The 130990-nt window shown below is 42.9% G+C and overlaps 2 protein-coding genes across 3 annotated transcripts; one reads left to right on the forward strand and one right to left on the reverse strand.

Annotated features, from left to right (window-relative positions):
* Positions 1–3114: 3114 nt before the first annotated feature.
* On the reverse strand, positions 3115–110602 carry zfpm1 (zinc finger protein, FOG family member 1). 2 transcript variants are annotated; one of them, XM_039614456.1, is made up of 9 exons: positions 110052–110602; positions 66821–66967; positions 59992–60129; positions 31299–31432; positions 11997–12099; positions 11589–11837; positions 10403–10636; positions 10074–10316; positions 3115–9834 (listed from the first exon to the last, which is right to left on the reverse strand). In XM_039614456.1, the coding sequence occupies exons 1-9, from the start codon at positions 110089–110091 to the stop codon at positions 7190–7192; spliced, it is 3933 nt and encodes a 1310-aa protein (XP_039470390.1). In that variant the 5' UTR covers positions 110092–110602; the 3' UTR covers positions 3115–7189. The 2 variants fall into 2 exon arrangements, with proteins under 2 accessions (XP_039470390.1, XP_039470391.1); XM_039614457.1 differs by lacking the exons at positions 59992–60129; positions 66821–66967; positions 110052–110602 and adding an exon at positions 57391–59977.
* Positions 110603–118211: 7609 nt separating this feature from the next.
* LOC116329016 (carboxylesterase 5A-like) lies at positions 118212–129719 on the forward strand. Its single transcript, XM_031750920.2, has 13 exons — positions 118212–118364; positions 121220–121421; positions 121502–121640; positions 124888–125021; positions 125256–125409; positions 125529–125633; positions 125969–126070; positions 126341–126481; positions 126588–126668; positions 127023–127164; positions 128335–128484; positions 128865–128937; positions 129234–129719. The coding sequence occupies exons 1-13, from the start codon at positions 118298–118300 to the stop codon at positions 129421–129423; spliced, it is 1680 nt and encodes a 559-aa protein (XP_031606780.2). The 5' UTR covers positions 118212–118297; the 3' UTR covers positions 129424–129719.
* Positions 129720–130990: the final 1271 nt, after the last annotated feature.

The raw sequence follows: 130990 nt of genomic DNA on the forward strand, positions 1-130990 counted from the left end.
AACTTATGGACACCTGCAGTTGTTCTGGTGTTTGTGTCAAACAAAAAACACCGTCCCACTTTGAACCCCTGACTTTGGCACGCATCAAAAAACACTCAAGTCAAGTACAGATACCTGAAAATTGTACAAAATTCCAATTTTTTTTATAATTTTCCCACCTCTGCTTTTGACAGCAACTGAGAGTCCAATTTGACAAGACACAGCACAGAATAATAAGCTTGAATTTTGCATCATTGCTGAATTTTCAATCCTTAAATTGAATCTGCTGCACTCACCGCTGTTCTGTAGAGGCTTTGCTGAGAAAGTCTCTCTGACTGACAGAGACACTTGTCTGCAGCCACCTGTTGGTCTGACAAACCCTCAGTTTCATTTCAGGAACATGACGTTGAAGCTCTTCTCTTCTTACAGCCGATTAATCCAGCTCTGTGCAGGGGCGGATCTAGAGAAATTTTCTTAGGGTGGCAAAATAAAAAAAACCAAAAAACATATGCAGGTGTTACATATGGTTAAAATGATTAAAATGCTGTAAGTATACACACGTTTCATATAAATATAGTCTATAACTTAATTATTTTCTGTAGCACACATAATTAAACATTTCACTTACATAACACATGTGAATTTTGATTTTATGTACTGTGCAGCCTGTGTAATAAATAAGTATGTAGTTCAGGAAGTATAAAATCCAGAAAGCTGCACAACGTGTGGTGGTTCATTTACATACACAAGTCTAACTTAAGTTTCACTCTTTTTTGTTAGAAAATACAAATTGTTACATGCTTAAATTTACACAAAATGTCAGAAATCTGCGCTGTCATGAACACAAATTTAAACGTAATGTTTGATGATTTGTTGGGTTCACCTTCTGAGGTCCAGAATATAATTGGCCATTTCTGACTCTGATTTTACATTTGTATTTCACCTTCAGATTGTTTTATTTTATTTCACTTCATCGTATTTTTTTTTACCATGCCTTGTTTGGTATCATTCTTTTCAGCTCAACCTCACATGTCTGAATTTACAGTTATTTTTTCACTGACATACTGTATTGACACAACTGATCTGAAATCACACAAAAAACATAAACCCCTAGTATCTATAATTTTTTTTCTGTAAAAATTTATATTTAATTTTAATTGTTGCTGAGCTCAAAGTGTTAATGCTACCTTATTTTAATTTAATAATTTTAGGGTAGATCTGCCCTCGAGGCCACAGACCTGCACATGTCCATTTTTGCTAACCTGAATCCACCTGCACTGGCTGTGAAATCTTGACCTTTTACTTCCACTCAGGGCTCTGTGGTGCAATGGAGAGCGCTTTGGACTTCTAGAAGAGCAAAGAGGAAGTAATTCAAAGGTTGTGGGTTCAAGTCCCAGCAGAATCACTTTCTTTTAATCGGCACTTCATTTATTCAGTGATGTGAAAGTGCCTTACCAATATTGTCTAACTCACCCTCTTTAGATCTGCCTGCAGCCTTGTGAACAGCCAATCATGTTATACACATGTGACTCATGTAGCTGTTTCACTTGGCACTGCTGAAGATATGTGGTACAGTCTCTGGGCTTCTTCTTTAATTTCAATGAATCAGTTTAATTAACCACTAACATTAAAAAAAATGTATTTTACATGTAATCAGGAGTTGTGTTTTAAAACCTTTACACATTTTCAGAAAAACATATGACCTCATCTACTCTTAGTTCATCCAGGGACCCCTTATGATTTGTTTCTATGTCCAGTTTATATGTGGAGAATCTAATGCATCAGCAGGGGTGTTGACTATCTTCATCTCAGTTATCTAATGAATTCATCATATTGACTGATCTCTAACACAGAGTAAAACTCTACAAAAAGTTTACCTCAAAGTTTTTCCAAGCATGCATTTTGAATCAAAAACACGTGTTCCACTTTCATGTCATTTTTGTATTCCATTTATGCATGAAAATGAAAAACATGAGCATGATCATTTACACTGGAGCAGAGCGTTATGGAGGACAGCCATCTGTAAACATCACATTCTGATTCTGGAGAACTCGACATGTATATTTAAGGTTGAAAAAAAGTTCAACTGTGCTTCACCGTCAGATTCTATCATGCCCTTCTGTGGCTGCAGCCTGCTGTTTGTGGTCATCTCCACTAGAGGGCGTCTTCAGCAGCAGCTTGTCACCTGCTCACCCACAGTTACACACAACAAACATAACATTAAAAAACCCTCCAAACACTTAGATTATGTTGGAGATGGATTTTTAAAAAAGAGATTTGAAAACATCAGGACGGGCCTTGTGTTTGAAATATGAATTTTCAACTTTTTCCTGCACGGGCATTCATACCTCAAAGTAATCAATCAATAGATAAACAATTAAATGACAAACGGCACTTCAAGGGGCTCTGTGGTCCAATGGATAGTGCCTTGGACGTCTAGCAAAGAACTAATGTGTATGTATACAGATGTAAGCGTGTATGTGGAAATATGTGTGTTTATGTATGTACGGATGCAAATATGTATATATACATATGTGTACGTATGTGCATGTATGTTTGCAGGTGTATGTATAACTTGTACATATCTTTCTTGTGTAAATGTAAATTTGTCTGTTATTGTGTAAATACGTACACTATTGTGTACTCCACACACATGGAGAGATGCCAAACTGCCTTTCATTGTTCTTGTAAAAGTGACAATAAAAAGCTGTTCTATTCTATTCTAAGGAAGAGATTCAAAGGTTGTGGGTTCGAATCCCACCAGAATCAATCCCTGTATTTTAAGTTCTATTAATAAGCACTTCAATTGATCAGTATTGGAAAACAGCTTTATTAAGGTGGTCAGGTCAAACACAGACCCATCACTCAAATAAACAAAATCATTGACAGATTCTATCATGCCCTACTATGGCTTCAGGCTGCTGTTTGTGATAACCTCCGCTAGAGGGCATCTTCTTAGTGGGCAGAATTACTCTGCTTTATATACAAATTTTATGTGAAATTAACAAACTGTTAAACAGAACCTGCAAAGTAGAACCTTTGTGATTTAAGAGTGACAAGACACAAGCAACTACTAAAGCTGCCCCTAGAAGTCGAAGAAATGCAATCACACAAAAGAAAGAAATACAGCCACACTTCTCATCAGTGTCTCTCAGAACTTTTTTTTATTTCCCATGCATAGTTTGGATGAGTGTAGTGGAACTGAAATGAAAAATATGGACATAAAAGTGTTGACATTCATTGTGATTTTCTCCGTTACAGACATGAAAGAAATCATTAAAAAAAGGTTTACAATTAAACAAAGAAAGGTTTTATTCAAGGTTTAAAATCTTTCAGAAACGTCCTTCAAGGTAGAGCTAGGATGCATTCTGGACGGGAAAAAGTGCCGTAAAACATAAATACGTTACCAAAAAAAAAAAAAAAAGCAGCTAAAACTAAAACATTCAGCACGTTTTTATACAACAGTGCAACAAAAAGGCGGCAAGATCTAAGGGTGGTTTCTCAGCACTCAGTTCCTCCATTTGTAACTAGGTGACATGACTGCAGCTATGATTTCCACAAAACTACCAAAAACCTTTAGTGCCAGGAACGTTGTTCAAGGAACTAAAAGGTTCATTAGATCATTGGGTTTCTGCATTTCCACCGCGGTGTGAGGACCTGTGACGATTAAGAAAGTCAGGCCTCTGCATGGATGCGAGGAAACTTGCATTTACACATCATTCCCCAAACTGCAGACTATACAACAACGCAGACGACAATGGCATGTAATGTGAGGGACAGGGGACTACATAACAGCAGTCAGCGTTGAAGAGATTCAACTATACTGCTATTGCTCGTGATTTACAACTTTGCAAACAGTCACTGAAGGCAACGCAGGAAAAGAGATGAGCTGTAGCGGCAAGGTCGAGAAATGCTCGACCAAAATTAAAGCAAAATTATTTTAAAAGCTTTTGCAGATGCTGACATAGACTAGCTTAAAATGTTAGGAATAGTTGACCAATCAGAAAAGTTCAGAAAGCAAGTACCCACCCCCAAAAAAGCTCAGGAATTTTGGGGGTGGGGCTACCTCCTGAACTGGGACTTTCAGAGTTTAAAAAAAACAAACAAAAACCCTAGAACTTCATTTAGACCCTAGTCCCAACAGTGAAAACACCCTGAGCTCCTCCAAAGGTTCCTGTAAAGTTCCTGCAGTGAAAAAGTGGCTCACGGCCTGTTCTTCTCTCTACTTTTAAGACCACAGCTGTAAACAGCAGTGCGATGAGTCTGGTACACTGGTGCTCTAAGCCAAACAGGAGTAGGTAATGTCTTCTACATTTAAAAAGAACTGGGATTATGAAAAATGAATTTATCTAATATAATCTTACGTTTTAAAGGCAAAGTATGGAAACCACCAAGTCGGTATACGTATCCTTTAAAACTGCACTGGTCGATCATTTTGTTCTACACTGTGTTACGTTACTGGTTTGGTCCAGTGTCTCAGAGACCAACTACAAAAATGTGGATATTTAGAGGGGGAAAAAAAAGTTTCTGAGGAGATTCTGAAGAAGAACACAGCATTAAAAAAGGGTTATGCTTTTAGTTTTCTAATCTTGCTGTGACTGCAGGATGTAAATAACTGCTTTGCCATGTTTCTTACATCTTTAAAGGTTGCTTATGAGAATCTTCCAGTGACCACTGACCCCCAATATGATGCTTCTTTAGCCACCCAGGTTGTGGTTAGGTGCATGTTTTCCCCCTGAATGTGTAAACAGCTGAAGATGCTTAAAACCAGGTGATCCACTGCTTCCCTGCAGAAAAACCCCTTCAGTGTGGATGGACGCACAAAATGCTTTCTTGGTGATATTACACCTGTTCCATTAATATCTTTGCAGCTCCTGGACACCAATCAATCGGACCAGGTCCAAATTCTACTACAGCTCTAGTTCCCACATACGTGGGCTTGTGTCTGCATTAAATCCAAAAACAAAATCCAAGTGCTGTAAAGAGCATGCCAAACCAACAAGTTGGCAAAATAACCACAAGCTTAAAGTCATGAAAAAAAACATGTAAACACGGGGGATCGTGACATTAAATGGTTTCTGAATTTCTCAATGAGGTCCATTTTCAGTCATCTGGAACCGTCTGCGAGGGGCCAAAAGCTGCATCGTAAGAAAATACTTAATGCGTGGACGAGACCTCAAACCAGTCGAGTCAGGATCACAAGACAGACTGTATAAAAAGATGGACGACTCACACCGTCAAAAAAGTCAAATTTGGCTGAATATTTAAGGAGTCTTTGAAAACCAGGAATGATTTTAGTTCTATTACTTTACATTTAGATGTCTCTTGTTGAAGACCCAGCGGTGGGGTTTGCTAACAGTCTGTTATATAAAACTGTACTTTTAGTGTCGCTTGGAAGTCTGAGTTGGTTTTAGTGGCTCTCAATGAATAGAGTTAAAATCCTGAGAGAAGCTGGGGGGGGGGGCAGGATAACCGCTGTGATCTAGATGCAGATTTTTACCCCTCGGCGGCTACAGGTTAGTTTGCATCAAAGTTGGAAAAATAAAAAGTATTCACAGTTCTAGGTAACACTGTATTGCAACTGCAACAGCAGCACGGGAACATCTGGTGTGTCTGTGCACAAATAAGAGACACACATGCACATACACACACACCACAGCCACAACATATGGTTATATGTGCTTTTCTTTTGTGAGGTCTTACACCAACATGTGACTGTTCACTGTTATGCCTTCATTGCCGGAGAGAAGTACAATCATAATAATAAATATGCCTTAGTATGAGAGTGAAGTTTGCAACAAATAATGTAAAGCTGTGTGTGTGTGTGTGTGTGTGTGTGTGTGTGTGTGTGTGTGTGTGTGTGTGTATCTGAAGACAAACTTCTTACTGAAAATGTGGATTTTTACGTGTAACCTAAAAATCTGCAAAGCTTCGTCACTCTCACCAAAGTGTGAACGCAGCAGTGTCCAACGAGCTCCCTTCAATGTTCGGACGTGACGGTCTGGAAACAAACGGCTGTTCTGTACGAATCGTGGGGTTAAAAAACAGAAAGACAAAAAAAAGAAAAGCTGTGCTGGTTTTCAGACGGCATCGATTACAGCCCACATTAACAGAACGAGAAATACTAACATGATAAAGTTCAGTGTGATCCCAGTGATTACTGTGAAAAGATATTACATATCTACACTTAGAAAATTCACTTCAACACACCCAGATCCAAACAGTTCTTTCCAACAGTATGAAAAATATACAAATAAAAAATACAAATACTCTCAGACACTAAGTAGGTAGTTTTCTGTTGACATGAAATCAGTGATGACTAAAAGATAAATATTTCACATCTTTTTTCTTCTTCCTTGCATTTTTTTTACAGAGAAAATAAAAATTTGTGTGTATGAAAGGAAAAAAAAAGTCCCATTTTGAAATATTATCCTTCAGTAATTAGTAACATCGTGATAGCACATATCTGTGTGTCAGCTAAAATGCTTCAGCTTCTCTAGTAAGCAGAAAAGAGCCAGTGTTGAACCCAAAAGCATAGAATTCTTTTCTTTTCAGACATCATACACTATGCACAGATAATAAAAACATCAACAATGATCAAGTCTTTTTTTTTCCACACAAGAGAAATGATTCCTCCGTTTAGGTCTGGGAACGTAAAAGAGCTCAGGGGGCGGGGAAACACTGGAAATGCACTATCATCATCATCATCATCATCATCATCATCACCATCAGTCAGAATGGAATTACTGCCATGAAAAGTTCAGTTCAGAGACAGAAAAAAGGGCTGTTGACATACATCTATTTAGCGTCCCATAATAACACTACTGTGAGGCGAGGGCGTGGTAAGTGTTGAATCAGCGACTGGTGTACAAAGAGTGATCTTCGGGACGAGGGCACACCAGCGTGCAGGTAGCATGTTTCTCAGCTCTTAGTGTACTACACACTTTGACCCATGGGAGGAATATCAGTTTCTGTATGTGAGTAACACCACCTGGGAATTCTGCTCTGGAGGAGCCAGGCATCAGGCCCTGCCAGGTGAGTAACAGTCGTTCACTGTCATTCGTGGTGATGCCAGCCGAGCACCGTTTTGGCACCTATGTGGGACGCTGGCGGGGGAGGAGGAGGACCCTCTGAGCCATTTAAAACTTAGTGAAGGACAACCTCTGCTCAGAAAGATGAAAGGGAAGGGAAAGATCAAAAGTGTCTTAGCTCACTTAACGTGTTCGGCACTGTGGGAAGAGCAGTAGTATTTCTTGTGAGCTATGAACGTGGAGAGGCTGCTGAACTTGATGTTGCACAGCCGACAGAAGCGCGAGTTACCGTTCTGGACAGGGGAGATGACCGGGGTGGTTTTAGGACTGACACTAGGTACAGGGATCGGGTGGGAGGCCACAGTCTGGGCGGCCTTGTCCGGAACATGTGACGATCCCAGCTTCTCTCTCAGGATCTCAGGCACAGGTGACAAAGTCAGAGACGGAGCTCTTGGGGGAGACACAGGCAGAGGAGAACTGGCTAACGGTGATCCGCCCCCGGCGGAGGGGCTGCCGTTCACCAGGGGTGAAACAGGAGAAGCTGTACCACTCCTAGCCTGCCCGTTGATGCTGTCTCTGTGAACTCGGGAGACAAGTCTGGCCTGGTTGGTTGGAGTGGCTGAAGTCGCTGCAGCGGCTCCGTCCCTGGGACTCAGGCTCGGGCTGCGGCTTGCTGTTCTGCCCGGATGGGGCAGAGTCTCCTGGGGTGGCTGAATGGTTACAACCAGCCCGTGGGTAGTCTTGAAATGCTCCATCAAGTCACCAGCAATGGGCCTGTTGGGACAGTATGGGCAGACCATCTGAGCAGAAGCTGCGACCACGCTTTTGGCTCCAGCTCCTGGAGAGGCTGCAAGTGTCGTATTTGTATGTGAAGGAGATGCAGCGTCAGAGGCGGGTAAGGCAGAGGTGTGAGGACTGGATGACGTGCCCTGAGCCTGGGCCACCCACTCAGCTGGGTGAGCTTTATTCTCCACAGGGTGCAGGAGATCCGGACGATCCTGCTGAGGCCTGCTTTTTGGAGAGGTGGAGGCTGATCTCTTGAGCCTGTGAAGCTGCTCCAAAGTGTGGGGTTGGAGGGTGGTGGCAGGGCAGTAGTATGTTTTATGAGCCAGGTAGTTCTCAATGCTGTTGAAACTGATGCTGCAGGCTGTGCACTTGTGGTAGTCGGTGAGAGGGAGAGCTGGGAGAATGCTGCTACTGCCGCCGCCGCTGCCGCTGTGCCGTGGAGCCTCTCTGAGACGGGGCCTCTTGCTCAGGTCGATTGGGCCATCTCCTTCAGGGCTTGAGCCGCCTGCACCACTGGGAGAGGATTCTTGCTTTACTACCAAGCCCAGAACCGAGGGGGATGGAGCAGAGGCGGCGGCAGTGGCTGCTGCTGCTGCAGCAGCGGCGGCAGCGTTAGCTAACGCCTCGGTCCTTGCCATGTGAATCTCATACATCTTCTTTCTTTTGCGTGTTCGGATGGGCTGTGGAATGAAGGCAGCTGTGTTGGTGGTCTTGGCCATGTGTACGGCTCTCTGGTTGGACGGGTCGTGGCGCGACGCACAGTAGAATCGTTTGTGGACAGTGTAGTTGTCGTGACGGCTGAAACGGATGTTGCAGGCTTCGCAGAAGGTTCTGTTGGGATCGTCGTCAAGGTCCTCTGCAGAACCGCTAGCAGGACTCTGGCTGCCTTCACTTGCTCGTCCTCCTCCGCCTCCTCCTCCTCCCACACTCGTACCAGCGCCTTCCCCTTCAGAAGAGGACGAGATTCCCTCTCTCCCCGCTGGAGGTTCAGTCTTCACCTCCAGCACCCTCCTGGATTCTGCTGCTCCACTTCCTGCAGGAGGCTCGGAGTCAGACGGCGAAGCAGAGGCGGCCCTACTTGATGCTCCGCCCTGAGGAGATGCAGATGAGCCGCGTGTCCCAGCAGAAGGCGCGGCGGTCGAGGCTGCGTCTCTAGTCAATGCGGGGCCCGAGGCTGAGGATGCACCTTCGCCTTGATGCCTGCTTGAGCAATAAAGCCTCTTGTGTGCATAGAAATTGTTGATGTTATTGAAGGTGATATCGCACTCGAAGCAGGTAGCTCCTTTGTGAGGTGGAGTGGCTGTTGCCGTGGGTGCAGTCGGTCCAGAAGGAAAGAAGGCTGCGGCGTTGTTCTGGGCGACCGTCTGGCCTTGCTTTAAGCGACTATGGACCATCTCTGACATTTTAGCCAGGATCTCCGAGGCCTGAGGCAAGATGGCTGCCTCGGGGTTAAACATGTACTGAGGCAGGAACAGCGCTCCTCCTGGAACAACTGAGCCTGCACCTCCCATATGGGCGGGGCTAGAACCAGGGGTGGGACTAGTGGGTTCTGCCTTCACTGTTGTTGTAGCTGGACTCTTCGGCGAGTTCGATGTGTGGCTGGAGGAGGTTGTTTGCGCCTCTTTTATGTTCCCTCCTGCCTCTTGATCTGCCTCCTCTCCACCCATCTCCTCCTCCTCCTCCTCCTCTCCATCCTCCTTAATTTCCATTTTCTGCTCTTCTGTGTCTGAATCTGAATGAGGCTCCTCTTTGATCTTTAACTCCATGATCTGGTCATCAGCAGGACTGCAGTCTCGAGGAGTGGCTGAGCCTCCGTTTGTGCCTGGACTGGATGAAGCCAGGGGCTCCTTCTCCTGGGGAGACGGCTGGGGGTGGTCGACCGACAATGGGGTACTTTGACGTGGAGTAGGGCTCCTTTCAGCTGGGACCCTGACCTCCAGGTGAGTTCGTACATGTTGCTGGAGCTGAGCAGGTGAGTCAGCGTTGTGGCCACAAACTTGACACTTCAGCACAACACCAGAGTCTCCCGGACTCAGACCTTAACAGGAGAGTCAAGGTTAGTAAATTATAACAGTTGCTTACATTTGAATAGATTATTCAAATTTTATTCAAAATCTCAGATTACTCAGATCAAACATGTCCAAAATTTCAAACAACCTCGGGAGGGTTAAAGGGAAAAAAAAGGCTAACGTGCCGGCTTTCCAGAAGTGAATCTTTAAAAGTTACTGCAACGTAATCCAAATACAAAAAATAACAGAATATGATGGAATGACTTACCAATGGACAGGGGTAACTTAGGTAGACCTGGCCCCGGAGAGTACACCTCACTGCGAGATCCAGGCTGGCAAACCATGTGGCTGGTGACCAGATGGCTGTAGAGGATGTCCCTCGTGGTGGAGACGAACCCACAGCCGTGACACACCCCGTTCAGGGTGTCCGTATGGACCTTAAGGTGGCGCTCACAGTTTGCTTTAGTGGTGAATGCTGACAGACAGATGAGACAGACAAATGGACGCTCGCCTGTGGAAGGATGGAGAAGGATAACAGTCAGGGCCCAATGCTCTGACCCTTTGTCTTTTATGCATACATACAAATACTGCTCTCACCACTGTGTGTGCGCATGTGAATCTCGAGTGAGCTGGCACTGGGGCAGCTCTTGTTGCACTGTGGAAAGGGGCAGATGCGTTCATTGGGGTAGGACTCCTTGGGTTTGTCTTGTGGAGGGGAGGAAGCTGCAGCTGGCTGCTTCTGACGGCTGGCACAATAGTACATAAGATGGGCCTGCAGGTTCCTCTCACTACGGTACCAGATCCCACAGTCCTTACAGGGGAAAATGTCCTCTGTCCAGCAAAAACAAGTACACACGAGTTAGTCAGTCAAACAGAGACACAAATATGGGTTCAAGAACCTGAAAAGCGCTAGTTTAATTAGCAAAAGTGAGGATGTGGTTAACTTTCCCTGCTAAAGTTATACAAAGTTTTAATTGTAGTCTAACTGTAATCTCAAGACTTCTGGTTTACAGTATTTTTAAATTTTTAATTACTATAAACTATTTCTAAATGTACTCACTTCATTACTTAAGCCAGTTCAACTGCTCGTCAATACCAATATCTACTCGTCCAATCACATGGCAGAAACTTCATGGATTTAGGCATGTAGCCTTGGTTACGTCAACCTGCCGAAGTTGAAGTATCAGAACCTCTGATTTAGTGGGATTTTCCCACAAAAACATCGCACCTTGTTGCACACATGTCTGAAGGAAAAAGGAGGTCCAACCCAGTACTATCAAAGTGTACCTAATACAGTGGCAGGTGAGTATGTGTGTGCATACCACAGAAGCCTTTTTTCAGAAGTCTACTGCCACAGAGGCACCAGATCTACCGGTGTGTGATGATCGTGAATTATTTAAGCAACAGGAAACTTTTATGTGGAAAGCACAAACTAATCAGCTGGTTTTAAAAGCGCTACAGTGCCATTTTGTGGCTGAAGAGAACATTACATTTCAATAACAAAGTACATTTCAGTAAATCAAGCTGCAGGTACCAGTCTGAAGTTCTCCAGAGGCCTGGTAATGAACTAATTATTTGATTCAGGTGTGTTGACCCAGGGTGAGATCTAAAACCACCCCTCCTGTAGGTAGTTAAAATGGCATATATCTTACACTTTGGCACATTTTTAAACTTATTGCCTCATTAGAAATTAATTGTAAATACTTGTTCTGCAAATAGCCAGTTGAACCTTTAACCACTTAAAATGCTGTTTTCATGAATACGATTTAAATACAACACTCACTATTGACAACAGCAGTAGCCAAGATTGCTGCCATGCCAGCTTGCTGCGGGAGGAGCTGGATCTCTGAGCGCAGCGCCGCCGGGTACGACGGCTCCTCCTTCACCACAGGTTGTTTGTGGGTGACGAGGCTCAGTGGAGGAGAGCCTTGGGCCACCGGAGAGGAGGAGCCCAGAGGAATGGGAGACACGACCGCCAAAAGCCTTTCGCCGACCGTAAGCTCTTTCATCACCTTACAGAACAACTCCTCGCCTGAAAACAAACAGGAGGGAGTAACAACTGGAAAGCTGGCAGCATAAAATGCAAAGGTTACGTTTGACCTCAACTTTCTGCGTTTTGATACACAGATTCAGATTTTGAAGGCAGCTAGAACATAAATATCCTCTTGTCGTGTATTAGAAAAAAAGTCACCTTGGCTGTAGATCGAGCAGTTTGCTGCAGAGGCGTCGGAGGTCAGAGGGAGGCGACTAATCCAACAATCTGGATCTTCACACACGACAGTCATCCGAGTGTTCTGCACACACAAAGAACAGTTTTCATTGATCAGACTGATCAAAGCCAAGGTTTTTATTCTTGCCTGTCAACCAACACACACAAAGGGTTCTTGTTATTACTCGTTTTGCATCATAGCAGATCTGCAAGGCTGCAACTGACAACACACAAGTCGGTGCACTCCGAACGCTGGTCCAGAACACGGTTAATGGGGAGGTGTGTGTCAGGAAGAGGACCCGGTCTAAAATCTCTGCTAAATCAAAACATGTGGAGCATCAAGAATATTTTAGGATGGTAAACAAAGTAACCAAATGGGTTCATCAAAAGTCCCAAGATGCTGTGTTTATGAGTCACTTTTGTTTCTAAGGTAAAACCGTTAATTTTCTATTAATGTGCTATTTTTCGGTCATCGGATCATTTCGGTTTTAGAGACCTGCTCAGTTTCTGCTCAGTTTCTGGTTGAGTTGTGAAAAATATTCTGAAGCGGAGGGTAAATTCTCCTAATTCTTTTTTTGGGGGGTCATTTATTCCATCTATTACCATATTACTGTATATATGTAAATGGACTCCTGACTCAACAACAGATCAATGTCTGTTTTGTTAATTGGAAGAATGTATATTTTCAAAATAAAAGTTAATTTTCGTTCTAAGCACTGCCACAGATTTGTTCTTCCATAATGAGCTCTTTTATTCATGCCTTTTGATTGTGGGGGATAAAATATCCAAACTTAGTCCACTATATAGTAATAGCCGCCTAAATAACTACTATCATATTTATCATCACCTGGAATCACAAAGAACCTCTAAACCTCGCTCTTCCTGTGGATTTATTCTAAGTGTAAAAAACACTGCAAAATCAGACTATCAATCTGATCATGAAGCATATAATTAAAATCTGACATTAAATGAGAAAATAGAGCCAAAGTGTTTGTAAAAGTGTAGCCCAATTTGGTCACTAGCTTTGAAAATGATCCATATCATCCAAACTGTCACGTGATGACGCGTGGTTAACTCACTGTGGACCCCCCCAGATTAGATATGTAATTTATGATATGAGCTACATCCACAGGAAAAAAGATTTGGAAACTCAAATCCTGAGCAGGACATTGTTTTATAATTAATGGATTCAGCTTGTGCAGAGTCAGGCAACAAATGCGAAGCTAAGACTGACTGAATCTTTGCGTGTTTTCATGATAAACATGCATAAACATGTTACTGGGGAAAACCCCTTTAAAGCACGCCCAAGCCCAAATTCCACCTGTCGTCTAAACATCATCGCCAAATCAAGTAAAACATCTGCTATTGTCTTTTTCAAGTATTACCACTCTTCTTTTAACTACCAGCAGAGAATCACCAAAATCAAAGCATTAATTGCAGCCAGCTGGGACGACACAGCCACACGTGAGTATCCAGTGTGCGGCCAGCGGTAAACACCGGTTTATGAAAAGGCCGTCAGTGAGCAGAGGATGATTACAGCCCCAGAAGGAAATGAGGGAGCACAAGCGGAACAAAGCGACCCCGAAAATGAAGAAAAAAGAGGAATAAAAGAGGAAGAGGGACCTGAGGAGAAAAGGAGAGAAGAAAAGGAAGAGGAAAAAAAGATCTGATGAAGTCGACTGGCAGCTATTCAAAGGGCAGCCATAATAAGATCCACGGTGGATACACTGGACAAAGAGTGTAGAGTCAACATCCACTGTCTGTATGTGTGGAGGTATGACACACACACACACACACAAGAGACCTGAGTACAATCCTGTCTTTGTTTATATGTGGCTCCAGGAGAACTCCCACCACGTGCATGTATCCCATCACTGATATCTCTTGGCGAGGCCTTTCTTCTGTACTTAATAATAATAATAATAATAATGGATTGCATTTATATAGCGCTTTTCGGGACCCCTCAAAGCGCTTTACAATACCACTATTCATTCACTCTCACATTCATACACTGGTGAAGGCAAGCTACAGTTGTAGCCACAGCTGTAGCTTGTGCCCTGGCGCAGACTGACAGAGGCGAGGCTGCCGTATCGCGCCATCGGCCCCTCTGGCCATCACCAGTAGGCGGTAGGTGAAGTGTCTTGCCCAAGGACACAACGACCGAGACTGTCCGAGCCGGGGCTCAAACCGGCAACCTTCCGATTACAAGACGAACACTCAACTCTTAAGCCACGATCGCCTACTTCTGCATCAGCACATTATTCCCCAAACACCACCACCACCACCTTTCCTCCATCAGAGTTTCTGTTTAAGTATCATACTGCAGACATCACTATGAATATTCAAAATATAATCTCTGTACAACCAAAAGAGATAAACAATAATAAAAGTGGATTTGACGTGGTTGTGACAGCTGCAGCGACTCCACAGGGAAGAGAGGAAATCTCTGATGCAATGACCGACTGTCCTCACTGTGTGAGAGCTGCACAGCGATGCAGTACCGTTCACTCCCCACCAAGAGGAAGCATTCCCTCAGCACAGGACGTGACGGCCCTCACTGAGCAGCTACAGTCGATGAGAGAAGCACAGAGAAGCTTCCTGCTTTATTTTCCCCGTCACGTTCGACGCTGGCGTCTTCCGTGACTTTTGGTGTTTTTAAGTCTGATTTTGAGGCCGACTTTCCTCCAAACATGCTGTAGATTTGTCTCAGTGTTTCAGTAAGCTTCCTTTTAAAAAATATTTTCTGTCTGCAAGTAAAATTCCAGATATGACGCGACCACTGGGCATCTTCTGAAAAGGTTCCCCTTTTTAACAAATTAAAAGTGGTATTAAATATGAAACTGAACCTGAGAGTGACGTATTTATACAGAATTATTCATTCTGGGAGGAAAAAAAGGCCGAAGAAATTCATAGAAAGCCAGTGACAGGCTCTGCTGACACACTGCATGCACTTGGCCAAAGAAAAGATGACTGAGGCTGATGACGATTCTCACTGCTCGTGTATCTGACCTCCACCATCTGTCGCATACATATAAAAAGTCCATAAAATGATCTTTAGAGAGAACTACACTGACCACAGACAGCACACACGATCATCTATATTTGTTCTATTAGTGGAAAATGTTCAGTGTGCACATACAAGTATTAGATATACTGCATTAGTCTAAAATCATCAATATAATTAGTCATAAACTGTTGATAAACAAACATGTCAAATCACCAGTTTGGACCAGTGAGGGGAAAAAGTTGTTTCTCCTCGTCTGCAGCAGCTCTGTGACATCACAGGATTATTGGGATTATTAATACTGCAACCAGTGAATAAATACCTGAACACTTTTTCATTACAGCCCGATGTATCTGTTAATATTCAGGTTTCATATTGGATAAACATTAATTTATTTAGCACAAACAAAGACTACTTTATTTTGATTGATATTATTTTCATATGAAAGAAGTTGGGTACACAGATGTGTTTAAATTCTCAACTTTTACTATTCTGATTATAATTATTATTCAATAAATTGTTAAAATTCTATTTTTCACTAGAGAAACATCAAACCACTGCGTGGAGTGTCACTCACTGAACACATAACTGTTGTAATTACTTATTTTATTGATTTATTTTTCAGTTTTCTGTAAAAATTTCCAAACACTTTGAATGCAAATAAAACACATTTGGCAAATTCAGCTTAGCAGCTGTTCAAATTACATAAATCCTCCGTACAAAAGCAGGGCTGTAATGTTCACTCTCTGCAGGTATGATGCAGGTTTTAGGAGTTAATACAAAGTTATCTTGCAGATATTAAAGAACTCATTAAACATCGATCAAGTAATGAATTTGAAAAAGTAGCGATTTCCTAATTATACAGCATTTTAAATGTGTGCATCTTTGAAGTTATTTGTTGCTGGTTACATAAAGTATGATTATTGCTCAACAAGTTCACATTTGTATTTATTTGCTGATGTATGTTTTTTCCCAAATTCAGTTTAGTCTCATTATTTTGCTTGTTTAAGATTATTTTTGTAACTGTGGACAGGTGGAGTATTTATCACCTAAACAGTTCACTCGCATCATGCAGAATATCCAGTCTCAATTTTATGAACCAGTTTGTATTACTGTAAAAAAAAAATTAATAACCTGTACATTTATATTTTATGTTTGTTTTATAATCATCTCATTTTATTTTTATACTGAAATCTTGTTTTTAATCCAATTAACTAAAATGTCATTATATCCATAATAAAATGAAACATATGACTAGGAATACCAAATGGATTTATTACTGATTAATGAAGATGATAATCGTTATTAAATGACAACATTCAGAGGAAACATTTCTGAAACGGATCATGGAGAAATACAAATGGCAGAAAAAAAACTGAGATTCCTGAGAAAGCCTGCGTGTGCAGATCAAGCCATCACTATAAGCACTGATGCTGTGGTGAGACGACACCGTGCAGTGTGTTTTTCACCTTAACTTTGTATGTTTTAAAGATGTTACATATGTCTCACCACAACAGAACCGCAGAGGTCTAATACGAGGTAAAAATCAGGAACCACTTACGTGAGGTTTCAACTGTTTTAACTAAACTCTAAAAGCACAAAATTCAGACTTTTAACTTTTAACTCCAACAGGAAAAAGAGAGCGCTGTTCCTTTAGAATTACAGGTTTGTTTTAGGAATTACTTTCAGATGTTATTCATTCATGTGAAGGCCTTCCCAAAAATATTTCAGAGCTGCTCTCCTCTTATCATCAACCTTAGTGCAGTGTGAGCTCCTCCAACAGCTGCTGCCTGTTCATTGGTCAGATTTAGCACCAGAGGATATTTTAGACCAGGCTTAACTACGCTCTAATATCAGTTTGACGGCACTGCAAAAATATAAGACTTGGGCTAAAATTACACAAGGTTAGACTGTTGTTAACTAAGCTCGGGAAAATTCAGTGAGTTGTGCACACAGGCAGCTGGTTTTGTTTGTCCGTGTGAGTGAATCTATCCTCAACCTAAGAATTAGCAGAAGCTCGGATACACAAAGAAGCTAAAAGATTTCAGCTCTGCTGTATGTATTGAGACTTTACGCCACAGAAGCTTCCAACAGCTCTTTGCTTATCTCTATTTTTGTGTCTGCTGGGTAAACACTGCTGAGAAGGTATTCCGTAAACCGGTTGGCCATTTTTGTTCTTTAAAAAGCCTCCATTTACCCAGAATTCTTTGTACGGTAGTACCCCTTAAGACAGTCAGTGACTAAATTTAGACATGTACCAAACTTGTGATCATTTGGTTTGACTCAGCCACAGTCGAGGTCTGTATTGGTGAAACTGAGCCCTGGTCTCTGTGAAACCTGAAAGCAGAGCAGTGAATCGCTCCCTGCCTCTCAGGGACGTTGGTTTTATACCTAATCGTGTTACTCATTAACCTTATTAGTTATGAGATACAGCAGTTAATTTTTTAAGCATTGCAACATTTTTCCGTTCTTTTGTTGCTCTTTTCGCAAATTTTTAAAGCGATTTTTCTCAGTGTTCAAATAAACACATTTGCAATTTTATTTTGCACAGTATTTTTTTTCCTTATCTCTCTCTTTACATAAAGCAGTTATAACACTGGTTTGGTCAATAATACCTAACGTGAAGTCTGCCACTGTTAGCTGAAGACACCGGGCTGTGTGTTATGATCAGACAGCTCATTGGAATATCTGAAGAAGATGGATGTTGGAAAGACAGTGAGAAGAGAGGGAAAGGACAGAAGGAAGGAAGCCTCTCAGTCTGTTGCACGTTAAAGATTGAGGCAGAGCGTATTGTATTTCATGGGGGACTAGCGCTGATGTGGAGATACGGCTGCTTTTGTTTTAATTTGTAACCCAATGCTGGAGCCGTCTGAGCTGTAAGTACTGCTAATTTGCTTCAGACTAATTCATCACGGCCACGGCTTTGGAATTCACCATGATAGGGCAATGGGGAGAGCTCACTAGCGCGCAAGTGGAAATAACACACACACACACACACACACACACTCACGTATTTTATATATACAAATACACAAAGAGCAAAAGAAAATGGAAAACACACACACACACACACACATGCTCATTCTTTAAAGATCTAAAATATTAAGTAATTAAAGAGTGTGATGCACTCTCTTCTCTTCTTATTTCAGAATTAATAACACTTGGATAAAAATTCAGCCTCTCCCCGATGGAGTTTCCTCTCCAACCACAACAATGTCAACAAGCTAGCACAAAAGAAACATGATAATAGAATATTTGTTTTGGAGTTATTGATTGAACGTTAACGTCATAGATGTTGTGAAATGTCACATGCAATTTCCATTTATTTTCATATCTGATGTCTGACCAGATAAATCATCCCAGTGAGACGTGGCAGCTTTTCCACCCTCATGATGACTCACACTAGGGGCAATTCTCAAAACTATTCTCTACCTTACTTCTTTGTAATCCTGTAAGCATGTAAGCCAGCTGCATGGAGGACACTGTAGAGCTGAAGACCAACCAAGACCCGATTGTTTGATGTGTGTCATTAATACCTTCCCAGGAGGGCATGTGGGGGCAGTTCCAGGTTTGTAGTAGCAAAGCTAGCAGATGTGAAGCACGTTCAGTTATGATTAGTTATGCTGTGTTTTTGGTTTTGTTATGTTTCGTAGTGTAAAAAGAGGTCAACTGGCCAGCCTCCAGATGTGAACACAGGAAACCTGAAGGAGTGAAGAAAAATATTTTTGTTTAGGGGCACATCCCACATCTGTAGTCTCATTGGGATTCAGGAAACACTGCGGGAGCTACAGTAGCATGCAAACGCCTGCACGGGCTGTGTTAAAACTCCAAGATTACTTGGAAATCTATCAGTCACTCGGCCTGCTTGTCCTTGGTATGCTCACAGCTGAATTTAAAGGAGATAGAGATCAATTGCTGTCCTGCAGATGCTGCTAGTTTTGCTTGGACAAAGCTAAAGTAGAGGATTCGGCTCATGGAAGTAAATCACAACGTCACCTAATACCAGCGACGCTAACAGATAATCTGCTGTGTCAAACTGCAACAAGGAGAACACGCTACTTTACACACCTTACAGTCACACACACACACACACAGTTTCACATGAGATAATGAGAGTCAGCGAGGCAGAGGGCCAGATCACACTTTGTGTGTGTGTGTGTGTGTGTGTGTGTGTGTGTGTGTGTGTGTAATTAACCAGGCCAGTAGAGAATGCAGATGCCAGAGATGTGAGAGTGAGTTAAGGAGAACGGAGAGGCCACCGGATGTTATCAAAGCCCTTTTCACTTCTCTTGGGCTGAAGCCGATCACAATGACTCAAACGGCCAACGTTCGCCTCTGGAACATGTGGACCAACAAAGAGTCAACCTTCTCAAGTTTTCAGAGCAGCCAAACACTATTATCTATCAAAGGTGGATAATGAAAATAGCACAAATATAAGAATCTTAGAAACAGCCATTGTTTCATGGCTGCATCACCTCCTGTGATGGCAAAATCGATACGTTTCCTTTTAAACGCCAACAAATCATCAATGTGTTCTCATCCTGGGCACTGACTTCTGTTATTTTGGGTCTCATTGTTACCAACAAGGTAACTTTTGGTTCTACATTAGGAGGTGAAATAGTTGGTGGAGGATTTAAGCTTCGCCTCCTTTTATCTGTTTGTTTTTGGCTTTTAACGTTTGCTTTCTGGTTTAACTGGTTTACTAGGTTAGCAAAGCAAGGGCCTTCAGACCAGTAAGTTTGAATGCTGAAACACGAGTTGGCATTGACACAACCTTGCAGCTAACTGAGACACAGTCCATATGTAGCCTAGAACATGGAAATGTTTCCTATTTACAGAAAGAGCCCAGAATAGAAGGCGAGGGTTTTGAATAATGATGCGTGTAAACATGCTGTGTCTGTAAAGGGAAATAAAAAAGAAGAGAACTCAGAGAGGATCCATTGTTTCACGAAAGCAGCACGATCAAATGAAGATCAGGAGATCCACACGGATGTCGGTGTATCGAGTGCAAAAACTCCCTGCCGTCTTTCTTCTTTCTTTCCCGTCACCTAAACTATCCACGCAGCCCTCCATCTATCAGTGGGATGTCAGGCCTCCGCGACAGAGCTCCATCTTGGTTGAGAGCGCTGCCTTAAGCCCCATCAGCCGGAGGAGAGTCTTTGAGCTGCAGTCTAAGCCCCTCGCCCGGACCCTGGTCCCTTCATGAATATTAACCAGCCCCGAGCCCGGCTTTAATCTGCCTGATCCCCGCACTGCTGCCGCCGCGACGATAGCGAATCTAATTATTTGGTCTGATATTAACCCCCCCGCACACCATTCCCACCCCCAACACTGTGTCTTCACTACAGCTTCTGTAACATTCATGTGTGTCAGTGCAAGCACACACTGACTGAGCTCTCCAACCACTTTTTTTTTATTGCCAAAGTCATTTCACATATAACATCCATTCACACACCTCTCTCTCTCTCACTCTCACCCAACCCCCCCGCCACCTCCAGCGCAGCCTGCGACGCCCTCTCCTTATCAGGTCCAAAAACGCCCTCCTCCTATGCTGATAAAACTTGAATGCAAATGATGCCGGGCTGATTTCATTTCTTCATTTTCTTCCTCCACTCCCTCATTCAGTATCAGAATGGCTCCTTGCTCAACCTCTCTCTCTCTCTATCTCTCTGCAGACCCAAACACCACCGACGATGATGATAATGATGAACATCATCATCATCATGGTAACAGCAACTTTCCCAGAACTATCCCCAACACCTGACCCCATGTCACATCGCCTCGTGGACTATGTGGATGTCAATTAAAGCAGAAGAAAAAAGAGCCGCCCTCGTATCGGCACCTCCACCAGCACCCTGAGATGAGCAGATTAAGATTTCTCTGCGCAGCTGTCAACTGCCACAGTTTTACTGCTACCACTGGGGAATAAGTATGTTTGTATATGCAAATAACCTCTGGTACATCAAGCACATCTATGTCTCAATGCTGGATACTGTTTCACGTCATCTAATATAGTTTACATTGCTGTAAAACAGACGGAACGTGATGGCCGGATGGTTATTAAATGTAAAACAAGTCAATAATGCATGATGGTGCACGCTTAGACACAGATCCGTGTTCTTACAAGAACCCAGATTACCCAGATAATTCCACACTAAAACGGCTTTTTTATATAAAAACTTCAACAAAGGTGGAAAAATTTCTTTGTTTTATTAAGTGTAGAAAACAAAACATTAAAAAAATGGACCTTTTGTAGTATTTATGACAGTCTGTTGAGTCACACTAAGGTAAAAAAGAGATGAGAAAAAAAGATTTGTAAGTGGATTGTTTGACTTTTTCCACTTACAGCGACTCGATCGCAAGTCGTCACGACAACCAACTGGTCACCCAGAGTCAAGTCAAGTGGCTTTTTTGTCATTCCAACCATGTGCAGTGGTACAGTGCACAGTAAAATATGACAGCGTTCCTCCAAGACCCTGGTGCTACAAATGACATATAAGAAACAATCAACACAGGACTACAGAAAGTGCAAGTGTGCAAAAACAGCATAAATTGCAAAAAACCCAAAACACAACGACAGAGCAGAACGATACAGACACAACAGTGCAATAGAAAAGTGCAACAATGACAGTGGGTTGTGCAAAAGACTGAGCATTGTGCAAAAAGTAACTTTTTGTATATGAAGGTTTGCGTGTGTGTGTGTGTGTGTGTGTGTGTGTGTGTATGAGATTGTGCAGACAAGTGCTATATAATGGGATTATACTATCATTATAATGCACAGATCACCCAGTGGGAGGCAACCTGTCCCCAAGCAATCGCAGGGTGACTCAGACTAACCGCAAACACTCAGATCGACTGGAAGATTCACAAATAACTGCCGTCTCATCCATAAACACAGACTGTTTCACTTCTATGGGGTTCTGGCTGCGCTCAGAATGTAAGTAGCTAATGGGAATTTCCTGTGAATGTAGATGGCAACAGATCTGCTACCTGATGGCATTAGATTTGTATTTTCACCAATTTATAAGTTAATTACTGGATTTTCAGTGCATGTAGTCACCAGCTTGACCTCATTTAACGGCAAACTGATAGCAGAGTCCATATTATTGCTGTTTTACCACCGTCTGGACACAACAAACTCTCCACCTTCAAAGCAACCAGCCAAAGGCAACAGGATCGCAAGTTTATTCCACAAGGTTCCAATAATTTTGTTATGTTTTTCCCTTGTGCAACTTAGATTTTTGGCATAGAGGGTATGTCAAACAGCTATGTTATATAGAAATTAGTTATAACAGTTATTTTATGGAAACCAGTGCCGTGAAATACACTTCCTGTTGTATTTATTTGCCCCTTACAGCCAATCAGAAGAACTTGGCTAGAGCTAAAACAGCTTGTTTAAGAAACAGAATGAAATGAGCGGTTACAAAAACCCCCACTGAAGTGTGAATCATGCAAAAGTCCTATAGTAGAGCTCAAGAATAAAGGACATGGACCTGGGAATGAGCAGAAATGATCCTGTGTAATCATCGGCACTAGGCTTCTCACATGTGCACAGTAACTCCTTTTCAGACACTAGATATCACTGTAAAGTATGACTTTCTTTGGGTTTTGGAGTGTTCAAGCGTAGCGGGCATATTAGAGGCCTTTGAGCAGATCACAACATACTCGAAAAAAGCTGCAAAATCCTCTCCTACATTAAATGCTTCAAACAGTTTGTGGGAATTTAATACGCTGCTCTGCTCCTTTCCTGACCTTTTCAACCACGGCCGTTCATTCACTCCCCTCACAGAATCATTCATTCAATCATCCCAATTCACTCTCTTCCTCCCTTCTCCACTTTCACTGTCTGTCCTGCACCGCCTCCTTCCTTTTATGCACCTCTTTCTTTCTTAATCTCCGATTCTTTTTCCTCTCCTCTCCCTCTCATTCCTATACTTCCGTCCGTCCGTCCATCTGCCTGCCCCTCCTTCCACCGTCCTATCTCGCCCTCTTTTCTCAGTCCGTCTCTCGTTCTATCTCTCGGCCACAGGAAATAGTTTCTTTCGCAATCCAGAGAGTTGGAGGGGTGTACTCACTGTCCCAAACAAAGAGGTCACTGTGTGAATCCTCCAAAAATACAAAGAAGAAAAGGAAGGCAGATAAAAATCAGAAACCTACTCTCATCCGCCTCTCGCATACAAACACACATGCACACACTTTACCTCCGCTGTACTCGAGCAAAGCATTTCCCTAACATTCAACAGAGACACAAGATACTTTTTTTTCTTTTTAATGCTGTATTCTGCACACACAGGATAAATGCTGTCAGTACAGTATACAGCCAAGGCTAGGTGGCAGACTGAAAGCTTATTCCCTTTAGCAGGGGTGCTCCTGCACAGCCGCATGTATCGTCGCACACCTCAGAGAAGAAAAGGAATGAGGAAAAAATAGAGGGAGTCTGGTTTGATGAGCTGCATGCAAATGACATGTAAAAATATAAAACTGCGATACTTAAAACGGGGGCTGAGATAAGAGATTTGAAAATGAGGCACTCTTGGAAAGCGGGCTCCTGAACTGCAGGAGATGAGGCTCGGAGATAGACAGGATAGAGGTTTTCCCTCTCCTCTTCTCTTCTCTCCTCTCCTACACCACCACCACCTCCTCCTCCTCCTTTTTCCGTCCTCCTCCACCCTGCAAAAGCTGGTGCAGATGACAGCGAGATGCAGATACCAGCCAGTCACTGCCACTGAGTGATGAACACATCCTCCCTCCTTTTCGTTTAACCCTCGTCTTCCACGGTTTTCTCACCTCTCTTCCACTTCTCTCATATTTCTCTTTGTCCCTAATGTTTTGTTTCCCTCCTTTCTGTTCGGCCATCCTTTGTTCCTTCTCTCTGGGCCAACTCTATCAGTATCGGTCCATTTTATCTTTTTTGAGGGAATTTTTTCCTCTCTCCTGGGGTGATAGACTCTTCTGTCAGAGCCAGACTGACAATCAGACAGCTACTGTCACGATGTGGGGAAATCATATGACAGGTGAGGGTAAATGTAGCCAATACTGAGCACGCTGATTCAGTCAGATGGATGCTGGTTCCCCTTAATGCCATGATGGTCAACATTTTGAGCCATAACGTCTATCACTCAAGGGTTTTACCCCCCCCTTTAAAAGCTCTAGTTGTTGACGTATTTAAAGCCACAGTATAATGTCAGCTAGTTCAGGACCACTGTAGTCAGAAGAGCAGGAATGTATATCTAGAGTTGTGAAACCTTCTCGTCATTTCACACATTACTCACAACAGATAATATTAAGTAAGATGCAGCATTAAAAGGAGAAAGTGGGAGGTGGGTTGCAGAGTGGCTTGCAGTACCTCAAATATTATATACCTAGTATATTATATGATATATGAGAATTGCCAATTGGATGTGTAGAAGAATATCAGCTCATCTGCAGGAATTGCACCTGAGCTTAACTTCGTCGCCTGGCTGAACTGACGCTATGCTCGACTTAGAGCATGCTTAGCTGTTTGCGCTGCGATGCATTTTCCAGTGGAAGGATTACTTCTAGAGGGACTCAGTCAGACGTGACAGAATGAATTAGGGAATAGGGAATATCTGGGCAACCACACTGATCTCAAGCGGGGATTAGCACTACCTTTGAGAAGGCACAGATACGTGTGTTGTTAAGTTTGTTGTGTTTTCTGTTTGACGTTCAGTCACTACTTGCAGTCCTTACCAAAAAGAAATTAGCTGAATACAAAGCTAAGCAAGAACCTGTTTAACTTGTGATAGAAGCTATGACAGTCTGAGAGTAGTAGCTACTGCTAGCTAAAAGTTTTGTGGTTGATAAGATCCGCCATTGATATTCAGTATTTGAAATGGTTGTTTGTGGGAAAGCTAACATAACGTGGACGAAGCCAGCAGCAAAGGGTCACCATGCTAGCAGCTTTTCTTTGTATGATTGCAATAGTTTTTGATTACACTGGCCAAGATACCAGTCAGAGGTCCCATGGCAACCTCTGGTCTCTAGGGAGCGACCGCTTAGTGAGTTGTTACTGTAGGTTGTTGACTGTTACTGGGTGAAAGTGCATGCAAAGATAGTGCAACCTTGTAATTGCTTTGGTTGCTAGCACTTTGTCTGCAAAGTTTGTCCTTGCAAACTACAGAAAACTTCGGCAATCTGTTACCAACCAAAGTAATCGTAAAGAGGCTTTGGATTTAGCACCGCATTCTGCCAACAATGTGCAGCAACCACTTACTAAATGGTCGGGGAAAAAAACTTTTTTCCATCTCGGCAGTAGCTGCTGCACAGGTCGCCATGTAGCCATTTAGGCCTGTGTGACCAGCTGCTGCTGTTGTTGGTTCATTCAACTGCAAAGAGAGGGCACTGCAATACTTTAAAATCCAACAAAACAACACCAAGGTGAAGTGATTCGGCCGTGACCACTACTGGCGATCTTTTGGCTCTGCCATCGTGGCCTCCGCCCACACCTCCTTCAACGGTGTCCTTAAACTGGAGTTGGAGGATGAAGGAGAAATAAATGAAATGGCAACCATGCACTTTTAGCAATGTAAACAAGGGTTTTGCCAAATGATATTCAAACACACGCTTCCCATCCATGATATTGCTCAGCTAGCTACTACAAGCCACGAGCCAACAAAGATAAGCGTGCTTTCATATCACATTTGACTTCATTTTTGTGTATGCCTCAGGGTGCGGGATGAGTTATCACAAATATTTAAACATTTTACTGCAAGATAGTACAGGGATTCGATATATGAATACTTTAAAATGCCGGTAAAGAGACTTTAACGTTTGAAAAAAATATTTTTTTCTTGTGTCTTTAATGCTAAATATTATTGTTGTTGCACTCTGCCTTCGTTTTAGGAATGCCACTTGTGTCTCACGTTCTTCTGGGGGGCATCACAGAAGGTGTCTCAACACTCACCGTAATCATCGATTTGTCATCTTCTGAAGGAGCACCATTTTAATTAACATTCTAATTTGATGGGCGGAGGAGAGAAAGAAACACAGAGGCTGAGAAACACTGTTGATGAGTCCAGATAAACTGCAAAAGATCAGAATCAGGATGTAAACAAACCGATTCAGAGTCAACACACATACACAAAAAAAAGAAAAACGAAAAATGAGGAGAAAACTGCTTGAGAGAGAGTAAGGAGGAGACGGTGATCACCTTCACTCGTCCTTCTCGGGGAGTGAGGGAAAGAAGAAGTGGAGAGGAGAGTAGATGAGGTAGAGGGGAAGAGAGATAGAGAGTGAGAAGAGACTACCCAAAAAGTGTTTGAAAAGCCGTGGGTGGCGCGCCTTATCGCCCCAGTTCTCCTGGAGAGATTATTGGGGGATTAGTGCGAACGCTTGTTTCTAAAACATGATGAAAAGACGTTCGGCGCGTGATAACGCTTTGAACTCCCCTACTCTACTCCTTCTAGGATCGTGCCTTGGGGCTGCCTTTCCACGAAAGACAAGATTGGGGTGGGGTGAGCTGTTGGGTGCTGTTGAAGGGGGGGCGAACAATAGGAACGATGTAAGTGGAGTTTTTCCTGTGGTGCAGTCTTCTCCTAGGACATCTGTCCTTTTGGAAGATGCAACAGATGCAGTAAACTCTGCTCGCTCTTTAACATCATCGCTTCATCCTTCATCTGAGCTAAAATTTTCACAAGTCCTACAACTTCTATCCAATCGCACACAACCGCACTATCAGTTAATTAAAGCAGGATCCAATCAGAAGAAGCGGAGATATAATATCAGATCTGTTATGTGCGATCCAATCAGAAAAGCAGCAGTGGCGTGCTCACTCCTGGGTTGCCATGGGAGGCTCGCCGAGGAGGACCTGGTTGTTCACTCAACCAAAAACTGTGAGGAATCAGCAGCCAGCTGATCAGTTGATCAGTAAACATTATTATACCCTGTTCTAAAGTCCAACAGCCATATCAGCCAGAATATATTTAAATAGATAAATGGTTTTACGCCTCTTTCTCAAGAGATGCAAATGGCAGAATTTCCATATGACACAGGCCAGTTAACACGCTGCTAATCTAATGAAGGAGATCTGTTGGAGGGAGAACGAGGACTGGATCTCATCTGCCTCTCTCGCTCGCTCTCTCTGCCCCACCCTGATTTCTCAGAACTCACACCCACCCATAAAACAACACGCAGCTAAGGAACCATCAAAGGTGCAGTTTGACAAGGAAAAATATCTCTGATGTTTCTGTACGTGTTTCTGCACATCCAAACCGCTTCCCAGTGTTGTTGTGTCACTGGGTAGACCTGGTATTGAAATCTTAGCTTATGGGCCCAGGTTAGTTGAGGGAAGTTAATTGAGAAAGACGAAGAAGGCCAATACTGCAAGGTGTGGGGCTGAGAATGGACCGTGCCAATCTTACCAAGAAATGAAGTGAAAGCATGTCCAAATGCCAGTACAGTGCAGTGGGGAGGGTTGTGTCAGGAAGGGCATCGATATCTGAGCCAAACGAAAGGCAGATCAGCCAAAGAAGAAGAAATAGAGTACCTTCCTCAGGTCTGATTCAATAAGGTGTTGCACCAGAGCAAACTGGGTTTGAAAAAAAAAGTACTGTCAGTATTTACAAAGAGAGAGCGGTGAGCAGACTCAGTTGCAATATGAGGAAAAGTATATTTAAGCGTACAAACTGACTTACTAATGTTTGCGACACACAACTGAACTGTGCTGATATTTAATGGTGAAAAGAAAAGCACGTCTTATTTTTTAGTTATTTATTTTTGTACTTGATACTGAAAGAAACTGACTGCCCCTGCATTTAGAAAATGGCACAACTTTTGTAAATCGCCCTAAAGAGGGGATCTCACACACGTCATTTTGCCCCGTTTATTTAATCCGGCATTACATGTTGTGAAAAGTGTTGCTTTTGTTTGGTGTTTTATCATAAAAATATTATTTTAATCTTATTCAGAAATCACTAGGACGCATTAGAGAATGGAGGAATATGGAAAACTTTGGTCCCTTTATATTATCTGGGAATAAATTACACTGAAAGTCAAAGGCCTACTGTAAGAATAAAACAACACAATATTAAACAGTCTTCAAATTTATGTTAATCACCACTTTTTTTTTGGCTAGTTAATTAGAAATGCAAACAATATCCAATAAACCTGTAACACATCCAATGTGATCTCCGTTATTGATGAAGCGTCCTTGTTTGTTTTGAAACAAAAATACTTCATCTATGGCAACAGCGATGATAACGTGACGATTAGTTGAAGCTAATGAGAAAATACTTCAAAAGCTGACATTTGAGATGATGTGGAGGTGGATTAGTGCACATGACACAGGGAACTAGTTTATCTTGGAAGGAAACATCAACATCAAACACTTATGTGAGTGGTATACAGTGCAACCCACATAACCTTTATGAGGGAAGGCACTATTTAAAGAACAATATTTTTCTTTCAAAACTGACATTTTGGTCTCAAAATACTCAAAATATCTCAAAACACTGACATATGTCATGCTAGAGATTCCAACTGTTTTCTATAGATTTGACAGAGACATCCTAACTATTAAGAGGCTGTAGGCTAACCCAGATTCATTATTAGTTAGTATGCACTTTCAGACCCAAACTCACATCTAAAACGCTGATGTTGACCAGCAGATCGGGGTGAAAAGATACATTTAAATGATAAAAGCCATGAAAACTGTGCATTTTTTAATTCATGAATTCAAATACAAGCTATGTGAAGTGAGTTTATCCTTAGCATTGGACGTGTTTTAGGCTCACACTTTGGCAGAGCAGAAGAAGATGAGCAGATTTCTCCTCTCCAACACACTAAGGAGGATAGCCCTGACCCCTGCTGACCCAGGAGGGAGGGAGGCGGGGAAGGATTGAGGGTTGGGCGGGAGGAGGGGGATGGAGTGACAGGGGGAGAAACACAGGAGGAATGTGAGATTACGGCCACTATCTCCAGCAGATACCGAAGGTCCGTCTCCTCACTCCTTTAGTCCACAGATAGGAAGGGGGGGGACAGAAAATGAGGAAGAAGAGGGAGAAAATGAGTTTTTAAGAGTCAGGATGAGATGCTTTCCATATGAATGCCAAGACCTCAGAAGAACAGAAAAAGACTTTACAGTTTAGAGGAGGAATAGGACAGTATGGGCAGCGGAAGGGGAGGGGAGGAACAAAAGGTGATGGGTGAGCGTGTATGTGAGAGTGTTAGAGTGCACACACACACACACACACACACACACACACACACACACACACACACACACACACAGACATCTATCTGTACACTCAGAACCACACTGATAATAAACGAAATCTTAGAAATGAGAGCCTATCAAGCGGGAATCAATCACTGGGGTTTGTTGTCCAGGAGGATGGCGCCATGTGGAGATAAAAGACAGGCGGACGTCTGGGGAGGGCAGGGAGGAGAGGAGGAGAAGAGGGGAGAGGATGGAAGAGGATAGGACTCTGATGGAGAAAGGCCAGGATGTGTGGTATAAACTCCATCTAAATTTGAACGGGAGTCTTTTTTTGTGGACTGATGAGAAACTGGTTTGGATGCAGATGCGCACCGATTAAAACGGGCTAATCTGATGCCTTTAAAAGCTGAGAGAAAACTGAAGATCAAGCCACAAAAATCAATCAATCAGTACAAGAATTTTGGGCAGGGAATGGCTGCGTGTGAACAACCCCGTGTGTGTGAGGCTTAGTGTTCGTATGAGAGTGCGCTCCATGCCAGGAAGCCTCTCCCAGCATCAGTATCATATGATTAAGATGGACTTGCGCATGATGCACAAACCCATCCTCTGATAGGGCTCCATCCGGTCCCACACACTGTTCCCAAGGAACACACACACACATAAATACATTGCACGCATGGCTGTTTTCATTTCCAACCACTGTCATACACATGATAAGATTTGTACTCATTGTCTGCAACCATCTGACCTCTGACCTGACCAGTGGAAATCGTTTCAGTCAGGTTTCTCTTTAGTGTTTCACTTCACCCTGGTTTGCCCTCAGCTCTGTGTTACAGTGCAGACGTGGTATAGAACAGCATGCTGGAACTCTTTTTGTAAATCCAATAATCACTTAGGCAGATGGTGTCAGAGTTCTATAACAACATATTGCAACCAAAAGGCAAATTATTTCTATTAATTTAAAAGAAAATTAGATTTGAGCTTTGGCTGAGAAATAATGTTTATTTATTTGGACAACTCAACTTTTAAAAAGAAAGATTTATTACAGTAGCTGAATACAGTTTGATGCCCAAGCTGGTGGTGGTTGAAGTTTAAATAAGCCGCCAAAGTGGGAAGGTGTGAACACGACATGAGGAAAGGGAAGCCTGACTGATCTAGCTTGCAGGCTTGGCTCCATTATTAACATTGCTGGAATAACGAGCCTGTAAAACATCAACTCTGCTGCATGACATCAGCAAAATTGGCACTGAACGAGAATAAGGCTAGGCTGCTTGCTGCCACCACAGATGTCCTGGGACCAGCAAAACAATCACAAACTAGTTGACTAAGACTGCTTTCATTGAGGTTAACTATATGAGGACAGCCCACACTAATCGTAGTTACGTGTTACTGTAGCCACAATAAAGTTGCAATAGATTTGGAGAGCCTTCAGCAACCCCGAGAACTCAGGACTGGACTGAACGAGAACTTTTTTCATTTATCTGACTGGACAAAAATCCTTTACATTAACCCAGTAGCTGACAGCGTATGAGGTCTTCACCCTACTGGATAAAATGCTCCAATACTGGACCTGCTCCTGCTTAGTTATTAACCTGCCTGCATGTGTACAGCAATCTCCTACTTTAGTGTCCAACGATGCTCAAAACAAAGTTCCTTGTAATAAACTAGATGGTAGACTGTGGTAGCAACCATTGGAGAAATTCAACCTGCTTAATGTGAGTTCTCACATCAACTTGAAAGGTGCTTTAGAGCCACGGAAAACACAATATTCATTATTTTAGCAGGAAAACATAGTCTGGTAGATTTATTGTATCCAAACATAACAAAGTCATAAAGAAAATCATGTCTATTGTTTGAACTTTTAAATGATCAATCCTCTGTTGGTCTCTGAGCCGTCCACACTACACAAAGTTTACTCGTGCCTTCATGTTGCAGAGACGGCGGTTAAGCCAACACTTTGCTAAGCCAGTGCAAACACAGTAAAATACACAGGAATAGTTACCATAGACATAATTCTATATTTAAATCTTAAACAGCTCCATGCTGGAAATCCAGCACAGTGCCGGAGAACTTTGAGCACCGGTAACCACACTGGAGCTCTTACCTCGGTCTCCGGCTCATCTGTGCTGCTCTGTGATTGGACAATTCCTGGGTAGGGGCCCCATACTGTGTCTGGAGAGAGGTCTCTTACTGTCACCACACTGCTGTCGCCACCTTCATCACTTAGCTCTAGGTCATCTGTGAAGCAGGTGGGAAACAGAGGAGAAAATAACATTAAATAAGCCCAGAGTGGTTTAAATATTCATGTGCCGAAGAGATCATGAAGAGGTCTCTTCATCGGGAGCATAATGTAGAAACCTTGAACTCACCATTCAAAAGCTTAGTTTTGTGATTTGTGGCTAAAATCTAAACCTGCGGGTTCAAACTGAGCCACAGCGCAGGCAGTATGGGTGGCTCAAAAGACAAAAAACTTGATCAGCATGTGGCTTGAACTTGACCTGAACCCTCAGAGGAGCTCAGCCCAAACAGAAAATACTGTCAGCAGCTCAACAGCAGGGGGAGTTTGATACAAGCAGAGCACTTTCTGTCCTGGTCGGTTCAAACAGGGGAAACTTCTTGTGTACTTCCTCAAAGTGAAAAGATAAGTGCAGAAGGATGGCAGTGACAGCTGTGGTCTGAGCCCGCTGCAGCCCAGATAGAGGCAGATAGCCGGCAGGCATGGAGGACTGAGCCATCTATTTAAAAACTTAGAGACAGCTCGGACTGTGAGAGTCTGTCGTTTAGAGGAGTCTCTGCACATCTGAGGATAAATGAACAAGACTGCAAGTGAGTGCTGTAACGGGAACTCTGACTAGGTGGGATTAACAGCAGCTGCTGCAGTTACACAAGGAGCCCTGGGGTCTGCTTATTGAGGAGTTCTCTTGTTATAACCGTCCACCTACTCCTCTGATCAAAATACATACAAAATCTGCCTGCCCTCCGCTCCAGCTCCCCCTCAGCTCAACCAAGAGCTGTTTCGGGGGGAGGCAGGGGGTCGGCCTAAAGTGGCGGGCCTGATAAGAGTGTTTGTCTAACACTCTCCATGTCAAAACACTCATCTATCTTCTCTGTATCTATCCCCACCAGAGAACAACGGACAGACGCTGATAAAATGGCTTTCCCACAGCCGGTTGGGGGTGGGTGAGTGGGTGAAGGAGGTGATGGTGGTGGGTTTGGGGTTATGGAGGGGGAGGGAAAAAAAGCAGGAAGAAGTGCGGTTTGGAGAAAGAAAAAAAAGTAGACGTTAATTCAATGAAATGAGTTCTTACAAGCCAAAGAGCGGTTGGAGATATTGTTTTTGCTGTCAAAGAGAGTTTTGCGGCAAAGGCGCACAGGAAGTGGTGTTTTTCTCTTAACTCAGAGCTCAGAGTTGCAATTAAACTCAGCCCAGTTTGACGAATAACACACAGGTGCTATACTGAGAACATTCGATAATAACTGATGGTATCAGTTTTATCAACCTCAGGTTGTGCACTCAGAAAACACACCACAACCAGCCGTGCTTTCTCGTTCTTCTGCCCCTGTGAACACAAGAGTATGATACTGATGCCCGATGCCAGACGCAACAGGAGCTGGCCTGCCCTGCTGTGCTCGGGTCAGGTTGGGCTGAATTTTTTATTATGTGACTCGGGTTCATTTTTTTAATCTCTTAACATCCACCAGGTTACCGGTGACCTGCTTAGGTTCAGATGCAGGGTTAGGTTCACACCTACCCCTTTATATAGAATTTGTTCATATTTTGGCATCCAGACAACATTAAAAAAAAAAAAAAAAAAAGCATATTCAACATGTGACTAAACTGCAGCTTAACTCTAGTTCTAACTGATTAACTGCGGTTAAATAGAGCTTAAAATTTGGGCTACATGCACCAAACCCTGGTTCGACCAGAGGCATTGTTGGAGGCAGAATGGGTGAAGGTCAGGAGGGGACTTTCACAAATATCCCGTAGTCCCACTGCAGATTAAATTTAAGGATAAAATGGTTAAACAAATAAAGGCTGCAGTTAGCCGATGCCTAACACATCCCTTAACTCTGGGGACAGATTGGCCGACCTTTAGGGCAGTGTGTAGGGATGTGCTCATGACCTTTAGCAGCGTGTAGTGCCTGCACTGCACGTGGTGACGCAGGGTCGTTTGATGCTGTCTCTGGGGACAAGGAGATGGCAGGGACTTCTTGTAAGCCCCTTCCGGCTCCAGTGGTTCACTCCACAGGAGACCCCACTACAGCGGGATGACACCCTAGGAAGAGGGACACACACCCAGTTGTTGTTGCCTGAAAGCTGCCAGGAAATTATTTTCCAGGCAGCTCATTACAACCCCATGGTAGGGCTTGTGGGACATGAAAAACTCTGGAGCGATTCATGGCCCGATTTTATGGAGTGTCAGCTGGTTAACCAGTCGCCGATTCCAAAAAAGCTTTTGCGCCTGTTACCATTAATGAATGTCCCATTTGAGCACATTGGCATGGACCTCATTGGGCCATTTTACCAGAGTACACTCGGTTTGTATTAGCTCTGATGGATAATGCAACACAATATCCCGAAGCAATGCCGCTGTATACCATTTCTGCAAAGAGTGTGGCGTAGGCAGTATTTCAGGTCAGCTCCCAAGTTGACATCCCAAAAGAAATACTGACTGACCAGGGCACATAGTTTATGTCTCACACACCAAAAGAGCTGTACAAATTACTGGGCATTAACTCTGTTTGGACCAGCATCTACCATCCTCAGACTGACAGGCTGGTGGAGCGGATGAATCAGACTTTAAAGTCCACGATTCAGAAGTTCATGCATGAGGATGAACTCAACTGGGATCGCTGGTTAGACCCTCTGTTGTTTCCAGTGTGGGAGGTGCCCCAGGCCACTTTCCAGCCCCTCATGGCCAGTTGCTGCGTCCACACCCTGCAAATGCTGCTGCCTACGTGGATGATATTATCATCCACACTAACACTTGGGCGGAGCATATGCAGCAGTTGGCCGTGGTCCTGGAGTCCCTGAGGTAGGCTGGGCTCACGCCCAACCCAAAGAAGTGTGCAGTTGGACGGAGGAAGGTCCAATATTTCGGGTACCACTTGGGAGGTAGGCAGGCGCACCCACAGGTGGAGAAAACAACAGCCATCATTTTTTTCCCACACCCCAATACAAAAAGGGAAGAGGTGGGTGTGGCTGATTACTACCGCCGGTTCATGCCTGGTTTTGCAGAGCTGACCAGCGCCTTGAGTGATCTCTCCTGAAAGGGTGCCCCAGATCTGGTCCAGTGGACGGAACAGTGCCAGGTGACGTGAAGTAGGATCTCTGTGGGGAACTGCTGCACCACACACCTAACTTTTCCCTCCCTTTTATCCTGCAGATGGATGCCTCGAACAGGGGGCTTGGGGCGGTTTTGTCCTAGCAGTTAAGGGGGTTGATCGCCCTGTTGTGTAAATCAGCCGGAAGCTGTCACAGAGACCAGATACAGAACGGTCTTCGCTATTACCTACTGGGCTTGGCCGCATGGCTCTCCAGCCTCAGTCAGGCGGTGGAGGTATGTGGCAGAGGTGTGGTCTGCAGCTCCACTGCAGAGGAGGGGTGGTGCAGCGGGCTCGAGGGGGAGGCTGGCATGGCAGCTGGAAGCAATTCAGTAATTACACTCTCCTATTTCAGTGATGCTGAGACCTGGAGGAAGGGAGGACAGGTGGAGACAGCTGGAAAGCTGTCAGGACGACGGACTTAAGAGACTGAGAAATGCACATTTAAATAAAAACACTGTCACAAGCATGCTGGGTGTCTTGAGTCTTTACTGGGGTCACACACACATATATATCTTGAAGAGTCTGAAGCTACAAAGTATAGCTGGTCTGGACTTGAGACACAGGACAGGTGTCAGATTCTGTTTGGATTTCCCAGTTTGAAATCTGATGCTGAGCCAAAAATGAGCCCTCAGTCTGTCCTCCTGGCAGCAGAGTCTGAAGTCCAGTAATCTCCTATCACCCAGTGGGGCCTCAGTTTGGCCACTTTGACCTCTTCCTTATCTCACCACTCCATCAATGTCCAGCCACCCTTCGAGCCATTGGTCAATCCCAACCACATGGAACCCTTATCAGGCTGACCAGCTCTGCTGACCCTCATTGTGAAACGTCATGTGGATTTGACCTTAGTAAGCCAACGCAGATATTAACTTATAAACAAGGCCAACACAAGCATCACATTGTCAGGTATTCAGCCTCAACATGTTCCAACATTTCCTTTCATGTTAGCTTTGGATGTTGTGGCGGGGTCGAGGTTAAACTAACTGTCTAAATGGTTTATAGGATCTGCATGATTGATGTGCAGAGATAAATCAAATACACTGCCTCACAAGTAGCAGACTCACAAAAGTCCCAATAAATATGACACTTTGCAGGGCTCTAGAGTGCGACCAATTTGGTCGCAAATGCGACCAAATTTTTCAATGGTGCGACTAAAAAAAAATATTTGGTCACAGTGGTGCGGGTAACAAAAAAAAAAAAAAATCTCTGCAACTCTCCGTGTGGTCAACAACACACACACACATTATGCCCCTATCGTGGACTAAACCAATCAGAGATAGTCAGGGGCGGGACCTCTCTGACTGGCCGTGGTCCAGTTGAAAGTGCAGGTGGATAGAGGGAGGTGAGTAGCTTGAATAAAGCGATATCGATACATTAAATCCTGAATTGACTTTTAAATATAACCGTGTTTTGCCAGAAACGCCAGATTCTCAGATTAAAGCTCACAAAACTATTTCAACAACCACCAAACAGCAAATGAGAGCAGGCACACGGATTCCACACAAAGACGTAAACACAGAGCGCATCAGAATCAGCTTTGTCTTTCTCGGCTTTCTCACCCCACGGCCCGAACACGGACACGCTGTCGGAGCTCAGCGATTCTGATGCGTCGGGTCCGCGCTGTGTTTCCGTCTTTTTGCGCTGATTCTGAGCTGCAGGTTTTGTCTCTCCAACCAAAATTCGCCGAGCCAGCAGCAAAAGAAGCAGCAAACTACGCTTCACATTTGATCAATGTCGTCATGAATGCCCTCTGACTTTTGCTGTTTTGCTTCCACCACGATAAAAATCACACTTCATGCACAGCTCTCTCTCTCTCTCTCTCTCTCTCTCTGTACTTCAAGAACAGTTTCCCGTCTCAAATCTCTGTTTTCTGCATTATTTATTCGCTTATTTCCCACCAGTCCACCGTTGTTTACAGCGCTGTCGGCCGCTGTCTTTTTCTTTTCTTTTTTTCACTTAAATGACCTCGGACAAGAAAGCCTCATTTTTGCTGTTCAATACTGAAGAAATTTAAACTTTTTAAAATTATGCAAAATTGCAGAATATTGCAGAATATTTTTAAGGTTATCTCCTATAAAAAGCCAGGCCAGGAAAATCTCCTTCATGTTTTTCTGTGTTTTATTCTCAGTTACTTTCACACAAAGGCATCTGCTGTGATGTTCACAATTCTGATGAAGTCTCACATGTATCAGTGCTGATAAATGATCAGAATTATAATATTTCTGACTGTCTGAGGCTAAATTGAATCGAATCAGGACTTTGAGAACAGGAATCGAATGGATTATAGAAATCAGTGATGATACCCAGCCCTAGTGAGCAGCCTAGGCCTGACAGAAGTGGATGTAGCTGTGGGTAATAAGAGAAGATGAACTAGAACTATTGATAACTTTTTTGTTAAGTTAAGGACTGATCCGTCTGAAATTCATAGCCAGCTGTGACACGGTGCCATCAATCTTTGAATGCTGAAAAAGCAGCAGTGTATCCAGAAAACACATTATATGCTGCAATAAATGCACTGCCCAAGTGTCCCCTCTCCCCACTGCCTTTCAGCAGCAGGCAGCAGCAAACAGGTCATCAGAGGAGCCAAGATGATGATTAAGTTTAACATTTTCTACAATATTGACAAAGCAATTTAAGCACAAGTTTGTTAGTTAATCATTTAGAAATCAATATTGTCTGTATGGACTGCAATTTCCCCCCCAAAAAAGTGCACATGTAAAACTGTGTTAAGCGATGCGGTTGAAAAATTTCAGTGCGCCTAACTTTTGTGCCCATGGCAAAAAGTTAGTCTAGAGCCCTGCTTTGTTTTTTATGCTTTGGCTTACTGTGAAGTCACGTTGATCACACGATGAGGGGACCCCACTGGCATGTACATTGTTAAATTATGTGATTCTGCCTGCCACCGGGTGCATGCTCTTCAAAGAAAATGAAAGTTCAGTTGCACAACCAAAAGAGGAAGAGGGTGAGACTTTAGTTTTCTGCAGCAGCTGTCAGTAGGTGCCCCCGGGTAACTGAAAGAGTGGATGGTGGAGAAAATGGAGAAAGTGTGGAAACTCCACCCAGTAAAAGAAAAAGAGAATTGTTTTAAAGATCCAAATAAGTGAGAGCAGGGGGTCTACTGAGCCAACAGCAAGCTAACCAACTGTTGTTCTGTTTGCTATCAAACATTAAGATCAATGACATAATGGCATGATCAGAAATGGTGGACAAAGGTGAAGTTTACATAAGATAAAAAGAAAAAAAAGGACTTACTCCTCTCACAAAAAGTGCAGTATGGTCAAGTAGGAAAAAGGGAGGCAGACCTCAACATGCCAAGCTCACTAAACCTGCAGAGCTTATCGCCAAATGGAGGTTAACATAGCAGACTGGGAGTTTGTTCACAGGAAGGATAGCTCACTGGTCAGTCAGTAAAAAGTGTTCAATTTAATTCTAGGAAAATGTGGGTGTGTACCCTTTTCTGTGCATGGACATGCATGAGACCATGCTACTGCAAAAAAATAAAACTCAGTTCTGTGTGAAATAGTGGAAAGAAATCTGTGTTTGACCTTTTTAAATAAGAGTGAGGGTGTATTGATTGTGGCTGGCGTAAATCTTTGACTTTGCATAGTTCTCCTGTTTGTTACATTATCATCTAACCTCACAGCATTTTGCTGTTTAATGGCAGCAAAAGGTGCAAAAGGCTTGTTGGTTCATTGCTGGCACATGCTAGTTGTAGTAGCACATTAAGTCTTACCAGGCAGTGGTAATTACAGCTTTTTAAAATTGATTTAAAAGATTTCCTACTGGAAAATCTTCCAACTGGGTATCTTTCACAGGTAAAAGCCTCAGTTCTGTGTTATTACCAGCATACAAGTTTACATTAATGGAAACCAAGTGAATGTAACTTGTTAACTATAGTTAGCATCAGTGATGACACTGTTTAAAAAAACACTGCCTTTTCATTTGAGAGACAGTCATATCGGTTCACTCCACTAATGAGTGCTTCTCACTAATCCCAACAGGTTAGCTGTCTTCACTGGGGTAACATGAGGCCTCCTACAATCCTAATCCCTGTTAATTACACTTCCTGCCCACCACAGACCTGAATAATAACCCACCGCTCCTTATCAATATGGCAGCACTGGCTGCTATTACACTTTCTGCTCTGCATGATACTACCCCACATTGTAGTCCACACACACACACACACACACACACACACACACACACACACACACACACACACACACACACTTTTTGTTGGATGACCCATTCCAAAAAACACAGGCCTGGATGGGCTCGTTATCAATATCAACCAGCTTCTCAGTATCCATGCTGCCCCACTCATTTAGCTCTGACACACACACACACACACACACACACACACACACACACACACACACACACACACACACACACACACACACACACACACACACACACACACACACACACACACACACACACACACACAGAATACACACAGGTACACACATCCAGCATGCACACACCAATACAGCCCCTGTCACCAGCTACCCACACAAAGGCTTATCAATACGGACGCTTCAGCAGCCACTGGGGCGTCCAGACCTCTTTGACGAGCCAACACAATAAAACAATCAGTCCGTCATTAATGAAATGACTAACGCAATTAACCGATGAGTGAGGGGAGGGAGAGGACGCACAGAATAATGGTGAGACAGCGAGCCAAGCTGAAGGTGGCAGGCAGCCGTTAGAAGAGAGCAGGACAGTTTTGATTATGTCGTTACAGGATTTATGGATCAGTGCTGCTTTTCGTGTCGTCCCGACAGTTTAATCAGCGTGTTGTCGATGGAAATTACACAAATCAGCGTTATTACAGTTTACAGATTTGCTAATGAGTTTGATATTGATGTATGTACAATATAAAGATGATTAAACCCATAAAAGACGGCACCATCTATTGTTGACTTCATTGATGTTCTGAATGAAAGGTGAAAAAGCCAGTTGGTCAATAAATGAGAGGATTCCCCCCATCCTCATCACTCTCACAGAAGGCACTCTTCCATCTCTGGAGTCAGCACATATATGTTAATAAGGCAGAAACATTCAAAGATTTCAGTCTCGGGCCATAATGCCCGAGGCAGCAGCTGAGACTGTATATCACATATCGTTAAAGATTTAGCGGTGATTAATTTGGGAGTGGTGGAAAGTTTATGGCTGCCTTGATGAAGTTATTGGTTGGACATGCTTTAGTCTGCAAAGGTCAGTGAATGTAACACTGACTCATGGCTTTATATTGAGCTCATCTTTCATGTTTTAAAGAGATAAAGCTTAAAACGGTGTCACATACCACACAAACACTAAACATTTGAAGGAAAAAAACCCAAACAAATCTCCAGTGATTGTGAATCCATCAAGTCTTTAATGTTGCTCGTTCATTTTATTACTTTTTTTTGTAAGATTCATTTGCTGGGAAAAAAGTACGAGGGACAAACGTGTTATTCTATGCTCAGCTGGTTAGATTAATTGTTGATACATCTTCAGGTATATTCAGCTTGGAAGGAAAATTAATTAAACCTGCAGGTGGGCTGTTATCTTAAATGATATGTCATATTATTATTAAATGCTTACTTAGTGGAAACTGTCCACAACTTTGGGAAGGATCCAAAACAGTACTCTTACCCAAAGATGGGGAAGCAGATTTTGCTGGCTCCAAGGCATCAGAGTTTAATAAGATACTTCAGAAGTTTGTTTCCAGTCTGTTCATGTCTTTCCTGTTTTGGAAACAATAACTTGATCAAAATTGGCTTTAAGTTGTATCATAGGCCCAAACTGAAGAAATGCTGGTTTCACGCTGAGTTTTTATACCGTTGAATCTTTACAATGTCACCGACGGGGGGGGGGGTATGGTATATATGGTAATAGCTATGGCTGTTTAAATACTCTGTTGATGAAGGGCAGCCAATCAGAAGGAAGTGTTCCTAAATGGCTAAGAGCTAAAACAGGTTTTTTGGGACAGAAGACAGTGTGAGGGGCTGAACTGGCCCTAGGATACTACAAAGAGGAATCATTGTGAACCGTTAATCATGCTAAGCTACCAAGGAAAAAAATTACAACAGCTAACAACTCCTCTGGTTCAAGGGAAGCCTGTATTCACCTTTCTAGTTTATTCTGTTACTTTTATATGTTATCATTTTACATAATGGAAAACTGATTTTAAAAAAAAGAAAAAGCAAAGCAGATATGTTGAAAAACCAGAGGGTGAATTTTTCTTTTATGCCTAAAACCCACATGAGAGCACTGTACCTGCTCATCCGAGGGACCGAGTATCCTCAACAAACAGCCTGCCCTTACTGGATATCAGTGAAGAATAAGTGGTGAAAAGAGAAAGGTGTAACCCTACACTGATGTTCTTCTCTATCCGGCCTAATTGATTTTTAAAAAGACTATTGTTGATATCAAATGAGCACATCGCACCGGAGCCATTGATTTTTTGACACCATACAACAGGAAATCTTTATCTGCGTGCTGCTCCGACCCCGCACTAATAGGTGGGGTTTAACCTCTGCTGAATGACAAATCCCAACACCTCCCCTTCCTTACACTGTTCTCGCTTCGGTCCTTATGGGAAACACACAGCAAATACTTCAGTTTGGTTAGTATTAGAAAAAAGAATGGGGCCTGTGCTCCGTGTTTACACAAAGTGTTAAATCATTACTTTGTCTGCCAAGTCTGCAGGTTGAAAACACTACAGAATGCATTTCAAGTCCCCAGAGAGCCATGTGCTGGACCACCAACCTGAAGAACTGACTGCAGACTGCAGAAAGTAATACATACTGCACATGCAGAGACAGCTGACTATCAACTATTATATAGCACTAAACCTGAGTACAATCTAAACATAAATGTTTTAAAAAGCACTATGTTAGTTCAAGCAGGCTCAGCTGATTCTGTTCTACATACCCAGTTGGCAAATCTCAAAGAAAGCTTTATTTAAGCTACTTGAGCCTGCCTCCAATCCTACGTCACTGCAAGCCACTTTGCACCCCGGCTCCTCCTTTCATGCTGTGTCAGTCCTAAACAATGTCATATCTGTATATCATAGTCATATCAGTCTTGCCTTTATCTACGTAAATGGGTGGAGAAGCCAGAGAACACCCAATATAAATTATTAGCTGACAGAAATGGCAATCTTTGTTTGACTGAAGCTTTTTATCTGTAAAAAGTTATATATGTATGCAAGGGAAACGTGGTATTTCCCCTCACCAAATAGTGTGTATTGGCTATGAAACAGTGGTAAAAAATTACCCCTAAACATATTGTATTGCATCAGATAGTGGTGTTTTTCAGATATAAGCCAGTTAGGCTTATATCTGAAAAGGTGAGTGATGGGATCTTCCATGATTACGTCTTCTACAAAGAGTGGGCCGTTCTGAACGAATGACGTCAGTATGCATCAAATCACATCCTACATATGGTACCACATTAGGCTTCTGTATGACATTTACATGAATTAAAAATATGTATTGATTGAGTCACCTTTACATGGTAAAGGTTTTTCTCAAAAATTCAATTTCAGTTCAATGAATTCTCTCCAGCTTTTCTCATTAATGGCCACTCCTGTCATTTATAAAGCTGGCTGATAAAAGGCCTCAATCTTACAAGAAGCACGACCTGATTGCGCCTCCTTTTCTCTTTCTCTCCATGATCTTCCACGCTGCACCCCTGGGTCCCTGGAGTCCAGCAGGCTCGGCTCAGCAGCAGATAGACATTTCTGGGATAGGCATCTACTGCTCAGGACCACGCAATCATTTCCATTTTACCCTCTGTTGCACAGGCAAGATAAGACACCTGCGTAGTCCCGCTAATCAGATGAGCTTCAACAGAACTTTATCATTGACATTTACCACTGTTTACCCAACTAATTTCTCTTAACTGCACTGCTGAACTTTTATCTACAAAATACATACACCACCAGAAAAGAGCAAGAAGCAAACATGCAAATTCACAAATATGCGAAGAAAGATAAACTCTGTGTGTGTGTGTGGGGGGGGGGGGGACTAAAAGCAGTTTTCTGTTCAGAGGACGAAGGGGGTGACAGGACTACTGTTGATGAGATGAGTCCTCCACACCGTCCGCCTCAGTGAAGACAAATGAATGCAAAGAATACTGACATTCACATGCAACAACTTCATTTTGGAATTCAGTCTCCTGACTGTTGGGAAGTCTTATTTACTGCTGATAAACCATCTCTGTATGCCAGTCTGCGAGATCGGTCACAAGGTCGCCCACCGACAGCGTGGGAATCACCGTAAACCCACGAAACCGTCACGATATGTTGCAACAATATCACCATACAATGATTCTGAAATACTCGGCTGCAAGATGATCTCCTTCTGCGTGTGCTTATGCAAGTAGCTAAAAATAAGCAACCTCAAATAGTGAGATAGGTGTGTAACTCTAAAATCAGCAGCTTTACCTTTAGGTGAAGCTTGTCACCCTTACGATCTGGTGTGTGAATATGGTGTGTAAAGCTCTACTTTCCCATACCTTGAGTATTTTTATGCTTAATCTACAAACAGAAGGTGGGTGGGGCTTTTGAGTGAGTGGCTGACATCACAGTATCAGCATTATCCACTCTTTGGCATCATACAGTTGCAAGAGTAGAAAAAAACTGTCTGAAATAAAGTGTTTGGATCCTGAGCTTTTGCCTCGTGAGGTTTCGTTTTATATGCGCTGAACTCGTTATTTGAAATTTTAATTTTGACCGGGACATAAGGAATCTGTGTTTCATTTATATCATGTCGATGGTGGAATGACAGTAAAGCTGAGTCCGATTCAGTACGAGCAACAGAACACAGAACGAGAACAGAAAAGGAGAGACGGCAGAACAGGTTCCCTTTAAGATTCTGAAATGATAACAAACTTTATTCAAATGTCACCCTGAGGTCGAAAGTTGCTTCGACACACATGATATCTTGATGATATGATACACCCATTTTATGTTTATGAACTCATGCATGGCCGTACACGGCTGGTAGTGTGGTTAACCACAGGGGTCCCCAGTGGCCCGGTGAACTGCTGGGAAAACACTGCCCTCTCTTTTTACCCACGACTCTCTGTGTCGATCATGCAGGGCTCTTTCTAACGGGCACGGCTCATTTTAAATGGAGAGTCAAAGCATACGGAGGCGTTCGCTGCAGCCCGGCTGGCCCGTTCCTGTTTTTGAAGTGAAATCCACCATCATTTTTCAAAGGCTGCTGAGCGCTGCGAGACGCCGCCTGTTACAAGTGTGATTAAAACGAAGCATCAATGCGGCTCATAATTTATTGTTTTGATTTGGAGAAATCAAATCTAAAAAAGCCTGTTCGTTTGTCCATATTGTCTGCAAGCCAGGTTTGCACCTTGGATATGTGATGTGTATTTTAAAACGTCAGGTACTGTTTTGCCTTCAATGACATGTTTTAAGCCCTCAACGTGTGGACACACAGAGCACTCGATGCTGCTGCTAGTCTGCTAATGCTCACAGGAGACGCAAGAGTCTCCATCCATAGGGTCATCATCTTCAGTTCTATTTGTGTCTCTTTTTTAAAATAAATTGTGTGCACCGCTCATAGAGGGACAGGGTAACCCATGTTTTTGGGGTTATTTGCAGAATGGGCAGACTGGGTTGCAATTTTCTCAAAGAAAAAGAAAAAAGAAGTAGCAAATATAATAAAAGATTTCACATCTAAACACAACACGAGTGAGTGACTGAAGCTCTTTGCTCAGGAAACTAAAGCCAAAAGCAACAAAATTAAAGCCACTGTGGACGACAGCTGGTGGCTCATTGAGGCTGCAGAGCAGAACAGGGATGACTGTCGTTGGATTTCCAAGACCATCATGTTAGAGTTCAAAAGTAGCTGCTTTATTGATCAGCTACTTTTCACCAAGTACTTATCAAATAAAATATGTGCAGATTTATTACAGAGTCATTTAATATTTCAATTAAGAATGGCTGTGTGCCACTGAAAGGAGCCACATAGGTACGTGCACATGTCTCTGCTCTGAATCTGAAACTGTCAAAAACACAGTTTAACGCCACTGTGGAAGAAACGAAGGGGACAATTTTTAACCAGTACATATGAACTAACTAACCTCAAACTGACAAGTTGGATTGGATGAATGGCATCAGCTAAAATCAATTGGAAAGACAGAGAGAGATTTGTCAAATTACTAGTTAGATGATTGAATTTGCTCCACAGCAAAACACCGACTGGAGAGTCACGACTCAATGAGAAAGACTGACATCTTGGAAGTAATTTTAAAACAGAACCGTAATGTGGAGGAAAAAAACCCTCAATTCTAAGAGTGTGTGTGTGTGTGTGTGTGTGTGTGTGTGTGTGTGTGTGTGTGTGTGCCAGGGCACATACTCCACGAGTATAGCTGTCCCTTATTCACTCCCACCTCATTCTCTCCCAGCCGTCTCCCTCTCTCTGTTGCAGCCTGTCACAAATTGAAAGTGGAGACCTTCCAGAAACTACCCCTGATAATCACACATAAATTAATTAGAAAATGTTTCTTGACATTCTCTATGCACAGATGGGGAGAGGAAAAAAGACTGAGGCAAAGCCACAAAATTAATTGTACGGTATGTGACTCCGATAATTAATTCAATCATTAATTCATGTCTGCTTTAACAACTCCTTCTGGCTCCAGCAAAAAAGGACATTTCAATCAGGCCGGTATCGGCAGCGCGGGCCGCGCAGAGGAGACGAGTAAAAGTTAAAGAGTGATAGACCAGCTCGACGCACTCGGGGTCGTTTAGAGGTTCGCCAATTAAACGGAGCAGGAGAGCAGCTGAGTGAAGTGAACAAACAGAGGGAACATGAGAAGGGATGTAAAACACTGATTCACTGAGTACACAAATACTGTTTGCCACAGCATCTTCCTGCAATATATGTGTTTAATGGCTGAAAAGGAAGCCTGGACACAGAGAGTGAGAAGATTTTATGATTCTTTTATTTCTGGCCTGACCTACATAATCTTGACTTTATATTCCTGCTGCTGGACATATTCAAGAAAACCACGTCACTTTAAAGCAATAAAAGGTAGCCGAGACAGAAAGCAGTTTATTTCCTTTACAGAATTCTTCCTGCTCCGTTGCTGTATTCCAACATGTTTTAGCTGTACAATATTTGTTTTACTTTCATTTTAAAAAGTAATTATGGCCAGTATGATGTAGATGTAGATGGGGTGGGGCAAATTATGCTGCTATTAAATGTTGAAAATATACAAAGTTATATACGTATATTCTTCCATATGGTTAGCTTCTGTTGTTGCAGTGGTCGCCCTAAACCACTTGCTTGGAAAAACAAGTGATTGTTGTCTAATAAAGGAAGGAAACTGGTGAGCAAGAGATACTGCAGAGGAGACAGAGAGAGAGAGAGAGAGAGACAGGACATGATAAGAGAGAGATATTGCAAGGATGGGGAAAATGAGCAGAAGGCAGAGGACGAGTGTGTCGGGGATTTTCCTCTCCATGCTTCTTTTTTACATGACGCTACAGCCTCAGTGGAGCAGAACAAAAAAAAAGTGGGGGGAAAACCCTCATGAGCCTTGACATTTGTTTTTGTTTTTACTAGTATGATGGATCGCTCTGGCATGGTTCCTATGAAGTATTAGTGAATAATGTTTGAGCATCAGCCCATTTTTGGCCTTTAATTCTTATTCGGGATCTCGACCCGACCCTTCGGTTCATCCTATGCCTGAAAGAAGATCTGCAGCAATGCCTGAATTTGAAAAACATGACAGAGCAACATCCACATGAAGGTGATAATAAGATGATCAGTGTTATACCTTTGACATGCTAGTGGTCAGAACATTAGGGCCGGTGTGTACCATGAAATGACTGAAATTATTAAAGAAAAATTACAAAATTTTTCTGTAGATTTGGATAGATTTCTGTGGTTTGCATTGCATGAAAATATCATTTAAAAGCCATCTTATAATATTTATTAGTCAGCCATCAGTATTGCATTTATACATCCCATTTATTACAGTTTTAATATCTCTTGTGATAACATATGTTCTCTTATATCTGTTTATCTGTGTTTATCTGTTTATTACGGGCACTGAGCCGCCTACCCGGACGCTCCACAGATAGCTCAAAAAGCTGGCAGAATATTCACCCAGCGACGGCAGGTGAACGTGCAGTTACAGTGTTATCAGCCTTTATGTCAAGTTTACTACAGTGAAACAGTTTGGAAGTCTTGAACTTTACTCCGAGTTCCAACTGTATCCACCGGAGGTTGAAGCAGTGTAGCTGTCCCCGTTCTAAATGGGCATGGATGGAGGCAATTGAGCGCCCTGGTGCATTAAACACAATCATGTGCCTGAGTATATTTTTGTGTGAGAGGAAAGTATGCAGATTGTAGTGTGGTGGCTGCAGAAGAGGCCAAGCATCTGATAGGCAGGTAATCAAGCGTGCCAACATCCTGTCCCAGCCACGAGCACCAGGCAGGCCTGCCGTGGGCTCACACATTGGGTGCACGGAGAACTGCTGGGCTGATAGCAAGCCGGACAGCACAGAGAAATGTTCCTCTAGATTAGGGCCTCGTGCCTATCAATCATCAGGAATGGAGGAGGGGAGAGACACATCGCAGGCAGGCTGGAGAAAGGAGATGGGAGAGGAGAGTGTGACAGAGTGTGTGTGTCAGTTAGAATATGTGGTGTAGATCAGGAGTGGGTGATTGAAACGAGGGCAGAGCCTGCTGCTGGTTCATGAGCGTCGACTCCCAAGTTTACGAAATACAACTTTTCACTGCAAACGAGTTTTCCGGTTGAGTTTTGACCTCACGAACGTAAGAGTGGGAACTACTTTGTGTTACAGTAGCCTAAAAGTCCCCAAACTGGATGTATTCATGATACATAATGATACACCTTCTCCAACAGTGCACAGTGCAGCATTTCAGCGTGTCAGGATGGGGAAATCATTGTCTATTTCTTTAATCATTAAAAAATAGACAGCGCTATAATCGGTGGCATTACAGAGAACTGAGGGCTTTTTTAAACGGTACATTAACCAGACCCAACTCAACACAGTAGTAGAGAGTTTACATTTGTCTGTTTATTTTTTCTCTTTTCTAAGGAGATAATGATAATGAGTAAAATTTAAGACATTTCAAACTCAAATCAGTTCTCGATTATCCTAAAAAAACCCAAACAGCTGGACTAAACAAACAACTAACAGGATAAAGTAATTTTCAGCTGCACTGAACTCTCGTTAGTCTGACATATATTAAGTCTGCAATGAAGCCAGGCAGGAGCAGCAAGTGTAACGTTTCAAGTGTCCGACGTCCAAATCTGATTGGCCTTTATTTAACCGTTTAATATCCCAGGTATGCTCTCCCTGTGTCCATGTCCCAAATCCAAAAACATGCAGTTAGTCTTTGGAGCCTGAAGTGGATAAGCAGAGGAGGGAGGATGGATGGATGGAAGAGTCTTGACTTGAAAGGCGACATCTACCAGTTTCAGAAGCCACACTCATTTAGCATGTAGCAAAAATACAACCGAACCATTAACCTACCAGTAACCTGGTGGATGTAAAAAGGTTAATGTAAAAATATTCCTTGAAATATTTGCTTTTTTTTATGTTTGTTTTATTGGGTTTGTACAAAACAAGCTTCCACCGGGCTCCTTTCTGTACTCTGAGGGGAATCAAACTCGCTGACAAGACATGCCCGGTGGACACATGACAACCAAATCATCACTCTAAAGCAGAGTGACTGACAGGTGAAACTGACAGTGAGCTTGCAGGGACACCCTCCTCCTGAGAGACATGGGAGTCTGCTGGCTGCAGATATGGAGGAAGGTTAGGGAGCAGATGGAGTGAGAGTACAGTATGTATGAAGTGAGGGATAAATGGGCACAGGTCAGCCACGTTTTACCTGCGCCCGCAGCTGATCGGTGAACAATACTCTGTAATTCAACGGCTGAAAATGAGGCGCCAGTCGTGAATAATTTTAACAGCCAGTGGCATCCCAATTCCACTGCAACGTTTAGCCTCTGAACACAACTCAGACTGTCCAAAACAAGCAGTGAGGTTTTGCCTTATGTTACTCACATACAGTGGCTTGCAAAAGTATTCGGCCCCCTTGAACTTTCCCACATTTTGTCACATTACAGCCACAAACATGAATCAATGTTATTGGAATTCCAGGTGAAAGACCAATACAAAGTGGTGTACACGTGAGAAGTGGAACGAAAATCATACATGATTCCAAACATTTTTTACAAATAAATAACTGCAAAGTGGGGTGTGCGTAATTATTCAGCCCCCTGAGTCAATACTTTGTAGAACCACCTTTTGCTGCACTTACAGCTGCCAGTCTTTTAGGGTATGTCTCTACCAGCTTTGCACATCTACAGACTGAAATCCTTGCCCATTCTTCTTTGCAAAACAGCTCCAGCTCAGTCAGATTAGATGGACAGCGTTTGTGAACAGCAGTTTTCAGATTTTGCCACAGATTCTCGATTGGATTTAGATCTGGACTTTGACTGGGCCATTCTAACACATGGATATGTTTTGTTTTAAACCATTCCATTGTTGCCCTGGCTTTATGTTTAGGGTCGTCTGGAAGGTGAACCTCCGCCCTAGTCTCAAGTCTTTTGCAGACTCCCAGAGGTTTTCTTCCAAGATTGCCCTGTATTTGGCTCCATCCATCTTCCCATCAACTCTGACCAGCTTCCCTGTCCCTGCTGAAGAGAAGCACCCCCAGAGCATGATGCTGCCACCACCATATTTGACAGTGGGGATGGTGTGTTCAGAGTGATGTGCAGTGTTAGTTTTCCACACATAGCGTTTTGCATTTTGGCCAAAAAGTTCCATTTTGGTCTCATCTGACCAGAGCACCTTCTTCCACATGTTTGCTGTGTCCCCCACATGGCTTGTGGCAAACTGCAAACGGGACTTCTTATGGTTTCCTGTTAACAATGGCTTTCTTCTTGCCACTCTTCCATAAAGGCCAACTTTGTGCAGTGCACGACTAATAGTTGTCCTATGGACAGATTCCCCCACCTGAGCTGTAGATCTCTGCAGCTCGTCCAGAGTCACCATGGGCCTCTTGGCTGCATTTCTGATCAGCGCTCTCCTTGTTCGGCCTGTGAGTTTAGGTGGACGGCCTTGTCTTGGTAGGTTTACAGTTGTGCCATACTCCTTCCATTTCTGAATGATGGCTTGAACAGTGCTCCGTGGGATGTTCAAGGCTTGGGAAATCTTTTTGTAGCCTAAACCTGCTTTAATTTCTCAATAACTTTATCCCTGACCTGTCTGGTGTCTAAATCCAATCGACAATCTGTGGCAAGATCTGAAAACTGCGAATACTTTTGCAAGCCACTGTAAAGACAGTTGCTGGAGTCTTTCACGACCATTATGCAAACCGCAAATATATGGCCCCTAGCAGACATAATCCTAACTAGGCTACTTCCTTAAAAGTTTCAGAACTTATTGAGAAATCCTAAAAGTTTGGTGAGTGAAGCTGATGAAGCTTTGATTTTACAGGACATCAGAGGCATCATGTTGAGTTGAAATATTTTCAGCTGATGGTCAGAGTTGGCCACAATCGATCAGACGGTCGTTAAAGGAGACTTGTTGTGCTCATTTTCAGCTTCATATTTTAATTCTTGGACTTAACTAAAGCCGCTTTGGATGATTCATGTTAAACGTAATCCTCACTTATCTTATACTGGATTTCGGTGAAGCTCCTGAGTTCATGCACTGTCTGAAGCAAGCCGTTTTAGCTCCACCCCCTTTAAGGCTGTGCTTCCTTTTAGCCACCTGTCTTCTGATTGGCTGCCTCTTGCAAACAGGGGGTTCAATCAGCAGATGGATGGGGTTTGTGTTTTTCACAGCCATAAATCAAAGCGCTGGCCATGTTAAATATGCACAGGATATATAACAGAAAATAAGAAAAAACGGAATAAGCGGCCACAACGCCGACAAAGTCTGACTCTTTTTGGAGCTCGAGGAAAGCTAGAGTCAGTCGGAGGGCATGAATAAATTAGCAACCCATCAAACGGTTGTTGAGATATTTCAAAATGGTAGACTTACTCCACCACAGGCAGACACCGTCATCCCTAAAGCCAAGCCTCTAGCATGGCTACAAACTGTATTTCAACCCAGAGGCAACAGGATTGGCTGACTGTCATTTCTTCATATTATCTCTCTGTCTTCCCTCTATCTCTTAACCTCACTCGCTTTCCTGGTTCTCACCTCTAATTTCACTATCTGAATTTCACCTCTTAAAATCTCTCACCCCCCATCTCTCGCTCTCATTGATCCTTAAACCTTAACCCCTCTTTCACCCTTCATTAGTTATCTCTGCACTCTAAACTGAATAATGTACTTCTATATTCTAACTCGCTCCGTCTTAAACCTCCCTCCCTCTCTTTCTTCTCACCTGTCCCCGTATTAATTCTTTCCTTTCTTCACGCCGCCCTATTTCCTTCTTCCTTGAGCCTATTCTAACCCTTCATCCCTCCATCCCTTTCACCCCCTTTAACCTCAACGAGTGTTGGAGATGATATCTCGTCTTTGACACTGGGAGTTAACCGTCTATGCTCCTGGTTGACCAGATAACAGATAGCGCAAAGGGAGATGCACACATTCACACATTTAAGTAGAACGTAGAACGTGTGCAGCAAAACACACTGTACCAAAATGCGAGGAGTGTCTTAGAATCAAAGTTTTACCTGCACAGATATTTGATAAGGAAACTACTGAAAATAAATTCAAAATAATTTGAACTCGAATAATTTCACATTCCTTTAAATGCACCGAAAAGGGATTAAAAAAATACAGCTGCAAGACAAGATGAGACGAGATATGAACTGCAACTTCACTGGCTGGTGGAGGCAATTCTGAAATTCTGTTAATGACTTAAGCTGCAAACTGGAGAAAGTTTCCCTGTTAAATTACAGTAAAGTGCTGGCAGCTACATATGCCGGTGTTATTTTACGGTGTAGCTACTGTAAAAGCATGAATGTAAGCTGTGGGGAATCAGCTGGACACTGTCAGCTGTGTGTTTTGTTTTTGTGGTGTTTCTACTCTTATCACCATAAACAGGTTTTTAATGTGACGTGTGTGAAGTATCATTTAATTCAATTGTGACATTAGCTCAGGGTACGTTTTCTTTTGTATTCATTTCTTTGCTTTTGCTTTTATGGATGTTTCCATTTTTAATTATTAATATACTGGTTACCAGATGTATTTATGTAATTATATATATTCAGTTTTATATAATTTCTGCTTTGCACTTGCCTCACATTTGATACTATTTCATACTAGCACATTTGAAGTGCCAGTATGAAGGTAAATACATACATAAGCAGATTAATTAATTTAATTCATGTCTAAATTCAGTTTGAACACGTTTTTGCGCATAAAGACTGAATTATTAAGTGATTGATTTATGCATTTCTGGTCATTTTGACGCTGAAATAATAATGTGGACAGGACACTGCAGGCTGCTGTACTGCATTCCTGATGACAGTCTATAGATATCAGACTCAGAGGTCCGGGATTTGTATAAATAGCTCCACAAAGAGACGAGCAAACCTGTAGCAGAGCAGAAAAGTGGAAGCTTTTACACAAACATCTTATCCTGCAGTTGCTGCATTCAGCCATCCATGACTAGATGGATCAAACTGAGAAACAAAGGTCTTATCACATGTGGACAAAGTGATGAGGGAGCACCTTGTGCTGCGGTGATTTTCAGGGAGGGGTGGGCCTGTGGGCGTGGGGGGGTGGGGGGGGGTGGGGGGGTGCTGCTGCCATGCTCAGTATGCAAATGTGACACCACCAACATCTCTCGTTTCTCAGCCCAAATAAATTAGACTCTCAGCAGTGATAATATGCATATAGTGCGCCTTCATGCTCCATTATAATTAACTACTGCTTGATAACCCAACACCCATCCACACTACACGCACAGACACACGCATGCAGCCACACACAGTGCCTGGTAAATAATAATAACCATTATTACGCCTGCCATTATAATGCTTTATTGGAGGTAATTTACATAATTCTGCAGAGAAGGATAAGGAACGAGGAGTGCTGGGCAAGCAGGAAAGCACTCGCCTCGCTCAGCTGGCTTCTCGGAGCCTCTGGAGTAGACAAGATGTCAGAGGGTGAGGGGACCTTCTTTATAATCTGTGCTGCAAACTTGAAGAGGCTCGGAAGCAATACAGAAAATGCAATTTGCTACACGCTTTTCAAATTGAACCGAAAAGCTTAGAATTGATGAAACGTAAGTAAATAACTCGTGAATGTGCTTTTTATTTACAAGACCTCACAGTGGAGGTCAATTATCTTCTCCGTCCCAGAGGTCTCTGAACAAGGGTCGGCTTTTCATCCCTGATATTAAAACACAGTCCATTTTTAATCTATGGCACATTCATCAATGAGAGTGGGGCTGGTGCAACCGCAATGGCAGCTTTCTTTCATGTTTGTCGCTTCACTAAGAGTCACCAACTCGTCACAACCAGCCTCTTATCCAGTCTTAAGAGTGTTGATTGGATGAAGAAACATTTTGGCTGGAGGTTTTCAGATCACATCACGGCTTGTGATGGAGATTTAAAATCCTTTTTAAATTTCTCTGATTCATGTGGTTAAGGATTGTTTTGGCCTTACAGCTGCATAATTGTAATACTGATCGTTCTAGTGGAAACAGCCTCTACTATAACAAAATAAATACTGACACTACTGCACCATCTCACAGCTGTCTGTGTCGGAAAGATGTACATAAACCTGAGTGCTGTGATTGTTACTTCGACTCGCCTGCTGTGGATTGGTGATGTGGTTTGTTAAATTGTTTAGCCAGCATGAGGACTGAGAGTCTTGTACCTACCAATCACCTGTGACAAGCACTCATCTTTAGGGTGATTGTGAAAACACAGCAGCATTCCCGTAAATGTGCGGAGCAGGCATTAAAGCTGGGCAAGCAGGTAAGCACTTGCCTGAATTGTCATGGCGGTGAAGATGAAAAGTGAACTACACTGTAAAAAAAAATTGTAATATAAAAGTACTGTACTGTGTATTTTACAGTTTTGTACAGTTTTCCTAGAATATCATTAAATTGACAGAAATAGACTGTGATTTCACATTTCAAATGTAAAATAACATAAAATCACTGTAAATGTAATAAAACATAATTTTCTTGTTTTTTAAATGTATTTGTCTGTACATATGCATATTTAGATTGTTAAAATACATTCACAAATGTGTCATGATTTCACAAATATGTGTCCGTTATTTGAAAGATTGAACTGTTAAATTCAAATGTAACACTATGGAAAAATATATAAAATGATTCTTATAAACTTTTTTTACATCAAATATTTAGGGCGATCGTGGCTCAAGAGTTGGCAGTTCGTCTTGTAATCAGCAGGTTGCCGGTTCGAGCCCCGGCTCAGACACTCTCGGTCGTTGTGTCCTTGGGTAAGACGCTTCACCTACCGCCTACTGGTGATGGCCAGAGGGGGCGATGGTGCGATATGGCAGCCTCGCCTCTGTCAGTCTGTCCCAGGGCAGCTGTGGCTACAACTGTAGCTGCCTCCACCAGTGTGTGAATGTGAGAGTGGATGAATAGTGGTATTGTACAGCGCTTTGGGTGCCTAGATAAGCACTATATAAATGCAATCCATTATTATTATTTAAACCAACTGTTAACTGTATATTTCTGTACATTTAAGTATTATTATTCATATTGCCACATTCATTGACCTTGTTTATAGGTAATTTCATTGTTTAATCACATTAACATGTTCCTAATTTAATGTTTAAAAGCACTTGAAAAAGGCAAAATCCCAGTAAAATTAGGGCAACAAACTGTATTGTCATTACTGAATATAACCGTATTTTTATGAGAAAGTTATTTTCTGTAATTTTCTGGTATTATTTTGCGCCCCAGCTGCCGGAATATTACTGTTTTTTTAGGATTTTTTTTTAACAGTGTACTTTCATGGTGAAACACGCATAAGGAAAGGTGGTTTTATGGTATAAATCTGCAGTAATCAACAGGAGATTAGAGTAGCAGAACAATGCTAACCAAACACCTGGCAGTGTTTATCTTTTTCTTTACGACGAGTAATTCAACATTTCTTACTGCAGAAGCTGCTGTTGTGGCTTTTAGCAGATACACTATAACAGTTCACACTGGCAAATGTAGCTGCCAGTACTTTACTGTACGTTAAAGTTATAATTTGCATCATGTCTTGCTCTGCTTCACTATATCATTGGATACAAAATGTCATTACTGGATCCTGTTAACCTTTCAGACCTTTTAGATATCTGTGTGAATGCACACGCATTCTCTGTACTCATTTTTTAAGGAGGTACAGTCAAAGTGACCTTTGACCACCAGATCTAATCATTTCATCCTTGAGCCTAAGTGAACACATTTAGGAGAAAAAATAATCAGAGACATTCCTGAGATACTGTGCTCACATGAATGGGATGGGACAGTGTAAAGCCAAAAACATAAAGCCACCAGCCTTGGCTGCCTCAAATATGGTGCAGAAAAATGAGTCGGCCAACCTGAAATTTTATTTCCAGACAAATTCCTCAGATCCAGCTTCTCATTTCTGGGGAAACAGAACTTCTTTTTGTCTGTGACAGTGAACCTTTGTGGTTGGGGGCAGGGTTAAGTATTAACTTTATCATATCCCGGGTTTTCTTACATTTCCAAGTATTTTTGAGCTTTGTTAAACTATGACTCACATTTTCTGGTCTTTTACAGACGAACCATTTAATTCAGAAAACAATCAAAGCAATGAACTGATTGTTTGCTGCAGCTATAGACTGATGGCCTCAGGATTATAAATTCAGCCTGACCGTAGGGAGAAAACGCTTCAAGGTACAAAAATGTATTTTCTAATTTATTACTCTGCCATTTAGCCAGTTAGGTGTTTTTTTAATAAACTCAACTAAACAACGAGTTGACTTTCACAATAGCTGAAATGAGTTTTCTCCCAATAATTGATTTGTTAATTAACTTTGTATTAGGAAGACTCCCCGCTCACAGTCACTCAGTTTATTGGGCACCAGCGGGTACACGGAGGATCCTGGCATGACGTTTCTATGACAGGAAAGACATTTAAAGTTCATTTCAGTTATTTCGTCCATCACCACGGATATAAAACACATCAAACTTTTGCGATATGCTCCCCTTGCCCAGTGACAATAGGTTTATACACAGCATGGCGAGTGAGAATGTGTGAAGAACACCAGCCAGCCAGCGAATGACAAGGGATTACTGTGACATCCATTTGCATATCAAGAATTTTAAGCAGCAGAGGGAGAAAATATCAAACCCTCCAGCCTGCAAGGTCACTCAAATGATAGGTTTTTTCTTCTCTTCATAATTTATTTTGCATATCATGCAGTATGGACACACTGTAGATTAAAAAGGCGGCTTTAGCATATCATGCCATCCCTGATAGGAAGCAGTTCCCACCTAGACTTCTCCTAGACACCATGCCACCACCACCCTCATCAAAACGGTTGAGGACACACACACACACACACACACACACACACACACACACACACACACACACACACACACACACGCACACGCACAGAGACATCATCTTGATTGTTTTAAGACGAAAAGAAATGGCAAATTGCTGAAGCCTCTAATCCATTCCCAGTTATCATCTCTTTAATTTTTTTTTTCATATCAATGGAAGCCACAAAGCCAACGGTTTGATAGCCGCTGTTGGCAAAAACAGCTAAAAATGAAAAGAGAGAAACACAAAAAGAACCGGCTCGACTATCATCTATGACTAAGGAATTTATTCAGATTGACATATAAACAAGTCATTACACACTGAGAAGACTGTGTCAAATATGTGGAGTGAAAAATGTTGTGTCCAGTAATGAACTGTATTATCTCTAAGCAGACACGGAGGATGAATGGAAATCTTCTGTTGTTGTTTTCTCTGTTTTTTATGTTAATATCGGTCTGTGGGAACAATAGTAATGACCGCAACAAAGACTGATTTGAATAAAATGTTTGAATAAATTAAGAGATTATTATCCCAAGGTTTAGTTCACAGAATGTGTGAAAAGGGAAATTAAAATTTTCATATCTAGGAATTACTGTATTTCAGACAAGAAGAATTCATCTTTTTTTAGCTTCCAAATATAATTAGCAGATTAATATTCAATGAAATTAGACACAAGACTGCATAGAGTTTACACGTAATAGACTGGCACTGATATATAACTTACTGTTATGGATTTCTGTGGTGTATGTACAGGGCGCTATAGGTGGAGCTATAAGAACAGGGCCCACTCTGAACTGAGATAAGAGTAGGATCACAATGTTGTGGGACAAAAAAGGACTTAAAGAAAAACTGGGAGGGGTCAGAGGTCAGCTGACAGGAAGGACAAATGACAGAACAGAAAAGTTTTCTGTGTGCGTGTTTACATAGCTTTGTGGAGACCAAAAATTGGAAGTTTACTATGCTTGTAGGGACTAACAGCCCTTATGGGGGCAAAATCCCGGTCCCCACAAAATGTGGTTTTAGTGTCAGGGTTACAATTAGGTTATGGTTAGGTTTAGGGTAAGGGTTAGGATTAGGATTAGGCATTCATTTCTGATGGTTAGGGTAAGGGAAAAGCATTATGTCAATGAGATATCCTCACTAAGATATGAAAACAAGTGTCTGTGTGTGTGTGTGTGTGTGTCTGTGTGTGTGTCTGTTTTAAAGGGTACAGCCCTCTTTCCAGGTCTTGTCTGGACCAACGGCCTAAAGCAGCTAAAGTGTCAGATTAAAAGCTTCCGGTTCCAGGAATGTCTAAAAGGTAAAACTGGGTGGAACAAGTGGAATGCCTAAACCTCTGTTGATTTCCATGCACACACCTCTTCTCAGCATCCCGCGTCACATACATGGCAAATGTTTCATACGAACAGGAGCAGCGCTTGACAGCAACTCCAGTCCGGCCGTGACATGCAAGACAAAGAAGAAGAAGAAACAATGAAAAGATGGAGGGAAAAGAGTGGGAGATGCACGCTCTCCAGGAGGTGGAGAATGGAGAGGAGAGAGGGACTAGCGGGATTGTTAGTGGTGATGGAGAGACCATAGGAAGGGAAGGTGGATGGATGGAGGGAGGGAAAGAGGGAGGGAGGAAGGGGAGGTGGAGAGGAGGAGGAGGAGGAAGGGGGAGGGGAGGGGAGGGGGGGCTTGACGATAAGAGAAAAATTCAGACCGGTCAAAGTTTCCTTTTTGCCAATCGTGCTCCTGATAAAGACAGCGCCTGCTCCGGAGCTGATAGAGGGGCTATCTCTCTCCCTTACTCTCTCACCCAACCCCTCCTCCTCACCCCCTCCCTCCCCCGTCTTACTCACCCGGCAGTTAGTTTGTGAGGAGGAGAGGAAGAGGGAAAAAAAAAGAAGAAAGAAAGAAAGAAGGGCCGTATCAGTGCAGCATCATGGTGCTACCATCAACCAGCCACCACGCTGCAATTAATATCGCTCCAATTACTGTTAAAGGGACAAGGCTGGGACAGGACGATAATGAACACATCCTCTCTTCCCCAGCAGAGGAATTAAAACGCACACACAAACACACCCGTAAACACACACTCGGCACTACATGCACAACCGTACATAAAACGTGTGCAGCTTGAAAAGGAAATAATGCGAGATAGTGTGGTAATCTTCTTGCATTGTTTAACTCATTGAAGACAACAGACAGAGAGAAATAAATAACCAAACAAACCTCGATAAGAGAGGAAATAAATAATAAAATTATGGCGATTTACTTGTTATCTTCTCTTAGCCGTGTGTGTGTGTGTTTTTGTTACGACTTGAATAAATTTTCCCCCGGCCTGTCACATCCACATCTCCCCTGCAGAACAACACAATGGACCCTGGAAGAGACTTGGGACAAGTGACTAAAGAACGTCTGAATGCATACAGAGTTTGGCCGGTCCACTCAAGAACACGTGAAGAGCTCAAATGATGGTTAGTTGGTTGGAGTTTCTCAGTATGACGTTGGAGGTCATTGGGACTGGCCAATCAAAGCAGCCGTGCTTTTAAAGCCAACGTTAGGCTTCATTAAAATCTAAGCTGCCCATAAAGACCAAACCAGAGTGTTTTTGCACCACGCTGTAAATATCTTACTATCATATCGGCCCACAAACTCCTCCTGCACGATCAGGAGCAGCCAAACTGGGCACACAGGTAAAGCTTAGGCCCTGTTGGCCCACCTACCAACAGGCGAAAATGACCACACCTCATCGGCCCCGCCCTATTATAAAGCCATCATATTACATTAATTTTGATCTCTATGAAACTGTTTCTGACTGACTATGAACCAATGCCATCGTAAATTACCATAAAATAAATTCAAGAGCACTTCATCTGTCTAACCTTACAAGCACTAACAAACATACAGCTTCCAGAAGTGAGTTAGCAGGGACGCTTGTGGTGTTGCAGCTTTTTAAAAGTCCACAACAACTTCAGGTTTCCTCACTTTAGTGTTGCAGACGTAATGTTACTGTCAATCGATAGAATAAAAAGCACCCCAGACTAATTTCGAACCAACTAAAAACAACTACAGACACATATTTACAGTATCTGTAGGTGTGAGACTGACACCTTCGGTCACTCTTGGCCTGTTCTGATCTTTCTATGTCTTATTTTGAAACAAAGAATTGTTCCTTTGTCTGAAATGTCTTTAAGGTCCGTGTTAGTCAGCTGTAACTCAGCAGGATTACAGATGTTCGGGGTCACTTGGTATCTGTCCAACTGTGGTTTCAGATAACTTACTACTCATGGGGAAAGTTTTGGTGTATATTAACACACACACACACACACACACACACACACACACACACACACACACACACACACAATGATGTCTCGTGACAGAGAGGATGACAGAAACTAGTGTGAGTTAAATGCACTCACACATATGCTAACCTTCTTTATTGTGTTTAATGCGTAACACAGGACTCAGCTAACATGTGCTGTGATAACAGACCAGCTGATTACCAGCTGAGCTCTGAGGAATATGTTGATGATACTGGTTTATTTTTCTCCCTATAAAGCTTTATTAGCACTGGCTGGTCTCTGGTGTCAGGTGGGTTTTCCTCCAAATTGAATTAATGATTCATAATGTTACTGACATCGTGGGAAACAGCAGCCATCGCAGAGCACCACCGAATCCTGTTACATATCAAAACGTCTTCTGTGGAAAAAGGCTCGTTTAATTTATTGCACATTAGCATGACTGAATTTGAAAGCGAAGAATAACTGTGAAAAGCCCGTTCACGACTGCCTTTTTGCACAAGAGGTTACTGTCATTTCTGAAGTAAATAAGATTTTTTTTTGAGTGATCTGATTGGTTGAAACCTCCCGCGATGTTTATCTAACTGAAGAAAAACAACGGTACTCGTCAGACCAAGAATTCACAGCTCTGTTGCAACTCAGTGATGGAAATCTTGCAAGTGTACTGACCTGGACCCCTCCAATGTAAAACCTCCTGCTCTTCCTCCCTTTCCTCTTCCTCCTCTGCTCCGCTGTGCGTCGGTGCAGGCTCCTCCCCTTCAACGTCTTTATCATCCGGGCCTCCTCCCGAGTCCTGCGTTCTGGGCTCTAGATACACAACAGAAAGACTACCAATTAAAACAAACACCCTGACTGAAACCTGTGTGTGTGTACGTATGTGAGTGTGTGTCTGGAAGCCGTTGTTCCTGTCTGCTGATCAAAGGCCTCCCTCCCCGTGTAACAACCCCTCGCCATGCAGAGATGGACCCTTTGATTTTCATTACAACTCAGGAGAATCAAAGACTCAACATCTTCACCTTCATCGCTGCTACTTTTCTCACTCTCCCAAATCTTCTCCCAGCAGCTTTCCATTTCCTCCTCATCCGCCCTTCCCTTCAGTTCTCTTTCACTGAATGTAGGTGGGTCTCCGTCTTATGTGCTCCTCTTTCCCTCCTCTATCTTTCCATCTCCTCCCGCAGGCCTGTCACCCTCAGCAGAGACTGAGGCTGGCTGTGTTCCTGTAATCACTGCTGATATCCCTGCCATTGATCAAGCTGATTACACAGCCTCCTGCTCACTGATCAAAGATGTGTGCTTCTGCAGGTGGTGTGTGTGTGCTTGCTTCAATATGAGTATCTGCATGTGTGTGTGTTTATCCAGAGATATGTGAACCCTGAACTTTGCCTGTGCAGCCAGTATCGGGCAGTTCATCGGGCCGCTCAGTCCCTTCTTCTTAACGGGACTCATGATTAGTTAGATTAGATTAATAGTTACATCACAGCTCTTCAGACTATCTGACCTGAAGATCTTTCTCTTCTTGCTCTCTGCTCTTACACCATCATCAGGCCAAGGGTTAGAGTGACTCAAAAGCTGACTGCATGGAACCAGATCGCAAACATCTCAATATTCAGTTCAGTGTAAATTCATTACAAATCACCTGTTCGCTTTTTTGTAGCATATGATATGAAGGAGAGAGCCCCATGTCAAGAAACCTATGACAGAACCAGGCTCAGTGAAAGGGAGCTGCTTTATTAGCCTTGCTGTTCATCTGCTAGCTGCTTTGCAACCCATCTCCACTGCAGCTCTTCATTACATGCTTCATCTGACTTAATAAACGTCATTCTCACTGCTCTGCTGTGAGCTGGCACTTCACTGCGGGAAATCTCTTTCTGACCACAGCGGTGCTCGCTAGTTCTTCATTCTACAGCAGCTTGCTGGTAGTTTTATCATGTTAGTATATGCAAAGTGATTGAAGCTGGCCAATCTTTCTAGAACATGAAAGAAACAAATGATTCTGAATTTGTAAAACTAAAATATTCTCACGAAGAGATTATGCATCGATTAGTCATAAGTGTAGATTATTTCCATTTATTAACGCAGGTTCAGGGAAATTGGTTTGATAATAGTTCCAAAGTGACCGAGCCCACTGAGTAATCCTGCTTGTGGCAAACCCCCCACTCTGGGTTTTTTCTTACTGGTCTGGTTTCTGTATGACTTGTGAGTGGGTACTGGACACACACCTCACCAAGTGGCTCTTACTTTACTATTCTTCTATTTTTAATGCTGAAATAAACGTAGAGTATTTTGAACACTACCTTTAAAATTTAAAAAATGCATTTTATTCTGCGTGTGCATGAATTTGCAAACCATAAGCAGGGACGGTGGAGAAAAAGGTCAGTGTACCATGAATGAGTCTCATTCAGTCTCTTTTTATTTCAAAGACATTTTCTGATTAGCTTTGGTTAACAAACACAAAATCCTCCCAAGTTCTGCTTTTGCTTTAGTAAACTTCTCCCAGTGTGAATTAACTGGAAGAGCACAAAGCTTTAATGAAGCTTCCCCACGACTGCACGTTTAGAATCTGAATCGTCGTCCTCACAGCTCCTTTTCTCTTCCTCCTTCCTCATTCTGTCCTCTCCTTTCCTATTTTCTGCTCTCGCCTGCTCTTTCCCCTTCCCCAAATCCCGCCCCGTCTTCACCCTCCACCCCGATAACGCCTCAGCTGTCTGCACAAAGGCCGTGTTTACCCTTGCATTCCCGCTCCGATAAACAGCGATAGCACCCGATCGATACCAGCCATAAACGCCTCATGACCACGTGATGCCCTCACACACCGCCATTATTAATGTAACAGTTGAGAGGCTGGGTGGATGTGCACCGTCAAATAAATCCACACACACACACACACACACAGGATACACATCCAGTTTCACGTCACGTCCACCTTTCAACCATATCCACACGCAAACACTCAGCCAAGACATACTGTACACACACACACACACACGCCGCGTCCCCCTCCCCCACTCACACGCCCGCCTAAACAGTGCCATTATTTTCAGCTATAAATCACATTGAATGGCACATTGATTTTATCCTGCAGGGGCTGAAGCGAGGGAGGGGAGCTGGAGACACAGTTATTGCGTTTAATATTATCAATATTATCTCCCATATCATCTCAGACAGGGAGGCAGGTATCAGGAGGAGTCGACAGACACTTTTCTGCCACCCCCCCCACCCCTCCCCCTCCCACCTATCCCCCCCAACAGTGAGACAGTCTCCATCAATCTGATAAGCTCAACTTCCTCTGTCACACCTGCAGGGCAAAGTCACCCAACAATCCCTCGCCTCCTAACTTCTACAGTCCTCTGTCTCGCTTCTGCCTGATAATAACAACAGCCATAATTATAATGGTGTCACCTGTTTATTGACACATCCTCCCCTCGTGTTTAAGGTCGAACTTATGCACTCAGACAGTCTCCGTGTTGGTGGAAGGGATGAAAGTGTCCTGAGAAAGCAGCAGCTGCAGTGGTCTGTCACTGAACACACTGGATCCACAGAGCTGCTGCACGCCGGCAGTCCTCTGAAGACTATCAATAATGCACGTACAGAGACAAAAATAGGAAGTTCCCACATAAAGAGCACCTTATTTACACATGTTTGAATTACACTGAAGCTAATCTCCTACAGACAGCACTAAGGATGCAGCACAGGATACCTAAAAAAAAAAAAAAAAGATCCACACCAGGGGGCAGTGTCAAAGATATGCACCGCAAATGGTAATGTGGGCTACTCTTGAAAGTGTGTTGTTGTTCCTCGAGCTGAGATGATTTAATTCCCTCAGTCCTTCTAAACAGTGTTAAGATCTTTGATCAAACCTCTTTGTCACCATTTTTGTCAACGACTTTTTTCCCCCTCAACAAAAACAAGACAACAACTTAATAAAAACTAATGTGAATGAAAATAAGATGAAAGATGAAAATATTCTACAGAGACAAGTTGTGTAGAAAGGTGGGAGGAGTTTGGACGTGATCCAATCAGAAGTAATCCAGACTAAATTTGTCCCTCAGAACATTTTAAATAAATTCAAATGTTTATGATACGTTAAAGATAAATAAATAAATGTCCTGGAGTGGAAGCACAGTGCATAAAGCAGTATGTTAAAAACTAAGTGGCTATCAGCGGTCCTCTCATGTCTTTTCAACTGACCTTAAACACTGTAGTCATGCATGTCCAATTACAGGGAGGTGAGGCTGGGAAGCAGCACATCCTAATGATGTAAGGATTTGTGTGTCAAAACAGAACCACTGCTAAAAACTCAGTAATAGAGAAAAACTCCAAAACCTGCTTCAAACGGAAGCAGAAATACAAGCGTAATGGAAAAAACAAACAAACAATAAATACAAACAGGTGAGACGATCAGGAAAGAAGGAGAAAAAAAAACAACAGCAGGAAGTGCAAAACTTCCCTTCAAAATAAAACAAGAAAGTAAAACCGTATAAAGCATGAACAGACAGTGATGCAGTGAGCAGGAGGAAGTGTATGAAAACAGAAAAAGTGACAATTACATGCTTGTTTCCTTTCTGTCTGTTTGACATGCATCAAATCAACTTTATCTTTATGTTAAAATATTTTTAATCCTTTAAAAATTAGTTTTTGTAAACACCCCAAGCCGTTCCTTAAAATGAAACCAGAGGAGAACACCGCCTCAGTTACGTCCGTTTATGCATCACACACACTTTTCTCTATCACCGCTAATCAGATTCTGATGAAAAGAAGAGGAGAAAAAAACAGTTTACAAAAATCCTTCTGATTGGCTCAAATGAGGGCATGACAATTAGAGGTCAAAAGGAGGTAACATTACTTCCTTATCAGCCCAGAAGTGGATGTTATCGGGCTTCCTGTGATGTATAAAAATGATTGCCTTGTTATGAAAAAAGGAACTTTGCTCGTTTCTGTGGGTCGCTGCAACTGTAGAGCAATTCTGAGAAGAGAGAGGAGGGAAAGGAAAAAAAAAATCACCACAACAGAGAGAAATGTACCAAACAGATGCTCAAGTGTGTGTCTGTGTGCAGCACTCCTTTGTACCAGCATTAATATTACTGGCTCTCACTGTCAGGTTGAAAAGACGGGGTGTTATGGAGAGAACAGAGTGCTCGGTCCTGTTACTGCTAGAATGTGTTTTTCTTGCTAAAGTTATCAGGGCGGTTATCGCCAGTGTGTGTGTGTGTGTGTGTGTGTGTGTCTTTCTCTCTCTCTCGCTCTCCCTCTCTCTTCCAGATGGTGGATAAGAGGCCCTGCCTTTATTAGCCAGCGCTGGCCAGATAACGACCTGGTATTGATCCCAGGTTGAAAGAGCAGGTTCGTCAAACATGGCTGATTTACAGAGAACTGATAATGGCAGCGCTGGGCAACTGAGGAACCCCAGAGAAGAGAGAGAGAGGAGTAAATCAACAGTGTGATGGAGAGGGAAGGTGTGTGTGTGTGTGTGTGTGTGTGTGTGTGTGTGTGTGTGTGTGTGTGTGTGTGTGTACGCAGGGGTTAAAAAACACACAAAAAAAACAGAGAAACAAAGACACAAAGCAAGTTTGCCATGGACAGACAAACTTGCTCACATGTGTAGTATGCCTGACTTCCCTCATCTTCTTCTTATACAATCTATTACACACATAACCCACCCCTCAACTCAAACACACACACACACGCACACGCACACAGTCTTGGAGCTAATCTCTAATCTCGTCTCGATTAGCACCTGACAGAATTTCCATGGGTTTATCAAACCGAGCCAACCAGCAGACGCTTATCACTCGCAGCCCCCAAAATTTCACAAGAGCAGGAATTTTTGAGATTAAAAAAACACAGCTGGTGAAATCTCGAATAAGTCAAAAGAATATGACTGAAAAACTCTGCTATCACACGGCAGGGGAGGGGGGGGCAGGCTCGGGATAAGAGGTGCACGACAGGGGCGGACTCACTGAAGCCAACAGAATTCTTCTTCTTCTTTTTTTTAAATCTGTTATCCATATTAGAGATAAAAGAGTGACACGTGTGTGGAAAGCTGCAACCTCCAAATGGTGCCGCAGAGTTTTTGCATTGTCTCTGGGTGACGTCTGCAGACAGATAACAGGTAGACGTCAGTCGATTAAAGAACGGCTTGATGAAGAGATAAATCTGCTAATAACCACTAATAACTGCCAGTAAACTGCATATCTGGATTATTTTACTTCAAGAGGTGCTCACTGTTGATGGATGTTGTAAGTGTGCCGCTGATATTGCGGAAAACGTGAAATAAATAATTTTAAAAATGAGCGAGAACACAGATTTTTTTAAACCTTTGCTAAGGCCGATGACGTGTTTTGTGTGCAGAGCCGATCTGCTGGCAGAAAGTGATAGTTCTACAGCAGATTATCTTTGTACCATCTGTGGAAAAACCCTGTGTGTGTACGACAGACAAATCTCTTGAATAATACACTTCTGCATTTTGCAGTCATGTCCAGGGCAGGATTTTTTGTAACAGCACTACCTATTGGAGTCTTTGCCAGGCCGATGCTGACCCCAGGGCCTCATGTTTGACACCCCTGTATCGATGCATGAAGGTCTTTGAAAGGCTAACCAAGGGAACTCTGAATCTTCAGTCCATGTTTAAAGCTAGACACATATTTATGGTACAGGACATGTGGTTAGAGTAAAAATACAAAATGTAGATCTTAAGTTTTTAATATCTCTTTAATACAATGTATCAAATGAAAATTAGGATTCAGCAGCTTTTTTTAATGTTATGCTGAAAAAAGATATAATTACTCCATGATTTGAACAACCTGCAGAAACAGCAGATGTGTGTGAGTCAGTGCTGAGAACGAATGTCTTCAAACACCATGTTCATGCACGTAAAACAAGTCCATGTGAACCACAGCATGCAGCTCTGCAACTATAATTCATGTACATTTGTAGGTTACCTGTCAGGAAACAGACTTTTGTAACACATTATCTCTCCTAATGGCTTAACTGCATTTGCAGCGATGCTAGTTTGTCTCTTGTCCCGAGTTCTTTGTTTCACTGGCATGAACATCTGCTGGTTTTAAAGAGATATTACTTAAAAATCAAAAGTTTCAAAGGTCTTTAACAGTAAATAGCTGCTGCTCATTTTTCTTTTTCACATTTTAACTAAATGTAATGTCTGTGTTTTATGTGTAAGGTCGGGGGGGTCCCATTTCACTGCAGGGCAACCTGCATGTGGCGAATAAAGCTCTGATTGATTGATTGATTGAAATAAAACTGAAAATTAAACCTTGCAAGAAAGGGAAAACCAACTGAAAAGTGCGTGGTTACTAAACTAAATACTTTATAAACAAGTGTATGTCCACATCAGCAGCCTGTCTTCATGACTGTATATTATACATACAGAGAACACAGACCGCTCTCTCGGGAAGTCTGAGACCGACCTAATTTTTTATTACAAACCAATGTCTGTACTACTATCCTCTGTTGGAGGTAAATGTTTCGCTCTTCTTCTCACCTTCGTTGTACAGTGGTGTGTACGGAGGCGGACTGGAGCTGTCGCCATCTGCAGAATCATCTGGGTCGGAGGCTCCGCCCTCCTCTCCTGATAGGCTCAGGTTGTCCGGTGTGTTTTCCTCTCCGCCATCGAGATCCCCAAGAGTCCCTGTCGGGAAGAGAAGAGGGCTAATAAACAACTGAATTTGTCCATAGAGCGTAAGGATAGCAGTCTAATGTGAGTCTAATCTACAACATCTGCTTAAATATGCTGGTTGGTCTCAAATAAAATGAATAAAAGTAATAGAAACTAATTAACTGGCGCTGAGCTCTGCAGCCAATTAAAAGACTGAGACAGTGCCACATTAAAGGGGGAGGAGCTAAAGCAGCCAGTATGAGACAGAGGAGTTACTCAGTACAAAATATGGTCTAAAAGTAAAAAATATGGTATTGGACATGAGCAGAATAGACAAAAATTATTTCCAGGAATGCTTTTCTTACTTTGCAGAAAAAATGGGTCGATTTTTCATTGGAACTCCTTCAGACTGGAGAAACACTGCAGTCTGGATCTGTGACCCCCTACCTCGCTGGCCAAAGCGTGACAGAAGCCCTGAAGTGTGTCTATAAAATACACCACTCAGGAGATGTGTCACACAATAACACCACCCCGAGGCTTTCATCGCCTTCCCGAGGGCCTCGAGAGTTGCAGGAGAGGTGGAAATTAAAATGAGGTTTAACAGGCTCCTTACGGTTGTATGGATGTATGTAGACGGGAAGGAAAAAATACCCTAAACACAGAGATATGCCCCCCCAGCCCCACTTACTGGACTCATTGAAAAAACAGTTTCAAGAATTGGACACGCTGAACGGTCTAATCCAGAAGATTAATAGCCAAGAAGCCAAGGGGGACCTTAAAGCCAAATTACAGTATACCTAAAATTGCAGCTAAAAGAGTGATTAGTGCAGGGCTGATCTGTATCAATTACAGTTTCATAATCCCTGCTGACCACAGTAATTATACAGTACTTTTGATCTATTTTAGCCCGTTTGAAGATTACATCCAAAAAATGAAGTGAGTTAATATGGATTTAATGTGACTTTTTTTTAAAATTGCTTCATTAATAATATTCTGACTATAAGATGAACGATTGAACGGCACGTTAAGAGCTCCAAACCCTGAAATATGCTCACATTCAACCGTGAGTGTCAGAAATGCTTGTCTGCATCCGATGACACGCTTCATTCTCAGTCCCCGAGAGGTAGCCACGACAGAATTATTAACTGGGGGTGAGCGTTTCTTTTAAGAGGATTACGAGCGGCAGAGTGAGGCAGAAATGGTTAAGATGCCGCCGAACGCCAGGGGAGAAAACAGCTCGCGTGCATAACGACGATGTCCTGGAAAGTCAAGGAGGGTGGGCACATTGGTTCTGAATAACTAAATCAGCCTGACATTAATACCAAGAGAAGAAATCCAGGATTTTTTCCCCCCGCTTTCATTTCTCCCTCAATCCAGACAGGTCGTAAATTAATTTTCATTAGGTTGTGTCGAACGAACAAGAGGGATTGTTTCGGAGCTAAAGCCGTGACTGGGGGCGTATATATTTACAATACTGGAACAAAAGGAGTCTATAATCTATACAAAGCACACAACAATACCCGTGAATAAAGAAGCTTGTAGAAAAAGGGAGAGGCAATTTTTCTAATTCTGTTAATTTCACTCACCAAAGCAATTAAAAGCAGGCAGAGATAATGCTGGGAAACAATCGCCGGCTGACAAAGTGTTTCTGTCTTTGTAAAGGAAACATCTTTAGGCTAATTTCAACTTCCACGCCTGCATGGTTCACTCTAATTTCAGATAAAATTAACACAGCTAGATTTGGACCTTCATAAAAAATGTTTAAAAAAAAAAAAGAGGAGAAAGACAAGGAGAAAAAAAACGATCGATCCTGTACACAATATTTTTAGAATTATGTCGCCGGAGCTTTGCTAGATCTAATTTTCAGTATCTATAAGGACATTTTCATACAATTAATTTTCCTTTAATCATAATTGTACAAAGGGACTCCTCTGTATAAAATTCCAATTATATTTCCTGTTTAAAATGTAAGTTTGAATTATGATTTCTTTCCTCATTACGGCTCTGGTTTAATGAATCAATCGCTGCATCACTGCTTTCAGACATCAAATGGTGCGGAAAAGTTTCAGCTCCACTTTCTCCCCGCTTTTATCCAAGGAGAAATATTCTCCCTTTCCCCTTCTCTTCCTGTCTCGGATAGTTGGCAGAAAGGATAGCGGGGTGTCTTGTGATAAGTGCACCACATTCTACTTCATTTGCCAGTTTTAAAGTTAAAGCCTTTAATTGGTACGGCGTGATATCCAAGAAAATTGGACTGAACTCATTCACAAGATGAAGAAATAATAAAAAGACATAACCCAAATGTGTATCTCTGTAGGAGGGACATCAATTAAGCTGAGACTTATCCAGCAGCGCCACATCATTTTTCTGGGCTGTGAGCTAAAGAGGGATCCAAAAAAAAGAAAAAGAAAAGAAGCCTAAAGCTTACATTTGTTCACATTTTTAAACTTGAGGCTCTCCGGCCAGTAAAACTCGAAACTTTCACTGAAATGTTGAAACAACGTTTTGTGAAAGTAGAAGCAGAATTCCTCAGTGTGAGTCTGACTGGAAGTTTTTCCTCGTACACCAGCCTCACCTGACAAACCCCAACAGCTCTGGATTAAAACGATCAATGTTACGAGTTTTGGTTCAACAATTCAATCCATATTTTTATTTCTATAGCACATTTAAAAAGGACAGTGTCCAACAAAGTGCTTCACACAAGGCAGCAAAGCGGATTACAACAAATGGCAATAAAACAGTCATAAAACAGTTACAGTTACAGTTACAGTTACATAGCACAAATGCAGCCCGGGAGGAAGTCCAAACTAATTTGTTTCAAAGGCTAGATGGAACAGGTGGGTTTTTAAGCGCAATTTAAACAATTAAATACATTCTGACATCGATTGGAAGATAATTCCAGAGTTTAGGTGCAGCAATTGCAAAAGCCCCTCTAGTCTTTCGTTGGGGCCTTGGTTGCACTAAGAGCAGTTGGTTAGAGGATCTAAGTGCTCTCTTGGGGCTATACACGTCGAGAAGGTCTGTTAGGTAACTGGGAGCCAAGTTATTTAAAATTTTAAAAGTATACAAAAGGATTTTAAAAACGATACGGTATTTAGCGGGGAGTGTAGATTGGCTATAACAGGGTTGATGTGATCATGCCTTCTGGTGCCAGTTAAGAACACTTGGCAAAAATGAATGGCAAAGACTGATGAATACCCCTGTTTCTAAAACTTCTAGCAGTTGTGTACAGAGCAGGCAGAAATGAATGAAACCATGAGTGCAACCGAGGTCAGAGCCGTTCATAAGAAACCACTGAAGAGCCAGCCAGCTCAACCTAATCTCTCTCTATGCCTAGCTACGTTACACCTGCAAGACCTTTGTAAACCCTAAACCGTGATCTATGCCGTAAACTGACATGCACGTCCCTAGAAACGTATCTACTGTGGGATGGACGCAGCCTAAGATTATTGTGATTCGCCTGGTGCGTTTTCACTGCACTTTTTGAAATAAATGAATCATAGCATCAACACAAGGAGTCCCAACTTTCAGCAAATTTCTGAACAGACTGCTGAAACTGACCGACTGAGTGAGCAGCTGGCATGACATCAGATTGTTAATGATTATCATGGTCAAACATATTCCAGATAACAATATTATCACAGAAATACTGGAAATAATAATAAAACTTTACTATTGATACATTATCAGTATTTGAATTCTAAAGGATGTCATCAAAGTTTGTATCGACAAATCTATCAATCATCAGTAGGCAAAATTTGATTTGTGCATGTAACAGACAAAAAACTGGGACTTATTTACAACATACTCTATGAACAGAACTATAGAAGTTAGCTAATTATTTCTGGGGATTGGTATACCCTTTCCACACAAAAGAAACTATCAGCAGACTTTGACAAATCTCCCGATGCCTTGGTGTCTGAGTCTCAACAAAACGTAAAAAAAAAAGAGAGAGAGATTAGATTAGGGACTATCTGATCACATGATAGCTGAGCAAGCTGATAAATTGTTTTGCTAGATGCTATGGTCACATTTCACTCAGCACTCACAGGTATTTATGCAATAAATGATTAACAGCACTCTATAAAGAGAAATCGTTCAGGTTGCTTTCAACCACAAACTTCTGCTTTTCTACTGTGAGAAATTTTCTGTTTGGACATATTTCAAAAGATGAAACCAAACTTCAAACTGGGACAGCACTGCAAAGGTCCCGAATTACAGTAACAACCCCAATTTGACAGAGGAGCAATCCAATCGCCCGTCGAGATGGGACCGGCACAGATGTGGCGCTACAGGAGTACTTAAGCTCCCTCACGGAGACCGCAGCTGTCTGTCTCGGAGGCGCGAGGAGAGGCAGAACAAAGTGCTGCAGCTGATGAAGGCGCCACAGATACTGCTTTATTAACTCTCCGTCCACATCAAACCTGCAGCGAGCAGCTCGCTGATTAAACACAGAGACAACACACATCAAACCTGCATGCTCAACAAGCTGATTAAACAGACGAAAGCCTCGCCGCTCTCACGCTAATAACCCGCCGCACAAAAAATACATTAGAGCTGAAAGCAAGAGGAGAGGGAGAGAGGCGCGCTTGTATCACAAAATCACAGACTTGTGAAGAGAAACATTAAAAGAGGATATTTAGAGAAAGAAAAGGAGGAGAGAATGGGAAGGAGAGGAGGATGTGTGAGCTCCCTCTTCAGAGAGAGAGAGGGAGTGGGAGAACCTGAGGTACCTGACACAGAGTCGCGCACTGGAGAGGAGCCACTTATTGATCAGAGCAAAGAGAATTACCCACCACTGAGGAAATACTTTTAATCAACTTTGCACTTTAAACACTCTCCTCGACGCTGCGTGGGCTCTTATCGCAGCTCCACGGCCACCGTCCCCGCCATCGGCGCTCGCACCGTGGGAGGAAGCGTCCACGCAGGCCGCCGTATTGATCCATCATGTTCAGCTTCAATAAAAAGCAGCTCGTGCTCCTCAGCTTTTAACATCAGAGCTGAGCAGCACTGTCTGTTGATGTGCCCGCTTACGACAAACTCAAGCAAAGCAATAGAAACTGAAACTCAGGGGACTTATTGATGATCTCCACACTTCTTTAAGTATGGAGATCATCAATAAGTCCCCTGACTTATTGATGATCCCACAGGGATGTGGGAGGAGGGGGATATAAAAGACCACAGCGGCGCATGGGCTGACAGTCCTGCAGGGCGAGGCCTGCAGAGCCCCGCGTTCTGAATGCTCTGAAATGGATTTGGCATTTCTGTTTTCAGTGAGACCTGCATGATGAGTCAGAACAGAGTGTTTCAAGATGTGACTGATAGAAACCTTCTCACAAATCAAACGGTTAATCAATGCTCAGTATGTTTCATCAAAGTGCTCCTTTATATCTTTTTCATAACCATTCGACTCGTCAGGTTGAGCACGCTAACATTAACCAGTTATGGTTTATGAATCTGAGTTGTGTATTGACCGTCTGAGACTCCAACACACTCTGATTTTCACTCCTCTGCTGAGATTTTAGTTTCCAATCTTCTTTCATTGCATTTAGCTTAAAACATGAACAGGATGGAAAGTGATTATGAACTCTGACGCGATGCCGTGTCCTCAACAGTCTATTATCAGAAACACTGCAACAGCAGTTTGTGGAAGTTCACTACATTGATGTGGCAACTCTCACCTTCTCAGAACATTTAGAGTTTAAGTTCATCCTATAAATTTTCTGCAAATGTCACCAAAATATCAATTCATGTAAGGCTCAAGTTTATTGTAGAACCATAGATGAAATTATACTACAGCACCGACGTTGGATAGAAGTCAAAGAATACACATTAATGCTATTAACTGATGGCATTAAAGAAAATGGAAGAAAACCACGTGAAATCCACTGCTCAGCATGTTTCCCGCCATGTCGGCAAGAAATAAAAAGCGCCCGCAGACGGCGTGTGAAGAAAGGAACAGAAAGGAAAGGTAGGAAACGTCCATCCCAGCCATCAGTCAGGCACACCGTGTACTGGAAGGCTGCTGCTGATGACGCCGCAGTGGCGGAGAGGTGAACCCGGCACGATAGCGAACATCAAAGGCCTAAACACTCATGAAGAAACATGCTACAGTGTGAAAAAAGGGTTTTTTCTAAGAGCCTGTTTCCTCAGCCCGTCTGTGAAACTCAAATTCTCTCCATCTCTTCTCTCATCACTCATCTCAACCTGCAGTCTCTCCTTTATATTCTCACTTCCTCTTCTCTTTCTGTCATTATCTCTCATCCCCGCCGCCCCCACCGCCACCACCTCTCTTTCTTCTTCTCCGTCCCCTTTCGATATCACTTGCGCTCTCTCCATTCCTTGCACTCCATCACCTTCCCTCTGTCTCTCTCTCTCTCCCTCCCCTCCATCCCCTTTCCTTTTTTTTTCTTCCTTCCCGGTGAAAAAGCGGAGTGACTGGGAGCGTCACTCTGTGCGGATAGCTGGGAGCCGTTGGCGGTTATCGGCTCCTGCAGACTCTCTCTGCCGGTCTGATCTGTCTCCTCTTCATTAAGCAAATACGCCGACGTGGAAATGAAAACATAATAGCTATTTGATTTCCAGCGAGATATTTTGCATATTGGTTCGGAGCTGATAGCGGAATTTCATCAAGTCGTTTTTTTTCCCCCCCTCTCCTTCTCTCTTCCCTCACTCTCCCGCCACCACCACCACCACCACCTCCCTCCACCACCTCCTCCTCCTCCATCCTCATGCTTTAAAAACTGAATTACTGAGCTGGGCCGGCTTTCAGCAAAGATTTCTTTACATTGGTGGGAAGAGGAGGGGGACAGGAGGGAGAGAGAGAAATCTAGTTCCCGAGGAAGACTACTTAAACGATTAAATATCCCCCATTCCCATCTTTTTTTTCTCTCCCTCTCCCTTTTTTGATAACAAGGAAGAAAATTTAAAGAATTCACAGTGCTTTAGGTTGACTATACTAATCAGAGATAGGAGGGAGAAAATTAACTCCTTAATGAGCAAAGCCGTCTCCCCGATAAAGGTCCTGGGGACACCGTCTGAACCACGGTGCAGAGACAGAGAAGACAGAAAGCAGTGGACAGACTGATGGAGTGTAATGGAAACGGACTGAGAGGCTCGACACCAAGCCGGGGCCAACAATTAGTTTTCCTCCTCCTCTGAGGAGGAGATACTTGCTTTGGCCACGATGAGGGCAGGTGGAGAGATAGCACACACCACCGCCCCCACAGTGGCACAGGCAGCCAAAGCGACTCGCGGCCTTGATGGATGGCCCGGCGGCGGGGTATTCTTCATGCCCCCCGGAGAGAAAAACTAGCCCTGGAGGAGGAGATCAGTAGCCCCTTCACAGCGGGCCTATCTGATAGTCCGGAGCCTCTCAGGAGGACTATTCAGTGGGCCGAGCTCGCTGAAATAAATCTCCCTGCTGCTGCGTTACATGTTGGAACACCGTGTTGCTTCAGACCTGATAGCAGCCCTGCCGTGTTACCGCTACTGTACACGCTCACACATACAGTGGAGCAGACACACACCTTTATCACAGGGCTCTGAGGCGAGGAGAGCAGTCTTATTAAGGATCTGTTAACCGAAAGGGGCAGATGCTGCTCTCATCAGCGTCCCTATACTCCCTGACATGCCTGCACTGTTTGTGGCCATCAGCTCAAACCTGAAGACAACACAATTCTGGAAAGTTTCATTTTTCACAAAGACTCATCGGGAACTACTTTCAGGAGCAGAGAGCTGATCTGGGAGAGCCGTTCCCTTTTCCTATTAATCCCATTGTTCAGAAACTGGCTTCAGTTCAGCAGGGGGCGCAGCAGAACTGAGTCAGTCCTCTATGAACAGAAGCTAAAAGAATGATTTACAGCTAAATTACTATTTACACCTGCTTGGAGACAAAAAAAGCCCAGCTGATGTGGCCCATTAGGGTTCTGTTAATGCCTGCCGATTGATTCTCAGAGGGTTCAGGACAGATCGCGGTGCCTTCATGGTATCCAAACAACAGCAGACGTTAAAAGTGTAGTTAGACCACAACAGAAACTTCCACGTGTGTCGAACAAGCAGCTGGTTGTGGTGGCTGAGGGTGGCTGCCACTAGATATTCTCTCCTGATGATGGAGTCATGCCTGAAATCAAAAATGGTGGGATTTTTGTCTGAGGAGGAGGTGCAAATAATTATTTTAGCCCAGTTAGTGAGGAAGTATCCTGTGAACACTTCTCCTGCGTCCCCGACTGAAGTGCAGACACTCGAGAGGCTCCGGCTGGGTCCTTATTGTTGGCAGAGCAAAGGGCAGCAGCAGTTTGTGCACTTTCACTAATTAAAAGTGTGAGAACTTTGTAACACTTATTCGAGGCTAGCCTGGGCTTCTATTTATATGAGAGAGCCAAAATGTCCATTTCAGTGGTCAACAGGCCAAAAACTTCATGTCTAAACCAGAGAAATGAAATAAAATCAACGACTTTTCCAACAAGCTTTTCTCTATGTTGCACTCCTGCTATAACTACTGTTACGCAACACTAAGATGCTTGCATCAGGGATTTCTCCCTGCACATTTCTGTTCTTTAATTGTATCTTCTTTTTGCCAGTCTGCAGCATGTCACAGCAACAATTATGGCCAATTAATTCACACTTTGCTTTCTTTGCTGTGCCTCTAAAATTGAAGCACAATGAGATGAATGTGAGTACAACTGCACCCCTACAGGAGAGAATAAATGTTTGATCCTGGGTCAGTTTAAAAACCCCCCAAAAAACAGTGTCAGTTAATCCCAGCAGGTCGCTGCACCATCAAGGAATGAAGCAGCACACAGCGTTTCAACAGCAGCGAGTTAAAACTGAACTACATGACTGAGATTGTGCGATAACATTTTGGAGATGTTGCATTTCAGCAGATTTCATCACCTTTGACAGAAAGATCCTATCAGGCTGGTGTGACTAATACAAAGTCACCTCTCGCCTTCTCTGAACAGCGCGCCTGCCTCATCGTTGTTTTTGTTCAGCTCGCTGCCATTTTGGCTGAGTTTTGCACACACGTTAACGTGGGGAGATATGTTCCCCAAAACGGCGTATTTTGGAGTGAAGACTGCACGCCATGCAGCGGGCAGCTCTGTCTCAGTGAGCTAAAAGTTTTATAAGCTTGTTTTTTGCAGCCGTACGCCAGAGGCGCCTCGTACACCACACGTGCTGTTGAGACACCGCATGATGTGTTGGATCAAGTCCTCCTCTTGGTATTCTGTTTCACAACCGTTTCTTCTCTGGCAGCACTTCAGACGCACTCACCCTGACAGACTGTTTCATTTTCCTCAAGGACGCCTCACTCCCACATGCATCGCACAGGAACAGCAGTCTGCAGCTTAAATGCAGCCAAAGCAAGCGGTGTAGTGCTTTTAAAAGCTAAAGAAAAGTGAGCGTGTGTGCCCAGTGATGAAAAAGGAAGGGGAAGACATCATGGACCATGTTCCTGCTGTATATTTATTTATTTATTTTTTTAAAAAAGGAAAAAAAATCTTCTGTAATGTAGCTGAGGAAAATTCAAGGTGATCAAACTCACTTTTTCTGTTTTTCATATGAAGCTGCATGTTCAACGAGCAGCTTCCTGTTTGCCCAAGAACATGGATGTCACAAGACCTGATACTTTGGTACTAAGTTGACCCAAAGAGAAGACAGTGAATAATACCAGCTGGTCAAACCCTGCTCTACATGTTAGCTGAGGAAACAACAGCACCAGGCAATGAGCTAATGAAACATTTCACTCTGAGGACAAATTAGGGTTCACTTTTTCATCTGCTAGTCCCAGTGAGACTTGGATCTTTGGTCCACGACCATAAAAAGTGTAAAAAAGTGTAAAAAAAAAAAAATTACAAAAATACTTTCAGGTGACTGCCACAAACCTGCCAACTCAACACATTACTGAAATCATGTAAACGCTTAAACAGGCTTCTGTTTGCATAAGAATTACAGCTCTGCTTAATGTCGATTCAGACTAAGATTCACTTCACTGTGAGCGGTGACCCCCAAACCCCAAACAGCACCAAAAACCACAAGTGTCTTAAGACAGCGAGCAGCTTTTATGGAGTAGCTGATATTTTTAGGCAGCAAATAATCAAAACAAAATGCCAGGAAGCATTACTTTCATTACTTTCCACAGATTTTATTATAGAATTTTATTTTTGCTAGTCTGCTATCAGGGTATGCGGGTGAAGAGTTACTATGTAACAAATCCCATCCATGCATGGCGATGTGAGTGAAAAAGAGAGATGTTTCATTTAAACAGGGCCTAAAGCAGAAAAATGGTGTCATAACATATTTTGTCCAGCAGAGCGGCTCCAAACCTCTGTTTCTGACTCCCTCTGTGCAGTATCAGGGATTTGTTTCCCTCAGCCAAAATGGCTGAACAGACACACACTCAACACAGCAGTGGAAAGTTAACAGTGCCCTCATCATTTTCCCTTTTAATTTACAACTGATAGTAAGAATATCAGCAGGTGCGGGCGTCTGAAGATTTACTCTCAAAAAATCTGCACTGGTATACATGAGATACATGTATATACATATTCTTTGTCTTTTCATGCACTGATGATAAAATGTAGAGGGGAAAAGGGAGTAAAAACAGGTGGCGTTTCAAAAGGGAGGAGTCTGAAGAAAGGGAGTTAGAAAGCAGTTACCATGAAGCCGGAGCTGAGACCCTGGACTATTGAAGCCAGGCATGCAGACGAGAAAGCCAGCCGATAAGCCTGGCTGATAAAAGATAGAAAATAGCAGCAGATTTGAACTTTCCCACCGTCCTAAGATCCACAGAGGGAGGAGGGGATGAATCCCCTCCTATCTACAACCAACACCCCCTCCCTCCTCCTCTACCTCCCCAAACCCAACAGCCAGGCAAGGCCAGCGAGTGGAGCGGGAATACAAGGCTGATACATTCAAAGGCACTCGTGCACTTTACCCACTGCTCCCAAAAAAGAGGAGTTACAGACCGGCCAGAAGGTTTCTCAGAGTGGACAACCGAAGGTCAGGAAGTGCTAACTGGTTTCTCTAGACGCGTACACACAAACACACACACGCCTACACAAGGTCATACAGTATGTGAAGTCTACCCATCACCGCTCTATCCTCAAACCATATCAGAGACAGTGTTTCTTTCCATATCTCCGCTCCTCTCCGCTGATATAAAGACACTTGGCCTTGAGTAAAGTCGTGAGAATTTTCACCCACACATCTACACACACACAGTTTTTTCAGTGAAAGGTCATCCATGTACTCATCGTGGTAGTGAGACGCATACGTGGATGTGCTGTGGAGAATTACTGATGGGACTCATTCATATACTCCTGTAATCCACAGACAAGCAAGACTCAAACAGCACGGTACAGGTGCGATACGCCTCTGTCTCGTATCCAAAAACACTCTGATGTTTTTTAGAAGAGAGAGCAGGGCAGGCTGAAAAGCTGATTTACAGCCTGATTAAATAACGGATACGATTTAATCTCTCTGGTCAGTGACAGTGACATTGTCAGTGACTTATCTAGGGTTGGGGTTAATGTCCAGCTCTTTTATAAACATTGTCTTTGACCCTTTGTGAATATCCAAATGCAAATGCTTTTAACAGAAAACAGCAAAATGTTAGACACTTTTAGTTTCTGAAAGTGTGTATCTATGTGTAAGTATGTAAAACAAGGCGAAAAGGTCGACCTATAAGGAGGAGTTTTCAGTACACAAGTAACAGAAACCACAGAGCTCGTGCAATAAGGATGGCTGATCCAAAGATTAGATGCTACATCCTCGTAAGCTCAGCTGCCTGCGGACAGAACAGTTAAAAGATCACGTGCTTGTATATCGCAGGTCTGATATACAAGCGCTGGTCATCTTGGGCTTTGCAGGAAATAATATCTGAAAATGAATTCTACATTTCACTGACGATGTGCGTCTTTTCCTGTCTTCAGATCACATCCAGAAAAGCTTCACTTTTTCCAGTTTTTCAAAGAAATTTCCCACTCAGTTCCTGGTGTCTGCCTATTTGTCCAAAGTGTGGTTAGAGCCGGCTAACGGCAAGAGCTGAAAACTGCAGGAGACATCAGAAGCAGGTTCATGTACAGCCTCAACAGCAAAGTGTGCACATGTGAGAAAAACAGCGATCGTGCATTTGTGTTTATTTAACTTTTAGAGTGATTAGTGGTCAGTTTCACTGACAGCGTGTGTGCGTGTTTGTGTGACTGCTTGTGTGTCCACATGACATCTCAATCTCAACTGGAGATGGGAGGCAGATTCGAGATTATAATGGTATGAGGGGGGAAGAGACCGATGTGGTCCTCCCTCGCTCGCCCTCCCGGTCTGAGTGACCCCAAACACCGCGTCGTCTTCTGACATGAACCAGCTCTGCACACCATGTTGTCAACATTGTAGGAGACAGCCGTTTATTATGAAAACGCTTAGAGACGCCTCAATTTTCTTAACACTTCTATTTGCCTTTTCGTCATCTGAGTCTTCGTCAAGCTTTGACTCTAACGCCGAATATCAGTGCACGCTTCACCGGAGGAACAGTTGCACAGAAGGACTGAACACAAGAGACACACACACAGACACACACAGATGTTTCTGTTAATATGAGACTAAACACACTCTGGGAGGGAGGGAAAACAGCGACACAACAGAGACAAAAACATGACAGAGTGCAATGAAAACTGCCCAGGGGAGGCTTTGTGTCTGTGTGGAAATGATGTCATCTATAAATGATGCATTTAGGTGAAACTACTCTCAAGACATCTGCAGGCATGACCTTCAACTATTACAGCAACTTCCAGCACACAGTTGAAGCGTCTTCTTCTAACCTAAGTGGGCTTTCAATGCTTTTCCTGAACGAGTCAAACTGGTTTCAAATATTTTGGGGCCTTAAAAGTTGTCAGATTTATGTGTGACCCATAACTCGGTATTATTTTGGTGTTTTCTGAAGGTAGAGGGCAGAAGGAGTAAAGTGAGTAAAAGGCATTTAATTAAAAATAGAGACAAAGCAGCAACTGTAGGTTAGCCCCACAAGTAAGTCAATCTCCACAGACTCCACAGCTGGTTTAAAAAACACCCTGTACCCCTTATAACAACTCTGTGGTGGGTGAATTTTTTCATTTTTATCGTTACATTTTAAATCAGAGGTGGGGAAGTCCAGGCCTCGAGAGCCGGTGTCCTGCAGGTTTTAGACGTGTCCTTGATCCATCACAGCTGATTAAAATGGCTAAATGACCTCCTCAACATGTCTTGAAGTTCTCCAGAGGCCTGGTAATGAACTAATCATCTGATTCAGGTGTGCTGACCCAGGGTGAGAGCTAAAACCTGAGGCCCAGAGTTCCCTTTGATTGGCAGAGCTAGGCTAGGCTTCACCTCTGCTAACTGGACTCACTGAACAACTGACATAACGGTAACTACAATCATCAGGCTTTTATAATTTAGACATATTTTAGGAAAAAAATGAAACTGAAGATGTTTGGAGGTTTGTTTGTACATGTGCAAAGGTAAACAGTACTTGGACAGGCAGTGAAATTTAATATTTCCCTCATTTTTTGTGCAAAGACAACAACTGTGCTTTGATTTATATGATTTAGACTATTCTTACCAATAAAATGAAACCCGAGAAGCTGCAACCCTGAACTTTTATAGCACTTACCCTGGTAGGGTTGCATGTGACAATGCGTGGATATTAGCCATTTTTTAATCGGCCAGCACCCGAGTATAAACTCTGTGTGATGTCAGATTGTAGCAAACAGAGGGTAAAAGTCTGGTTTTTATCCCAAGTATTGGCAGTCTGGGGTTAGAGTTGTCACCGACGAAGAGTTGATGAACCCGAGTCATCGGTAACGCATCTACAAACATCATTCTGTTAACCCCTGAAGTTTGAGACGGCTCATAGTCTCCGAAAATGTTCCTAGAACAAACCCAAGCTCAATCATAGACGATTACTGGTGATGTGGTGGGTGTTCAGAGATTTAATCTGTCATCAGTAAAATCGAAAGTTTACTTCTTAAAAGTAACACTTATCAGATTCTTCTTTTTGCCAAATAAGAGAAGAGTTACTTTGGTAATCTGATCATTTCTCTCGTCTTGGTTCTTATCTGCAGTTTGCCCTGAGACATGACTCTCTTATTATCCTATAAGCAATGGAAACACTTCTAAATACTCTTTTTCTCACACATTTCTTCTATAATTACCGTTGGGGTGTTGATTTTTTTTTTCCAAGTTAATTAAAGGATGTAAATCATCTTAATGGTCTGATCCGTCTAACAACTATACTCTTTTCTCCTCTCAACACAGCTGATTGCTCCCAGATTGGATTTCAGGAGCTTCTGTGCTGTCACCGGTTTAAAAATGTTTCCTAACCTGCTCTTTTTCTCAACATTGACGATTTCTAGAGTGAGATAGACGCTGCTTTTCTCTAGGAACCTCTTTGTTTTTGCTGCCATTAAAAGCACGTCATGAAACCGTGAGCAGCCCACTTGGATTAGTCTGTCACAGAAGCAAAGCTCAGCTGTGATTTTTAGGTTTCTAAATGTTAAACATGCAGAAAGCTTCTGTCCAAACGTTGCTTTTTTTTTAACCTGAATTGGCAATAAATCTGCACGTGCCCGTTGTAATTGAGGGTCAAGCATGACGAGGACGTGCACAGTAAATAGTCACCAAACAAGGCGTTAAAAGAATTCAATATGCCACCGTTCCACATGAGAGAATCCCACGGTGTCGTACATCTGTGTGATCTCCGGCTGCCTACTGTAAATCTGCCTCTCCGCTGCCAACAAGAGGAAGCTTCTAGCAGGAAACCCTCTCTGAGAAGTCAAGAGAAATACCACGAGAGAGAGCGAGAGGAGGGGTGGGAGGCGAGATAAAAGGCCAGAGAAATGATAAAGATAAAGACTCAGACAAGCAAAGTAAAAGAAAAACAAGAGGAAGGAGAGATGGAAAGATGAGGGGGCAGTCTTTTTGTTGAAGAGAGCAGAAATAGAGAAGGAGAAAGGGGGGGTACGCCACTCACAACTTGGCTTTGCATCTGTTATCTCCGCCTCCTGTCACAAGGCTTAAAATAAAAATAAAAATAAAGTGAGATGGTGGCAGCAGTGTTGTTGCGATAGCCCTGTGGAGCATGAAGAGGGGATGTAAAGGAGATAACTGGTTAAATATAACCCGCTGCATGGCTGGCAGCAGCAAAGAAAAGGGGTATTTTCAAGAGGCAGGGCATCAGTGGAGCCCTCACTACCCAGATAACATCCATGTTAAGTGTGTGTGTGTTCTTGCAAAAGACATATCCATAATTACTCTATGGATCGAACGCATGTGCCCACACGCACACTCCGAAGAGGAGCAGAGCCAAGAAAAGATGCGCTCGCTCACATCTATGTATCTCTCTGCCTCACCAAAGGAAGTATCAGCAACCCCCTCCCCACGCCCCCCACCCATCTCACACACACACACACACACACACAACCCTCCAACGCAAAAAGTCACAACGGGATTTCTGATGGGAAAAATGTGCTTTCCTCAGATGATGGTCAGATAGACGGGGAGTACAGCCAAATGTCAGAGATGATAAATGGAAGGGTGCTGAGACAAGATCACACACACACACACACACACACACACACACACACACACACACACACACACACACACACACACACACACACACACACACACACACACACACACACAGCAATACTCTCTTCTTCACTTGTATAGCCCACATGCAAATACACACACAAACAACTGTTTCTTCCACATCTGAGGGATGCTTCACCATACAAGATGAAATTAGGCAAACTGAGCTGCGTTTGTTTGGCAGGTGTTTAATTGTTCGGCAGACCTTCATCTACAACATCTATAGTGTGTGCTGAGCTGCATCATCTGCTGCAGCTGATGACTGTTCTCATGAATTCACCGTTTAACCCACGACGCATGAGGCAAACAGGCAAAATTAGATATTCACAAAATTTCCAGCGCACTGCGGCAGCGTCATTCGACGAGAAAAAATCTTCCAGAGCTATTTTTTTCTCTCCTCTGCTGTTTGAATGATTACCTTAACTCTAATTTTTAAAACAGAGCTTTTCTGTCACAGAAACACGGCCATAGAGTGAAAGAAAATGCAAAAATATATGTTCTTTCTGAACTGCTACACACAAATTAAAAGTGCTATAAATACAAAAAAGGGTAAAAAACTTAAATATTCGGAAAGAAAAACCCCATCTCTTTTCACATTTTGCAGAAAAGACCAATTCGCTGTAGTCTGGAAATAAAGCTGAAGGTGCTTAATATTCATATTTTTGGTTTCATAATGCCTCACACGTTCTTAAATGACACCTAAACTTCTTTATAATGGAGACGTGATGCTGTAATACAGGAAGAATGTGGTTTGGCATTATCTTGCTGAAATAAGTAATTACATATCATCAGATCTGCTGGTTAGTCATGCCAAACGCCCGTGCACTCGCAGACACTCACTTTTAAAACTAATAATAGGCCAGAAGGTAAATAGACTGGTATTTATGTATCGCTTTCCTGCTCTGACACAATTATGCTGTGTTTATGTAGGGTTGGATATCTTGGCAAGCAAGTAATCAAACTACTGATCTTCCTATTAGTGCAGGTCTTGCTCTACCTTGGCCACAGGTACTCGGGCACCACTTACAAAGAGAACTTGAAATTTTCAGGGTTCGGACCACAGGACGGTTTCCCAATTTGGCTCGGAGTTTGACACGACCTACGCCGGTTCTCGGATGCACTCCACAGAATCATGTCAGGTTTTCAATGCATTATTAATTTGGAATTCAGCCAAAAGTACAGCTCAGTATGTATGTAGTATGTAGTAGTGTATGGAGGGCCAGTCGTGCAGTAAGAATTCTTCAGTGCCAAACTAAAAGGACCATTTCTGTTTGTTTATTGCTCAGCGTGAACTGCAACAATCTTGCATACAAACACACAAAAATAAATGTGGCTAATTTGTTCGGCATCGAGCTCTTAATCATTCCCAGTGGCAGCAGGTTTCAGAGGTGATATGATAAAATTATTTCCATACATACACCATAGAATTTTCCAAAGATTCCAAAGACAAAGTCTTCGGCTTGCTTTCAAAGGCATGAACCAGAGAAAAGGTATAAATGGTCACATTTATCAATATAATTTATCCACTACTCATCAGTCCTGTTATTGACAGTCTTTAAAGCCACAAAAAGGGGAGAAAGCTATAACCCAGCCATGACACTTGTTTTTCTTACTGGTTTTTAAATAAACCTTTAATATGACTCAGTGGGAGTGCAATGTTAAGTTGATTAAGGAAAACAGTTGGGAGAAGTTTTCTCTCTGCTGTCGTGCAAAACAAAGTGGTGAAAGATGCCGGGGCTGGCTGCAGGGCTCAGAGTCTTGCTTAAAGGCACTTCTGCTCACTGTAGGCTGCGAGCCAGTGGTAGCAGCAGAGGGAGGACGCTCTCTCCTCCATTAAAGCATATTATTAGGTTATTAGGTGGTGACATCCATGATAGCATCATGTCTTGTCTTCCTTGACCTGGCCTTGCCTCGTCTGGTCTGGTATGGTGTCTTATAGGGATTTAGTCTCCTGATGCCTAGCCTAGCAGAGGTCTGTGTGTGTGCATGTGTGTGTGTACGTGGATGACTTCAGAGATAATTTTAATATCAGGCCGGTGTGGATTGCTGATAGTGTTTTAAGGCAGGGCCCGGTGGACCGAGCGCTGGTCGTACCTATCTGTAATTAGTAACCATTCCCTATCACTGATAAGATAAACCACGCCTGACCTTTTCCATTCAGTCACCATAGCAACCTGAAACCCCCACCCCAGCACCGCCACCCTCCCCTCCATATTATTTTAGTGATTAAACAGCAAATAGTGCTGAAGATGTGAGGAGCTGATAAGGGCATGATTAATAATAGTCCTCAACATGTTCCTCTGAGGTGTGTGTGTGTGTGTGTGTGTGTGTGTGTGTGTGTGTGTGTGTGTGTGTGTGTGTGTGTGTGTGTGTGTGTGTGTGTGTGTGTGTGTGTGCGCTGAAGAGGAGGAGGGGCCCATCAGTGTCAAACAGTCACTGTGAAAAGCCTCGGTTTGGCTTTTTGTGGTGAATAATGGAAATTTAAGACGAGCTGAAAGTGAAATAAAAGCAGCGGGATGAGGACGATAGATGTCTCTCCCTCTCTCTCTGAGACGCTCTCTGAGGATAGGGAATATTAGCGTTACCCACACCCACTCAGCTTTTACCCACCGTGGCCCTTACATTCTGAGGGGCCGCCGTGCCGGTGGAAGCGCTATCTGTCGATGAATAATGAATGCGGGACTCCAGGATTACCTCGTCCCCACTTTAAAATGCTGCGCTGTGGTTTTAGAGAGAGGTAACCTCTTGATCTGAGAAGCTTGAAGTGCAGCTCACATTTGTGACAAACGTCCTCTTCAGTGGAAAAATCACTCAGTCATTGTGGAGATGGTGTGAGATACATTCAGGTGTGAATATGATGAAACACTTCCTTAAAAAATATCAGTTTCTAGAAATGCTGAACCTCCACCACATTACATTTAGCCATTTCACACACAGTGTTTGGCCACACTGTGCATGCAGTCTATATTATTTAATCATTTGAGAAGGAGGAACAGACCAGTATGTGTTACCTTTATCTTCTTTTAAAGCCTCTAGAAGCCCGTCTGCCTCTCCGACACCAAGCTTTGAAGCTGTTGTAATTATTTTTGGGTGACTAATGCTGTCATGCAAAGACTAAAATATGTATACATATTTTTAAGACCTGAACCTTACATGTTGGCATTTTATTCCTTTTCATTTTGCATTTGATAGACAAAATAAAAAAGCCACAGATAAAGCTAATTTACCAGCGTTTTCTAGTCCAAAATTTTATTAGCTGATTTTGTCATAGAGGAAAAAAATTAACACCGGATAAAAAAAAGTGCTGCTAAAAGCCAACTAGCATAGCTGTGCACAAACATTTCAGGGAGAATCTGAAAAAAAGGACAAACAGTTTATTTTAATTAAACAAAAAAATATGGTGTGATACAGCTACCTGCTGTTAGACATGCTTTTAATTAAAAACTGATGCCACAGGGCAATTTTAAAAGTTTAAATGTATAAAACAGAAATGGGCCAAAAAGAAAAATGCCCTGCATACAGAAACCGACTCTGCGGTTCCCCTCAGCCTTTCAGCCTCTCGTTCAATCGTTTGGTTGGTCTGAACTGCAGCAACAGCAACCAGGCGCAGAATAATAAATAATATAATGAGAAGTGTACACAAACAGCAAAATCTGCCCAGAACCAACAGTGAAGAAGCAAAAAGCTTGTAATTATCGATAAAAAGAAGGCAGGATTCAATTTCTTTCAAATCTGGCTCTGCACATGTTCAGTGAACAAGCATGTGGCTCTGTAGTGCAGTGGAGTGCATTACAAAGGGCATGTGGCAAAAAAATCCTCCAAATCCAACAGCTGAAAGTAAATTCAGAATGTACTAGTTCCTGCAGTATTCATGAATGTATTACTGGCAGGGGGAAACTGAAAGAGCAATCTGATCATGACCCATGCACCTTACACATACATGACGATTAATACACCCAAATCTACACGCCAAACTTCCCGGCCCAGTTAATGATTACCTCAAAACGGTGGGCCACCCAACGGCTCTCAGCACTGTGCTCACTCCTAGGAACTCCAACTCTATATCTCCCTCCATTTGCATGCCACCGAAACGGTGAGTAGGTATGCAAAGCGGCGCGAGTTGACTGAAAGGTCAGTGTGGGTTTGTTAAGGCCACGAAGCCCAAAAAGCTAAGCAGAACCTGGCCGGCTGTTATCGGTCAGATCCCTTAACTGATACGGGCAAAGGGGGAGGGTCGGGGATTCTCCTTCCTTATACTCAAAAGGGAAGTCTTTTACCTCTGCTGGGTGAATGACAGCAATACAGGATGTCCCAGTGCACTGTAGGTCCACAACACAAAAACTGGAGACATCAGCAGAGAAGCAGAAGGTGATAGATATTATGTACATGCAAATAAACCAGCATATGCTACGGAATATTACTCCCACAGGGCCAACAAGGTCTCTGCCAACATCTCTGTCCACAGGTAATGTACAGGTGTCGTTTTAGGATAAAGGAGATTTCTCACCAACTTGAAGACATTTCAAACTCAGTCATAGATTCTGAAATTACAGTTTTGTTTTTTCAAACAGGCAGAAAACAAAAAATCCTACAAAAATAAGCGAATGACCAGAGCCGTCACCCTAACCCTAGACCGGTCACCAACGACCTTCTGGATGTTACAGGTTTGTTTTTATTTGAGCAAACTGACCTTTTAATTCTTGGGTGCCATATAGATTTTTTTTTGTTTGTTTAGTGCACCCTATCAAATATCATTTCCACATTATGTCTTTCTGGAGATGACCGGATTAATACGGCCACTATTCTGATATTGTTTCTCACACAGGGCTAAGCTCCACAATAAGGACCGGTCTCCTGACATTACAGTCGATGGGGTTGTTTGGGGGGGGGTCAGTGGAATGTGCCTGCCCCGGCGGATTTAGCCAATCAGATGAGTGTCAGCCATCCAGAGATATTTTAGAGATAATAAGCATTCTGCGATATCTCTGGAAAATTCCTGCCCCTTACAGTGGAGCAGATAATGAATGCCATACACTGCTGAGTGATGTGGACGGAGGCAGGATCAGATTTACACAAGCAACATACACCACACACACACACATAAGTTTATATACACTACTGCTGCTGCTATAAGCACTTCCCAGCAGCACTTTGAAGGCTGTGGTACTTTCCCTCACACACAGACACACACACAGGGACACGGTATGTCCGCATGATTGCTTGAGTAAGCGAATTAGCCTCAGCGATGGCTGAGGAGGCAATAAGTTGGCAGAAAAGAGGGATAATCTTTTATCTTTCACCCTCCCAAATGATTTCTTAAAGTCTGTATCACTTCCCTGACAGTTGACGCTCCACTTTCTCCTCTTTCATTATTTATTTATCTATTTTTGCTTTGTGTGAATTCAGCTAAAATACTTCTAAAGCGCTTAATGGCCCTATCGCTCGCTCAGATCTGCTGCCACATGCTGCCTTTTTCCCCCGCTTTCCCACATTTTCGGAGATATTCTCCGGCCCGGCCCCCGAAGAGCCGGCGCTTTATCAAACCGTCTTGACGAGAATGACACGGCCAATTATTGACAAATTATTCCTTCATAGAATGACAGTAAGACAAGGAGAGGAGTGAGCGAGAGCAGGGAGGGGGGAGAGACTACAGGCTTGATGAGTGGAAGCCACCCCATCGCCCCCCTAACAGGCCTGAGGAGACAGGCGTCTATCTATCAGATTCTATTAAGAGCTCGGCACTTTGGCGAACAAAGCTGCCCGCGCCCCGCCACGCATTAACTGCTATTATACGCTCATGAACTTTGTCACAATCACAATTGTTCCCCCCATTCTCTCTTTTGCACATTTTTAGTCTCCTTTTGTGCGCTTAAGAACTGAGAAGTGCTTTCCTTTCTGTGTGTCTCTGTGTGCATGTGTGTCAAAGAGAGGATGTAGGCGATGATGATGTAAATACATAAAAGGGGAGACTGAGCGAGCTCCGATTTATCCTGGAAATTTCACAACTTCAGGTGTTGCAGTGCGTCTTATTGCACGATCACACGGCGTAATTGTTATTAAAAGTGCACAAAAGCCAAAAATGTCAGCGATTCTTAAAAGTAACATTTTTTGTTTTTGATGATATTTATCGTGTCTGCTGAGTGAAGCAGACAGTCAGTATATAAGTGGAAAATTATGGGATCATTGTTAGTTAAAGGAGCTCTGCACAGCTTGTTAATCATGTAGCCAATAAGTCAAGTGCTGCGTAAGACTACTTGCAGCTCTACTTAAACCACTATTACCCTGCACTATTGTAAGTACTGTATGCACTGTTGTAACTTGTACAGCAACCAAAAAGCCACAATATATATCCAAACTGTAGATCGTTGCAAATTTGGACACGACAAATCACCCAGAGACACGTTTTACAGTTACAGCTAGTTTGCTTTACTATAAAAAGCACAGAGTAGCACAGCAGGTAAAGTAAAAGCTCCCATGTCCACTATAATACATTATGTGCCTGTACCTATAAAAAAAAAGACTTGCACAGGTAGAGAGCTCCATCCTGTATGACCACTCTTCTTCTTGTGCAATCAGAAATTAACTAAAGATGGGAAAACCTGAATCAAGGACAAATTTTCCCTGAGACTGTATCGATGAAGCGCTCGATATTAGAGGCTTGACTTTTTCCAGTTTTTCCACGTGGCAGGTTTCCCAAAAGTCATAAATACATTCAGACTGGCAGGTGTCCAGCTCGTGTTCCGTAAGCCAACAGCTCTTTCCTCAGATGCGCACCACCTTCCAATAAACATCCCCCACGCACTTCAAAATAGAATGAGCACAACAGATATGGTGAGTTTGAACTAGGCCACTAATCATTAGTCAACTAACTACCTAAAGCTTTATCAGTTATTTATAGCACAGCCTTTTTTGTTCCGCCTCTCTTATCACCTCCATCAGGGGGACTTTGAGGCCTGGCAGTTTGATGGCGAGATAGAAGCCGGCAGTTTGTTCAAGGGGACGGATGAACTTTGACACTGACGTGACGTGGTTAGACCAGCAGGTGAATAAAATGGTAAAGCAATCACATTAAAAATAAAAAGTAAAATTGTCATGAATGATCACATCACAAGAATCGCATTAATGAATGCAGCTGCTGGTGCATACGGTCCTTCCCTCCCTCAGCCTCTTTTGTCTTCCTTTAGTTTAGCAACCACGGTTAGGCGACCCGTCAAACTTTCTTACTAAGGGAAAAAGCCAAAATGGTGTGCATTATAAAACCAGCACTGTGAACCCTGAGGTCCAGCTCTGGTCCAGAATTGTAACCCTAAGCTGTGTTTTAGACACTTCTGTGGAGCCAAAAATGCAAAAGGAGACATCTGTGAAAGACAAAAAACCCCTTTACATTATATTAGCCAGCTTTGCAAAACAGTTGTTAGCATTTGTGAATTAGTGTCTTCTACAAACTTTAATTTGGATGGAGGAATATTAACTGTCATATAGACTCATTTTGAATTTGTATTTTTTAACCAGATGTCGAATGCACCGGGACCAGAAAAACACTCCACCTATAAAAAGTAGGAAAATAAAAAGGTGATGGAGAAACGAAGAAAAGACTCTCTTGGTCAGTGCGAGAATTGTAATGATCTGTTGTGTCCACTTGCCTGTGTTCAATGTCAGCTGTATACATTTCTTGTGTTAATATTGTTATGTTTTGTATTTGTTGCATAATTTCTGCTGCTCTCTTGGTCTGGTGTCTCCTTTTAAAAGAGGATTTTTAATGTCAGTGAGACAGACAGGATATACTATACTGCACGGATAAAGGACCTGGTGTTTGGGGGGCGTGGAGAATCAGCAGCAGCAGCCCACCGGGGCCCGACCCCCCTCCCCGTCCCACGACCCACGACTGATGCCAAGCTGACCTGTTTTCCCTCTCTAACTGCCCTCCCTATTGCTGCTGCCACCCTCCTCTTTTTCCCTTTTTCTCCACTTTCAACCTCCTCCTGCCCCTCCCTATCGCTGAGCTTTGCCAAGTCCACATCGTTGGTAACGAGGGTGTAGTTTCTTAACATTCATCATCGCTGAACTCTGAAACTTTATCAGCTCCGGAGAGCGGCGCCACAGCCCCGGCCCCGGCTTTCTCAGCTCTCAGATAGGGCCGATAACGCACTGATAGATTACAGCAGATTGTTTTACTTCAGGGGACACTGCTGCTGCAGCTAATACTAATACACAGACAAGAAGACTCGCTGGTGATAGGAGGGGTGGAGGTGGAGGGTAGGGGGCAAAGAGGCACAAAGAGGTAAGGGCAACGAAACCGCGACGGGGTGGAGGACATTACAGCCGATGTCCCATATGTCCTTATCCTGCAGTGAAAATACGAGTTTGCACATCTGGAAACTCGCTAATGTTCTGTGAGCTGATAATACGGACTAAGAGTGGCCGGTTTAAATATTGATGCGAATGAATGAAATGTAGATTTTTAAGCCCTTTCTAAAGTGTATGCATGCATGAGAGAGTGGTTAGACACACACTTACAGGGGTAACCTGAGCTTGCAGAGGGGGGGGGGCAGAGGGTAGCTCGCCAGGTGACCTCCGGTTAAAAACAGGGTCAAGTGTGAAACACAAGGACCACTTTCTCCCTTTTCCTGCCTCTCCAGCAGTCTCTTCTCTCTTAGCCCAGACTCACAGTTTACCACCTAATAAAAGCCACAGTTCTAAAAAAGATCCTAATCTCAGCTGGAATAACCTAATAAAATCTAACCTCAGAAAATAAGAAATATAACCTCATAAAATATCTTCTCAAAGACATTAAATTAACAGTTTATCACTCTTCATTTCATTTCATTATTCTTCCCACAGTATTTTCTCATTCCAGTTATGGATTTTTCCAGCCCATTTCTACAGGTGTACTCCATCATGATAAAAAAGGGTGATCCATTATTGTATTAAATTACTACACAATATCAAGTACCACTCATGCAGATGAGCATTAACTTTTAGGAGTTAAAGCCTCAGCGGGCGGGCTCCCAGCGCAGCAATACATAACCGTTTAGTCCATCATTTGAGGAATATTTACCCCCTCGCCAGAGTAAATAGACTGCATTTATATGGAGCGTTTCTAGTCTTATCGACCATTCAGAGCGCTTTACACACACACACACACACACACACACACACACACACACACACACACACACACACACACACACACTCACACACACAGTGCCTTTTCTATCACATCGGTAATACACTGGGGGTAATTCTGGGGGTTCAGAAGCTTGTCCAAGCATACTCCCTTCAACACTCAGGCTGGAGGAGCTGGGGATCAAGCTGCCAGGCCTCCTATTAGTGAACAACCAACTTTACATACACAATTATGGACCAGGGCTGACTGCAGATCAGAACGTTACAGGATACCTCTGTAACTTCAGCCTGTTGCTACTGTAGAAGGTGTTCAGAAATGCTGTTTTTGGGCATTCGGGTTTAGAAACACCGACTCATGATATTTTGGTTCATCATGCCCCGCCCTCCTATGGACAGACACTTACTTAGAGGGAACATCACTACAACAAACACAACGACCCACACAAAGCTGTTCCAGATTTCCAGTATTGCAGTACAGCATGAAATTCCCTTGGTTGGGTATGGCCTAAGAGCCAAACCGCTCGGCAACCCAAAAGTACTTTTGCAGTAAAATATGAAAACTCAGTAAAATACAAATAACAGGAACTTCTTGGCACACACAGTTCCACCACCCCAAAGAAACATGCAACAGTCTGCTGAGCATCACAATGGCAACTCATCCCTTGTCCTTCAAGATGGAGCACATGAGGTCGTTTCTTCTGTTGTCACATTTTGATGGTGCAAAAAACCAATCAGCCAGTTAAATGATTGGCTGTTTGCATGTCACATGTAGCATTTTTCACTGTCAGATGATCTGATAGGCCCTTAATGAGCAAAGAAGCGAGCTCTTCCATAAAATCATTGCATCAGAATCATTTTATTGCGCAGGACTATTTCTATGTAAAGTTAGCAGCAAGCATTAATAAGCTAAATTAGTCCATGAGAAGACAAGTGATGGATGAGCACACACACACACACACACACACACACACACACACACTCAGTGTGTGAGATGGGAATTCAGAGCTATTGTATGAAGCACAGGAGCAATTAGGGATTGAGATGTAAAGTGGGGTCAAGCTGCCGGCCTTGCACGTCTTCTGTCAGGACGCCAGCGGACAGCTAGGTGCCGCAAAGCGCCCGATTCCTGCCGCTGTTGCCATTGTGGAAACTCAAACCTGTCCGCCGCTGGTTTCTGCCTCCTTATTAGCGACAGATTGAGAACTGAGCTTATCTGGGTCCACCAGAATGTGTGTGTGTGTAATGAATTGGTGTCAGGGAGGGCATTAAGGAGTTAAATGAGGTCTAATCTGCTAATAGCAACAGCAAGAAATTATCAACGCACAGCTTGCGCACAATGCAAAAACCTTTATACACATATTTTTTAAAAAAAACAACAACACACAAAAAACATTATGATAAACACACACAAAAAAGAGCCTCCATGTATTTGGTCTTAATTTCGGCATCAACATTTTATCAGCCAACCCCCATGAATAATCCGCACGGTAATTTCTTTCTTTCTCCTCTTTTTGTTCCTGGCATTTTGGTGGAGCAAGATAAGGGCTAAAAAAAACAACAGAAGGGCTCACAGAGTGAAAAAAGACAGATAGATAACATTGATATCAACTCCTACACAACACAGTCATTCTCTTATCTGGGCTTTTTATCAGTTTCATTTTTTTCCCTCTATTTTCTTTCATTCTTTCTTTCTCAGGCCTGTTCTTTGTGGACTTGCCGAAGAAAAAAGAAAAAAGAAAAAAGAAGCCCTGGCCTTAAAAAGTAAAGTCAGGTTTTGGTATCAAATTAACCTTTATGGCGATTTTCTGCATCCTCCTCATGGTTAATGTGTACAAGGCAGCGTGCGTGCCGTTGGAACAGATAGAACTGGTCACATATAAGCAAAGCAGACTGTGGGCTGGGAAAGAAAATATATTTAGATAAGTGATCTCGTGAGGTGGGAGGGGAGTTGCTTATTAGCAGACACAGACAGAAAGATTGGTTGGTAGAGGCAGACTGACAAACACACAGGCATGCGCACGCACACACACAATCACATGCACATAATCTTGTCCTAGCCTACACTGCAGCCATATTTCTGAGAAGAGGAAAAACTATTTCGCACACAGACTTATCACTGCTGTGTGTCAGACAGAAAAGCCTCTCTGGGTCTAATCTATCAAGGTCAGCGAGTGTGGCCCGGGCAAACAGCATGTTGTTCCATCCCGCTGCTTCCTGCTGGAGAACACAACATCTGACTGGCTTGCTGGAGAGATGACTGAGCTGGATGACTGTGCGACAAGCTGACCAGACCTCTCATGCACTCACAGTGAACAAAAAAAATGCTGCTGTCTAATGATGAACCGATGCGAGGCTGCTTTAAACGGAAGTGAAAGCTGTACCTGCTGTGGTTTTAATGGATTAAACTTTGAGTCTGTGTTTCATTAGGGATGCACGGCTGTTAAATTACCCTTATTAACGCGTGTAGAGCTGCTGTGATTTTAGGTAGCATATAAAAAGGTCAAATTAATCAATCAATTTGGGCAGATTATTCCATTTTTTGATGCGTCATTAAATCAATAAAAGCCTCCAGTGATCCAGGTTCTACCAGGGTTTCTCCAAAGGTATTACAAATATGGGGTGAAGTTATACACTGATGACGTAGTGTGGTTGGTGTATATACAGATGTTGTCTGTACCCACCCAGGGAATGCAAATGGAAATTAACTACAAGCGACATTTATTACAGGGCATTTTTGCTTTCATTACATCAACATATTGTCATATTTTTCAACGCTGTCTATATAAAGATAGACAGAGATACCACTGATATAACCCAGTCTATGAGCACACGTTTTGCCTATGGCCATGTTGTTGTTAGGTGCTAAAAGTGAACATATTTGGATGAGTGCTACAGTATCAGCTAATATTTGGTTTGAAAACTGCATCCATAAACTGTATGGGTGCACCCACAGACACAGATGTCTGTTAATAACAATAATAATAATAATAATAATAATAGTGATAATAATAATAATAATAATAATAATAATAATAATAATAATAACAATCACTTCAATGAACAAACTGAAGCACACACTTGTACCCCACAGCAGGTCATATTTTCTTGCGGATCATTTTATTATAAATGCTCCAACGCTACTGACAGCACAAACATGCTAAACAGGTGCAGTTTGGTGGATTAGTGGACGTTAGACGTAAAAACCATTGACTGGTCATGTGGTGGAGGCGGAGTAGGTCATCTACTAATCAGAAAGTTGGTGGTTTGATTCCTGGCTGCTCGGGGAAGAGATCCTTAACTCAGAGTTGCTGTGTTCATCCAAGTGTGAATGTAAGATAGAAAGCACTTAGATATAGTGTGTATATGTGTGTGAATGAGCACTTTGAGTGCTTGAGTAGAAAAGCACATATCTAAGAACCAGTTCAATTAATAATCCACTCAGACACCAACTATGCATGCTTCCTCCAGGCGTAACAAAGGACTGCAGCTGCTGATGACCTAACTCGGGTTCACAACATATGCAAAAATATTTTTCTTTTAAATGCACTTATTTTGAGACAGTGGTTTAGTGCATCCTGATGACTTTGCCTTAGAGCTCTTGTGGTCGCATACAGATACTTCTGGGACTCTTCAACTCTAGCTCAGATATGTTTGGATTCATTGCAACTTCACATGGCGGCCAGCCGATTCATACAGCGTGAGATTTCAAAGCTCCTCCTCCAGGAGGCGAGTATGCTGCAGGACCATCAGAGGTCAAAACCATCTACAAAGCGGCAGCCTTCAGTGTCACTCAGATGTTTCAGCAGGGAGGACAGGAACAGAGGCAGCCTGCAGCCTTCAAAATAAAAGTCGTCAGTATCCTCAGCTCGTGTACTTTAGTATATTCCAGTTTCATATGATAAAAGTCAACATTGTCAACAACTTGGCTGGAAACCCTGCTGCTGCCAGACAGCTGCTGTCATTACCACCATACTAAGTGAGGATGAGGAGGAATGAGGATGGTGCAGATGAGGAATTTCTCCTCATGGAAAGAAGGGAGGAAGAGGTGAGGAGGAGGAGGGACAGAAGTTGAGTTGGACAGACAGAGAGCTGGAGAGCTGAAGATAAGAGAGGGGAGGGAGATAGAGGTTGTGTGTGCGTGTTCAGGGGTGGGGGTGGGGGGGATAAAAAGCAAATGGGTTAGAGGATTTGGATGCAGGGAGCATATCCATCAGGGATCTTTCCTGGTATCAAACTGGAGCGATCAGCGATAAAAACTCAACCTGGAAACGGCTGTAGCTGCAGTGGGAGTTCACTGGGCTGCAAATAGGCCTGTCTGCCCCTAATCTCTCTCCATCTCTATGTCCCCCACCGCCACCACCCGCCTCCTCCAGCCACTCTTGTTGGCTTTATAATGACTTGAAAAGCCAGTAATACAAGTTTTCTTTATAGTCGGCCTGGTACAGATGGCCGCTCTGCACTGATCTCTGTGCCCATGCCTTTACTGTCCACACGATCTGCAAATATTATACAGTCGCTTCAGTCATATGACCGCTCCTCTCTGCACTACATCTTCCTCCCTCACTAAAAAAAAAAAAAAATCTTCACAAAAGAAAAAGAGAAATGAAAGAAGAAGTGGGTTTTTCTTCTTTCTGCTGTGCCCCACCCTTTTCTAGATAGAGAGAGAGGGAGAGGAGGAGGAGAAGAAGAGGAAGAAAAAAAACATAATTTATCTGTGTATTATCAAGAAAGGCAGACACTTTAATCAGTCAGCTATGAAGTCAGTATTTCCATTCTTATCTGTCGCAGGAGTGGAAATGGAGAGGAGATAGCGTTCTGGGAGCCCATCGGTGGGCAGGAATGATAATGGGGGGGTGGGGGTGGGGGGTTGAGGGGTGAGGAAGGCGGGGAAGGTGGGGGGGGGGAGCAGGGCTAGGCTATTGGACCGCTGTGTCAGCGCTATCTGCACCCATTATCAACAGGCTTATCGGGCCTACCATCAGCCTCGCTGTAATGGGGCCAGTTCAACTTTCCACATTATCATACCGCCAAGACCTGGTTCGCCAAGGCTAGGGGTCTGGCTGGAGACACAGAGAGAGAGAGAATGAAGGAAGGGGTGATAGAGAAGTGAAGGTGGAAGGCTAGAGATACAGGGAGTGCAGTTGAGAGAAATAGTAGTGGGTAGAGAGGAATTTAAAAAGGAGAAAAATGAGAGAACTGATGGACGAGCTGGAGCTGGACCGAAGAGTGAGAGCGGCAGAGTGATGGGAAGGTCCCGAAAAACCATAATAAACTTAAGAAGAAAAAAGCATTCAGGCTTTGTTATTTACGCAGATATGCCAGTGACATTGTGTTGCGCTCCGTTGTTGCGTCTACACTCAGGAGGACTGTTTACGGTCTGACTTCCTGCCTCTGTGAGCTGTTAAGTTATATTAGATCAACACGCCCACAATAAATGATGTTACAGCAGGGATTCATTAATCTGGAAGATTACATGAAGTTAGTTTTTATAGCTCACTCAATCTTTATCTGCGTCTTTATCATGGGAAGATGAAACAATGTGTCAGGATTTTGCACAAATGTCTTTTTCCCAACAGTCTTCACCATAACATATAAAGACAGGATGGAAAAGCTGCTGCGTGCTGATGCCATTTGCTCATCACTGTTGTGGCCAATATCGACTCTTTATAACTTTTAACATCTGAGCCTTCAAATTAATGTTTCCAGCAGGACTGTTTTTCTTATGACGTTGGACGAGACTCTGAAATCCAACGTATTAAAGGAGTGCGGCGTATCAAGCTAAGGGTCACATTTTGAGTGATACTGTACAATTTTCTGTACAAAGTTTCAAAAACTAGATTTCCTTCACTGCAGCCAACACAATATTTTTATTATAGCTCATCTTAGAGGTGTTCAGGCTGACCCTGAAATTGGTTTTGTCCTCCAAAGTCAAAGTTACATTCAATGAGCTTCAGAATGAGGAACAAAGGTGATTTAAGCAACTTTGAACACGGTGTGGTTGTTGGTGCAAGACCGGCTGGTCTGACTATTTCAGAAACAAAAGCAGCAGTTCTCTGGGTGAAAATACATTGTTGCCTTGGATGGCAACAGTAACTCAAAAAAAAACATTTGTTATAACCACGATACGCAGAGGAGCATCTTTGAATGCACAGCATGTTGAACCTAAAAGCAGATGGGCCGCAGCAGCAGAAGACCACACTGGGTACCATCCCTGTCAGCTGGACAGGAAACTGAAGTTACCCTCACAATCACAGACACTAAAAGTATCTGCAGGTGTGTCTAAACCGCATGGATGATTTCAGGACCGCCATCAACAGTTAAGATGACTATACAGATGATGTGATATCCTACATCAGCGTCTGTGAGGGCAGAAGCTTTAGGGTGAGTTCCAACAACAGCAATCCCTGGTTCATAGCTCAGAAGGGGGTTAAGGCAGAACTAGGAGGAAGCGTTTAAGAAAGTGAACAGTTTCAAAACGTCAAAGTAAAGGTTTAGCAAGATGGTGAGAGAGCGACTAAACAGCAGTCCTGGAAGAAACTACAACACCAGTTCTCAGCTATGACTCTGCTTTTGTCTGGCGATGACCCCGGTGGTTAACTACTCCACCAACAGCCTGTTCAGCTTCGACCGTCACTTTGACAAATAATGGTAACTACATGTTACTTCCTCACTCCCCAGCCTAGATTTTTAACACCTTCAGCCCCTCAGTCTGCACCTTCCCCCGACTGCTCGCCACTTCAGAGTTGGCAACACCTCTCGAGAGAGATGTAAATAGACCCTTGAAGAGACAGAACTCCTGTAAAGCATCTGGGCCAGACTTGGCGTCTCCATCCAAAAGCCTTAATGAATCTAGACCCAACACTCTGAGCTCTGCAGTTACAAAGACATTTGAGCAGCTTGTGCTGTCCCCATTTTAAATCCATCACTGACATCATTCCAGGCCCCCAGTTTTAATACAGAGCCAACAGTTTGGTAGATACAGCACCACCTACGCCAGAACACTTTTTGTGGAATAGCTATTCAGGTCGCAGGAAAAAGTGAGAGCTAAATAGCTGTGTGTGTGTCGGCTGTGTCATAAAAAGACAAAGCATGCACTTCTTGCAGCAGCTGATGACTTCCATATTGGTGCATAAATACTAAACCTTTTGGAAATAATTAACGTAACGGTAAATTTTAAAGTATAAAGTACAAAGGATACATCTTTAAAACCTGCTTTTGTCCCTTTAAAAATCTAACATCAGTCAGGTCACAGACTTTACACAGAGTACTCCACATGACTGGTACGCTGACCTTTCTCCGCAAAATGTCAGAGTAAGATTGCTCCTTTACTCAAGTGTTTAAGTATCTATAAATGGTTTTATTATATCTATACATCAATATGAAATTACTCTGTTTCAAACTAACTAAAAAAAAAAACATAAATAGGTGGTGACTACAAGTGATTCCAGACTCGTTGTCCACTGACAAAAAAAGTATTTTTTAAACAGAAACAAATACTTCTTTAGTCTAAGTTACTAAGTTATAATCGTGTATCCAAAATGGCCATTAGTCGCACTAGTAGGCCAGTGTCCTCTTCGGTAAGAAGCAGTGGTTTGACTTGAAAATGAGTAGTATTATAAAATAAAAAAAAAGGAAATGCATGAATCATTCATTCTCCTAAGCTGTTAGTAATCATGGGATAGGCTCTCAGCCTTTCCAGTGAATCTCACAAGCTGTCTGAATGTTACAGTCTGCACTGGCACATTTCAGGAATTAATTAAGACAGTAATCTCAATCTTTCCCAACCCAACAGCTCCAATATACATGCTGTACAGTCTATGACCAAACTGTAAAGGCCAGGCACGCGCGCGCACACGCACGCAAACACACACACGCAGGCAGTTGATTGGCAGCTCACTTATCAGCCAGGGAGCCAGAGCACCATGGTTTACACAAGCACAAAGCAATTCAGAGGCCCGGATCACTGCAACACTACTGGCTCACATGACTCATAATGTACACAGTGAGACGTGTGTGTGTGTGTGTGTGTGTGTGTGTGTGTGTGTGTGTGTGTGTGTGTGTGTGTGTGTGTGTGTGTGTGTGAGGAGGTATGTTTCTCTTAACATCTGTTAAATGAAAGTACATCTAAACATGCTGTCCCTGTTTAAAACATGTATAGATTCTAGAAAAATTTATATAACAGTGCACATATTTTCAGTTCAATACACCACCTCATCTTTCACCCATATCTGGAAAACAATTTTGTGCAATTCGGGCTCCACGTTACTGGTTTATATAGTCAGCAGTTGGATCATGATTGGCCCTGAAATAGCAGAGATGTCATAAATTCTGCTGCAGGTTCAAGCCCCCTGGTCAAATAGACTTCTGCAGATCAACCACAACATATTTTAAGGGAAAAAGGATTTTAAATGGAAAAACATGATATTCTTTGTGACTTTTATCATCCTCTGTTGGCAGCCAGAGGGAACTGCAACAACATCTGGAACAGTTTGCGATGGTCCACATTTCCAGAAGAGTCTCATTTTCACAGCAGAGAAGTAAAAAAGGGCAGAGAGCACGTTTCAAAGGCCCAAAATCAGCCGTACGAAGGTAAATGTAAGATCCAAGGTGATGGTGCTGTTTTTATGTAAGCAGATAGTTTGTGTGTCTGTGGGCAGACAGCAAGAGGAGCCGCCGGTCTAGACCTCCTCTGTTAAAGAGGCTCCCAGGAGGATCCTCCAGCATCTCCTCTTTCTATTCGCATTGTCTCGGACGCCGAGGCGCCCTTATCACCTCCTCGCCTCCCGTCCTTCCCGTTTCTTCCTCATTCCCTCATTGTGTCCATCTTCTTCCTCTTCCCCTCCTCATTACTGGACATTAAGTGGCCGTTCTTGTGTTTCTTCCTCATTTCCCAAACTCTACCTTCCCCTTTATTCTTTAATTTTATAACCAGCATCAGCCCCTTAATCACCTAAGCACTTTTTTTTACATTAAAGCACATAATGCAATCCAGTGCCCAAGTGCATAAAACAATGAATATGTCCCAAAGAAGATATAAAAAAACAGCACTCACTATGAAGCAGGCTGAGCTGGTCACTGCCTGCATTTTTAAACTGACCTCACAGCTGGCTACAACAAAATAAGAAACTAATTTTTATAAATGATTTTAAAAGTAGAAAAGTCAATCATCTTGGTCTGATCAGCTGCTCTCTCATCCACCGCTCACACTCCTCCTCCTCAGTATCAGGCCTGAAGCACATCTGATTCCCGCTCCAGATTAGCAGATTATATTATCAGTATTATTATTATTATCATTATTAGAGTATCAATGGTTTGACAACCCCCACAGTCCACTACCGCAAACATTTTGCTGAAGTCTCTCAATCACAAAACTTTAGAGTTTCTCTAATTTAATTTAAAAAAGAAGAAAGAGTCACTGGTTCAAAGTGCGAAAGTTTAAGGATTTGATGTGTTTACAGGGCCAAATTTCTGCCTTTGCCTCAATTTTATGTGTTTCGTTAGACAAATGATTAATCAGGCTACCCAGAAAAATGCTGCAGATTAGTCGATAATAAAAAAGTTCAACAGGAAATTATATTTTTGTCATGGTAATGTGACTCTCACCATGTAGCATTAAATAACGGAATTCTATTAATGCTCTAAAATGCAGATGGATACATTTAAATTGATTAAAAAGCTGTAATTAAAAATTTTAGTTTTTGCTTTAATCCATGGATAAAAACTCTTTATCAGCCACAGCTAACTAGCTAGCTGCACTCCTGCCTGTCTCGGGTTTGCATACTGGCAGCAGGACCAGGTCCTCATCATTGAGCTGCCTTTCCAGAGACTCTCTCGTCCTGCAGAGGAACACACTGCCTCAGACTGACTCAAATCAGAAAGTGCAGCAAGCAGACAACCGGGCCATGTGCCACTACGCCAGCTCGTTTTTTATTGTTCCATTAAACGTTTGCAGAGATCCTGTGAAAACATAATAATTCACTTAAGAAAGCACGGGTACGCACATACAGGCGTGCACACACAGCTTACAGTCAGGTATCCCAATACGCAATAACAGAGTGACAGTGAGGTAGCAGGAGGCGCAGCAGGAGTGAGAAACTGAAGCCGCTATATTCAGCCATCATCCATTTCATTCTTTTCACCTGTGCTTTACTGAGACATGTCACAATGTCTCGTGTGCAAGATAAGAGGCCTATCCCCCTACTGCTTACTCACAAAGTATGAATAAAAGAAGGAGCACGTTTACGCGCATTCTCTCTAAGGATGCAAGTCTGCACATTTCCGAGTATGTGCCGCGTAAACAGCTGTGCAACCTGCAACACTGGATAAATGCTAATCAGACTTGCATATAGATCGCCATCCCACTCATACCTATTAGCTCCTACTGAATGACCGCAGACTTTTAGAGAGCTGAGAATGGGAGTCAGGTTCATTCCTGTGTGTTACGCCCATAAAGTTTATCTTGAATTTGCTTATAACATTTCTCAAGTAATTAAATGTAAGCTGCTCATAAAACAGTTTATGGACTCAGTGTATTCATTGCAGACTGAAGTGACAGAGAAGAGAGAAAATACTAGAGAAGTGGGCACCGATGGTATCACTTACCACCACAATGATAAAAAAAATTTCCTGTCTGATTAGCTTCAAAACAAAATATGAGCAATAGTTTATTCTGGCTCTGTATGTGAGGAAACTGCTTTTTCTTCAACGGTAGTTTGCGCCATCATAATTTATAATTACAAATTTGATCATTGTTTTACTACAAACAAAAAAAAAATCACAGAAGATGCTCAATATGTTCAGTTTCTTGCATCTTTAATAATTTACCCAATACATTACAGACTAGTTCATGTGTAATGCCGGGACATGAATTTGGAGCTTTTTTTTAAAAACTGCCTGCATCAGGGAGCGTCACATTATACATGAATAATAGAGTTAAATAAATGTTACAATAATAATACAGAAATACAAACATTGTGTGTGTTTTTCTGTGGTTACAGAAACTCATGGTTTTGCATATTTACTCAAAAAAAGCACTAAAACAAAGAAAAAAAAGATTTTTAATTTCTATTGTTATTTTACTAGTGTGTGTGTGTGTGTGTGTGTGTGTGTGTGTGTGTGTGTGTGTGTGTGTGTGTGTGTGTGTGTGTGTGTAAAGTCGTTTTTCACTCAATATCAGACTGCACTGGAAGCAGGTGCACACAGGGTCAAAGGTTGCTGTGAATGAGCCTGTGTGTGTGTGTGTCTGTGTGTGAGCTAAGCACTTCATCTTCTGTCTGGGGACACAGTGTTTTATCTGGTCGGACTTCTGTGACCTTTGAACCTGGCACTGTTCACCGTTTGGTTTAATATCGGCAATCTAGGAATTCAAGCTTGGCAGCTTCAAGGTACACTTTCATTTATTGTTGGTCAGGAGAAGAAAAGTGTGTGTGTGTGTGTGTGTGTGTGTGTGTGTGTGTGTGTGTGTGTGTGTGTGTGTGTGTGTGGCTGTAAAAGCAGGTCAGGCAGTGTTGTTTGCCCAGGTTGCCTTAACACCCCGGAACAGAGTGCTCAGCACAGTAGGCGCAAATGGTCTGTCTTATCACTGCTGCTGGGGGGGGCTTGTCATAACACTGGTTATGACTCTCCTTTACACACACACGCACGCACACACACACACACACACACACACACACACACACACACACACACACACACACACACACACACACACACAGATAAGTCTGCACAAATACCCTGTACTTTGAGTGTCAAGAATCATTCTGACCACAGATTGGAGCCACGTGGCCCTCAGGTACCTCACACATACACAAACTTCTGCTTTGGACTGCAATAACTGACCTCCATGTGATCTTTTTCATACAATGGGGTCACATGATGAAGCTGCACAGCTGCTTGAGGAGAAGGTGTTTGGCTCCTCGGGTTATAGAGACCACAAGTCCTCCCAAAGCTCTGTGGACCGAGCTATCAGACCTGTAATTACTGCCAGAGCAAACAGCCGGTACGCTGATTACGCTACTGTGCGTAATGCTTTCTCTCCTCCCTCGAGTGCAGAGGCGTCAGCACCGAGGTCAGGGGTGAAACCGTTTACAACTGCGCTGGGCTGGCGGGGTCATAATTCACCACAAGGCTGTCCCCACCGGTAAATAGCAGGAAGGGTAATAACTCATCCACGCACTCAACACAAACGGTGTTTCCTCTGTAACCTCGCCAACTTCCTCCTTTGGTATATCTGACCATACACACACACACACTGTCATCATTGCTCAGTTAGCCACAATGCATACCCACATATTCATGCAAAAGAGCAAAGGCCTATAAGGAGAGCAGAGAGCGCTCTAATCCATCAGGCATCTTCACCAAAAACACTCAAAACTGCTGCTTTCATCAGATTGCTATCGCTGGATTTCAAACGTCTAAGAAGAAGAGAACAAGTAGAGAAATGTGTAAGTCCCATCCAAAACCACAATTTAACTCCAAATGAAAGTATTTTTTAACCTTCCAGAGCCAGAAGCCGATCGAATCTGCTTCAACTGCCAGCTAAAAACTGGATTATTTCAATGTTTTCAAAGTGTTCACAGTATTTTGTCCACACTCAGCTCAGGCACCGTGCACATGTGGGCATGACTGACTACAGTCACATGTGGCTCTCACGCTGAGCTATCTGATTGTCAGCATGAGAATCTTTGCCAGTTGATACCCAATCAGTCACCATCTAGCTGCTTTAATATCAGTAGAATCAAGCGAGTCATCCTGCTGACGCTGTGCCTTTCCTCTTTTTCTTCATCTGCCGCCGCTTACTGTACGCGCCCAAAAGTTTCACGCCTTTAACAAAGGAGAATATGTTTAAAAAACACACACACACACACACACACACGGAGATAATCATCAAATAAAATTTCCCAACATGTCTGTGCTATCACACGCACAATCTGGAAAGAGTAATACGTGCTATTAATTTGAATTAAATTAATCAATGAGGACGCTTGTTAGGGAGGAGAGAGAGTGAGAAGAGATTGAGGGAGAATAGAAATGCATTCACACCTATCATCTAATTATACAACAACATTAATCCCATTAGGGCTGGAACTGATTGCCAGGGTCTGGACCCCGGCTGCTCCTGCCTGGGCCTGTTGTTATTGCAGCCGAGCCTCTGCTCCTGCCTGCTCCGGCCTGATAACAACTCTAATCATGCTTGGCGATCTCTATCTGCGCCGGAGATCGGGCCCCCGCGGCTTATCTAAAGTTCACATCAAGCTAAAAGCAGAACAAAGGAGAAGTTAAAAAAAAAAGCACACTGAAAGAGAAAAAAAAACAAAAAGCAAAGCCACCAAGGCGCAGCGTGACTCTCCTGGCTGTGTGTGGAATTTAGACAAGCTTGTGTGTTTTAGTTTCGTCACTCACAAACAATGAATTAATCCCTCAATCGTGCGACTGTATGGAAATCACGTGAGCCGCGCCCACGCATTCCTGTTAGACACTTTTGGTTTTTTAAAACTAGTGTTCAAAGTTTCAAAACAACTTTGAGCAGAAAGAGAACAGGAGAGAAAGAAGACGAAGAAGAAAAGGAGGAGGAGGAGGTCAGCCTGGTGATTTCCTTGTCTGGCCTCTGCAGGCGTCCTGGTTTGCTTTCAGCTGTGGGAGGCAGCACATTATTCATGCTGACCTCTGAGCTCTAGCACTGATGTCATAGGAACCAGGCGTTCTCTCACTCTCACACACACACACACACAATCAGCAGAGTGGATCTGCAGGTTGTTATCTATCTACCATCTGCAGGCCTCCTTATCAGCCCCAAACATCTTTCTCAGTAGAGGGTGGGGGAGCGGCAGAGCAGGCTGGCTGGGCTGCCATTAAAAAACACACCACAACACATTCATCTAGCAGCACACTTTTTCACTCTTTCTCTATCTCTTTCTTCCCACTATCTACCTCCACTCCCTCTCCAAACCCCCTCCCCTTATCACCTCACTTTTTTTCCCAACCGCTCTTCCCTTTTTGCTTTTCTCTCTCCTTCTTTTAATTATCTAGACATCCACCCCAGCCGATCGCAAACAAAAAACCACCAACAACAGCAACAGCGACGCTGGAAAAAATGGCACACAACGGCCACATATAATTACAATGCGCCCTCCGTCCTCCATCTCTCCTTCCATCTGCCCAACCTCCCCTTCCTCCTCTCCCCCCTCTCTTTTGCTTTCTGCGATATCAGCAGCAGCGATCGCCGCCAAGTTTTATCGCGTCTCCCATCTCAACCGCCAAAATATAAGCCCAGGGATCCAGCCTCAGTGGGCTGCCTGCCTGCCTCCTATCGCCCCATCAAGAAGAGCAGCCATATCAGGCTGAAAGATCACAAACCGTTGGGGAGGATGACGCACAAAGAGACACAGACAAATATCTATCTGCTACACAAACACCCCCTTCTCCTCCTCTACTAAGGGCCTCCAGAAAGCTCTGGACTTGGACTGTTGTTTGGCAAAAAAAAAAATAAAAATCCAAACCTAAAAGAGATATCCATGCTACGCTGTCTTAATGGAGCACTCCAGTGTGTGTGTGTGTGTGTGAGGGTGCTGCTGGTGTTCGATTGTTGCTTTTTAAACCACACCTGAGTCTGCACAGTATTAGCTACTGTAGCTACGGGGGCGTTTCCAGCATTCTTGTTTTCCTAAATGGAGTGGTACGGGTGGGTGGAGAGGCAACCAAACATGAATGGGGAGGCGGGGGGGCTACAAATAAGATTTATGACTAAAATAAATAGTTGAAACACAAGATTCAGCCACGAGGTAATATTTCCAGGAAAAAGTAGAAGTAGTCTTAACATGAACATGTTCAGTGTGGTATGAAAGGCAGGAATACTCACAGTCACTTGGCGTCATGGATGATTCTAAACCACCTGAGTTTTGCTTTGCTGTAACTGCACCACTAATGAGCTGGATTATAATCTGCACACATACAAAACCACCCCGCTCATTCAAAGTATCCCCTCTGATTCATTTAGTACATTTTTCCCACAAACTCTGCAGCCCTGAACCATCTGAGGCATTGCCTATTGGAAGTTTATGTAAGAACTCAAACATCCAACTCAGCTGGACCCGCCACTGACCAGCTTTCACCTGCCAGCTCACCTGTAATGTTCGACTGAGCCAACGGGAGCAGGTTAACTGAAGAGTCGATGTACTGATGACATTTCTGTCATGATCAGTACAGTAGTTCATCATACTGTGAACGTCAGGGCCAGGAACATCTATATATTATTTATATATTACTATCATTTTTTTCCAGACATCTTCATCCAATAAAATAAATTTTTTTTACCGATTTTAAAGTCTTTCAGCTCTTCATCACACTACGTTTAAACATTTAGCCATTAGCCAAATTGATGCTGTTAAACTAACATCACACATGAGCGCTCCCCTTTCCATCACACAAATGTAGCAAACAGCAATCCAAAATGCAAATGGCTAAATCCACAACGTGAGAAACTATCACACATAAACTTCAGGAGACGTCAGGAGAATTCGGCCATCAGCTACACTCAGACAACTGGAAATACACAGAGGGACCAACTGTAAATCAGCAATTTCCTTTGAAATATCTTAAACACGTCAAGCTTTCACATCTCCGTCTGTTGAAAGCTTTAACTGGACACTAAATAACTTTTACAATAACAGGAAGAGCTGTATTGAGAGCAGGTCAACACAAGTTTATTTGTAGATCCAAATGCAACGTTAAAAAAACGAGTGGTTTCGCTTCAGCTGGATGAGTAACGAAATGACTTATCGAAGGCGTGAATCATTTTCGGAAACAAAGGCAGTTTCAACAATGAAACGGCACCCAACACCACTGTGACCTGGCTGGAATTTGTCATATCACTATCAGCAAGCAGCATGCTCAAAACAACATGGTGGTTCAACAGTAACAGTAGTGGTAGCAGCCCCTACCTCATGAACCCCCCCGCACCCAAACACACACACACACCCCGGCTGAACAAAGTCCTTATCACTCCTCACTCTTTCCTATCAAAATGTCTGCCAAATCACAAGCGAGTCACGGGGCTGAGAGCCTGGCCGGCCTCGACCACAGCCGGGGCCTGGTGCACAGGGAAGCACGGTGGACCAGAAGCACTGATAAAGATGGCCATGACACCCCTGAGACGCGCACATATACACGCTGTCTCATACACACCGGGTCTAGCCTGAGTTTATCAGCCTCGGGGTCTGGAATACATCTCCAGGCCTCGCTGCTGGCCTTACTGGAGGTGCCTGCTGGGAGCTCACTGCCTCTCTATGGAAACCGATGTAGGGGGGGTAGGGTTGGGCATCATTGAGAGAAATTCATGATGGAAATCCATGACCAAGACAGATGCCGTGGATGAATTAGAACACAAACAGCTACCACCAACTGTATTCTCCAGGTGCTGAAGACATCATCATCATCATCCACCTTCATTAGTCCACGTTAATCATCAAACGGTTTGTTGAAGGGCTGATTTAAACATCTACTTACAGCATTTCTGGATCCAAAATGAAAAAGAGAAACTTTACTCCAAGTGTGCAGCACCATTTTAGACTAGATGCTCAAGTCCAACTAAACAGAGTCTAAGCACAGCAACAAAATCTGAATCTGGAACTTGATGTACCCGAGATAAATTAGAGACATGGCACTCAAAGAGGGAGACAGAAATCGGAGGAGGAATTCCACAAGAGCAAACACAAACACTTAATGAAATTTTCACAAAAAGTCAGCAAACTTTAAGCATTTATTAAAGATCAGATTTATTTTTAAGTCGTTGCAACGAATGAAGTTAAGTTAGATGCGGCTTCAAAATGAGTGTGTGGGGGGGGGGGGCCTCACAGCAGGGATGTTGGTTGTCAAGACCTGCTTTCAGAAGGACTTTGGACAGAACAAAGTTAATCTGCCTGCTAATAGAACTAATACTAATAGTGTTACAAATGATAATAGTAATAACAATAAAAATACAGCCGACATGTGGCTTCAACTAATGTTTACAAATGGACAAACTGTAATGACAGCACTGACTCTGGTAAGTCCAATGTACCTGCATGCTGTAATAAAATATCAATATGTGTCATTACTGTGTTGATTATACATCACAAGCGAAAGAAGTGTGATGAAGTTACCATGTTAATATTTTCCTTTGGCTTACTTTACATGGATTTTAAGGAGAGACACGTCAGACCGTCTCCAGGTCTATTAATTACTATCTGCAGACAGTAAAATTATTTTACAATGATGTTGTAGTTTGGTAAAGAAGTCCTTGCATACATGGCATGAGAACTTTCTAATAACCGGCCTCCCTGTGGTTGGTATGTTTGGTTTCTGCACTAGAACAACTGTTGGATACATTTAAAAAGATCCACAGTTTTGGGGGAGGTTTTAGGCTAAATAGGACACCGTGACACAATCAGTGACGACGTTGCCAAACAAACTTATGTCACGGTTTCCAGCTGCTGCTTCCAAATATTTGTTCCTCCCCAGCAGAACCACATTAACACCGAGAGTCCCCACCATCCTCTCGGTGTGCAACAGGCCCACAGAGCAGGAGCAGAGGTTAATCACAACATCATTAATATGCTCTTATATCAACTCTGAACATCAGTTAGCAGCGATAAACCCTCACACGTTTTATAAACAGGAAGAGCTCGTCAAGCACGGAGACCAGCCAAGCGCCAGACCAAGAAAAGGGCCTTTCAAGCGGCCCCGAGATGCATTATTGAGTTAAAAGGATAGATGAAAAAACAGATCCAATTGTAAGCAGCTATCAGCGGGAGAGATCGGCCATGCGGCCTATCTGACGCCCCATCTCTAGGAAGGAGAAGTGAAAAGCCAGGAGGGGGGGGATGCAGCGGCGGCCTTGGCGCTGCCTCAGACAGAAAACAAATAAAAAAGATCCAATTTTAATCTTTATCTGCGCTCACATCGGATCGCTGCTTTATCTCAGCTCACATCGGCTTTTTGCCGAGAACACTGACGTTTCCACAACAGAATTAAACAGGAAGCCCCGGCTACACTTTCAGCTGCCAATGCACAAAAACATTCCGCACAGGGTAATAAAGAAAAACTTTTTGATATTCCTGCACAGCCTTACAGCGCGGAGGCAGCTGCCGAGGAGCCCCTTTAATAAAGGCTGAGGAGGACAGGAGGGGCTGGAGGGGAGGCGACATCCTCCGGTTATCCCGAGACAACGCGCTGCATCTGAAACTTAAAGTCTTCAGAGTCAGCTGTGCTTTCTAATTTACGCATTGATGAGGAGGGGGGTCCGGGCAGGGACGCGCGTGCGGCGCATCGACACACGAACACTCAGAAGAAAAAGAAGAAGAAGAAGAGGGGAAACTTGTGTCATGCTTACGCTTTATCTGCCGGGGTTTGCTTTGCTTTCTCCGGGACATGCTGCCTCTGCTCTCGGACTGAGCGGCAGAGAAGTGGTCTGGCTCTTCCTCCGGTTTCTGCCTCCTCTTCTTCTTCTCCTTCTTCGTTCACAGCTGCGACGCGGCGCTCCGAGCAGCGACCGGAGAAATCCTCATGACCCGCGTGCGCTTTCACAGCTATCTCGTGCCACGACAGCTCCCGCGAGGCTACCTGTGGCTCAGTCCCCACCTGTGACCGAGGCTCTTCTTCTCAACTACAAATATCTGTCTCCGCCTCACCTCTCGCTTTCCTGCAAACGTTACTCCGTTACCGGGCGCGCCTCCGCTGTGTCCGCTGGCACGTCACTCAGCGACACGCAGTAAATGTGTGTCCCGTGGAAGCTCGCGCTGATAAAAGTGTCAGCTGTGGAGGTCAGCGCGGCGGCTGCCGTTGTTCTCTGTCAAGTTTTCCTCCGGCTGGTCCGCCCCCTCGTCTGCCCGCACCGCGTTTCAGTCTCACCACTTTCAATGGAGCTCGAGCGCTACAGTCAACTCCGCTACTACACCGGAGCCGACGCGCCTCCGACACGCCCCTTGCGTCTGACGTAGGGCGCCGCACTCGCTCCCGATTGGCTCACGTCTACCCCGGTGTAAAGCGCAATAAAACAGAAAGTATGCCTCATATTTCCACCGCGTGATCGACTTCACAATACAAATATCAGCAGAGTATATAAATCCTCAACTCTAATTAATTAATGATATAATATTACTTTATATTGTAATTATACATGGATAATTAAAACAATCCTAACCGTGATCACTGTGTCGTTTAAAACAAGTCTTTAAAATTTAGTTTCTTAACTGTTTTTCGTGCTGTTTTGTGGTTCTTTTCGCTTCTTTCAGCAGCACAGTGGAGTGTAATGCTGATGTACACGCATAACAGATATTTCCCGTGCTCTGCATCCATCCTACGGCTATAAATAAGGGCTGTGCTGTTTTTGTTTACTTATTCATTTAGCAGGTGTTGTTTTTTCCCCTAGTTTTTGCATCGACATCTGTAATCTACCATGGGAGCCAAACACTGGTGACTGACAGATCGTGGTGTCTAATGTTTATGAGTAGTTTGGTATCAATTTTAGACTGCCTAAACTTTCATAGTGTGGTGCAGAGAGTTAATTTTCATATACAGGGGACAAACAGCAGCAAAACAAACAAGCATCTGTTGTTTTCCATATGAAAAATTATGGAAAAATGTAAAATCTTTAAGCAAACGTAGAAATTAATACTACACATTCATTCAATAAAACGGAATAAATGATAAATGAAATTGCCCAAATAAGTAGAAACAGATTAAAGTAATACAATTTGAATAAATTAACTTAAAGAAAAGCGTGCTAAAATAATTAACAATTATTGGCTGTATTTTTTTTTTTGTTTTGTTTCTATTTAATGAGCTTTGGTTTTTATTTAAATGATTTTGTAGACTGCTCATTGATTGATCACAAATGAAGGAAGTCAAATTATAGAAAATGTATTTAAAAAGTTGACTTTATTCAAAAGATAAATGTGCCCCTGCCCTGCAGCTGACTGACCTGTCTAGGGTGGATCCCACCTCTCACCTTACGACTGCTGGGATACTCTCCAGCACTCCCCCCGTTTTCTTAACCAATGTGTTTATAAGCTGTGGGTAAATTATTCAAATTTCTTTTCTTTTTTGTCACCTGTGTGTATATAGTCTTCTGTGTGGCATTGCTTTCATTGTCGTGCACTTTGTTTCTTGTTTAAATGTGATACAGACATGAGATTAGCCAGGATTTCCTTTTGGACTGACGACAGGCTGCTTCGGTTTCCTGCATGAATGACTCACGTTGAAATGTTTACCTTATAAGAATACCTACAAAAGTGTAACAGCAGTGTTAGGCTGTGACATAATGAGGCTTTCATGACACATGGAAAATGAATATTAATAACATTAACACTACAGTTTGAAGAGCAGACGGAAAAATGAAGAGAAATGCAGAGTGTCTGCACTCTTCTTTCATTTTAATTTTCTGTCTTTTTAGATATTTAGCTTTTTTTAATAACTTAAAATCTAACAATTGTTTTAGGTCGGTAAAGCGTCATCACTTTTGAAAAATAATAACCCCAAGATTGCATAACTGAAGCCTCCTTTGCCTTTGAACAGCAGCAGTGTTCAAAGGCACAGTTATCGAGTGTTATTCTATCCAGGGATTTCAGCCAGCAACCTCTAGGTTACACACGTGCTTCTCCAAAAATGCATGCTGCCCTCAGCAAGAAGATGGAAGAGGATCGAGATTAGCTTCTTCCCAGCGAAATTCACTGGCGCCACCTTGTGGGCACTTTTCGAATAACCACTGATTCCTCGCAAGTGAGCTGCGCGCCCTTCTTTCCTTTATCAGTCCTTGATTCCTTTACTTGGCTCTTCTGTTAGAGTCCAAGTCCCCCCCCCCACCAGAGAAGGAGCAGAGGAGAAAGGAGAGGATTTGAGGAGAGAGGAGGCCAAGCAACATTTTTCAGTGATGCCAATCAAGATGACTGTGAGCATAGCTGCATCAGCCCAAGGCTCATTTTTCTGCTAGGTGTCTCCATGTCTCCTCTGTCCTGCATGTCTCAATGTCCCCTTGATTCAAAAGTGACTCCATCCTGATAGACTCCCAAGTTAAAAAGGCCAAGAGAATATGCTTTAAAACACATTTACAACCTGAAATTAAATAAATAAATTAAAAAAAATAGCTTCTATTTGTATAGATAGTTTCACCTTCATAAAAATAGTGTAAAAGTTTTTTGGATACTGGCTGTTGGCCGTCTGTTAGGCCTTATATCCACTAATTGCACTCACAGAACTGGATCTCGTCACCGTGTTTGTGCTGTAGGTTTATTTTTGGAGTATTTTTAATTGATTTATCTGACAATAATTGGCTCTCTGGGTGATATCGCCCATCAATAGTTTCAGGTTTGGTGATAAAAATTCTAACATTTATAGGACTGTTTCTTCGAGCTATGTTACCACATATTTGTGTCCCTACACTTTATGCTTGTGCCTGGAATGCCAAGCTTGGAACTCTCCACCAGTTGCTCTTAGAACTGAAGAAGCTTCTCGGATTAGAGGTGAAACATCTTAAAGACACTTAATTAAGTCCAGATGCTTTTCTTTCCAAGCTCCTTAGACTACGATGACCTGGATGACTCAGAACCTTCACAGACAACACTCCACTTTCTTGTCTAGATATGAAAATTATGTTGCCAAAATCAAAACATGGCATGAGGTAAATTCAGAAACATGTAAGGGACATGACGTTGGCTACATCTATCTTCACATCTAAAATGAAAAACTACAGATTAAAACTTTAATTCATCTAAGACCTATCAGCAACGGCCTCACACCTCTGACTCTCAAAAGCCACAGACACACTATTCTTTGATTTTTTACTATTTCAAAATCATTTGTGGAACCAACCAGAAGTCACTTTCTCAGATACACATAGTTTACGTTGCATCTGCTAAGTTTTGTTATTGGTTTTAAAGGATGACATCACATCACCACAGTGCTGGTTTCCTGTGTGTTCTCATTGATTTTACAATCATTTTTAAAGCAGCAACACAGCAAAATATTGATCCACATTGAGCCGTTTATTAGATCATCAGGTGGGGATCATCTGATTATGTCTCAATCAAGACAATGCCTTTGTTTTTGCCATACAACAAATAACACTCACTCTGCTTCAATATAACTCTGTTATATAACACTATGTTACTGAACACAGACTTATAGTCTTCTGGATAAATACACGACATGTTTGCTCCAGTCTCTTCATGGTGTGTTGTACAACAATGCAATGTACAATCTGTAGCTCCAAAAATGACCTGAAAATAAAACGAAGTAGACTTATAGAAAATGAAGAGTCGATATGGTAACTTTCTAGAAGCAGGCGAGCTGTAACACTGCATTTACTTTGCTGCTTCTGTAGAAGATTTGGAAGAAAACAGTTCAAACATTTAAATGCAAAGGGCTACATTTAACATTTTGCTGGTGGAGGGCCAGATTTAGTGCACAGGCCACTCTTTGCGTCATTGTTGTGGTTTTTGGTTAGACTAAAGATTCAGACACTTGAATATTGAGGTTTTTTTGAGACGCTACTTATGTCTTGCTGCCACAGCTGCCACAGTCCCTCAGGTACTGTGGGAAACATGCTAAAGAGGCTTACATATATTCAGGCCATTTTTTCACAGAGTTTCTCAGGTTTCTTTAATTTGATGGTGTTGAATTGCATAACAACAGCTTTATATCAGTGAATTGTTTCACAGTTTACACTCTGAGTTTGTCAGTTTTCTGTCCAGCACTGATACTTTGGAGATTTGTGTGGATTATGGGTAATTTCAGCCATTAATCCAAATTCCAGACTGTTTATTTGGACCAAGACATTAACTCTTTATTTCAACTGAGGTCAGCTGGCAACTTTTACACATTTTGGGTGTTTATTTTTTCCATCATCCATTTTTTCCCTCCTTATAAACTGCAGGAGTGGTTTGATTTTGCAATCATTTTTAAAGCAGCAACACAGCAAAGTAGTGGCTAGTTTTTTGGCTCTTATCACTTTTTAAGTTATGGTCCCCCTTAGATAAAGTCTAATTTATTTATGTGCCCCACATTGGTCTCTTGGCTTCTATTCAGTCTATTATTCTGTTTCCTGTTAGCGCACCTGACAACAACATGTGGATGTTGTGGTGTGATAACAAATGGACGGCTCTCAGTACAGTATGTGAGTTCACACAAGGCATTTGGATGTACCTCTGTTTGAGTCTCCAGTGAGAACTTCTGTCCAACTGTTTTGCAGGAGTCAGGTTTTGCACTCTATCACTCACTCCAAAGGTTTTGTTGTTACTTTCACAAGTGGCTAAAAATAACTGCTAGCTGCCAGCTTGTTGCAGTTTTCTGATAAATGTGTTATTGGTTTTTTTTCACTAGTGTAAAGTAGCCCATCAGCTAAGTAGGTGGCACTTCACTGTGGCCATTTGCACACAGGCAGATAAAAGCCTGTAACCACACAGGCATGTGAAAAAAAGGTTTTCTCAGGAGTCCTTTGAAAAACAAAGTTCAGCCTTACTGCTTCTATAGAAATGAAGAATGGATCAGTTCTACCATAACCCTAAACCTGCATGTGATACAGTTTGTTGCCTCATTTTGATCACAAGCAGGGTTTAAGGTAGTATTAATGCGTGGCTCAGTGTCTGTAAACAACTGTGTTATAGTCATTGTCATACTCAGAGTGTAAGCTCGGGTTCTGTGAACCTTCTGAGGAGGCTGACTTAAACTGACCTACAGTGCTGCTGCAGGAGATGCACACATAACTGGAAGCATTAATTAAAGACAGCCGGCATGATGCATTTCCAGGACTTGTGTCATACTTGCTGCCATCAACTGTGCAATATTTCCTTGTCTTGTCATTATTCTGCAGCTTGTTGCAGGAAAGCAGGATGAGGTTGATTTTCTACAAGTCCTTCATGCTCCCAGCACAAGTTATCAGAACTTGGTGTGTTTGCTTGGCCTCTTGAAACACTGTTTTTCTGCTGATTGTAAAAAGGTAAACACACTGTTGCCTAACTTGAACTTTGGGGTGGAAGACTGCACTGACACGCTGCTCACTGTTTACTCAGACAAACCTTGTAACTTCTAAATTCTGTTTGTAACATCAGCCAGTCTCTTGCTGTCTTTATTTTTGTCATGCTCACATACTTCATTTGTTTTATTGCTCAAAGGCATGTTCTGCTTTTTCACCATACTGTCAACATCTGAGGTGTTTGGGCAGCAGGTCTGGTAATTGGCCTATTTTCATTCCCAGGGAGTGAAACAAAGTTAAAGTACCAGGTGTCCTTGGGTGGAGCTGTGCGACCTAATGGGGTATGTCATCGGTGAGATAAGTATCCATCAACACATTTAGTTTTTAATTGCTGGATTTTATTGTTCCAAAGGAAGGAGTTTCACCCTAACCAAAAATAGTGACGTGAAACCGAAAGTAAAAACACATAAAAACTAAACAGACCAGTGAGTAAACTGGAGACACAAACCAGGACCTCCACCTGTCCCACCTCCTTGAAGACATTGTGTGTAAAGTTATATTATACAAAAGTGAACACACTAGATACGATTTTTAATTACAATCTATGAGCAATGTGCTTCCTATTATGGCCACATATACAATCAGCCACATTACAAAATGGTTTCATCAAGAAAATAAAGCAGATGCTTGTTGCAGATAGGAGAGGATTGCCTAATCAGAGAAAAAAATCAGAGCTGTGCAACCACAGTGTACCTTAACTCAAAAGAACACGTTTGAAATGTGGTAGAGTGGATGATTGGTTGACAAATTGATTGGCTCAACAATGTGCAGTTATCGTATTATCTCTTGGACAAAAATTTCTAATGTTTTATCAAAAACCGTGGATTTAGAAGACCAACAGCTGGCTGGGTAGCTTCCCAGGAAACATTTATAGTTTAGGGACTTTAGATCCACATCCATGCGATCCTGTCAGTGTGGCATTTATTTGTCTCTTTGCATTTTTTTTTACTTAACATGAGAGAAAACAATCTTAACTCCTGAACTGTTAAACATGGGGACTCAACAAGGGCCAAATGCCATGTGGCATGTAGAGGAGTTTGGGATCTAACCCGTTCTAAAGTTGAAAGTTGTCAAATGAACTGAGCACAGTGATATCCACCAACACCGCTGGGCTGTCAGTATGCCAATTCTAAATGTACTACATACACTTCAACAGACCAGAGATTTACCAGAGTATTCAGTTGAAGCATGGGGAGCCTCACAGCACGAAGGTTGGAACTCGGTGGGGACCTTTCGGCGTGGGGTTTCTTGTCTGCACGTGCTCGGGCTTCCTCCCGCAGTTCAAAGACATGAATGTTAGAGGAACTGCTGATTCTAAATTGGCTCTAGGTGTGTTAGTTCTGCAAGTCAGCCCAGAGTGACTTCCTGTCTCTTGCCAAATGTCATCTGGGAAAGACTCAAACCCAACCTTAAATACTTAAAGTACTCAAATATTTTTGCAGTTAAACTCCTTCATAATTGCAGTCTGTAATATCTGAGAGGCAAATATTGTACTTTGTACTCCAGTAGACTGAATTTTGTATATTTAGATCATTTATTCTCTCACGTCTTCCTGTCTGACTGTTCTTTTCCTATCCTCAAAACCATTTATCCAATCCACTCCAAACTTGGTAGATCTAGTCCTTGGGAACTGAGCATGCAGAGTGCTGAATTTGATGTGTTTTGGATGTAATTCACTAAATACTTTAATATACTTTCAGAACAAGACCATAGGAGCATTTGACTTTGATTTCAACTCTTCTGTTTTAGCCATCATAGCAGACTGAACCTTCCTCACACTGGTAAATATAGTTGGTGTCAAGAAATCCTACCTCAATAATGCTTTAAATACGTTAAATCTGTACACAGTATTTGACAACAGTGACATAACTTTACTGTATTTTCTCTCAGTTACGTTGTGTTTGATGGGGACTCCACATGGCCTTTCTACAGAGAAGGTCTGTACACACACTCAACCAACACTTGTTTGCTTAGTGAAGCACATAATGTGACAGAAAGCCCTCAGCTGTGAAAATATTATGGATCACCTTTTAGTGACTTTTACAAGAACACGAGGAACACAAGCGACACAGAACCCACAGCAGCTTTGCTCCAAGGATTTTTTTTACCTTTTTATTGCGTTCACTGCGATCATTTACAGAAGGGCCACGGCAGAATGTGCACAGTTCATTTCACAGTTATTTGAGTTTGTTTGTTGTACTGAATTTCATCTCATGTACCTCCTCTCAGTCTGACAGCAGTCTGTTTTCCAAGAAATAGAGAACAGTGCATATTTACCATACTGGTAGGAGTATACCAGTAATGTGCAGCACTAAGAGGGGGGGTCAAAGAGCAGGATTTTCTCATTTTTGACTCTGCGGTCAGAGTCCTGCGTGAGGTTTAAATCAATAGAAGACTCCAATATTTATGCTGAGCCGTGGCTATCGCGTATTGAGTGTGTGTGAAAGAGGTTAAAAGTCTGTGTACTCGCTTTATTTTTTGAATGCCTGTGTGTGTTTGTGAGTGTATGGGAGGTGCTAGAGGAGGGCAGGATAGGGGAGGGGGGAGTAGAAGGCTATTTCTCTGAGACTACTGTAATTCAGTCCGTCTTTTCTTTGAGCCTGGCCAGGATGAGAACAGCGCTGTTCATTGTTTATGTTCTTCCTGTGCTGATTGTGGTAGCACAGGCAACACCAGGTGAGACAACGCTTCATTTGAACTCTTATCTGGGAGGCACATGGTAATGTCTGCAGACAGATGGCTGATTCATGGGTTCACCACAGAATGTTATAGTATGTTAGCAGAGCAGAAAAGAAGAAGGAATTGTGTCAGATAAAGTATTATCATACTGATATTTGACCAAGGGAAACAGTTTGTCTTTGTTTTTGATGTTTGTTCCATGTATACCCCTTGAAATATCCCTTGAAAGTTGGCAGGTGTATTGGGGAGGATTTCAGTGCCAGGTTTGAGGGGTTTTTTGGATGAGTTAAGCTATTGTGGCTGAAAGTTGTTTCCAGTGTTTCCATGACAGTGAATGGTGTCTGCTTCAATCTCTGTGCAGGAAGAAGACCACACATACACACACAGGCATGCTTATGTGGCTATTTTTGTGTGCATATTTCTTAATGCATTCCCAAACCAAAACAAACAAACAAACAACCTTTATTTGTCACATACACAATTATACAGAGTACAACATGTAGTGAAATTCTTCTGTCCGAGCTGCGAACAGGCTGCAGACATAGCCGCGCCATTCCAGGGCTCGGTTTTAGCATGAGGGGTCTAGCCAGGACCCTTACTGGATACCGGGTGGGAATCGAACTTGTGACTCCCACTCCAAAGGTGTGCAGTCTTACCACTACACTATCAGTTATCCCAAACGTTTACTACCACCCAGAGAAAATAATCTGGGGTTCAGTTTCCATGAAAAGGCACTGGACTAGTAAAACCAAAACCATGTTAAATCATCAAGCTTCACTACATGCATGCTTAACACAGTTCAGTGTTAAATGAAATATTCAGACAGCAGATGGCAGTAAGTGGCCATCAGAGAGTAAAAATCCACAGTAAAGGCCCACTAATGGAAAGCATTTTGTTAACTAGTTAAACCTTCCTATTTGTTACAAAGAAAAAAAATCTGTCACTGGGCCTGGGAAATCCACCTGATGAGTTTTCTTGAAGGTAGGCTAAACATTTTAAAGCTACACAGATTATGTACCTTAAAGCTGATACAAAACACTTGGATTGAGCCAATTAAGCTACACAGAAGCAATGATTGGACACAAATACAAAGTCAAAGAACAGCTTCACATATTTGGCATCTGTGAGCTGCTGCTCCACAGTCAGGAGGCCCAGGACAGGGTGGCATGTGGAAGGGCCAGAGGTCAAACCCTCTTTGAGTAGTGACAAAGTGCACAAAGCATACTGCATATGATTTATCACTAGTTGTTTTTAAGTATAAACCCTAATTCCCAAAAATTGGGCTGTGCAGAGAAATGTGAATAAAAACAAAATGCACCTATTTTGCAGCAGAACACAAACATGTAAACTGTTTGAGAAAATGTGCAGTTTTAAACATGAAGGTCATTTTGAGTTTCATGCAACACATGCAACATCCCCTCTTTTTTCAACAGTCTGTAAATGTCTGGGAACTGAGGAGAGCAGCTGGTATTTTGTCCCCTTTTCGTCTGATAGAAGATTCTAGCTGCTCAATAGTCCTGAGTCATATAATGTTTTCAGGTGGTGAAAGGTCAGGACTGCAGGCAGGCCAGTTCAGCGTTTGGACTCTACTACTCTGAAGCCACGGGGATGAAAAAGTGGTTTAGGATTATCTTGCTAATATATGCAAGACCTTCTGCATGGCACGTTGCTCTAAACCCTCTTAGTCTTATACCTGTGCTGTCTCCGTGGCACCATGACACTGTTGTAGTCCTGTTCCTATGTTCTCCCTTCATGTTCCTTTGTTTATTTCTCTGTGTTCGTCTCCATGTCTGTTTCTTGCCCGGTCCTTTTGTGCTCCCACTTGTGGTTCAGCCTCTTGTTATCCTGTGTGTGTGTTTAAGTCCTCAGTTTCCCTTTGTTCCTTGTCACGCTGTTCCCGTTTGATCTGTTTCCCTCTTTTACTCTTAGGTATCTTCTAGTTTTCTCCTTGACTTGAGTTTTCGTATCCTTGTATCTTTGAGTTTAAGAGTATCCTGTTACAGCTAATAACGCCGCCTTCTTTAGTTTACTCGTTTTGTTTCCGAGTCCTGCGTTTGGGTCTGGCCTCTGCCTTCCACACAGGACTACGTCACACTTTTTAGTCAAGCTTACAAAGCGTTGCTGCCCTCGCTTTAAACATTTGACATATTTATCTGTTTTCTCTTGTGAACTAAATATGAGTGTGAGATTTGTATATCATTGCATTCTGCTTTTATTTGTATTTTACACAGTATCCAAAATGCTGACTTTAAGTAATTTGATTACTTAAATTTTCCATCTCAGTGTGTTATGTAAGTGCAATGTAAAAAGTTAATTTTAATAAAATAAAATGTACTTTGGCATACATTCAGTTTATACCAAGCATATTTTCCTTAATAATTAATTATTAAGGAAGTTAATACACAAATAAATAATTGATTTTATTTACCTTAGTTGCATTTTACTTAAAATTATTACTTAATATTTCTGAGGGTAAAGGTCTTTTCTTGAGCCGATTTCTGTTGAAGGTTTCTTCCTGTTAAAATGGAGTTTTTCCTTTCCACTGTTGACATGTGTTTGCTCATAGATGGTCATGTTGGGGTTTTCTCTGTGTTATTGTAGAGTCTTACAATATAAAGCACCTTAGGGTGACTGCTGTTGTGTTTTGGCGATGTATAAATAAAACTGCATTGAACTGAATTAATAATGATACATTTCAGTCATGTGACCTGCAGACATAGATCTGCTTGTGACTCCTTGAACTTTTACAAACAGAGAAACTACAAGCTGTTTTCAAACATGATCAGCAAAAAGTTAAAAGACTTCTTAAGACTTAAATGCCCCGCCCATTAACGGCACACTTCTTTCTTCAGCAGGGAGAAGTGACCTCGTGGTATCTATGAAAAATGGTCGAATCAGAGGAGAATATGTTAGTGTGAAAGGCACGGAGAGGAGGGCAAAGTGCTACCTGGGAATACCCTTCGCACAGCCGCCCGTGGGAGACCTCCGCTTCTCTGCTCCGCGGCCCGAGGAACCCTGGGAAGATGTGAGAGATGGCACACAACAGCCATCTATGTAAGTCACCAAAGAGCAGAACATTTTAACAGCACTCTCATTCTGAATCACACACTCTTCCTCATCTGTCTCCTTTTCAGGTGTATCCAGGATCCTGAACTAGTTGTGAATGTTTCAAAAGCCATGTCACTCGAATTCATCCCACCAGTGATTTCAGAGGACTGTCTGTATCTAAATGTTTATACTCCAGCTGAAGCAACTAAGGGGGACAAGCTGCCAGTGAGTAAAAGTGGCAGGCTACAGGGATACAGAGTATCATAGTCTAATACTTTATATAGTATAATATAACACTGATGTCACCACCGGATGAGTTTGGTGTCAACAAATATTTACGAGTTTAACCAAAGCCTCACAGACAGTTTCAGATGGTTTCTTGTTTCATGTCCAAAGATAACAGCAAATAATTAAAAAATAACTGCAAAGGAAGCAAAATGACAACAAAGCAACACAAAGCTCACCCCAGACAAAATATAGCAAGTGTTGGTGTCTTAAACTTCCTGTTGCATCGTCCAAGCGACGCCTTCTTAATATATGGGGTTCATGTTGCTCCTGACTGGGTAACACTTTTAACAAAGCCTTTCTTTCACTGTTTTCCATGGCTACACATTATTTCAGTAAAACATGGTCAGTACAGGAAGCACAGCAAAATGTTGTGCACTGTTTTCAGGCATCTAAATCCAGACTAAGGGGGTATCTCGCTCAGAGTCCTGCTATCTCCCAATATGCCTTGCTTATGTGTTGTTGCAACAGTAAAGGTTAAGCAATCACATACAGATCTTTATGGACGCATCTTAGTGCGAGTCCCCTGAACCCCACTGACATGGCCTCTGTAGTAATGTCTGTGTCAGCGTGCTGGAGAGGAGTCTGTTTGTTAGTGAATATCAGATTCAGGTAGAACAAAGTCCTGCAGAGTGTGTTTCAGGATCATATCAGGGCCATCGCTATGGGTCAACTGTGGAATTACAGTGAGAGCTTGGTTTGCATTGGCGGGCATATATCAGACTTGTTCCTAGTGAGTGTTGGACTCCAGCAGCAGCAGGGGTGCCTTTTGTCACTGAGTCTGTTTCGAACTTTTCTGGGTAGAATGTCTGGTTACAACCGAGGGACAGAGGGTGTCGCGACTGGTGGTTTCAGGATCTCATCTCTGCTTTGATGATGCAGTACTGCTGGCTTCAGTGAGTGATGATCACCAGTGTGAAGTGGAGATTAAACTCTGAGCCATGATTGCTATCTGAAAAAGGGTGGAGTGCCCACTCTGGTTTAAAAAAATAAGTTGCTGCCCAGAGTGAAGGAGACCTGAAGGGTTCCCAAGTACCTCTGGATTTTGTTAATAAGCGAGGCAGAAAGGGCTGGTGGTTCAGTAGTCAGATTAGGTTACGTCTCCTAGATGAGGTTTTTAGGGGATTGTGAACTTGGAGGATACCCTGGTGCAGACCCAGGGAATGCCAGAGATATTATGTCTCTTGGCTTTCTTGGAAAAGCCTCCGTCTTCCCGCTGAAGAAGTGGGGGAGTTGGCTGTCGAGAAGGAAGTCTGGACATCTCTGCTTGGACTGATGACCCCATGACTTGGACACGAATAAGCAGCTTTTCATCTGAGCATGTGCTTCTACTACTTTAACTACCATCCATCCATTCGCTTCCGCTTGTCCTTTTCAGGGTCGCGGGGGGTGCTGGAGCCTATCCCAGCTGTCATAGGGCGAGAGGCAGGGTACACCCTGGACAGGTCGCCAGTCTGTCCCAGGACTAACACAGAGAGACAGACAACCATTCGTGCTCACATTCACTCCCACATTCATACCTATGGGCAATTTAGACTAATCAATTAACCTATCCCCACAAGCTGCATGTCTTTGGACAGTGGGAGGAAGCCAGAGTACTCGGAGGGAACCCACGCGAACACGGGGAGAACATGCAAACTCCACACAGAAAGACCCTGGCGGAATCTTCTGGCTCTTGGCAAAGGCGGTCGCACTTTTCTCCTCTCCCTTCCCTGCTTAGTTTCTTGTGTCCTTGTCTAGTCTCGTCTATTTTTTTACTATTTCCCTGAAACACTGTCTCACAGTCTGTTCTCTAAAACTTAAAAGAAGAACTATGGATTTGATCAACTGGTCCCTGAATGCAATTGACACCCTCTTCTAAACGAGAAGCCTGGGCTCGGGTGAGCCTGAGTGTCCTGGAGGTACTTTCCCTGCCAGATACACAATGGACGGGTGGCATAACTGGAGGGTCGTGTTGATTGGAGCTGGCTTGGCCCTGGCTTATCGAAGATTAAAGAAAGCGGAATTGGCTGATCAAAACCCCACAAGGCTGCCCGCTGTGATTGAAACGATGGGACGAGTCGTGAGTTCTCAAAATGGGCTCATTGAGCGCAGCACGGATAAGATCTTGGAGAAGCTTGAGGCTGCCGTGAATACTCAGAATAAGACCTCTGAGCGAAAATTGGATTACATCTTGGAGAAGCTCACGGCGGTCGTGAGTTCTCAGAACCTGCTCTTTGAGCGCAAGATTGATAACATCGTGGAGAAGCTCACGGCTCTCCAACGGGAGATTGAGAGACCAGTGTCGGACTGTTAGAACAGCTTTGAAATTCACAAGAGTTGTTTGCACTAAAGTAAAAACCACCATCACTTCATGGGGCTTCCACTTTGGCGCCAGCTGCGGTTGCAAGGCTGGAGCTGAACAACAACACCCTGATAATGTGTTTAGACTGTTCTTCCCATTCTATGCAAGGCCACCTGGGTTGGCTGGAAGACTGTTTACTTAGCCTGGCAGGGCGAAGGACACAGTCTCAGCTGAACTCTGGACACACACACACACACACACACACACACACTCATCCCCCCTCCCCCTCCAAACGCCTTCGACGCTTATTCCCTCCCGATGCAGACGGTGAATCATGGAGACCAGCACATAGGCTGCAGGCCCGGATGTACTGTCTACACTGGCTGTCTCTCACCCTTTACCCACCCCTGTTGCTTGTCATGTGTTTCTTTGGTGTATTAAGAGTTTTTCATGTGCTATGTGCAGAGGTGTTTTTTTTTCTGTTCTCAAACTGATCTCCCTGTTGGAGCTCAGTCTGGGGGGAGTTATTTTTTCTCCTTGTCTTTCCCGATGTTGTGTATTTTCCATTGTTCAGTTCCGGGTCACTGCTTGTGTGGCTGACCGGCCAGCTACCTAGCCTGACCTGTCTCCCCAATGTGATGTTTGTGTATTGTATGTACGGTCGGCAAGGTCAGGCTCTCAATTGCCCCTCGGGGATAAATAAAGTCTTCTGAATCTGAATCTGAATCCGAATTGAACTCAGGACCTTCTTGCTGTGCGGCAACAGTGCTAACCACCGTGCCACCGTGCTGCCCACTTTAACTGCCACCGTTACTTTTTTCTTTTCCTCCAATCGTCATCAGTCTTGTGTTTCCTATGTGCAGAGGTCAGCTGTGATGTGCAGGTTCTTCGGCTGTGTTTCAGGTGATGGTGTGGATCCATGGAGGAGGTCTGGCTATGGGTGCAGCTTCACAGTATGATGGGGCTCCACTAGCTGTTTATGAAAACATAGTGATGGTTATTATTCAGTATCGACTCGGCATTCTGGGCTTCCTGAGGTAAGGACTTGTTTTCCTTGTGAGACTTTTCCTTAATCTCTTAACCTTTTCACATCCACCTGATCACATTAATTAAACAGTTTGGGTGGTCCAAATAAAATATTTCCAACAAAAGGTTGAGCTAACTCACAATCTAATGCCAATAATAACTCCAACTGGTTCATAAGTTATGTGGTGGATATTATGAAGTTAAAGCAATCCAAAGAAACTGTGTCAACTCTTCTTCTTCTGAAGCACTGGAGATGAACACGCTCAGGGCAACTGGGGTTTCTTGGATCAGCTGGCAACCCTGAGATGGGTGCAGGAAAATATTGAAGCCTTTGGTGGCGATCCACAGACGGTCACAGTGGCTGGAGAATCTGCTGGAGGAATCAGTGCATCCATACTGGTAAACATTCATTTAAGCTCAAATATGAGCACCTCAGAGTTAATACTGAGTAATTCCGGTGTTTGAGTATTTCATGAGTGTATATTTTACATGAATACCGTTTGTCTCTTTTTAAACAGACTCTGTCTCCACAAGCAAAAGGACTGTTTCAGAGGGCAATCTTTCAAAGTGGAGTAGCAACACTTGGAACCTACACTACAAATCATCCTTTGTCTCAAGCCCAGGTGCTGAAGTTTGAAATGTGAAGAATTTGAAGTAGTTCACAGTGACTGTACTTTATCAGCAGATCAGCATATCTGCTTTGTAGCTCCTTTGAAGTAGCATCTAAATCTGAATCAACTGGCCAAGAATGAACAGTTAATACTTCACTGCTAATCAAGTCTTCATCACCATCTAAACAGACATGCATAGATACGTTGTCCATGTTAAATAAATAAAGAAATCCTGAGATGGTAACAGTGAAACTGCTCAGCTTAAAGCTACACTAACTTCACTAAAGGGGAATGCAGCATAAGATTGTGTTGTTTGTGATTGTCCTTCATCTCCCTCACATACCCAGATTGTTGCCAGCCATACTGGATGTAACCACAGCAGCACAGAGGAACTGATCCGCTGCATGAAGGGGAAAAGTCAAGATGAATTAGTAACTGCAACAAAGCAGGTAAATGACAGTGTTAACACGTGCAAGCAGATGTAGACGAGTTCACTGAGTGTGAAGAAAAGAAAAACAGACAATGAGTCTGAAGTTGCTCGAGCCAATCGTGTGAAAACACCTGATTGGATTATGGATTATAGATTAATATCCAGTGCAAGAATAATGCTTAATTAAGGCCACTAGATGGCCTTAATGTGCATTTAAACGCTCTGGGCTGGCAAACTCCAGCTTCCTTTATCCATTTGGCCTCTGTTGGAATTTATCATTTCTGTGCAGATGAAAATTTTCCTCGGGGCCGTGGTGGACGGCGAGTTTCTGACTGACTTGGGAGAGGCTCTTCTTCAGAAACACGAAGTCCTGAAGGTTCCGGTGCTGATGGGAATCACCAACCATGAGTTTGGCTGGATCTTACCTCAGGTCGCACAGATACCTCTACACCACAGCATCTGTGACTGTTTCCACTCTCCTGATTTGCGTTTCCTGTTTAAAGTCTTGATCTAAATTTTGTTTCCGTGGATCGCAGAGCTTCGCCGCTCCTGGCTGGGAGAATGGAATGAACAGAGAGGCCGTGCTGGCGGTGGTGAACATGTTTAATCCTCCAGGGGTGAGCACGGCGACAGCTGGGCAGCTTTTCTTTATATTTACAACAGCATTGATTCAATGATTTGATTGAAGTTGAGGTGAAGTTTTTTTGAGCTCAGGTTAAAATTAGGACTGAAATGATAACAGGAGTTAAAATAGAAATCATACTTTTAGGTGCTGCTTAGTTAATTCACAAAATCAATAAAGTTAATTAAAAATAATACATTTGATTATTTTCAAATAGGAGAAAATTTCACAGGAACTCAAAGTGTTGAAGGAAGTCTATTTTTTTTTATTGCTTATTTAATTGCCTGCGGGGGGCGCTATAATAAAACTCAGCCTGATCTAATAGTTAAAACCTGTTTCTCTGTTCCAGGCCTCCTTTGCAAACAACCTCATTGTAGATGAATACCTACAAGATGCTAAAACTCCAGAGGAGATCAGAGACGGATTCACTGAAATCATGGGAGACCTGCTGATGACACTGTCTGTTGTCCGAGTGGCCGGGTACCACTCAGGTTAGAGAATGAGCTAACTGATCCAGCATGCCTTTATATTTAAACATTAAAGCAGGCGGATTTCCAAGGAATCCCAAAACCACACATATAAGTGCCAGAAATGAAACACAGTCATTCAGTCATTCAGTCTCGGGGCTCTGTATCAGAGACATTATATGAAACGGGACTCGGCAAATCCTGAACAGAAATCCGAAGAAGAATTTCGCAAAAAAACAAAACAAAAAACTACTATCCTGGCCTTGCTTCCATACATCGATTTTCTTCCACTAATCTGGGGCCAGGTCGCAGGGGCAGTAATCTAAACAGAAAAGCACACTTCCTCCAGCTTATCCGGGGAACACCGAGGTGTTTCCAGGCCAGCCGAGAGGTGTAATCTCTTCAGCATATCCTTGGTCTGCCCCGAGGTTGTTCCTGGTGGAACATGCCCATAACACCTCACCCAGGAGGCACCTGGGAAGCATCCTTGTCAGATGCCCGAACCAGCTCAACTGGCCCCTTTCGGCTACTCTGAGCTGCTCTCGACTGAACGCCTCGTCCTATCTCAAAGGGAGAGGCCAGCCACGCTTCACAGAAGGATAGTTTCTACCACTTGGTTTCACAACCTGAGTGTAGGGACGTAGATTGACCGGTAAATTGACCGCTTTGCTTTTACGCTCAGCTCTCTCTTCACCACGATGGACTGGTACAGCATCTGCATCACTGCAGCTATGGCTTTGACGTAATATTAGAAGGTGAAGATGCTATAATATTAGGGAGAGACTCCCAGGAATCAGACGATCTCCTATGAGCAGGACATGGTGACAGCAGGAAATAACAGTCTCTCTGCTGAAACAGACCAGGGAATAGAAAAGAGAGGCACAGGAGCTTAGAGACCAGTTCAGTGGCTGGTTGGTTAAAGCTTGTGATTTTGGTTGAAATAAACACTTTCATCTTGTTAAAATCAATTCACAATGCAGCTAGCTTCTCTTTCATTTCTGTGGTTATCAGTGCACCTACTTATCAGCTTAGTCTTTGCTCCTGTAATCCAACTGTAACTGATGCAAAGAAAGAAGCCCCTCAAAGCTTTAATCCAGTAGTGAACAATGACTAACATAGTGAGGGGAAAAGTTCACTTATGTTTAAGCCCAGCCTAACCATGCACCTCTCATCTTTGTCTCCTTGGCTGTTCAGACGTGGGTGTTCCAGTTTACATGTATGAGTTTGTATACCAGGCTGAGATATACAAACAGAACAGGCCCAGCTTTGTGAAAGCAGATCACGCAGATGATGTCGGCTTGATGTTTGGTGGATGTTTCTGGAATGGAAATATAAAAATCTTAGGTAAGTGTGTGTAATAAATTCCCTAATATAAATTTTTATAGTGATATCACCGATGAGTGAAAATTGTGGCTACCAAATGGCTACAAAATGTTTAAAAGGGACCTATTCTGCTTTCTGTCAGACCTTCATGACTATAATAATATAGCATTCCCACAGAAGAGAACACAGAAGCTCCACCCACATGCGGTTTCAACTCTCTGTTTATGTCAATCAAAGGGGGAAGAGTTAGACCAGCTTGTTTCAGATTGAGGATCCAGATTATCAGAGTCCAAGAATAAAAATTTCTAGCTGAAAATGGGCAGAATACATCAGCTTTAACCTTACGAGACTGTAAGTCAGAGGGCGGCTTTGTGACTGACTTTCCACTGTCCCATCTTCAGGCAACATCACCAAAGAGGATGAGAGATTTTGCAGGACGATGATGTCATACTGGGCTAATTTTGTCCGATCTGGGTGAGTAAAAACGGCTGCAAACTGCAAAACTACCGACCCTGTACTGCTGACTTCCTTCATGACATGTTAACTATCAACTGGTAGCAACTGCTACAGGACTGATGATGTACGGTATAGAAGAAACAGAAAAGATAACTCTTGACTGAATTAAACAGTCTGGCCCCAACAGATCTGCTTGTTGTTACTGACAACCTGTTTGCACATTATGCACATGTAAAGGTAAACAGAGGATATTTCTGCAGAATGAAAGAGCAGGGAACATATACTAATGATCTTCTGTGGATATACATCCCCAGCTCTCCCAATGGACCTGGGCTGGTCAGCTGGCCTCCGTACGACAGGCAGAAGCAGGAGTACATGGAGCTGGGCCCGACTCAGACCGTGAAACAGAAATTGAGGAAGGATAGGGTCCACTTCGCTACTGTCACCCTGCCTCAGAAGCTCCAAGAGTTGGAAGCAGCAGCCAAACTGGTGCCTGAAAACTGATGACTGCAAGCATGAATATTCTTCGTACTGCTTCCAAGTTTTACAGCGACAAACATCCAGAGTTATTTACAGCTTGAACTCCTTTTTCTTGGTTTTAGACTGGATTAACTGAGTGTCTTTCAGTGATTTCTAACAAAAAAATCCAAATTTTAAAGAAAAAAAATAGATGTTGTTGAAACAAGATAACGCTTTGTTGATGAACTTGAAATGAATTCTGAAAGCACAGGTCGTTTATGTACTTGATTTGCTGATTGATCACTTTCCTATAAAAATAAATAAATACATTTTGCCACTTATTTACAATTTACAATGCCATCATATATGAGAAGGCAACGGCTTAACCTTCGCATCAGCAGTCTTGACTATTACATTACGTGACTAATTCTTACGTGTCTAGAGCAAAGGAATATAGTTTATTATCATGTAATTAGTCCTACCCACACCCAGTAAACTGTCAGAGGACTTTAAAAGGACACTAAAATAAAATATTGGTTTTATAGGAAAGTTGAGTAATGCTGACTGACACTTGAGCTGAATTACTGAAGGTCTTACTGGGCAAAGGTTTCTTCAATGAAAGTCAGTCAGAAGACAAACCAAATACTGACAGCAGGGCTTGCACTAACTAGAAACCAACAAAAAACAATCAAATGAGACATAAAACCAAAATGAGAAACAGAAACTAACCAAGAAAAAGTCAAAATGAAATCGACTCAATAACTAAATAAATAAAAAGAATTAAAGTAACTGCAAAGGATGCAAGACACCCTCAAAGACACAAAAAAAATGGTCCTGGATCGGTAACACAGTGTTTTGTGTTGTAAGTTACTTCTAGTCTTCGCTTTCATTATTATTTTAGTACCTGTTGTCTCTTGGTTTTGTGTTCTGTCTGTGCTCCATGTTCTCTTGATCTCCCCTTTCAGTCATGTCTCCTTGTTCCTGGTTTCTATGTTCGTGTATTTCCTATGTCTACGCTGTACCTTTCCCATGTCCCACATTTCATGTCTCTATGTTAAGTTTGCGTTGTTGGTATGTCTCTTATGTTTACTATTTTATTTTGAAATTCAGTGTCCTATATCAATGTATTCTGTTTTGCATCCTCCCTGTCTCATCATGTATAATTTGGTTCAGCTGTGTCTCCCTCCTGTTGTGCATTTCCCTCGTTAACTTGTGTATATTTATAGTGCGTGCTTCCCTCCATCCCTGGTCAGTCCGTCTGCGTGTCATCCTCCGCGTTCCTTCTGCCTGTTTCCACATGTATCCTGGTTCCTCTTTTGGTGCCTCTGTTTTCCATCCCCAGGTTGTGTGTTTGTATTAGCTTTTCTGGTTAACATCTCTGTACCTCCAGTCGCCCTCCTGTTTCTTTCTATTGTTTTCTCAACCACAATATAGGCTTGTTTTTTGATATCACTCCCCCCTCATCTCCGTTTGCCTGTACTTGGGTCTTCAATCGCTCCACGCCTCGCTGTCTGCCTCGCCAGACGTGACAGTTGCATTTTCTTCATGCATGAATTCGGTTAAAAAATCTCTGGTGGGCGGACACGGGTGTGGTGGCAGCGACGTAGCAGGG

Source organism: Oreochromis aureus, linkage group 7, assembly GCF_013358895.1.
Source record: "Oreochromis aureus strain Israel breed Guangdong linkage group 7, ZZ_aureus, whole genome shotgun sequence".
In the NCBI taxonomy this organism is placed as follows: Eukaryota; Metazoa; Chordata; class Actinopteri; order Cichliformes; family Cichlidae; genus Oreochromis; species Oreochromis aureus.

Coding starts and splice junctions, on each gene's coding strand:
- zfpm1 (XM_039614456.1), bottom strand. CDS start 110,091: ATGTCCCGGAGAAAGCAAAGCAAACCCCGGCAGATAAAGC. Junction 60,130..66,820: donor CACACCACTGTACAACGAAG/GTGAGAAGAAGA, acceptor TTGTGTATCTAG/AGCCCAGAACGCAGGACTCG. Junction 10,317..10,402: donor TCACATGCGCACACACAGTG/GTGAGAGCAGTA, acceptor ATCCTTCCACAG/GCGAGCGTCCATTTGTCTGT.
- LOC116329016 (XM_031750920.2), top strand. CDS start 118,298: ATGAGAACAGCGCTGTTCATTGTTTATGTTCTTCCTGTGCTGATTGTG. Junction 125,410..125,528: donor GAATCAGTGCATCCATACTG/GTAAACATTCAT, acceptor CTTTTTAAACAG/ACTCTGTCTCCACAAGCAAA. Junction 127,165..128,334: donor AGTGGCCGGGTACCACTCAG/GTTAGAGAATGA, acceptor TTGGCTGTTCAG/ACGTGGGTGTTCCAGTTTAC.